Source organism: Cebus imitator, unplaced genomic scaffold, assembly GCF_001604975.1.
Source record: "Cebus imitator isolate Cc_AM_T3 unplaced genomic scaffold, Cebus_imitator-1.0 Scaffold24, whole genome shotgun sequence".
NCBI classification, from domain to species: Eukaryota; Metazoa; Chordata; class Mammalia; order Primates; family Cebidae; genus Cebus; species Cebus imitator.
The window spans coordinates 764,815-908,993 of NW_016107339.1; the positions used below are offsets into that span (position 1 = coordinate 764,815).

Consider the following 144,179-nt stretch of genomic DNA (forward strand, 5'->3'; position numbering starts at 1 on the left):
TTCTGTTAGACTATGAACTAGAATTGGGGTAGCAAACTTTTTCTGTAAAGGACTAGATAGGAAATATTTTTGCCTTTGCAGACCCTGTTAACTACTCATCTCTGCCAAAGGAGCCATGGACAGTAATCAAAAAATGAACATGGCTGTATTACAGTAAAACTTTATTTACAAAAACAGGTGGCTGCCAGATTTGGCCAACAGCATAGTTTGTCACCCCCTGGACTACAGTGTTTGACAAAGCTGTAGGAGATAAATCACAGATTCTTTAAAAATAAACAGAGAAATATTACCAAAGAAATAGTGAATGAGCTTGGAAAATATAAAAATAAAGTGTTTCTCTGTTATAAATAACCAAACAGCAAAAAGTAACAGGGAACAGTGTATAGCATATGTTCTCATTGTGAGCAGACTCCAGTCCTTTTTAGAAAAAAGTTGGAATAAGCAAATTGCTTTTAAGAATCAAATAACAAAACATTGACATTGTAGCTCACAGTCTTCCTTCTTTGGGGAACATAAAGATTCCAAGGGCCTTCACTGTTAACAGAGGTTGAGCAAATTAGCTTTCTTTAGGAGACCACAGCTGCAATAAGAACATGAACATAGAGGGGAGGGCTGCTCAGAAGCACAGAGGAACTCTCAGCATCTTAGCCAAGCCAAAGGGATTAAACTGTGCCAAGAGTTACAGTTTTAACCCTCTAGTTTTTATCTTACTGTGGTGAAGACATTCACAAAGGGCAAAGCACACACTCGCCCAACACACAAATCTCTTGTGTTTGGGAAGTAAGGACAATCAGACAAGCTCTGGTATAGGATAAAAGCAAGAACCTCTGGTTATTTATATAAACTCTGATCCCTGGCATTCAATTTAGCCAGACTTCAAAACACAAATGGTAGAAGTCAAGCCAAGGAAAGGGACTTCCAAAAGCGAGCCTCGAGGCCAGGGCTATACCAGGCCACCGAACCTCACTCCTTGTGCTCCAAAGCCAACACGAGCTTATAAAACATGTTTAGCAGCCAAGCCCAGGGTGCCTCCTGCCTGTTACAGTCTGTGCTTGGGGCTGTCCAGCTCATCACGCCCCTTCACATGTCAGTGTTGGCATACCAAGGCTGGCTCTAGATAAACAGCCTGAGGCACCTCACCCTCCTCACACTCATGGACAGCTCCAAGCTCTCCAGCCCTATGTCTGCTTTGCATTCTGTTGTTGTACCGGCCATGCTGCTGACCCCAGCTATTACCGTCTAGTGAGCTTCACCATGCACAAGGGACAGGCAGTTGTACAGATCTGGGTACCCAGGTGGAAGCCACAGTTGAGGCCTATTGACTTTTATCTTGGAGTAAAGTCCTGTTCCCCAGCATTCCCCATGTTGGTCGTATGTAAAGGAATGGAACTCTTTGAGGATCTCCGGTCAACTCTCTGAGAATATCCTTGGCCACTCTCCATGGAAGGCCCCGCACACAGCTCTAGGTAGCCGGCTGGTTTGTCTGATGGTGGGGCCGCCACTGTCTCCTGAGTTTCCCGCTCCGTGCTCTGACTATAATATCCCCTCATAGACTGGTTTAGGCAATGCCCTCACCCCCCAGCTTGTCAGCTAGTCAGGTCCCTCCACCTGCCTATCTGCCACCTCCTCGCCTGTTCTCTCTATCCAGAGGACTCCAGACTTGCAGGTGGGGTCCAGAGGGACACGTGATATGTGTTGCTTTAAGGTGGCTCTTGTCCCTACACCATGATTCAATACAGTTCAGCAGAATTATCTTTCAGACTAAGTCGTAGGTTCCTTTTAGCCAAGAGCAATGGTCTGCACTTCCTCGTTTTCCTTTTAGTGATTACCATGGAGTTGGATGCTTGACTTCATGGATTCCACTAAGGAGGAGATAAAACAGGAGTTAGGATATGGAAAATGACATTTCAAGAGTTAGGAGAAAAATCACGTAGAGGAAAACATGGACATCATTAGACAGTAATATCTCTGTGACCAAACATAGGTACTCACTGCCAGAAATCACAGTAATAACCAAACCGTGAGTGCTAGGGCTGTGCTAGCTCACTGCACACACTATCGCTATGATAATAACAATATTAATATTGTTAACATTGTAACAACATTGCAATAGTTGTTGTACCCACATTATTTCTTCTCATAATCACAATAGGCCAATGATATGAATACTATTATATTATCTCATTCTATAGTTGAAGAGTGAGGTTTCCACAGGCAGAGTAATTTTCCTAAGGCTAGACAATTTCAGAAGTGATGGACCTAGATCACAAACCCAGGTTCCTTAGGTTCCAAAGCCTTCACATTTAACTTCCACATTTGATTGCTTCCCACTATTTGTGAGGAAAGAAAACAAAAGTGACTCTCCAAATGGAAATGGGTAAAAATAAGGGCCAGGTTGTTTTAGGACCTGCCAAGTTAGGTGCATTGGTTTGCATGAGTTCAGGTACAAAGAGCAGAAGAACCAACTCCCAGGGGCTTAAGAAATAAATATCTTTTGTCATCTCACATGTCCGGTTGAGGACAGGCAGTTCCATGCCTGGTACAATGGCTTCCAGACACGTGTGATCCAGGCTCTTTTTAATCTTCCACTCACCATTTCTGTTGGCATTTGATCCTGGTTTCTATCTTTTTATGGGCACAAGATGGTCACCATAAGACCAGACATTACATCCTGGCCCCAGAACCCAAACAGAATGGAGAGGGTAGCAGAGGCAAGTTTTCCTCATTAATAACGTCTTTCTCTTTACTGAGAAAGCAAGATCGTTCCCAGAAGCTCCCAGCAGACCTCCCATCTGTCTCATCGGCCAGAGCCCTCTAGCAGCAGGGATGGCTGGCACAGCGGCTAGGAAAGTACCTCAGCAAAGGCAGGAAAAGCTGGGCACATTGCCACCCAGAACTTCACACAGGTTCTGTGAGCCACGAAGTGGGAGGTGGCTGCTGGATGGCCAGTGACAGCGCCTGCATTTTGAGATGCCTCCTCTCCCAGGCAGGATTGGGCTCTGCTTCTTTTTTTATCGTTATGGATGAAAATTGCAGGACCCTGAGACAGAGACCTACAAAATCCTGTGCTCACAATTCCTGGGTATTATCCATTCAGCTCCTGCCCTCTGCCCAAGTAGGAACCTGCTCAGTTTGGGATGTGAGGAGAGTGCTGTCATCTGGGACTCAGCCGCCGCTGGCATGATTGGTCACACTCTGGGAAGCTGTGGTGTTCTGATCTTTTGTTGCACAGCTTCCAACGAAATTAGTGGCCCAGGTGTGACAACCAGTAGAGCTCTTACTTTATCCTTGTCTCTGAGAGTCTGGTTTCTCCTTGCTTTCTAAAAGAAACATAAAAGGCAAGCAAGCATGGTGTGTAAAAGTGAAAGGGGTGGGCTTCCCATGGGATATATGATGATTTTCTTCCTTTGGTGTAAACATATGATCTAGGAAGTTGCGTGAGAATCTTGCTTAAAACAGTAATGACAGCCTTTTCACCCCATCTGCTTCCCATTAGTGGGAAAAGCCATTACAGGGTAGTATCAAGGGGCTTCTGGATTTTCTCAAGGCTTTACCATAAGGCAGATGCCTAAGACAAAATCTTCCAACGCTTTGGTTCTAATCCTCCCCTTCTTAGTCTATTCAGAAACCACAGAAGGTAACAGGATCTGGCCGATACTCATGAGGGCTGGGCTGGTAAAGCGAAAAACTTTCTGTGTGACAAATTTCACTGGCTGTGCTTTAGGTGGTTTGCAAAGCAGAGTTAAGTTTCTGGATGGTATGTTCACGATTAACAAACCGGATTATAACGCCCTTTCCAGAGTGAATGCTAGTTCTTAGGATTACTGTAAATTTATAAACAATAAATATTCATTAAATATCTATTATTTACCAAGGTCACACCTCTAGGGCCTTGTCCAATGTGTTTTCTGAACCAATGGCTTGGATGACTTGATGAGTCACTCATGAATCAGAAAATTGCAAAATATCATCTTCACTGAATTTTATGTCAGCACAGACTCCAACAGAGTTGAATATGTTCTCCCTGGTTTCTGGGAAGGCAGAGATATTTCAAAAACAATTCCAGGAAGGCAATCAAATGTTCCTTTTGATGTGTTTGCCAAGTGGGACACAAAATAGACCTATATTTGTAAATAATCTTTTCCTAACATTCCCATGGGGATATGCCCAGCATATAGTGATCCTTAAAATATATATTTGTGAAGTAATAATCCACCTATGTTCTGATAATTTCCAAGTGTTTCTCCAGCCTTGACTCCACCTATGAACCTCAGATTCACACTCGCAAGCACCTTCAGTCTACACTAGAGCCCAAGTGATCTACCTAAAGCATTCCCCTTCCATAATGCCTTCCACACTCCCCATCGCCTTCAGAATAATGCCCCGCCTCCCCAGCACAGCCTGACTACAAGTTTCTCCCTGACCCTGCCTCCACCCTCTGGACTCACCTGCCACTATTTGCCCCATCTCTGAACACCGTTTTTGTAGTTCCCAATACAACACTATGCTTTTCCTGGTCTCCGCTCTTACCATGCTGTTCCCTCTGCACAGAATGCCCTTCCCTCCTTTTACCAGCTTCTTCTCACCTATCATGCAAGACTTGGTTTATGCATCATGTCTCTGGAGCCTTAAACCCCGAGGCGGAGTTAATTACTCCTCCTCTGGAGCACTGCATATGGATCCCTGTCTTAACATGGACCACTTTGTGTTAAAATTATCAAAAAGGTGTTTCCTCCACTAGACCTGAAACAAATTTTGCTTCAATTTTTGCCCAGAGTCCCTAGCATAGTATCTGACTCTCGATAGATAGGTAATGCATGCTTGTTGAACTCCAGCTGAAGTGACGGCAACATCTTTTATGCCTACACAGAAGCAGAATGAAAGTGGAAAAGAAAAATTACAGAGCTAAAATTCAGACACTTAAGAGGTTTTATTTGAGGTCAAATTTAAGAGGACTTTGTCCTGATCACTTTTTGGCTGGCTTTAGACTCTCCACATATGGCTGTAACAACTGCAGACCTCACATCCTCCCACTACACTGTTCCAGTTTTCTTTTGCTGCATGACAGACTACCCCTAAACTTAGTGGCTTAACACAGCAACTATTATGGCTCATGATCTTATGGCTCAGGAGTTGGGGCATGGCTCAACCAGGCAAGTCCTCTGCTTCCTGGGGCTCTAACTGGTATCACTTGGTGGCGATAGCTCATGGCTGTTCTTTTCTGGAGGGTACAAAAGAGCTTGTCACACGGCAGGGGCAGCTGGCGGGCTGGACTCACCTGGGCCCTTCCCTCTCCATATAATGTCAAGATCATCTCCATCATCCCTGTGGCAGCTATCTTACACAGTGGCTGAGCATCTCCAGAGACCAACAGGGAGTCTGCCAGTTTTCTTAAAGGCCAGACCTGGGACTGACATAGCGTCTCCTCCAGCATACGCCTTTGCTCAAAGCAATCTCAGGCCAGCCGAGACTCAAGAGGGAGGGAAAGCAGACCCCACCTATCCAAGGGACAAGTAGCAAAAATGTTCAGCTATCCTTAAGCTGCCATGCCCGCAGGCCCAGCGGCTAAGACTGAGTCTATGTCCCAGAATCCCCAACAAAGCTCTACTGCTTGCTCTGACTGAACTGACTTGCAGAATGTGCCTGCCCCTGAACTAATCTCTGTGACCAGGAGCTTGGGAAATCTTGATTGGAACTGGAGGTGGAAACAATTCTGGCCAATATTATGGTTAAGAAACTCGGTAGGAGCCGAGTGTGGTGAGATTACACGCCTGTAATCTTAGCACGTTGGGAGGCTGAGGCAAGCAGATCTCTTGAGCCCAGGAATTCAAGACCAGCCTGGGCAACATGGCAAAATTCAGTCTCTACAAAAAATAAAAATAAAATAGCTAGGCATCATAGCATATGCCTGTAGTCCCAGCTACTCAGGAGGCTAAGGCAAGGTCACTTGAGGCTGGGAGGTCCTGGCTGTAGTGAGCTGTGATTGTGCCACTGCACTCCAGCTTGGGTGACAGAGAGAGACCTCGTCTTAAAAAAAAAAAGAAAAAAAAAGAAAAAAAGAAAGAAAAAAAATTCTGTAAGAAGAGGTGGTGGCAGGGGTTGCTGGGGAGGTATCTTCGTTTCGGGTAACATAAGTGCAGCCTGAACAAGGCCTTGGATGCAGGTGATTTATTTGGGAGTTGATCCCAGGAAGCAGGGATCTCCCTGGAAGTGGGAGGGAAGAGTAAGAGAGGGAAGAGAGAAAAGCTAATGTAAGGGTGCTGGGTGCTGCGAGCAATGGGGTTTGATTCTTTCTGCTCTGAGATGCCCACAGAACATGTTCCAGAAGTATCCACCTCAAGAACAGCAGACTGAGACATTTTCCCACCAGCTCTCATCCCTTACTGGGTGACGGCCACACCCACTCGGGGCCATTAACTCCCTGAAATACACTTTGCAGGTTGCACTTGCAGGAGCAGAGCAGGCTCCCAGGGCTTCAGAGAAGACCCCAATGCCGAAATGTGGAGAGGGTGCGGCTTGCCCTGGATGTTGTGCAGGATGAATCTGAGCCCCCATGGAAGTGCCACCAGAGCAGAGGCTGGTATCCAAGGAGGCCCCAGGATGGTACACTGGGCACCAACACATCTGCAATAAAAGCAAATCAACAAAGGTTCCCTCGGGTCAGAGCCCAGCTTGCCTTGCCAAATGGGTTGCAGGGATCACTTCCGCAGCTGAGGAGGTGGACGCCCAGGTACCTCCTTCCTGTGCTGAGGACTGGCACTGGGCAGCTTCCCTTGGGACTATGCCTGCCCACCAGCACCACCAGAAACATATCTCTGGGTGATCAAAGTTAGGTTGTTTTTTTGTTTTTTGAGACGGAGTCTTGCTCTGTCGCCCAGGCGCGATGTCGCTCACCTCAACCTTCACCTCCCGGATTCAAGCATTCTCCTGCCTCACCATCTTGAGTAGCTGGGACTACAGGCGTGTGCCACCACACCCAGCTGATTTTTGTATTTTTAGTAGAGACGGGGTTTCACCGTGTTAGTCAGGCTGGACTCTCGTGATCCACCTCCTCGGCCTCCCAAAGTGCTGGGATTACAGGCATGAACCACTGCGCCCGGCCAAATTTAGGTTTATGGGCAGTTGTCGCAGCAAGAAAAACCATCCACCTGGGGAACCACAGGTGTCTCAGTAGAAGGGTGTCGAGAGAATCTTCTCAGGAGATCAGGGCTTGGGTCAGGTGATTTGGGGAATGGTTGGGAAGCATGGTCTGGCTCAGGCTTGGGGCTGTCAGAAAGTGGGGTAATTGTATAATTGAGCATCCTAATAATTTTTATCTAGGAGGTTGTGGGAAGAGCAGAGCAGGGCTGGAGCTGTACTTGATGAACACCCCTCATATTTGCCAGGCGGAGCTATTTGGTCATTTTCCTAGTTTGCCGGGCATTGTTTCAGTGTGGTCGTGTCTCACTCCACTGCAGCCACAGAATGAGCTTGTCTGATGTTGGTGTTCTGTGAAATTGTGTATGGTAAGCAAGGACGGGACTCCAGCCAGACCTGGTGGCTGGTGACTTTTTTTCTTAGGTTTCATGTGACACAGGCTCTGCACCCTCAGAAGAGTGGCAGGCACCCATGTTAACACAGCTGCGTGGCTTGAAGCAGCGAAGAAGACAGAACAGGCACTGATCAATCAGACTGTTCTCCTAAGAAGCTCTTTTGAAGTGCGGTGGAGACATTTGAGTGGCTTCTGTCTACCTCTTCAGTGACTCACAGTGCGATGCTCATGGCTGAACCTGAGTGATGCCAGCAGCAAGGAAACTGACAGGGCTGGCCAGTCCATTTCCTGTTATTCACCTGAGGGTGACAAAGCATGACTGTGACAGCTCAGATGACATTCCTGCCATGAAATCCTTAAACTAAATGGAGTCTGGCTGCCAGGGAGGAGAGGGACAGGCATTCCAGGGGCAGACTCTGCTGCTGGCTGCAGCCACACAGGAGAGCTTTAAACAGGGCTCTGAGCCTAGAGAGCAGCCTCGGCAGCAGGATCTGTGCACCGCTGCTACTGATCAATGCCAACAGCTGGCCCAGGCTGGAGGACGGGCCAGCACCCGTCAGGCATCCTAACACCATCGGGCAAATCAAAGGAAGTCAGCACAGTTGAAGTACTACACAGTAGAGAGAGGTACATGTTTCAAAGGATGTGCAGGCTCCTTGAGCACCCCCAACTCAGCCTCACCATCGGCATTTAGACAGTGCAAAGTTGAATGAGAATCTCATTAGGACTTCTGGACGCTCATCTCTTTCTTACCAGATCCATGCTTAAGACCAGAGTCCTGGCAGAGGTGAATATTCCAGATACGAGCCAGAGACCATCTCATCTGTGCCAGGGGCATGCCACCCAAACTGGGGTCATATAATTTATAATATAACTCCAAAGTTCAGTAGGGTGTGGCGGAGACACCTCTGGTGCCTGCATCACATGTCCTCAGGCCTCCTCTTTCAGCCACAGCTGCTGAACAGTTCTGTGCAGCCTCAGGCCCCCTGAGTCTTGTGCTAAGCATCTGCTGCATTCTGCCCCAGGGTCTTCTCTGAAGGCAGAGTTACTCAAACATCCAGGGAGCAGGCATCTTGGCTTGCTAGGCCAGTTGACACTCCTAGGACAACTCTCAGTCCTGAGGGGACAGGAACTAGTAGATAGATGACTGGCCTTTGTCTTTCAGGTGGATAATTCTAGAAAGCATCCTGTACATTTTTTAGGAGGGTCAGCAGAGTCAAGGGGCAACTTTAACGAGTCCTTATGCTGGCTCCTCCTCCTGCGCCATCTCGCTTCCTCACTCCCACACTCCTGCTTCCCAGGTTCACCTTCCTCATGAACCACCTACATGCATCCGTGTCTCATGCTCTGCTTGCAGGGAAACCCGAACAAAACCACACATGAGCACAGTCTTCCTTTATAACACAGGCTTTCTAGACTGATATGGCTGATGCACATTCATTCTTCAACTCAGGCCCTAGAACGGAAACAGGGCCCAGCTATCAAGATCCCTGTGGGAATTCTGCCACAGGGCACCCGGCCCCATGCTAGGGCTGGTCCTGCATCCTAACGTAACCAAGAAATTCTTTCCAGTTTTCTTGGCTGGGTCCTTTCTAGCAGGAACATTTTGATGGCATGTGACAGAAATGGAAATTGAACCGGTTTGCTCCTGTAGAATCAGGGGAGATTACGAGAAAAATACTGAAGCGTCACATGAAATTGAAGGAAGCGTTCCCCAATCCATGGGAAGGGCAGGGGTGCAGCGGGGCCTCAAGGGAAAAGCCTGGCTTTTCCCACATGGAGAGGACTATGGCCCCAAACAGCTCAGGAGGCCCATATGAAAGAAGACACATGCATATGCAAATATAATGAGAAAGGGTTTCTGTAAGCTCCAGGGAGGAAGAAGCTTTGTCACTATCTTTTCCTTGATTAACTCACTCAAGCGTCTAAACCAGTATCTGCAATATGGTATATGGGTAATAGATATTTGTTGAATGAATGAACAGTAGAGGGAGGAGGAGGGAAAGAGATGGGATGGAAGAAGGTTTGGGGTGGGACTGAGGATGAACCCTGCCTTTTCCAGGGATCACGGCTGGGGATGCTATCCCACCTTCCTCAGCTCAGAAGCTTGCTGTGGCTCCCAGTTTCCTGTGGACAAAACCTGACCTCCTTAGTGTTCCACGCAATTCCCTTGCAAGCCGGCCCCTACCACCTCCTCCCCACACAACACACTGGCCCACAGCCCAGGGCCATCCTGAGGGAACTGTCCTAAGGGTCCCTGTGCCCTCCTCTGGGACAGACACACATGCTTTGAAAGGAATTTTCAATTGTTTTTATGAGGAAAACATACTATCTTGTTCATGTAATACTCTCTGCAGAACCCAGTAGGGAATAATAGATTCTGCATAGATAGTAATACTTTTCTCACTCTGCAAAGAAAGGCATTTTATTATATAGATAAAAAGAAAAGGGTTTATAGCAACAAATAATCCAAATGAAAGTATTACAGGAATAAAATATTTTAAATAAAAATTAAGTGGGAAAATTGAAATTGTACTTGATGAGTTGTGAGGCCTATGGTTTGTGACTTTTCTGAGAAAGTTAGAGAAGCATGAATGAGTGTCTTCACAGTGTTTATCGTTACTGTTCTTGCTACATACCTACCACCGTTTTTCCTGTTCAGAATGTGGCTTTTCATACTTTAATACATTGGCACAGAGTAAATTTTGGATAAATTTGAGCCAGCGAGTGGAAGATGTATCTTATATTCCAGCAAAGACTGTTGCATGTGTGTGTGTGAGAGACATTCTGCTACACTGTAGGAGGCTTGAGGGCAATGTCCTTCTCAGCCACGGCACAGAAATACGGATTAATAAGCGTGTACTGAATGGATGAACAAGGAGAGAAAAGCAGCAATGTAGACTCTGTGCCTAACACTGTGCAAGGTGCTTAGCACGTGTCGTCTCATTTAATCCTCACAACCACCCTGCAAGGCGATTTTCGTCATGTCTAGTTTACAGAGGGAGAAACTGTGGCTTGTCCAAGGTTACAAAACTAAAACAAAGGATTCAAATCCAGGAACGTCAGATAATAACGCCCTTGCCTTCTGCATTGAGCGCCGCAGCCTTAAAAAGTTAGCTTGCGCCACCTAGTGGCAGAACCAAAACAGGAGCCAGGAACCAGGCCAGCCTGCAACAAATCTGAAAGCAGCAGGCTGCACACCCCAATGGGGCTTGCGAAACCTGGAGAAGCACAGGCACGCCTGGGTCCCACGCTCACCCCCAACGCCACAACTGGTAAAAGACAACGCAGGGCCCAGAATCAGATAGCCTGGGAAGGTGTACTCTAAATGAAGCATCATTTCCTATCGAAATACATTTTTTTTTCTTCCCATGCTGTGAACATAGCGGTTCCCCCAACATCCCCTTGCCCTCTCAGCATGTCCGGGGCTTCCCTTGACCTCAGTCTGCTGTCCTCCTCCCGGACCCAGCACTGTTTTAACACTGAGGATCTAACCTTGTGCCCCTGAGGCCTGGTTTGGTGGTGACACGTCACCCAGTACGTGCAGGGGCTGTCTCCGGAATGACACCTGGCACTCCGGGACTCCAGGCTTCCGGCTCATCTGTGAACAGCTGCGGTCATTTGGTGGCGATAACCCCACAGCCCACCCATCAATCCACTCCCCTCCTAGCTGCAGTCCCGCCTGCCCAGTTTTCACTACAGTTGTTTTTGAAGAGGGGCAGTGTTTCCCCTGCAGCTTACTGACAATGTTTACAGAGAAGCTATTGTTGCAGCTACTGTTCATTGCCTCCTGCCCCCATTCAAAACGCATGAAAAGTCATTCTGCCCTAGAAAATACAGGTGCTTAGCCAGCAGGCAGGTAAACATCCTCATGGTTTTGTGGTCTCATTCATTTTCTCCCTCATTCACTCTCTTCTCTCTCTCATTCTTTCTATCATTCTCTTATTCTCTCTCTCATGCTCTTTTTCTCTCATTCCTTCTCTCCCTTCCTCAGTCTCTGTATCTGCATCTCTCTCTCATAAGCAGAAACGCACATACACACTGTGATATAAGAACATATAAAACCACACCTAAGGATATTGGAATACAACTTAAGGTGAGTGTAAAACCGTGCAGGGAATGGGCAGTGCAGAAAAGCTGGAGTTGTCTGGGGAGAAGACTGCTGGGCCCCGATGACAAGCCCTTCTCTGAACAGCCTCCAGATTGGACACAGTGAAGAACACTGACAATCCCAGGTCAATGTGCCTTCAGTTCCTTAGAGAAAAAAAGACAGGGAAGACAAAATCACTGTGAGAGTCACAGAAATGATAGTGAGGCATCTCTGTTTTTACTTGAAATGGGTATGCATTTTTAAGTGCTTTGCTTACCTCAGATGGGTGATGAATTCTTTTTTTTTTTTTTTTTTCTAAGAGACTGCGTTTCTCCATGTTGGTTAGGCTGCTCTCAAACTCCCGACCTCAGGTGATCCACCTGCCTCGGCCTCCCAAAATGCTGGGATTACAGGTGTGAGCCACCATGGCTGGCCAGGTGGTGAACTCTAATGCACTTTCATGAGTTGGAATTCACTAGTTACCTCTGCACACCAGGGGGAGGCATCCCTGAGTGCTCTCTGACAGCTGAATGGATTTTCTCAGAGATGCCCTTATTCCAGCACTATTTCTGCAACGTGTAACAAGCACCGTCCTTGGAACCAGTTTCCTGCACTTGGGAATGAGGCAATGAAGACTGAGGAGCCCCACACGGTGCCCAGACAGAACCTTGGCTGGGATGGACTCCTCATCAATGTATGCGTGGAGGGGGCGTGGCCAGGGAGGGCAGAACTTCCTGACCAGCTTGGAGTGTGTGGAAAGCAGACTGGCTAAAACAGGCGCCATCCCAGCTCCTCTCATTGCGCTTGGCACATAGCAAGAGCTTAACAAATATTGATTAAATGAAGAGGAATGGCAGATGCTTACTTCACATTTTCCACCTGCCAGGCCTTGTTTTAAGTGCTTTGCTTATGCCAACTCGTTTGATCCTTTCAACACTTCAGTGAGGCTAGTGCTGTTATTCTCCCCATTTTACAGATGGGAAGACTGGGCACAGAGAGACTAAAGTGCCCAAAATCAAACTAGGGCAAGACAAGGCAAAGCAAGGATATAGATGAGTATGAAGCAGGTGCTGTGCTAACTGCTTACAATTGTTACATCATCTGACCCTCATAGGACCCTGTGAAAGAATTCACTGTCCCCATTTTATAGAAGAAATTGATGCTCAGAGAGGTTAAACCAATTCCCACTAATAAGTGGCAGACTTAGGATTTGAACCACGGTCAATCTGACTGCAGATATAGACATAGGGGATTAATGCCCCCCATTTCCCACTTAAGTGAGTTCCTAGGCTGTCTGGAAGCAGCCTGGCAGTGCCAGGGTTGTCTGTCCTATATGCCTGCTGGGCCCTGGCTGACTGGGCCCTGACAACCAGCATCCTGGGACTGGCTGGAGATCCAGGGACAGGCTGGGAGGGTTGCAAAGGCCCTATCTGCTCCCTTCCAGTTGTCTGGGATGTCCTCGCATTGGCAAGGGCAGAGTGTTCCCTTTCTCTCAGTGGGTCAGGGATGTCATTGAGAGGCTCCTGGAAACCAGAACTGCTGGTTTCTTCTGGCCCGTGTCTCAGATGCTGGCCTCTGGGAAGTCTAAATCTTTCTCCTAAAAATGATGTGGGGGAGCTGAGGCTTGAACCCAGATATTTGACATCAAATATTTCATCTTCTCTATTCTGGAAGAATGTATATGCAGACATTCTATAGCAAGCAAATAAAGGTAATAGGAAAAAAAAGATTAAGTTAGTGGAGGTGTTTTTATTTCTTCCATGTGTGAGCACCACGCCACATTCTAGAACAGAACTATTCAGTAGAACTTGTTGTGAAGATGGGAAAGTTCTTTACTTGAGCCGTCCAGTATGGTGGCCACAAGACACAGCACGTGTGCGCATGTGTACCTGAAATGTGGGACTGTGACTACTAAAGCACTGGCTTCTTCATTTTATTTAATTTTAATACATTTTAATTTAAATTCAGAGCTGGGTATGGTGGCTCATACCTACAATCCCAGCACTTTGGGAGGCTGAGGCAGGAGGATTGCTTGAGCCCAGGAGTTTGAGTCCAGCCTGGGCAACATGGCAACACCTGTCTCTACAGAAAATAAAAAATTGGCTGGACATAGCACATGCCTATAGTTCCAGCTACTTGGGAGGCTGACCACAGGAGCTAGAGGCTGCAGTGAGCTATGACTGCACCACTGCACTCCAGCCTGGGTGACAGAGCAAGACCTTGTCTCAAAATAAGTAAATAAATACATACATAAGTAAATTTACATTTAGAAAGCCACATGTAGCTAGTGGCTACCATGTTGAACAGTGAAAAAGCCCTGCCAGGCACATCTCGAGATGTCACTGAGGCTGGTAACTGACTGGCTGGGTTTCCTTCAGACCTTGGGGTGAAGCTCCTGCAAATGTCAGCTGCCCCTCACTCACATGAAGTAGGTTGCCCCTTGGGAAGGCGAACACATGGGCATAGAGGGTTTTTGACTGCGCTGCTCTCCTGGAAGCTGGCGTGGGCTTGGGCCTGCGACACCAGAGTTCCATGACTCTGGCTCCCCAAAGGCCCTGGTGCTTTCACCATCATCCTGGGGAGTGCTGCTGTTCGCTCTGCTCCTCCTCTTCCTCCTCCCCATCCCCCACCCCAGAAGGACAGCAGTCCCCTTGAGGTTGCCCCTTCAGACAAACCAGGACAGCTTCATCCAAGTATAGAAATAGTCACTTGCCTGCTCAAGTCACATCAGAACAGAGCTGAGAGGAACCTTAGAAGTTATTCCTTCATCCCCCCACTCCCACACCATTTTACAGTTGAGAAGCCAAGACCTAGAGGGGTGATCAGTATCATCTTTGGCCTCTTTGCCCAGGGCAGTGACCCACTGAGTCCACAGATGGGGCAGGAACATGTGTGCATGCAAGAAAAACAGGAACCATCTGGCAAGGTCAGGCATTCTTTCTGCCTCTTTATGTCCACAGGATAGTTTTTTAAATTGATGATGAGGACGGTGCATGTTTAGCAAACAGGACAAAGCTTCCAATCGTTTAACTGCCAACACATAGATTGGGGTCACTTATTGGTGAGAAACATTTCTGTCCTGTTCTTACAGATTCTCTGTAACATAATTCTAGTTTTTAAACCCCCCCTTGCACAGAGATTAGGGCCCAGTTCTTATAAACAACAAATGCTTGGAGCGTATTTATTGATTGCATGACACTCTTTATCCATTTTGGAGTGAGTAGTACTAACAATCTTAACACTTCCAAGCAGAAAGTTCTCCTTCATGGCTAACTTCACTGATTTTTTTCCTCCTGTGACTCAGCGGGGTATGGAGAGAGCTTAGCCAAGCCAGATGGACAAGTCATTAGTAGGCCACATCCTGATAGGAATATGTAAGCTATATATGTCCAGGGTCCAAAGTTGAAAGTTTCAGCTAGGGTCATGCAGGTCAGATCAGACTTGAAGTGAGAGCTCCTCTCCTGATTTGCAATAGTCTGCATAGCAAAGTGTTGGGCACCACTGAAATGTATCAGGGAACTCGCTGCAATAAAAACACTCGGAATGTTCTAGCAACCAGGAAACAGACACAGTAAGGTGAGCAGTCTAGGTTCCCATGGGCATTCTAGCTCACTTTTAATGGAGTACATGGCCCCATTTCTCTTTATAATTAGAGCTAATAAATACCTTCAAGCGGATGTTTATGGCAGACTTTGGAATATCAACTCGTTATTATCAGAGTTATGTTGCTGAAGGTGAAGCCTGATTTTGAATACAGAAACCACAGCCAAAGCCCCATTCACCTCAAAAGGCAAATGTAGCAAAAATTAATCCCATGGGACCGTCGACTCATGTCTGGCCAGAAAGATGAGAGTAACTAACTAGTTTTAGTTTCAACTGCTTCCATCTTACGCCTTGGAAAGTGTTTCAATTATTCAAACACGACCATAAAAGAAAGACAATGGCAGTTGGAGTCAAAAGTGTTTGTACTGAAATGCCAAGCCAGTCATTTAAGGACTGTGATAGATTAAATTACTTTTCAAAATTATTCACTCCTTCCCTCCACCTCCTCCTTCAATGGAAGAATTGTATTTCCCTGCCCCTGACTTTCGCTCAGCCACGTGATTGTTTTGGCCAATGAAACACCGGCAGATCCGATGCCAGCCAAGACTTGAAGTGCGCATGCGCAGTGGGACTTGGCGCCTGCTCCTCTGTCCTAGCCAGTTCACCGGCCCAAGAAGGAAGAGAAAGGTAAGACTGGACCCAGACTTAATCGCAGTTCAGAGCCACTCAGCCAAACCTAGCCAGGATCGGCCAACCCCTAGCTGACCAACAGACACTTAAGCAAGAATAACGGACTTTTAAGTTTTGGGGCGGCTTGTAATATAACAATTCCTGATTGATACGTTGGCAAAGGCTTAGTTTCAGTTGCTACGAGGATTATGATATCAACTTCATAGTGTGATCTAAACAATGCGATGCTATGATCCCTTTACCCATTTAAGACCAATAATGTCCCACTCCTGACTTGACTTCCCCAATGGTATATGTTACAATTTTGCCAAACTGGTACTGTATTTCCCAGAATTCCGTTTCCTGGTGGTCCTGGGTTAGACCGCAAGAGAAATTTTCTGCAAGATTTGGAAGCCAGAAGTAAAGCAGCAGACCTGTTTTTTAATGCTCTGAAGGCTGGAACAGGATCCCAGGAATAGTGGGTGTTCATGCATGCTGCGATCAGCTAGCTTGCCTTGTTCTGGGCCAAGTACTTATGCAACTCTGTGGAGAGGGGTGCCAGCTTCCCCTGGAAGTCACCCACAGCATTAAGGTTGGCGGTAGTCAGACAGATGTAGATTCTGGTTTATATTTTCTCTTGTTCACGCCAAGCTTCCTTTTCCGACTACCAATTGGTTCGACCAATGACTACTTTAGGCTCAACATCAGATGCAGAGATAATCACCTTCCCTTGGTGCCTCCACTAGCTCCACACCATGTAACGTCTAATCCTCATAACACAGCTCCATTCTCTCTCACTCATGGTTCTTCAGCTTCTCTGGATTGAACCCTGACACATTATGACTGAGTCCATTGTTGTCTAAACCTGTAAAATCAGGGAAGTTCCCTGGAACATAGTCTTGAGTAATTTACTATGGAGCAAGAAACAAGTAAGATTAAATTATCATTTATGTGCAAAATCTGTGCTAAGTGCTTTACATGCATTATCTCATTTAATCTCATAAAATTAATCCCCCATCCAGTATGCTGTACTCTTATCACCATCATCGGTTGGTGGTTTAGAGACACCTGCTAGCTACAGTAATGCTCTAAATCCTGAGTGCCTTTAGGAATTGTACACTGGGAACCAACGTCATCTGGTGTGACCCAGACGGCCTGTGCTGTCCTAAAGTACATACTGGTGGTGCCCATTAAGGGTTTGCTTTCCCCTCTTCCTTGTTCTCAACTTCGGCATTAATTTTTGTTCAAAGGTACAATCTTTGACCCTATCAAACACTCAGTTCCCCTCTAAGTATGAAGTCTGGCCCCAAATATTTGCCTAGTGACTGGGTCCTGATACCTCAGTCAGATCTCACATGGAAATTGCCCCAAGTGTCGATCTTCCTGGACTGAAGCAATGCCGGAGGCCCCGTATACTTACTGGGATCTCCTACTCCTTACTGGGCATGCACCCCCATTTGGGAGCTACTTCATATACCAAATCAAATACCTCTCACTTGCCAGACTGGGACTGAGGTGGCCACCTTCCTTGGAAACAGCCTGCTGGGCCGACCTGTGCCTCTGCAGTCTGCATTGCTAGCTAGGTTAGTTCCCAGCATTTGTTCTGTCTCAGTAGGTGCTGTGGCAAAGTTTTCCAGGTTGTACAAAGATGAAAGTTAGTGGGGCTTCTATTAAGATACTCAAGTGGATTTGAGTGGCTTTTCAGTATCTGTAACTGTGGCAGTTTTGTAATACTAACTTGGCCCAGCTGGAACTGTTTCCCATTATTTCTTCCCTATATGGTTCTGGGTTACAGATGAGTAAAAAGGAGAAATCTGTGCAAGGTCTGGAAGGCAGAAAAGAGGCAGCAGCTGTGACTCTTGAGCGCGCTCCCGTGTAAGGTGGTGAGAAAGACGCAGAGGCGCTGGGCGGTTGGCTTCCGTCCTCCTTTCCTGCCGCATGCCCAGCTTCTTCCTGACTGCCACCTCTTCTGACCAACAGCAACTCCAACGTCACTACTGGTGCTTGGCTGCAAACTCACAGAGGTAATTTTGCTAGAGAAGCAAAGACCCCTTCCAGATTTCATCAGCCCGTTCCAGGGTTCCCACTCCAGCAGCCCGACATTCCTAGCTTCCAGATTTCCCCACAAGTTCCAACTTGAAGAGGACAAGCCTCTTTTCCCCCTAATATGAGTGGTAAAGTCTGAAGACCAAAAAACGATTTTCTTTTTCAAAATGCTAACTTGCTTTCCTAGAATTGGAACAATATTCATTCATAAATCTACAAAGAATTGTGTTTTGCTCTGAGTTCTAGGGCTCGTCTGCAAGTGCATCTCTGCAAGGATGTAGAGAAACATGGAGATTCCCCCCACTCTACCTCCACTCTTATTTTAAGCCTTTTGTGGAACCGTTTTTTCTCTTGTATGTGCCCGTTGTTTTAACCCTTAGCAAAGGATAATTTGTAAACTGGTTTCCCAGTCAAATATGTAATCATGGCAATTTGCTAGGTAAGCAGCAGGGAATGTCGGGTACCCTCAAATGGAGTTAAAGAAATCCTAACTACACACACCTGCAGAAGCTGTTGCTTTTGTGAGATATGTAATTAGCAGCCAGTGTGTGCTGGGAAGTGTGATTGTTTAAATACGGATGCAGCCCAGAGGCCACCCAGTTTAGAGCTCTCCCACTGTGTACTAGAGCCCAGCCTGGGCTCTCATGGCCACTTGTTAAGGCTGACTGACTGCCTGAATGCAGTGTGTGACCAACTGAGCTCCCTCTCCTTTCCATGTGCAAAGCAGGTGTGATCATTTACAATTGGCTCCTTTCAGTGATTATGAAATTTCTGCTTTTCCAGCCCACTGGTTCTTGGCCTTGGCTACACATTAGAATCACCAGGGACACTTAAAAAAAAAAAAATCCTGATGCCCAAGCTGCGCCCAAATCAATTCTGGGGCATCAAATTTTTAAAGTACCCCAACCAATTACAAATGTGCTGCCAGGGTTGAAAACCAGCGGTTACCAAACTTTAGCTGCGCTGGATTCAGCTAGCAGGCTTGTTAAAACACAGGTTGCTGGGCCCTACCCCTAGATTCAGTAAGAGGGAGGTAAAGGTGTCCAAAACGTTGCACTTCTCATATTTATTCCAAGAATACTGTCCAATGCTTGCTGTGGTTTGGATACAGTTTGTCCACGCCAAACTCATATTGAGGCTTGGTCCCCGATGTAATGGGGTTGAGACTTTTAAGAGGTATTTGGATAAAAAGGGATCTGCCCTTGAAGAAATTAATGACATCTGGTGGGAGTGAGTTCTCCCTCTCTCCTGACTGGATTAGTTACCGAGAGGAGGGTTGCTAGAAAATGATGCCGACTCTCCTGTATGGTACCTTTGCACATGCCTACTTCCCGCCGTGCTTCTCCATCATGTTATAATACAGCACGAGACCCTCACCAGTGTCATACATGAGCTCCAGAATCATGAGCCAAACTAACCTTTATTCTTGATAAATTATCCAGTGTCAGGTATTGTTACAGCAACAGAACATGGACTAAGAGATAGCTCAAAACAATGTTAAATTCCTTTTGGAGTTAGAATAGTTAACAATTTTTTGCACATGACAGGCATTAGCTGTCATGTTTTATAGGTAGTAGCTCATTTAATCATTTTCACAAGGCTCTTCCTTTCTCATCCTTCAGGTCTTAGAATCTAAGAGCCAGAACTCACTCTCAAAAAGTCACCTGACCCAGCAACTCTCTCCCACATCACCTGGTTTATTTCCTTGGGGGCTCTAACTCATCTATAATCTTGCTTCTGTCTCTTCCAGTTCCATGTTAAGTTCCCAAATGGCAGAAACCCAATCTTCTTCACCTAGTACCTAGCATGTGACAGGTACTTCTTTGCCTAGTGCACAGCACATGACAGCTACTTTTCTAATTGCAGAATGAATGGTTTCAACCCTTGTAAGAGATGCTATGGTCTACATTTCACAAACCAGAACATAATTAACTACTCTGAGATCACAGTGGAGGAACTAAAATTCTAATTGTCTTCTGACCAGACCTGGGCTCTCAAACCATTCCAAGAATTGATCATCAGCCTTAAATATTGGTCTTCTTTTCTGGTAATAAGCCGAGTTACTCATCTAAGAATGTCAGCTTTCTTTGCCTTACTAACACTTGACTCAGCTATTATTTTTTTTCCAAATAACAAAAATTCAGAGCCCAAACTGTAAAAAGTGGCAATTTCCTTATTTAAAAACTGTCCATACCAAAAAGCCCCAAAAGCAGCTAAGATTTAACGATGCCCCAAAGCAGCTAAGATTTCTACCTCATATAAAATCATAAACATTTTAATTCAAAATGGTGACATTTAGAAGAAAAATTACATGAAAGCAAATTGATTTGAAATGCAATTTATTCTGGCAATAAATATGTGTAGTCATAAAAAAAGTTGGGTGCTTTTTCCAAGAAAAATGTTTCTGAATGTGCACACTAAAATATATGCAGAATCCTTTAAACAGTCGACTTCATAATTATTAAACTCAGAAGTGTGGTAACAAGAAGTTATGGAAGAATGGACTTTCTTTGTAATTCATGATTTAGTTTGAGTTTACAAAAATTTTAGTTGCCATTTCAGTTCCTACAAGCTACCAAGCCTGAAATTAGAGAACTGACAGCTGAGAAATGAAACCACCTGATCGAATCTCTTAATTGTATAGCTGAAGAATCCAAAGGCCTTGCCAAAGATTACAAAGTTAAAAAGAGACACAGCCTGAATTACAAAATCCGTTTTTACAGGTGCTCCAGAAATGTCTTGGGCTAAATAAGGCACATGTATCACACAGAACTTGTCATATCTCAGAGTCCAGTTTTACTTTCCTTTCTCTTAATTTTTGAGATGAGGTCTTGCCCCGTCACATGGGCTGGAATAGAGTGGTGTGATCACAGCTCACCAGAGCCTCAAACTCCTGGGCTCAAGCAATTTGCTCATGGCCCCACACCCTGCTAATTAAGAGAATTTTTTAGAGAGGTCTCTAATTTTTTAGAGGTCTCTCTACGATGCCAAGGCTAGTCTTAAACTCCTGGCCTCACATGATCCTCCTGCCTCAGCTTCCTGAGTAGCTGGGATAACAGGCAGAAGCCACTGCGCCTGGTTCTGGTTTTACTTTCTGCTTAACACAGGATTCAATCTTGACGTGTTCTTTCATAGCTCATAAACTTAGTGACTCAACTGCTTTAGAAATAAAGCAATAATGATTTTATTTAGAAATAAAATCATTCCCATTATTGCAGCATTATCACCAGTCACTGACTGCTAATGCTATTTATGCTGCTTTTTTCCTGGGATGTCTGAACCTGCCAACTCTTCTTCCTGTTCTTCACAAACCTACATCAGGGGTGTCTGTTTGAAGTTCATCAGGATCAGAAAGAGCTAACATGTCGGCAATATGTAGAAAACCATCGGCATGAGCATGGGACAGTTCATTTCTCTTTGTAGCTGATCCCACCATAGAGAGTACCCTGCTCTGTTCATCTGAGCAGTCACTTTGCTTTTGCAAAGCAGTTATGGATGACTTCTGGGATGTCAGTGTCCCAAACAGCAATGAGATTTCTCATCACATCCAGAATATGCCACATAATATACCAAGCACCTTCAGCATACAATGTTTGGTAATTTATGGTCTCAGCCTAGTGGTGGCACATAGTCATGCTGCCGGCAGGTAAAAAAGGCTACTGGTTTTAATTTAAACCTCCAATAAATGTGTGTAGTACATTTACCAATTAGCAGCAGAACATTCATACCCTAGCAAGCTATTTTTCTAATTGCAGGAGCCATTCCTAAAACCTGACAGACATCGGTGCATTACATTTTTAAAATTTATACACAATAAAGTTGTGTATATAAAGGGAATTTTCAAATTTCCAATGTCAATGATTCTAATTTCTTGCTATTCTTAGTACTGCAGCAAAGGAAGATTGAGAGCCTATCTTTCTGTATTTCTTTTTCTCCCGGGCAGCATTTCTCTGCAGGAGTGAGTGTCTGGTTTGGCTGCATGTTACAGAGGCTTATTAAATGTGCCCTCATGGGCATATTTATTCACAATAGGCCCTCACTTTCAAGCACATTCTCTGCTGTAGATGCTTTCCCTTGTAGTAGTGAAAGGACATTGTGATATGCCAAAAGCACAGCTACCGGCCATGAAGGCTTGACATTAACCCAGATCAGGAATGCAATTTCATTAGCCTTATCAAAAAACAAACAAAAACCCAGATGAAGAAATATCACTTGCTCTGATTGGGCAGTCATTCAAACATTTCATTTACTACGCTGGTATGATTTGCTCCTCTCATTCTGTCACCAATTTTACTTCTTTTGGATGTTTTTCATCTTGTCCTGACTTCCATGGAATATGCAGAATATAAGAAAACTCTCTATTCTTTCATCACTTCTCTGTGGACTTTCTTTCTTGTTCACCAACTTCTGGCTCTGGAGAAATAATGACCCAACTGTATCTTCTCTTTAATACTACAACCTAACTGTGTGCATGAAGCATCACAGAAATGACATGCGGAACAGAACATGTCCATTCTAATGGGAAAACTGAGGAGACTGGTTTGGTATAGAAATTGGAAGTGTGGTAGTAATAAAGCAATTAATTTTAAATTTAGAACAGCAGAGCTGATGTCAAATTTCAAAGGAAGGGCTACTTTTAATAATTTTAATAACCAACTCAAAAATACAATCTTTTTTATTAAGGAATCCTAATGACTGAGGTAGATGACGCTGTTATCAGTTATTGAAGTAATTTGGTTTAAGATATGAAAATGATGAAACCGAGGGAAAGAAAGCACTGTTTTGAAATTATCTTCTTTTAAATTTAGATGGATAATTAAGAATGCTTCCAATTTAAGGTACTGAGCACAAAATCCAGATATGTCATGTTATAGACTTGCTTCCTGAAGATGAAATCAGCAGTCGATGGAAAGAATCCACACACTTACAGAACAGTAAATCACAAATGGTGGTCTCGATGAAGCCAGTAGCTTTGCATTTAATATTTCTATCTAGGCTCATTTCCCGTTGTTCAGGATTTGGTTTCCTGAAGGCTTCTTCAGCATTTAACTAATTCTTTGTTGGCTGAAGGGGCTGGGACTGTTTCTCCACACACAAACTGATCCTAAGACAGAGAAATGACATTAACCAATGAATTTCCATGTCACAAATGCATTAATATTAAACCTTCATTTTGTTACAGAATCAATCCAGCTCTGTTAATTTTGTTTTTCCATTGCTATTATCATTTCATCCTTGTTCAAAGGGCCCATGACAGCACTAGAATCTGAATCTTAAACATGTATCTGTTTTTGGTTCTGAATTCATTATTTAATATAAAGCACCTTATAACCATGCCCATCTTCAGTGCAGAGCAACCACTTCTCTGAAATCACATAGAGACATGTCACATCTTTTAATTTCTGTATTACACCAAAACTTCTCCACTTTAATAACTGGTCATTCAGATACCAGTTCTCTTCAAAGTAATTACTTCTTCCAACTAAAAGGGACAGGTCTTTATGTGTTTCTCAACACAGATAATCTGCAATGTTAGCTACTTTGTAAATGAAGTTCAATCTCTGATCATTTATCCTGACTTATCTCAGCTACCACAAGAAATCTCTGCCTCTGAGGTTACCCCTCACCGCCAGCAATCTGATTCCTGGAGGATCAGTCCCAACTCTGTCCCTACTGGTCTGTTGCTCAATATCTGGAGCTCTTTCACTGTACTCTGTGGAATTCAGGATCCACTGTCGGCACAATGCTCCATGTTCTCAACCTCTTCCTCAAAATGTCGTTTTATCCCCAAGAGCATTGGTAGTATCTGGAAACAGTCTGAACTGAAACAACTGAGGATTGCTATTGGCATCTAATAGGTAGAGGCCAGGGATCCTGCTAGACATCCTACAATGCGCAGGATAACCCTGCACAGCAAAGAATTATCAGGCCTAAAATGTCACTAGTGCTGAAGTCGAGATTAAGTTATATTCTTTTTTTTTGTCCAAGATGGAGTCTCCCTCTGTTGCCCTGGCTGGAGTGCAGTGGCATGATCTTGCCTCACCACAACCTCTGCCTCCCAGGTTTAAGCGATTCTCCTGCCTCAGCCTCCTGAGTAGCTGGGACTACAGGTGTGTGCTACCATGCCTGGCTAATTTTTGTATTTTTAGTAGAGATAGGGTTTCACTATGTTGGCCAGGCTGGCCTTGAACTCATGACCTAATGATCTACCCACCTCAGCCTCCCAACGTGCTGGGATTACAGGTGTGAGCCACCGCACCTGGCCTGATGAGTCATATTCTTAAGGATGGTTTCCTCTACGTGCCCCTCTAGTGGAGGCTCCATGTTCTCAGAGTCCTAGTACCAGAGGGATTGGAAGCGGGGCTAGTTCCTCCTGTTTGCCACTGTTCTCCTTTTCTGCCTAAAACCCATCAGTTTAGAATCTTATGGCTTGAGACTACTGCATTGCTATTCTTCTCTGTTGCTGTCATTTATCCACCCTGGATGCCATATTCCAACACCTCTGGACCTCCATCACATTCATCCTGCCACCCTTTCACTGCCCCTCACTCCCTTCATGTTCCCTTTCCCTAGTTCCAACTCCTTGGTCAGGTGTAACTACTCTTCTCTCACTCCTTCCTTTTCACTTGGGAAAATCACAAACCTGGTTAAATTTAACTTTCTGTGTCTATATTCACTTATGAAGGCTGAATTTCTATCACCTTAAACCCTCTCTTGATTCTCTATCACCACTGGTTACCGTCCCATGTCTCTGCTGCAAACCCCTTAAAAGAAATGGCTATACTCACTGCCTTCCGTTCTCTCATTCCCTCCAACCAGTTTTCTGCCCACTGGTTTCTTCAATCATGTGCTGTTCCTGTTACTCCACAGAAACTGCTCTCATCATCATCACAAATGAACGCAGTGTTGCTAAAGCTAATGGTTAATTCTTTTTATTCTTTGAGGTGGCGGTCTCAATATGTTACCCAGACTCCTGGGCTCACATGATCCTCCTGCCTCAGGCTCCCAAAGTCCTGGGATTATAGGCGTGAGCCACCACACCCAGCCAAAGCTAATGGTTAATTGTTGATTTCTTTCTATCAGTGTCATGTGAAGGATCACCAATTCCTCACCCCTTCTCATCTGGTTTTCAGGATTTGACACTGCCGACTTTCCTCTTTCTCAGTGGTTGCTCCTTTACTGTCAGCTTTGGTGATTCCTCACTTCCCTCCCTGACCTTTTAATACTGGAGCGCCTTAAGGCTCAGTCCTGTATTTTATCTATCTTTACATTTACAGACCTGGAGATTTCACCCAATCTCATGGCTCTAAATGCTATCTATTACTGATAACTCCCAAATTGACATTGCTAGCCAATTTTTCTCCATGAACTCCAGGAATGTATATCCAATTGCCTTCTCAACAGCTCCACTTGGATGACAGACTTCTCAAACTTAGTATGTACAATGCCAAATACCTATAGTTACATTCCCTCAATGGACAGTAACTCCATCCCCCCAGTCATTAAGGTCACATATGAAATCACCCTTGAGTCACTCCTTCACACCCTATATCCAATCGCTCATTCAAAGTGTATCCAGAATCTAAGTACTTCTTATTATTTCCATGGCTGTAACCAGGTCCAAGCAACCTATCTCCTTCTTTTATTAGTGTAATAGCCTCCTAACTGCTTTTCCTGTTTCCATCCTTGCTCTCTATAGTATTCGCTGAACACAACAGCCAGAATCATTTTTTAAACAAACTTAAGTTGGATCATAGCACTCCTATGTTTGAAAACCCTCCAGTGGTTCCCTATATCATTCACGACAAGAGCCAAATCCTTAAAGTGATCCACGAATTTATCTTGGACTCCTCTCATCCTGCTCTGCTCTGATCACATTGACCTCCTTTTTGTTCCTTGATAAAATTGGGCATGTTCCTGTCTTAGGTCCCCTTCACTGAATCCTTTGCTAGACTCTCTTACCCGCTGTATCCTCATTATGTACATGGCTCACTCCCTCACTTCCTTGAAATCTTTACTTAGGCCTTTCTCAGTGAGGCCGGCCATGATCACCCCTGTCAAACTGCAACTTCCTCCCAGACCAGCACTCCTGATCTTCCTTACCCTGTTTGCTTTCTGTTGCAGAGCACATTTTAATACAAGAATTAATTATTATGTTTCTAAATTATAGTCTAAATTACAGCCTGCTTCTCTCATGAGGCTCTGTGCCTCATCCCCACTTTCCCCTATATTCATTTTAGAGTTCATCCTTGAGAATGTTAAGCTCCTTATCTAAGATTCCATTCAACGTACTGAACAAAACTTTGAGTAAGAGTGGGAAGTAATAACATTTTTTTTTTCTATCGTCAATATCCTTGGATGAAAGAAAGATAATAGGGCAACTAAAGACTAAAATGAAATTATAAAGCTGCACCTAGGAATTATATCTTAAACAAGATAATGCAGAATTCCTTGCATAAGCAGGCATGAAATACCATATAATTGTTCCCTTCAAAGTAAGTCTAGGTGCTGTAAACAATTTTAATTACATATTAAATAGAAGAAAAATATAAAGATTGTCCACTAAAATAATCTACATAATTACTTCTCTTTTTCTTTTTTACTTAGATAACTGGTAAAGGGTTTTGTTTATTTTTAATTTTTCTATAATTAATAATTTTCACTAAAGCTAGATTTAGCGCCAAAGCTAAAATAAATTATGTAATCTGAACTTTAATCATTTTAATTTACTATTTGTTTATCAATGGTGTTTAAAACCTGCCTGAAAAATATACCACACTTTACCTAGCACACTCAAGCATTCTCTTGCACTCATCACTGACAGGCTGATCTAAGTCCTTGCCACTGCCTTACAACCCCCTTCCCCCATTTTAAAATTGTATCCCTTACTTTGTCATAAATCACTTTTATAATGAGAGAGCAGCTAGGACACGTTGCCACGTCTTCCCCATTCTCCAAATCTTCCTACAACGAAATCAAACACCATGTGGTCAGCACAGTCTCTTCGCCATCTCCTCCCGCAAACCTGTCCCACCTCTAGGTGCATGTCTCTTAGTGGCTTGCCTTCCCTCCAGGGTGGGTGAGAACCCCAGGGCCTTCAGTGAGAAATGCCAACTTCATTCTCCTATAGAAGCGTCGCTTAGGGGAAACATCTAGGCATGTTAGGCGAGTTTCGGTCGCCCCAAAGCCCTGGGAAACAAAAAATGAGTCCCCTCCTCTACAGAGATATTCCAGGCTGGGACTCTAAGGCGGGGATCGGGCAGGGAGACAGAGCCTCCCGCCGCTCTCTCCCTGGCCTAATTTAAGGCCAGAACTACCTGTCTACCGGGAGAGCTGGGGTGGGGGTATGCGGGAAGAGGAAGATTCAGCAACTGGAAAGAGGGCGTGGGTAACCCAGAGCTTCAAAGACGACCCAATGACCGAAGGAACAAGGCGGGGCGAAACTGCGCTTGCTTGGGTGAACCGCCGGGCGAGGCCCTAAAGTTACCTTGGTGATAGAGAAGTTATCTCCACATGGGCAGGGATAGAAATACGTCTCCGAGTCCTCGTCATATTGGAAGTCCTCGATTTCCACCTCGTCGTGAAACACTGCCATGGTCAGCAGGGATCGGCAAGGGATGACGCTCCAGCAGTCCGAGACCGGATTCAAGGGTCTAACTTCGCCGGAGCCGCCCCGGGCTAAGCATCACCACATCGCGCCGGGCTAGAACCAGCGCTTCCGGCGCATAGGCAATGACGCAATTCCGGCCTGCGCGGCCAAACGGGTAACTTGTAGCGGTCACCATGGAGATGGCTGAGCTAGGGGCGGAGACACTGGGAAGACGGCACGTCTTGCTCGCGTGGTCGCGCACCTCTCCTTCTATTGGACGGCAGCGACCAATAGACTGTGTGACTGGCTCGCGCTGTTTCGTCACGTCCAGGACCGCGGAGTATCTCAGGCGCCTGGAGCTGAGTTTGGCCGCCTCTGCGAGCTAGGTGCCCCAGGGGTGGGGTAAGTTTCCCTTTTTCTTATCGCCTAGTTTAGGCCTTAAACAGCGGGCTGAAGGCTGCAGCAGGTGCCAGGTAGCCTCCTCCCGGTCCTTCCGGTAGCTCTCGGGAAAGGCGGAGTGGGGAGGCGAGAGCGACTTAGCCTCCTCGACCTCCCTTCCTCGTGACGGACGAACAGTTCCCGTAGAATTTCGCTTCCCCGAGTGACCTTGAGCCCAGGGCGACGGTCAGCTTGTTCCTGGCTGCAGGTAAATTTCGCTTCTTTCTCTCCCCAGACATCTTAAAATAACCTAAATTGCGTTGCTGAAAGGACCAAGCCCTGGAAGGCAAGGATTGAGTTCTAGTCTTATGTTTGTCAGGTGCATAACATTATTAACTACGATGATTTGTAGTAATAGTAATAACCTTTTATTATTGGGAAGCTATGTGCCAGGTATTGCACTAAGTGGAAATGTCAACTCTAGGAGTTTACATGTTATTCCATTTTACTAATCTTTAAACTGAGTACGGAGAGTTGGGCATCTTGACCAAAATCATACACCTAGGATAAGAGCTTATCTGTCTCCAAAGCCCAGGAAAAAATTACTTATGTGAGTACCAGTTTTTTCTTTGTGAAAGAAATGGTATCAGTGGGCAGGTTTATTAGTATGTATGCCTTGAAACGAAATACGGATGTAAGGCATTTTGTCTTGAAAGCAGTGCTAGTGCTTGTTTTGGTAAAACCGATTCCATTGGGTCTTAATTACGTGGTATTTTAATATAGAGAAGGAATGCATTGTAGCGGGGAAAAAAAAAAGCACTTTTGAGAGAAGATCTGGGATCGGGAATCTTGAGTTGCTGACTAGCCCTGGCAACTGATATTTACATTCTTTGGGCCTTATTTCCTCTTCTAAGAAACAGTTGGAGTAGATATGATTATAAGATCCTTTGTAGATGTGACGTCCCACTTTTGCATGGAAATTACGAGTTTTACTTAGTTCAGCAATTATATACCATATTTAGTTTACATTTACATAACACATATACAAACTGTATCCCTGTGCTTATATTTACACACTCATGTTGGCATGAAGTTACCAATTTTGTGCACACTTAGCCCTTTTAAAGCTTGAAAACTTAAAGGCAGAGGAGTTTTTGGGAGAAAATCCAGAAGTTACATTACAGGACTTTATGGAGGATTATTTCAAAGACCTCACAAACACTTGTTTTTCTGTAATTGTAGATTTACCCAGCAGTTAGGAAACTTGTTAAGCTTGTCAAGGATTAACTGTGATTGTTCTGGTCTGTCTGGGCAAAGGAGAAATCCCAAGCCTGCACAGCTCGGTGGCTGCTCCTTACATCACTGTTGACATAAATACTTCCCACATAGCCTCTTGGAGACAGAAAAAAAAGGGAAATTCTCTGTCTATTCTGTAGTCCTGATGATCATTTTGAGGTTGGGAGCCATCTTTATTTCTTTAGTACTTCTGAGTGTAAGTACTTGAAAATTAAATATGAGCCATTTTCGTATGTAGAGAAATGGGCGTGGTCATATTTGGCGTATGGGAAGTATAAATTGGTAGATCTCTTAGAAAGCAGTTCGCATCTATCAAAAACAATTTGTTGAGGAATTTTAAAATCTGAAGTTAGTAGTCCTAAAAGCTATAGGGGTTGTTGGGTAGTTTTTCTATGTGATTTTCCAGGTTTTCTTTGAATACATGTTAGCTAAAATGGAAAAAACAAATGAGCTGCTTAATAATAGTTGACACTGTGTTGGTCATACGCTATGACCAAATCCTTATGTACATTATGTCACTAAAAAAAACCCAATGAGGTGTAAGTATCGTTACCCTCATCTTTAACACTGAAAAGCATGAGGCTTATGGCCTGAGGAACTTGCCTAAGCCAAAGCTGGTAAATGGCAATAAGCTGTGAGATGAGAACTCAAACCTGTCTGACCCTAAAATCTAGCCTTTTAATTAATAATGATGTCATTGGTGATGTGGTGGTACTTCATGCAGAGCTCGATTTAAAAGGCCGCACTGTAGCTCTGCAGAGTGCTGAGATCTTCCACTGAGCAGTGCTCATTCCCATGAGAACTAGGTTTGGGGAGGGGGTCTCCATGGCTTTCCATGTTTTCATCCTGCCATCCATTGGCTGTCTCCATGGTCTGGCCAGAGATGGCTGCTCTTAATCTTCCGCCCAATTTGAGCTTGTACTGTGCTGAAGAAAGTAAAACCATAGCCAAGCATGCAGTGTAGTTTATTTTACTTCACCTAGCACTTTTAAAGAACACATTACAATGACTACTAAACTTTATATTTATTCCTAAAAGGATGGAAACATTTTGTAGTGACACACTTTTGGACCCTGAGAGTGCAACACAAGCAGATTTACTAGTTGCAAGAGTAATTTGAGATCACTCATGCTTTTTAGTATTAAGTTTATTTTATCATGAATGCTAAGTAACACTGCTTATCCAGAAAACAATGGTGCCTAGGATTCTTTGCATAAGTTCAGGTTTAGAAGTAGATCAGAATTGTATGATGGAAACTATATTTGATGAGTGCTGTTTATCAGGCCAGAGGGAGTTGTTCGCTGGCAATACCAAACCTCCACCTCTGTAGGTGGGTTGACAAGGAGGAGAAGGGGTGAATGTATTAGGACTGATTTTTAGTAACGCTCATGCTTCCTAGGTACTTTGGTATTTTATTTATTCCTCTCAATAATCCAGTGAGGTGGTGTGAGTAATGTTAAAATGGCAAGAGGAGACTTGCTGAAGATGAGAAAGCAAGAAGGAGTCACACCTGAGCCCAGTTCCGTTGATTTCCAGTCAAATACTCTGTGGCTATTACCTGTTTACCACTGAGGTTTCTTTGCCTAACAGAGCACAAGGAGCCCTTTTGCTTCCTCAGTGAAGATTCTAAATTGACAGATGCCATGATTGTTCTTTGAACTTACTTAATTTCCGTGCATTTATGCTTGTTGAGACATGCTTGACTTTTTCTCTTTTTGTCATTGTCTTCTCACACCCTGTTTAATGTATCAGCAAGTTTTGGGGCTCTAATTCCAAAAAATATGTCATATTCATCTACTTCTGCCATCTCTGTAGCTGTTACTTTATTATAACCTTAGACCAGAGTCTTTTAACTAGACTTCCTCCTTCCACTCCTGCCCCTTCCTATTATCTTTCCCACAGCAACTTGAGCAGTCCTTTAAAAATATAAATTAGATCTTGTCCTTCTCCTGATTGATTCACTCTTCAGTTGCTTCCTGTTACCCTTAGGATAAAATTCCTACCGTTCCTGTAGACTGCTGGACTTCATCTCATTTCACTCTTACCAGCCTACTGTTCTCCAGTCACACTGGCCTTGGTTCCTCTAACATGCTGGGCTTATTTCTGTGTTGGGACCTTTGTTCTTGCTAATTCTTCTGCCTGAGTGGCCTGCTTTTACCATTTGCTCAGCTGCCTTTTCCTCATCCAGATCTCAGCCAAGGTGTCAGCACTGGAGAGTTGTCTTTCCTGATATTTCCCCCACCTACCCCATCACTCTTACTTCTTTATCGTACTCATCATAGTCTGTAGTTATCTTGTTAATTATTTGTTTCCTACTGTCCGTCTCTGGAACTGTAATAAAAGCTTCATGATGGCAGGGGCCTTGCATCTGGTTCTTACTGTATCTTCAGGGTCAAAATAGTGCCTGGCACCTCTGTAATTGTTGAATGAACTGAGTATACCTGTTGAACTGAAACCAGTGTAATTCATCTTAAATCTTAAGTTTAATCTGTTGCTTTCAGAAATTTGTTTTACTACATATTTAATGGGTGTGAGTTTAACATTTATTATAATCTGCATTTCAGAAATAAAGTTAATTAAGAATTTTTGATAAGGGAAGTCTTGTGAGGATATAGACAATGATGGGATATTCTTCTTTATATGGTTTTAGAAATAACTTGATATATATTGATCTGCTGTGGTTGATTAAATACTTCCAGTATGAAACCACTGGACATATTTCAAAAAATTAGTAGGGTTTCAGTTTTTTATATTTTACTTAAAGGACTGGCATAAAGCTTTGGAAAGCACTTTGAACAGAATTTTATAAAAATGCCCTTTATGTACCAGTAGGTGGCACTCTTGGTCATGGTTACTTTAACAAAATGTTAGAATTTTAAAGAGAACTGCTTTTAAAATTAACGTTTATTTTCCTGTTTAGTTGAGAAGGAGACATTCAGGCAGCATAATCATTAAACGATGTATCGTATTGTGAGGGCAACTTATTTTAGCAATAGTTGTCTAAAACATTAAGCAGAGCAATATTTCCATATTTAACTCTATAGTGGTTAAATTTTATCAGGGAACTTGGCCTTAAATGACATGTAACCGTGTCATTCTGACCTTTGGTCTGCTGTTTCCTGGGGTGGATATCCTAAGCAGCAGTAGTTAAAGACAGGCCAAGGAAGAAGAACAAAAGAAGCCGTAAGATAAATAAGCAAAAAAGAAAAATGGAAGCATGGGGGGAAGAATGGATGGAGAGGCGGGTAATGGAGAGCGGGCTTGCTGTGAGGTAATGCCTACTGATTATTGTAAGCCTTTCCTTTTGCAGCTAAGAGGTAATAGTGCTTTTGATCAGTTTCCCAAAACATTGTTATATGTTGTTTGTGTCATTGCAGGAACTTTGTGAGAATTTTAATGCTTGGAAAAACTGTGTTTCAACTGGTGTACATCCAAAAGTCTCAGTGTAATAGCAGGACCAAAATATTCTGTCAGTCAGCTGACCATATACTTAATGACTCCTAAAATCTCGTGGACTTCCGAAGTAAGTTTCAACTTCTTTCTTTCAGGGATTAAGGCATTATTTTGGGCTTAGCACGTTTAATGGAGAAAAACGACATTTAGTGGTCTTGAATGAGGTTGAAAGGCCTTCTGCTTTTTTTGTTTACTAAAGAGCAAAATAGCAAGTAGTGTGTCCACAGTGATGCTGCAATATACTATGACAAGAAGAACTATATCTTTTGTCTAGAGACGAGCTATGAAGTAGTGAGGTTTTTAATGGTTTGGTTACAACTGAATACAGATGACTTGTATCACCATCATATTGTTTATTTGTATTTATTTTCTGTCTTCATCTATTAGAATGCAGGCTCTCCAAGAAGGTTTTTGTTTTCTCCATGCCTATATCACCATTGCTTAGACCAGTGCCTGCCACATACTGGGCCCTTGATAGATATTTGTTGAGTGAAGGACCAAATTAATGATTATGGAGTAGGAATATAAACACTTAGCTTGAATATTTTCCTACCACCAACTTATTACAATTAATTTATGTACTGCCTCCCAAAAAGCTCAGAAAAAAAGTATTCACATGTATTTTCATTTATTCTCAAGGTAACTAAGAAAAGGACAGATACAGCAATGTAACATGTTAAATGTGGCCATTTTAGGCAAATAAATGTTTAAAAATGGACATAGGAAAATGATATAAAAGAAAAGAAACATCATCTGACTCCTAATCAGTGCTTTTCTTGATAGGCTGGTAGTTTTTAGAATTTGAAATATTGAAGAATATGTGTGTATGTGTGTGTTTATACTTGAAGTTCAAGTACAAACAAAACACTACACAGATTCTAAGAGGACAGCTTAATTAGTTTTTACGAAAAGTGAAAATACCCATGCAATCCGCACCCAGTTTAAGAAATAACATTGTCACTACCACCTCCCAAGGGAAACTGCTAACTAGATTTCTGACAGCATAGATTCATTTTGTTTGTTTTTATACTTTATATGATTAGAATCAAAGAATATCTGTTGTTTTGACTCTGGCTTCCTTCATTCAGTATGTTATTTGTGATACTCATCTATGTTACTGCATGAAGTTGCAGTTTGTTTTCATTGCTGAATAGTATATCTTACTGTGTGAATGTATCACAATTAGTTTATCTCCTCTAGTAATGGCATTTGGACAGTTTCCAGTCTGGGCCATTATGAATAGTATTATCTGTTTTGGTTTTTATTTTCTGGGAACCTTAAGCTTCTTGTTTGGAAACCTTGGTAAATTTATCTTCCTCTTACACTTTACCTAACAAGAAATATAAAAGACTTGTGTAGTGTTCTTTAGGTAGAATACAATTATCTGAAAGTTATAAAATCTACATCCCTCTTCTGTGATAAGATTAGTTATGTGAATTTGATCAAAGATTTTAGAAACCAACAGAGAACATAAATATTTGGTAACACCAAAAATTACATACTTATGTACATAATTGTGGAGATACCTTGAATCAACTCTGAATAGTGGCAGAAACTGTATCGATGTTAAGTTAGGCTCTTGGTTGCTTTGCTGGTAGCTTGACTCATAATAGCACCAACAGAAACCCAAACTCTTCTTCACTGACCCTCTAAAATAGTCTGATATTTCCCCACTGTTTTAAAAAACAGTTTTAAATTTCAGTTTTATGTTTGCCCAGGAAGCACCATGGCCTGTGCTGCTGTTATGATTCCTGGGTTGCAGTGCTCTGTTGGAGCCGTCTGTACTCAGGGTGCTTCATTGAGATTGACATTCAGCACTTTGCGCCACCTTACTGTAACCAGGTGAGTCATTAAGCCTTCCGTGCATTTGAAGTTGATTTTCAAAGACACCTGACCTGCTGATGGTCCCAAGAGGCATATCAAACACCTGACAAGGTAACACCTTGGCTTCCATGTGCATGCTGTCAGGTTGTTAAACTTCTTTTTTTCTTTTTTTTTTTTTGAGAGGGAGTCTTGCTCTGTGGCTCAGGCTGGAGTGCAGTGGCACGATCTCAGCTCACTGCAGCCTCCACCACCTGGGTTCAAGTGATTCTCCTGTCTCAGCTTCCCGAGTAGCTGGGATTACAGGCATGTGCCACCACACCTGGCTAATTTTTGTATTTGTAGTAGAGAGGAGATTTTGCCATGTTGGCCAGGCTGATCTCGTACTCCTGACCTCAGGTGATCTGCCTGCCTCAGCCTCCCAAAGTGCCGGGATTACAGGCGTGAGTCACCATGCCTGGCCAAAACTTTAGTTAGATGGGCAAATACTCGCTGACCATATTATAGGATCCATAATGTTATATTGTATTTAGGATAACCATGATATTTCAGGACAAACTAATTTTATGATTTTTATGGGGATAATACATAATAACCTAATTTTACTTTCTGTTACAGCATAATGAAATCCAAAAGGAAAACTGATCACATGGAGAGAACTGCAAGTGTCATTCGACGGGAGGTTTGTATCTGTGGGGTATGGGAGGTTTTTCCAGCTAGACAGTTTACACGTGGTTATGATTGGCTTATGGGTAAAGCGTTAGATGAGTCTGGTCCTTTTGAAGGACAGTTGGGAAGCTTGTTATTTTTCTATTTAGAAATTTTCTGAGCAGGACGTATGATATCTGATTTGAAAAGATGACAGACAAATACTCGAATTTTTCCCTTTAAATTTGGAATGATGGATTAACTTTTGATGAAGGGAGTATAGCAGCAATTGAGGGAACCACCCTCAGAGGTATGATGTGTAGGGTTATGTTTTAGCACCAGAACTTCTTTTAGAGCCTACGAATAGCCTATGAATAGCTTACCTTTTTCTTTTTCTGGTTTTTTTTTTTTTTTTTTTTTTTTTTTTGACGCATCACATCTCAAAGTCCTTGTTCTCATTCCTACTTTAGAACAACTTATTTCGTCAACTTATTTCATCAAGGGAGAAAGCACTAACATCTGAGAAAGGAAAGTGGACGAGCTCTTGTTACCCTTCTAATGTACAGATTTTTTTCCCCACCATATTCAGACTATAGAAAGCTAATCTACCACCTGAAGGGGTGTCAAGGGCTGAGACATAAAGGATCCTCACCCTTTACCTCAGTGAGTAACCCCATTTTTATTTAAAAACATAAATTGGATATTTGATTTTGCTTTTTTGAATGTTTATCACTTATTCAGATAAATTTAGCTTAGTGTTACAAGCCTATTTAAGCTAACAATAAAAAACTGTATTTTATATAAAGAAGGATTATATACTTTTACAAACATGGGCAGAAATTAAATTATTTAATTTTATTTATTAATAGAAGGATACACTTTAAGCTAACAATAAACTGTATTTTATATAAAGAAGGATTATACACTTCTACAAACATGGGCAGAAATTAAATTGTCTCATTTAATTTTATTTATTAATAGAAGGATACACTTTTTAATATAGAGGTATACTTTTCAGAAAATTACTTTGGGACTAAGGGTAATGTGTTTGTTGATTCACCTTAAAGTTCCTGGGTTTTTTGTTTGTTTGTTTGTTTTTGTTTTTGAGAAGTCTATAAAATTAGTTCAGCAGCAGAGTAGATTTAGGAGCTTATGGGGAAGAACACTTTTCCCAATGATAAACCTGAAAAGACTTTTTTTGTTTGTTCAAGTGACCAAAGACGCTGATTCTGTAAATGTGAGACTTAATTATTAGGATTTTAAAAAAAATGAAGGCCTTGTAAATTATGAAGATAAGTGGTTTATCTTACAGGCTCTTTCCTGTTGTATTTTGAGGCCAGTAGAATTAGAGCAGAGGTTGAAGAACTTTCTCTAGAAGGCCAGATAGTAAATATTTTAGTTTTTTTTTGGGCTATGCTGTCTTAATTACAACTTCTAATCTCTGATTTTATAATGTGAGAAGAGCCATAGAAAGTATGTAAACAAATTTCATTTACCAAACACCCAGATTTGGCCTGCGGGTAATAGTTTGCTAGTCTCTGAATTAGAAAATTCATTTCAGAATTTTATTTTACAATACCAATTAATTTTAATAGCCTACAGAAACTAAGTACAATGTGAGCAAAAAGAATCAGGCATTTATAAAACAATTAGTACATTATTTACTGTTTAGTGTTGACTGATATTTATTGAGCACCTCCTATTTTCCAGGACCCAGAAATTTGTTTGTTACCTTACAGAATTCTCAAAACTGTGCCGTGAGATAGATAATAGTATTTTAAGACAGGTAAGATAGATAGATAGATAGATAGATAGATAGATAGATAGATAGATAGATAGATAATAGTACTTTCTTCTTGATTTTTGAGACAGGGTCTTGCTCTGTCACCCAGGCTGGATTGCAGTGGTGAAATCATGGCTCACAGCAGCCTTTATCTCCCAAGCTTGAGTGATCCTCCTGCCTAAGCCTCCTCAGTAGCCAGGACTACAGGCACACTACTGTGCCCAGCTAATTTTTAATTTCTGTAAAGATGGTCTTGCTATATTGCCCAGACTGGTCTTGAACTCCTGGCCTCAAGTGATCCTTCCTCCTTGGCCTCCCAAAGTGCTGGGATTACAGGCGTGAGCCACCGCACCTGGCCAGTATTTTCTTTTTAATAGGTGAGAAGATTAAGAATCAGGCTAATAGGAACTTGCACAGCATCCCTCATAGACATTAACATACTTGATTACGTTGACTGCCAATTCTAAGGAAACAATCTATTTTTCACATTTGTATTGTTACTACAGAGTCTTTACTTTTACGTTTTTCAAATTTGTGTGGATATAAACAGTATTTTTATTTATATCACCGTCATTTCCCTTTCCTAATGAAAGACCTTTATCTCCCTAAGGTTATGACCACTTGTCTATAATTTCTTGCTTATTAATTTTAATATACGTAAGTGGGAATGTGCAGTATTCAGTATTCTGTTATTCTGCAATTTAAAAATGAGGCAGGCACGTACTGTAGAGGTTACACCTATTAAAAAATAGATACTAATGGCGTGTCTCTTTCTGAATATGCTCACACTTCCTTTTCTTGGGTGTGTGCTTTCCCTTTTCCAGTAAATTACCATACTTTCACTAAAAAAAAAAAGTATCAACTATGGTTTCTAAAATACACTTAAATATATTTAAAATTAACCTCATTAAAATTTTTGGTTTACAAAATAATCTTATACAGTATGTTAAAAAGCGTAAATGACTGTGTATTATGATGGTTAGTGACATGTAAGTGCTGATACACATATTCTTTCAAGTTTGAAGTACCGCACCTGAGAACTGGGCTAATGGGCAGTTCCTTAGTTTGGTTCAACTGGAATAAAATTATAAAAGGTGTATTTTCCTTTATGTTACAGATATATAACTATATCCAAAAGGTCAGATAACACCGAATTCAGTTAATATTGCAATAGTTAATATCAAATTCTAGCCAACTTCTAGTATTATGAAAGTATGTCTAATCTTAGAGAAAACCTGTTCTAACAAAGTTATCTTAAGAAAAAGGGAAGGAACTATAAAGAAACAGACGGTTAGAGAGCTAGTAAATATTCTTCTTTTGTAGGTTAGGGACTGAGATTCAGTCCTGATAAGTAACTTGCTTAAGCCTTGTGCCGATGGTGAATCCAGGACTGATTGCTGAGCCTGACTTCTGTTTCAGGCTCTTTTGAACATGCCCTTGTTCTCTCATCTTATGACCGAATCGTGTCATTTATTCACTAAATTTTAACTCTAATTTGGAAAATTATCAACTAATAAAACTGTTTTTCTCTTCAGCACAACTCCCTGGTCTTTAAAAATGAGTGTTATAAGAACAGGATACAGTCCCTAACATTAGAGCACTGTCATAGGTTCCTTAAGATCAGAACTTTATACAGGAAAAAGTTCCCTTTACATCTAGTTTGATTTGGCTAGAAAAAGCTGCTATAAAAGTCATAGCTTTAAAGCCTTTTTACTCTATAACATAATGACATCCTATGTTGTAAAACAGTTTTTATCATCTGACATTTTCTTCAGATAGTTTTCCTGCTTTAGCTGTCTTATAGGAGCTTCCAAAGACTTCAGTCTACCTATAGTTTGTTGTTTGTGGCTCAAGAAGAGTTATCTTTGAATGTAGCTTAGAAACTTTCTGCCAAAAATGTTCTTTCTTTATGTCTTGTCTGCAGTAAGAATGTTCAATTTGTGGCCAAGTGTGCAGTGGTTAATGTCTGTAATCCCAGCACTTTGGGAGGCTGAAACAGGAGGATCACTTGAGACCAGGAATTCAAGACCAGCCTGGGCAACATAGCAAGATCCAGTCTCTACAACAAGTTACAAAGTAGCTGGACATGGTGGTGTGCCTGTAGTCCTGGCTACTCAGGAGGCTGAGTCAGGAGGACCACTTGAGCCCAGGAATTCAAGATTGCTAATGTGAGCTATGATCGTGCCACTGCACTCCATCCTGTGTGGCAGAGCAAGACCCTGTCTGTCTGTCTCTCTCTCTTTTTTTTTTTTTTTAAAGAAAATGTTTCATAGATTTATGTTTTTATATAAGGAGTCTTCAATGTCTATGTCTTCCATTTCCGTGGGTTCTTTTTGGGTAGATATAAAAGAATTAACTACAGGTTTAGAAAAATGACAATAATAGATTCTTTATTTGTGTTTAATTCTTCAACTGTTTGATTAATTGTGGTAACTAAGAATGAATTATTCTGTGCTGACTTGATTTTCATGGAATTATTTGTAAAGTTTGGATTAGCAAGATGATTAGTAGTTATTTCAAGCACTTCTTCAGTTTCTAAAGACTGTAGAATACCTTCTGAATTTGAAGTTATCCAAGTAATAGTTGTAGAATTTAGATACTCAAAAGATTTGTGAAAACCACCTATATCCATATTTTAGTTAACTGATGTTTCAAAGATATATTCTGGTTTCCTAGTTAATCTTGTTTAACTAGTAGTTTAAGAGTTTCCTAGTTAATCTTGTTTAACTAGTTTAAGAGCTAACATATATTTTGACTTGAACCCAGGAGGCAGAGGTTGCAGTGAGCCGAGATTTCGCCACTGCCCTTCAGCCTGGGCAAGTGAGCAAGACTGTGTCTCAAAAAGAAAGAAAGAAAGAAAAGAGGAAAAGAAAAGAGTTAACATGTGTTTTGTATACTTCTTGGTGTTGGAAGCTGGTGGCTTCACCAAGGCAGATGAATCAAGCAATTGCGTGTTCAGGGAGCACATCTGTGTTTTCTTTGCCTGATTTAATACAAGTGATTTTTCTAATTTGGCTTTTAGGCGTACTTTTTTCTCATCATACAATTTTTTCTTCTGGAATTTTTTTTTTTTTTTTTTTTTTTTTTTTTTTTTTTTTTTTTTTTTTTTTTTTTTTTTTTTTTTTTTAGAAGGGTCTTTTTCTGGATTGTCTTTAGGCAAAGGAAAAATTGTTGGAACTACACGTCGTTTTAAATACCAAATTCCCCAACTGATGTCAAGAGAGTCGGGAGTGAAATGGTCACTACGTAGTAACTGGTATTTGCCTGAAACCCATCAATCTTGCTTTACATTTTTTCACCGTTTTCAAGTTTTTCTTTGTCATTTAGGAGAAATGGGTAAAAACTCAGCTTCTGATCTTTATTTTTTTTTGTCCCTGGTGATTCTTAGAGTAAATCACTGTATAGCTGAGTATCACTTCTATGAGGTCCTGGGAGACCAGGGCCAGCAAGAGGTGCAAGCCAGCTGTTCTTTCATTTCAGAATTTTACAGGACAAAATTATTGGGACTTTTGGGGGGTTATTTTGAGCCAAGTTTAGGTAAACTACAAAGAAAGTTAATGCAAACTCTTAAAAATTTTAGTGCCCACAAGTCAGAAAATTACAGGGTTAAAATCCAACTGTGGTACTACCTTTGAGGAATTTTTTAGTTGCATTTGTTCTCCTCTTCTGTTTCTAATTTCCCCCCCTCTCGCATACAAAATGAGAACTGGGAAGAGATGGGAAGAACTGGAGAAAGCTAGATGATATCTGGCTTTCTCAGCAGTGTATGGTCATTAGGGACTCACTCCAGTCTCCAGAGGGTGCTCCTTGCCGTAGAGTAGGGGCTGGACCTTGGACTGGTTGAAATGAATGGCGCCTCAGGTTTGGCCGTAACGGAACTAGATCAGCTTCTTACACTCTCGTTTTCTACTCTTGCCTTTCATTTGTATAGTGAGTGTACTTTACACATGTTATTTGCTCTTCAGTTCAAGTCCATGAGGTAGCCTAAGGATACAATGTCATCTGGAGTTTGCAAAAAGGAAGGTCTAGGAGATGTCTCTCAGTGGCAAAGGGAAGCTCTAGCTCAGAATTCCTAGGCTAAAGGACCCCCTGCTGCTATTCTTGGAGTGGGCAGAAAATGGAACACTCACCCAGAAATGTCCTTTTGGTTTTGGGCATTATATTTCCTCTGGAAGACTTACTGAATGACCATTTATGATGTTTATGCTTCTTACTGGGGACTCTATAAGTAGCCTGAGATTGGGCTCATGGAGGAAACTGAACTCTGATTTGAATTACATTGGACTGTTTGTGTTTGAGTTTTTTTCATTTTATTCTTAAGAATCGAAAGAATAACCAGTCTGAGTAACCCTAGAAACGTCAAGGAGATAAGAGTAGAAATATTGTAATGCAGTAAGGATTGTTCAGGCAAGACACATTTTACTGGAGGTTATTCCATGCTTGGCTTCTATAGACTCTTGGCCTACTGAGAAAGATATGCTCTGTTCATCAGTTTGTTGGAAGAGTTTGGCAGTGAAAGAATTTCTTAAATTACTAATTCTCATGCATTCATTTGTTCATTTGGAAATATGCCAGACCCTGGGCCAGATCCTGGGGTTACAGCATTGAAAATGATCCATAAGCCCCATCCTCAGATTTTAATGGGACTCTGATCAGAAGACTTTATGCACCTAATTGATTTTGAAAAACTTTCTAATTCTTTTTCCATTGGACCAGTTTGCTTTTAGAAGCCTGTGTCTTTTCCTACAGTATCTTATGTGTTTGTTGCCTTTTTGTTTACAAAGTACCAGATAATACAATAGATTATTACTTGATTCTCACAGCCATTCTGGGAGGGACATGTAGGGATTTTAATTCCTATTTCACACATGAGGGGATTAAGACTCAAAGATTTAGATAGGATGACCCTGCTTCCTAATTTGCCTGAAATAGTCCTGGTTTATGCCTCTTGTTCCTGGTGTAATTGTCAATAGCACTTGCTTTCACTCTCCAAAGTATTCTGTCTTGAATGATAAATTGTATCGTTATCCTAAGTTTAAAGGACTTTCTCAAGTAAGTGTAGAAATTCAGTCCTTGAACTCAGATCTTTAATAATAAAATTAGCTTTCCTTTATGTTATAGCAGAATATGACCCTTGGTTTAGATAGACAGGGTTTAACTGAGCAATGTGTTACTAGGCATGGGAAAGGATGGAGATGCTGATGGCAGTGTGGTTAGTTAATAAAGTCAAATGCCTGGGCCCCTAGGGCAGACCCCTTTTGGGATCCTACGGTTTCTGGTGCTGATTTTCCAGTGCTTATAATCTGCTTGTGGTCCTTCCGAGGCCTGGGTTTGAATGGGATGGGCTGCTTCGCTGCAGAGTGGACTGTGTCCCGAGGCTAACCTTTACATTCTCTGCTGGTCATCACCTGTGCATTTCAAAGAGATTGTGCTAGAGTGATCACCCTCAGTCTGAGGTAGGGGGCATCTTTTCAACATGCAATGTTTCTCAACAGTTGTACCTGTAATTTGCTTTGGTTATTACACCTTGATGGTCACAGAACCTTTTAGAGATTATCCAGCCTGGGATGAGCAGTGCTTGGCACTCCTGGCTTCACCACTGTCAGCAATGACAAAGCAGAGGGGGTGGAGAGAAACCTCAGGCACTCACTGCCTGGAGGTAGTTGAAGTGTATATTGCGGTAGGGGTTGACTGGACCACAGCTCTTGGAAAAACTCCCAAAGAAGTGCAGTCTGATGGCCCTGGCAGCTGGCCCCTGGCCCTTAGGGTGTGTAACCAACTGCTATGAGTTGAAGGCTACAAAGAGGCCCAGTTTAGCAGCTCTATAATCACAGCGTTTTCCACGGTGCTGGAGAAAAAATGAGTTCTGTTTTGGCTGTGTTAAGTTTGAAATGGAAATTCAAACAGGCTGTTGGACATGTGAGTTTAGAGTTCACTGCTGGAGATGAAAAGTTGAGGCCACATAGAGAGTAAGGGAAGAGGACCCAGGACTCAGCCCAGGAATGTGTCAACAATTAAAGGCCAAGCAGAAGAGCAAGGGCCAGCAAAGGAGATGGAGAAGGAGTGGCCAGCCAGACAGGAAGGAAATCAGCAGAGTGTTCTTGGAGCCAGGAGGAAGTGTTTCAACAAGGAGGAGGGGGCCCACCTTGCCGAATTCTGCTGAAAGTTCATCATTGAATTTACCACAGTGGGTAGCGGGTGACCAGAATGACTGGCTTTAGTACATTACTGAGAGTGAAAGCCTGATCAGATTGTGTTGAGGAGAGAATAGGAGATGAGAATGTGGAGACAGGACCATTTATAACTCTTGAAATGTTTTAATGTGAGTGGGAGCAAAGAAATGGGGTGAACGCTGGATTAAAGGAGAGGCTTGTTTTTTTGTTGTGGTGTATTTTGAAAAGCAGCAAAGAACACAAGTGCCTGGATTTAAATCCTTGCTTTGTCCCTTACTGGCTCTGGGACCTCAGTTTTCTCATATGTAAAATGGGGATATAATTATATTGGCTTTCTAGATTGTTGTGAAGACTGACTGAATGAATGTATGTAAAGTGCCTGGCATATGGTAAGGATGTCTATAGCGTTTGCTGCTGTTGATGTTACATGTTATATGAGGTGGGAGATCCTAGAGCTCGTGTGTTCTGATGGGGAGGGTGGAGAGGGTATGATGTAGGAGAGAGGATAGTTGCTGGAGGGAAGCCTTGAGAAGGCAGAGAGGGGACCAGCCCAGGTAGACAAGTTAACCTTTGGTAGGAGTAAAGCGAGTTTACCTGCCATTCTAGGGCATAGTGTTAACCAGCATAAGCCATTTAAGAAGTTAAATGTGTGGTTGTTTTTATTAGTAAATCACTTGAGTAAAATCTGCTTCTAGTCAGATTCCTACACATCAAATTGATACTCTGCTACCATTTAAATAATGCCTTTGGGTTTTAGTGTCTTTATGTGTAAAATGACATATGAATCTTGATAGCGACTAAAATTTCCTTCAACTCTGACATTCTCTGAACGATAACTTCATTTTTGTTTTAAGTTATCTCTAGTCATGGCTTTGCCTAAGTTTTTAAGCCAGAAGATGAATGAACAGGCGTGAACGGGGAAAGCTAGCCAGGTTTTGAAAGAAATATCTATTTCCTGTACAGAGACTTTTGTACCAGCAGTAACATCAAAATATCCTATATAAAACCAGCTTTTTAAATAAGTGTGATGGAATTTCCTTTTAGATGCTGACTCTGCCTAAGCATTAAACACGTGTACTAGTAAAGTTGGCAAATGTGTTGTTATTTTACTGAACACTGGAAGACCATAAATGTTGTTTTATGGAAAATTTCATTTCCTGCCATGTGTTTTAACTTAGGACATGGATAGTTGAGGTTTCAGTTGTGAAATCTTTTGATCCATTAAGTATAAGAGCAAGTACAAATGCTAAAATACATAGTTTCTCCACTATGTTTTGTCTATCCAGTAAAAGAATGGCATATAACAAAGGGCCACAGTTACAGTCCTAATTATATGAACTAACTTTGGAGTAAAATAAATATGTGGCCTTCAAAAAGATTTCATTAATGTTTTTAATCCACATTGCTAGAAATCTTTACATAGTATACAGCATTTGTGTTAAGCAAAACAAAATAGTAAAGGGAGGCATGTCTTTAAAAATAATGAATTGTGTCAAGTATTCTGTGTTCCAGATACAGATATAACAGTTTTGTCCAGGTTGTTAGGATAAATAGCAATAGGTACATTACTGTTCATATTATAAGTTGAGTATTACTAATGCAAAAATCTGAAATCCGAAGTGCTCCAAAATTGCAAAACGTTTTGAACACTGACATGACACTCAAAGGAAATGTTCACTGGAGCATTTTGGATTTCAGATTTTCACATTAGAGATGTTCAACCTGTAAGTATAATGCAAATATTCCAAAACTGGGAAAAAAAAAATTGAAATCCTAAACACTTCTGGTCCAAGCATTTCAGATAAGGGATACTCAGCCTGTGATACCAGTAATTGGTCATAGACGCACCATCCAAATGAAAATACGGCTTAGTAGAAAGTATAGCTTTTGTTTCCTCCTTCATCGAATTTTACATTTGGACATTAGGAAATGACTAATGCTTCCGTATCACATAGTCTAGCACTTGATCGTGAAACATTCTTGGGTGTCTCAGCTGAAATTCTGCTCCCTATCTAGTTTTGTTAAGGAATTTAACACATGCCAGTTGAACTGTCAGAAATAAAATAATCTAGCTTTACACTGCATTTTAACAGATTGTTATATCAAAAAAAGGTAAATGTTTATAAAATAACATTTCTTTCTTTTTTTTTTTTTTCTTTCTTGAGACAGGGTCTCACTCTGTTGCCCAGGCTGGAGTGCAGTGCCACCACCTTGGCTCACTGCAGTCTTGACATCCAGGCTCATATGGTCTTCCCTCCTCAGCCTTCCAAGTAGCTGGGAGTACAGGTGTGTGCCACCATGCCTGGCTAATTTTTGTAAATTTTCTTTTATTTTTTTTTGTAGAGGTGTAGGGTTTTGTTTTGCTGTGTTGTCCAGGATGGTCTCAGACTCCTGGGCTCAAGCTATCCGCCTGCCTCAGCCTCCCAAAATACTTCTGTAAATGTAATAAAAGGGGGAAAACGAAGTAAGAGAGACCTCTGATGATTCTCATTATTTGTCTTTGTAATAAGATATTTTAAAAAGAATGTGTGGCAAACAAAAGAAAATAACAATTCTGCTAAATAAACCTCTGCTCTCCCTGACCTCTGCCATACTTATGAACACGTATGGGGATTTTCTGTAGTGTTCTCTTCCCCTACGCACACAGCTTAAAAAACATGCTCCCAAGTTTCTACCAGTCTTTCTTCTGGAAAACAATTTTAAATGACCTTAGGTTCAAGTTTTTATTCATTCTGCAAATACTTACTGAGCCTTACTAAGTGTTGGTTTCTGTGCTTCATGCAACGAGTTGACTAATAACGTGCGGAATGTGGTCAGAAAGGCAAAAACATATTGATAGAGTTGAGAGTATGAAGAGAAGAAGGTAGATCTCAGGCAGGGGATGTTACTTGAGCAGGGCCTAGAAGGGTGAGCAGAAGGTTGGTAGACAGCGTGGCTCATGCTGAATGACCTCGGCAGAGTTTGGGGGAATGGGCAAGTGTTAGGTACCTTTGAGGACCAGCAGGTTGTCTAATGTGGCTGAAAAACCACGAGCACAGTGATCCAGGAGGAGTCCCAAGTTGGTGTAAGTTAAACAGAACTTTTAGCTTTTTTTTTTTTTTTTTGGTATTTCAGTAGTAGAGAGCCACTTAAGGCTTTTCAGCTGGGGAGTAACTCAGTAAGGTTGGAAATTAGGAATATTTGCCTTGGCTGCTTTGAGAGACACAAGGAAGAGACCAAAGTAGTAGTTCAAGTGAGAAGAAAGAAATTTTCAGCTCAGGGAGATGGCAGGTAGGGAAGGGAATGAAAAAACATGAGCCAAATTTATGGAATTTGGCTGTATTAGGGATAGTATACCAGAAAGAATCAAAGTTTGTGTTTTTGTGTATCAACCGAAAATGTAATTGAATTTGTTGAGTCCAACCTGCATCCGGAATTGAATATCTGGTAATGGAAAGAAGCTGGTTTTGCAAGGTTCTTTGAGGGCATGTGCAGCCTTCTCTGTCTCTGCATACCCTGTTCCGCAGTTTCTGACACCATGCTCAAGTGTTCGTGGAAGGAATGAATTTGGTGAATTTCGTTGAATGGCATAAGTGAGTTTACCACTGGGACAGAACCATCAGATGATTTAGGGAGGATCAAGCTAACCTGGATTTGAATCCTGACTTGGCAATTCCTAGCTCAGTGATCTTGAGCAAGTAACTGAATCTTTTGGTTTCCTCATCTGCAAGATGAAGGATAACACTATCTCTTGGGATATAATATGATTATTCCTTATCAACTGAATGAATGAATGCACACACATAAAATATTTAACGTAGCATCTGGTATATATCTGAGATAAATGCTCCTCAGGCATTGGTTGTTGTTACTTATGGGGAGTGTGGATGTCAGCTTGTGATTGGCAGAAAAGTATTGATGAGTTGTAAGCAGAGGGTGGGAGGAGAGTAGTAGCCTATGTGTCCTTGAGGGCCTCAACCTGGAGTGGGAGAGGGAGTAGGAGTGAGGCAGTTTAGGGAAAGCTCCTACGGAAGAAGTGAGAGAAGGAAGGGTAAAGGAGAAAGCCCAGGTCAGCGATAATGGGAGGGGACTTGAAAAGTTCAATGTCAGCTGTCCCAGACAAGGAGAAGGAGTCAGGGTGGAAAGTACCAAGTTAAGAGAGGTCAGGGAGGGTGAGAACTGAGACTGGACACTGAGTTTGGCTGTTCAGAAAGACCCCAACCAACTGTCAAAGGAGAAGTTTCAGGAGAGCAGAAGCTAGGTTACATGTGGTCAAGGAGAGCATCAAGGAAAAAAGGAAAGATTCTGTGGGCTAAGGAGGAGCTCATTGCCTCAGTAGAGGAAGGGACAAAAGGCGAGATTTCTAAAATATATTCAAGACAGTTTGACTTTTAAGTTTGCACTGGTACAAATATGTACAAACCCACCACACTGTACAGTTTCTTGTTGTCCATGTGAGCAGTCTCTCTGAGGTCTTCAGTGCTCAGTCTTTGAGGTCCCAGTGCAAAAACATTAGAATGGTGGTATATATATTTATAAATAAAGTGTAATATATAATGTAAACAATCAATTGTAGTTAATACAATAAATGCAATCATGTGTTGCTTAATGCTTAATCAGTTAGATCATATGTGCTGATAAGGCCCAGGGGTCATATTTCAGTTCTTATCTCCTCTGTCAGTTTCCTGCAGTGAAGCTGTGGATTGGAAGGGCAGCAGGCCAAGTAGGAATCGGGGCTCATCACCACGATGTCATCACTGATGGCCCAGTCAGTACTCAGTCCACACTTGGCTGACTAGAGCATGCCTCCTGAGGAGAAGTAAGGCCAGAGCATTTTCACAGAGTGGAAGGAATTCCTGGTCCTAGTGTGTCTGACTTTCTACCAGATGACATAAGCTCTGATGCTAGAAAGCAGCTTTGAGCCCTACTGAGAGAGAGAGAGAGAGGACACCAGGAAGAAACATTAGAGGAGCAAGATTAGAGAAACAAGACTTGACCTCTGCCCTTGAGCAGGGCTGCCACACTGCAGCTAGGTAACCTCCTTACCACCTCCACGACCATGTGTGGCAGCCCTGACTCTCAGAGGACTGCACGTACACAGCACTGTATTCCTTGACATCTTTTTTCAAACTGTGGCCTTCCCCATTGCTTATCTGGTGAGCATTGTGTGTCATTAGGTAATAGTCATTGTGCAAACATCATAGAGTGTACTTACACAAACCTGAAGGGGCTGGCCTAATACACACTTAGGCTAAATGGTATAGCCTATGGTTCCTAGGCGACAGACCTGTAAGCGTGTTACTGTACTGAATATTTCAGGTGTTTGTAACACAGTGATATTTGTGTATCTAAACATAGAAGAATAGTACAAATCTAGTTTATGGGATCACCGTCGTATATGTTCTTTGTCGTTGACCAAAATGTCATAGCACAGCACATGACTGTACATTATAACCAACACTTAATGAGTTCTGTGGGCCAGCAGTGTTATAAGTGCTTTCATTGGTATTATCTCATTTAATCCTTCCAGCAACCCTATGAGGTATAGGTGGTATTATTCTCATTTTGTAGCTGAGGAGGGCTAGGTAACTTGACCAGAGTCACACAGCTGGTAAATGGTAGAGCCAGGACTAAGTATACCAGGCGGTCCAGCTGCAGAGCCCATGCTGTCAACAGCCATATTCTGCTGCTTACTTTACTTTGTCGCTGAATTGCTTAGGATTGCAAATGGCATTAGATATAATCTTTGATGAAACAGGAATATTCTAAAGGGAGGAAAATTGAATATGAAGGAAAGGGCTGGTGGTTGCTGGTGGAGCAGTGTTTCAGAGAGAGTAGGCAGGACTAGGACCAAGAGTGCAGGTAGAGGGTCACTAATGGAAAATCATCCCACTTGATTTTTAGGAGAGGAGGGAAGAGAGGGTTGGTAAAAATAGGGAGAAAGAAAGAGGTTGGGGATTTTGTAGGAGGGAGAGAAAGGTAGATAATATTAGAAGGTACTTTGAGGTGGTGAGAGAGACCACCATCCATCATGAGAATTATCAAGTGGGTTTTTGAAAATGGTCTCCACGAATAGTTTGATGAGATCTAGTAGTCCTATGGAGTAGAAGGCCTGCGTGAGCTCGTGTTAGGATGGGACATGCATTGACCTTGACAGATTTCCAAAGCACCCTTTGGTAAAGCTGTGAAGGTCACACCTTCCAAGGCCAGGGCTGTATTTTGGTTAGTTGCTGATTTGCTGTCCCAAGTGGAGTAGACATAGAAGGTTGAAGTAAGAGTCATGTTGTCTTTTTTCTTTGCTTGTGAAGATGTCCCAGGCTTATAGGACAAAGACAAACAAAAAGCAGATGAAAGAATAAAGGCAGTAGAGACACTTTGAATTTGAGGGGCGTTGAGCCATGAATGGCACATTCCTGAATTGCTCCCTAGTCAAACCTATTCAAGGCCTTCTAGAAATCAGATACATTGTGTGAAATAGTGCTTTTCAAACAATCTGTAGGGAAGAGCCCTTTTTGTTGTTAAGGTTGTCAACTGTTTCCATTTTATAAAACATTGTATGATAAATGAATTCAAAAATTGATTAAAAACAAAGACATAAAGAGTGCAAACCCAATTTGTTTCCTATTACTAGATTCAACAGACACAAGATTGTTCTGTGAAATTATTAGAGTTTCTAAGTGCCTGCTTTTAATTTCTGAAATTAGTTCTTCATGGACTCCTTACATACTCAGAAGGAACAATGGACCTCACTTTGCCCAGTACTGATGGAGAATTGAATGGCAGCTCCCTGATAAGACCCTGGCTTGTTTACAGTTTCCATTCCCTGAGCTCTTCGCAGAGTGCCTAGCCCAGTACACAGCTCATTGTAGATACTCATCAAATAAATGCCAGTTAAATGATCCCTTTAATATATGAGTTTTGAATGCAGGATAAAATTAAATTAGTATGATAACAAGTCTTTCAAAAAGAAGTTAATTAAAATGTATTCATATGGGGGTAGGCTGAACTAAAGCAAAGTGTGCTTTACTTTGTTTGGCAATTTTCAAAAACCACGTCTTTGTAGATTTCAAAAACCTTACTTCCCAGGATACCACCATTTGTCACTTGTGCTGTGTATACACTAACCTCAGCCACAGTTCGTCTTTTGGTTTTAGATTGTGTCAGCAGCTAAGGTGTGTGGAGCTGCCAGTGAGTCACCGTCAGTGAAGAGCCTCCGCTTGCTTATTGCTGATCAAGACTTTTCCTTTAAAGCTGGCCAGTGGTAAGTGGCTTTTCTGTGTTCCAAGTGTATGTATTCAAGAAGGTGCCATCAGATAGAAGGGATTATTTTTTCTTCTGGAAAAAGACTTTTCTGGCTACCCATTCCCTTGAGGAAGAGGAATTCTAGATCCTGTCTGCTCAGGGTGAGCCTTTGTTGGCACAGAGGATCTGATTCCTTTCCTGGCCTTAGAGCCCTTGGGTTTTGAGCCTGTGGCTCCCTCAGTCATATATGAAAATTGCTGTCTTGAGTTTTCCTCATTCAAACAAAGCAGCTAGTTCTGGTCAGTGGAACTGACAGCTCTGATAATTACGCTCTTTGGGAACAGTTGCTAACAGAATGCACTTCAGTAATCTAATCTCCTTGAGTTATGTGTTGCTTTTTAAAAATTAGTTGTCTTTGTGTCCAATGCAGAGTGAACAAATCATCCTGAAGAGAAAAGGAACTAGTGACGTCATCACAGGGCGCACTGCCCTGTTGACTGAATTCCTGTATCATACGTACCTTACCTGGGTTGAATTTAAAATACTTGGCTTAATTTCTTATCAGGATTCCCCAGTCAGACCCAGCTCCCCTTAACCTCCACATAAATCATAAGTCTATCCCCTTTGACTTGGGACTGATCAGCATGCTGACTGGGTTAACAGCTCAGCTGTCTCCCTTTTTCTTCAAATGGGGCCTCACCGAGCTTCGGTTCAAGTTCAGTTGTAAAGAAAGCAACTTGAATTTCCCGAGGAAAGGTGTTTGGGTGTGTGTGTCCTTTATTTAAATAAAGCATTTCATTTCTAAATGAATTCCTGGCATGTCAGTCTTGATAGTGTTTCTTAGGAGTCACTTGACTAATTTTGGCAGCCCATCTGGAAATGTGGTTTTGTTAGAAGGAGGATGTGTGATAATAGCAAGTGTGATAATAACAAGAGTTAGCAGTCTTGTGTGTTAATAGTTTGCCTTTGAATTTAGAGCTAGAAAACAAGATGCTGATTGCAATAATTTGCGTTTGTAAAGCAATTTACTGCAGTCTTTGCACATGTTCGATGATACACATTAAATGCATTTTGCCTGTTTTAGGGGGTGGACAACATATTTACCCTTCAAAAATGGTTTAGCAGTCATTATATTGAAAAGTGGAAACTTTAATTGTAATGATCTGTTCTTCCATATTTCCTTTCTGTGCAAGTGTTTGTGTCATGTGCACAGCACTGTCTCTGTGCCTTCAACCCTGAATCCTGCCAAGACTCAGACCCAGCCTCCTGGTTAGGAAAAGTCTGTGCATTGGTTATTGTGCTGCCACCGTGGTGTGCCTGCAAGTGTAATGCACTCGCAAACTTCAGTTACCTGATTAGAAAATGTCCTCGTTCCCTAGTGATAGTTGTAGAATAGAGTCCTGTGATTCTCAAGATGAAATGATTTGGGGTTGGTGTTATGTATACCATCCCAATGAATGGATTTTGGTCATTTCACTGAATTTAGGCCTGAGTTTAATATGTGCCTGTCAGATCTTCAGAGGTCAGACCTGGTGGGAAAGGATCACTGACTGGTTAGTGGTGATGCTTTTCCTCCCAGGTGTTGATCAGCATTCATTCCAGGCCCCTGGGCCCTCCTCTTTCAACAGATTGCACCCTTCCCATTGATTTATGGTTCTAGGGGTTGTGAGTTCCTTTTGATATGTGACCTTATGGGTACAGAATGGCCATTTTGCTTGGGTTGGTGGTGTCTGTCCCTTCCGTGCTGTTACTAGCATGGCTTTGCGCTCTAGGTTCTCTCTCAGGTCATCAGCTTGGTAGTAACCGCCATGTAGCACTTTGGAGAAGAGGGCAAGGATTAGGGAGAGGAGTGAGGATGAGGCTGCCAGGCAGTTTGTGTAGTTAGGATTGTCAGACTAGAGAGCTGTTAGAAATCAAGGAGAGGGTTACTGTTGGGCTTATCTTTGGGATAAGAGATTGGGCCATGATTCCACATCTCTGATTTTTTGACCGGTGGCTTCCTCTGACACCTACCAAACTCTGAGAATGAGGTTCCAGGCCCAACTGTAGCTAAATCAATGAATGTTGTCTGTGACTAGCTGGAGCTTTAGCCACAGATCCCCGTGTAGACACCTTCAGCATAGATGAGATACAGGCCTGAAGGGGCTCTTTTTTGCACTACACTGTGTTCTTCCTGGGCCCTGCAGAGAGGATGGGTTCCTAACCCGTAGCAGGAAACCAGCTCCAGAGCTCTAGCAATCCATTCCTGAGAGAAAGGTCAAAGACAGAAGCCACCTCAAAACATTTCACACATGAGCAGGGCTAACCTTGGTTCATCTTACTAGTAGACCTGCCACTTGCCAGCTCCTTAGTGAGTCCTGCCCTTCATCAGAATTCCTCCTCCCTGGGGGTGGAAAGATTGGCACTCACTCTTGGGTCTGAAGCATGCTCACACAGTGTGCAGCTGCCCTGAGTTTTTAGATTCACGTTTGGCTGTGGCACTCACTGCCTGCCTCCAACAATGGTTGCGCCACTGTGGGTAGCAGTGTATTGTCGCCCAGTGCCCTGAAGACTCCTCAGCTCACATGCTTGCTTTCTACCAGCCAGCTCTGTGATGTGGGCAGTTTCCTTATTTGTCTGGGCTTCAGTTCTCATATCTTCAAAGAGGGAGCAATAGACTATGTTTTGGGATATTTAAAGTGTTTAGCGTAATGCCTAATGTTAACTTTGATTTTAGCTTTTGTTATTGCTAGTATTTCATTCAGTCAGTTAGATCTTATGTACTGATAAGGCCCAGGGGTCATATTCCAGTTCTTATCTCCTTGCTCAGTTTCCCTGCACTTTAGCTGTTGATTGGAAGGGCAGCAGGCCAAGTAGGAGTGGGGGCTCATCACCACGATGTCATCACTGATGCCCCAGTCAGTACTCAGTCCACACTTGGCTGACTAGAGCATGCCCCCTGAGGAGAAGTAAGGCCAGAGCATTTTCACGGAGTGGAAGGAATTCCTGGTCCTAGTGTGTCTGACTTTCTACCAGATAACATAAGTTTTGATGCCAGAAAGCAACTTTGAGCCCTACTGAGAGAAAGAGGACACCAGGAAGAAACATTAGAGGAGCAAGATTAGAGAAACAAGACTTGACCTCTGCCCTTGAGCAGGGCTGCCACACTGCAGCTAGGTAACCTCCTTACCACCTCCACGACCATGTGTGGCAGCCCTGACTCTCAGAGGACTGCACGTACACAGCACTGTATTCCTTGACATCTTTTTTCAAACTGTGGCCTTCCCCGTTGCCTATCTGGTGAGCATTGTATGTCTTTTAAGACTGTTTAAAAGGCATCTCTTCTGTGAAGTCTTTCTTAATTCCTCTACTCCTGGTAGAATCGATTCCTTCCTCTGCTATGCTAAGCAGATTTTATCATTGCCCATTTAATTGTATGTATTTGTTAATTTTCCTTCTCTTAGACTGGATTCATTGAGGGCAGGAACTAAGACATATGTGCATCTTTGTACCTCCAGCAAGTACCATAGTGCCTGTATATGGTAGGTGGGTACTCTCTTTGGTGTTTGCATTAAGTGAATGAGCGAGGGGCTCTCGGAAACTGTAAGCAAGGACTAAAGGGTTCTGGGATCTCATAGTATAGCTGCTGTGTGCTTGGCACTGGGCTCCCTTTGTGGGCAGGACCCAGCTGCCTAGTGTGTCGTAGCTGGATGTGTACATCCACTGCTTCACTGCACACTTAGGCTCCTTCTGCATACACTCATTTATTGGGTATATAGTAAGGGCTTTAACTCATGGGTCCAAGAGTGCTCATCCTGCAAAGGACATTTTTAAAGGTGCATGTTTAAAGTTTAGTTCTTTCTTGGACAGATGTTTTATGAAATATGTATTGTGCATATTTTCTTAAATCCATTCAGATGAAGCTTTTATATAATTTAAATTTTCCTGTTTTTTTTTTTTTTTTTTTTTTTGATGATTTTTTTTTTTTTTTTTTTTTTTTTTTTTTTTTTTTTTTTTTTAATGAAGGAGTCCTTTCTCCAAAGTTACTAGAGAAGAAGGTTCCCTTTCATTCAACTGAAAGAATGGTCTTCATCAACATTGAGCAGCAGAGGGCACTGTAGTTCAGGAGATGAAGCAGCAAAAGTAGCTCATTAATGTATTTATTTTGTAAACATGGAAATAATGGAGATTTTATATAGCTGCTCTGTGACGACATATAGCAACTGTGTTAACAAGTGCTAATGATAGTCTTTTAAATTTTTATCTTATCTGAGGTGAAACGAAAGTTAAAGTATTCATGGAAAAAAGTCAAGTGAAAATAGGTTAACGTTGACTAAAAACCTTTCTGGGAGCGCTTCCAATCCAGAACTGGTTATTAAAGACCACAATAAATGACTGGAAATGTAAGGCCATAGATTGAAGGAGGATTTTTTTTTTTAAGGTCATAGAGCAAATCAGACAACATCTTGTGCTTTTCTTTTAAGCCTATATGTGACTAGGCAACTGGGGAATGATGGGATTTTTTGTTCCGTGATGGCTGTGAAACACCTAGATTGGATGTTTATGTTTCCCAGGTATGGGGATGAGAATTTTTTGTAGTTTTATGTCCTAATACATTTTTCTTGGTATGTGACTCGGTTTATTGCTAGAATCCTCACCAAAAAACGGTTTCTGTGACATAGAATGATTGAAAGCTTGAAACCCAGGAGCTCTAGACTACAGGATGTGGTTAGAAGAAAAGAAGGAAACACGAAACTTGCATAACTCAGAGGCTGTATCAGCCTATTAAGTTTGCCAAATGCTAGTGGGAGAGTTTTGTTACTTTTCTTGCCCCTTTTTCATGCTTTTTAAAACTTGAAAAAACTGTTAGATTGAGATATATTCATATAAAATTCAAACATTTAAAGTGTGCAATTCAGAGATTTTAGTACATTAAGAGAGTTGTGCGACACAATCACATTTAGAACATTTTTATCATCTCAGAAAGAAACTTTGTAAGATTATTCATTCCCCATCCTCCTGCCCAGCTTAGATGACCACTAATCTATTTTGTCTCTATGGATTCGTCTATTATGGACATTTTATATCAGTGGAATCATATAATACACCGTGTGGTCTTTTTGTGATTGGCTTCTTTCACTTAACATGATTTCAGGGTTCATCTGTGTTGTAGCCTATATCAGTACTTCATTCCATTGTTTGGATATACCACATTGTGTTTATATCTTCATCAGCTGATGGACACTTAGATTGTTTTCCACTTTGGAGCTATTGTGAATAATGCTGCCATGAACATTCATCTACAAGTTTTTGAGTGGACATATAGTTTCACTTATCTTGGGTCTAAAACCTGGGTGTGTAATTGTTGGGTCATAGGCTAACTGTTTAACATTTTCAGGTACTACTAAATTGTTTTCTAGAGGGGCTGTGCCATTTTACATTCACACCAGCAATGTGTAAGTGTTCCAGTTTCTCCAGACTTCTGTAACACTATTTGTCTCTTTGAGTCTAGCCATCCAGGTGGATATGAAGTGGTAACTCATTATGATTTTTGACTTACATTGCCCTAATGACTGTTGTTGTTGAACATCTCTTCATGTGCTTATTAGCCATTTATATATCTTCTTTGAAGAAATGTTAATGAAGAGTGTTTTGCCCATTTTTTATGTGGTTGTCTCTTTATTACTGAGTTGTAAGAGTTCTTTTTGTAATCTGGATACAAGTACCTTAATATTAATAGATATATTATTTAAAAATATTTTTTCCCATTCTGTAGATTGTCTTCTAAACTTTCTTTCTTTTTGTTTTTTTGAGACGGAGTCTCATTCTGTTGCCCAGGCTGGAGAGCAGTGGTGCAATCTTGGCTCACTGCTACCTGTGCCTCCCAGGTTCTAGCGATTCTCCCACCTCAGCCTCCCGAGTAACTGGGACTACAGGTGCGTGTGCCATCATGCCCAGCTAAGTTTTGTATTTTTAGTAGAGGCGGGGTTTTACCATGTTGGCCAAACTGGTCTCAAACTTCTGACCTCAGGTAATCCGCCCGTCTCGGCCTCCCAAAGTGCTGGGATTTGTACAGGCATGAGCCACTGCTCCCTTTCTTGATGATAACATTTGTAGCACAAAGTTTTTAATATTGATGAAATCTAGTTTCTCTATTTTTTTTCTCTGAACCTTTTAGGTTTGGGTTCATATCTAAGAAGTCATTTCCATGAAGTTTTACTCCTGCGTTTTCTTGTAAGAGTTTATAATTTTAGCTCTTACATTTAAGTCTCTGCTCCATTTTGACTTAATTTCTGTATATGTTGTGAGATAGGGGTCCAAATTCATTCTTTTGTTATGTGGTTTTTCAGTTCTCTTAGCACCACTGTTGAGTAGACTGTTCTTTTGCCATTTAATTGGCTTGGCACCCTTGTCAAAAATCAATTCACCGTGAATTTAAGGCTTTATTTCTGGACATTCCATTCTTTTCCATTGATCTACATGTTTGTCCTTATGTCAGTACAACAGTGTCTTCATTACTGTAACTTTCTGGTAACTTTTGAAATCAGAAGGTGTGAGTCCTGCAAATGTGTACTTCTTTTTCAGGATTGTTTTAGTGATTCTGGGTTCCTCAAATTTCCATAAAATTTTATGATCAACTTGTCAGTCTCTACAGTGAAACCACCTGTAGTTTTAGTAGGTATTGCATTGAATCTGTGGATTAATTTGAGGAGTATAGTCCTCTTAGCAATATTAAGTCTTCCATGTCATGAACTTGGGATCTGCTTCTATTTACTTAGATCTTCAATTTTTTTTTCCCAGTGGTGTTTTGTAGTTTTTGTTGTGTAAGTCTTACACTTATTTTGTTAAATTTATTCCCAATTATTTTATTCTTTTTTATGCTATTGTAAGTGTAATTGGTTTTCTAAATTTCATATTTGGATTGTTCATTGCTAGTGTATAGAAATACAGTTGATTTTTGTCTGTTGATCTTGCATCCTGCAAACTTATTAGAAATTATTAGTTCTAATATCTTTTTAGTGAATACTTTAGTATTTTCTATATATGACAGCATACCATCTGCAGCTTCTACCTCTGCAATCTGAATGCCCTTTATTTTCTTGTTTACTTATCTTGGCTAGAACCTTTAGTACAGTGTTGAGTTGGAGTGGTAAAAGTAGATATCCTTGTCTTATTTATCTTAGAGGGAAACTTTCAGCCTTTCACCATTAAGTAGGATGTTAGCTGTTGTGAATCCTTTTTATTTCATTTTCTTGTTTACTTACCTTGGCTAGAACCTCTAGTACAATGTTGAGTTGGAGTGGTGAAAGTAGACATCCTTGTTTCTCTTAGTGGGGAAACTTTCAGTCTTTCACCATTTAAGTAGCATGTTATCTGTGGGTCTTTTGTAGATGCCCTTTATCAGGTTGAGAAAGTTCCCCAGTGTTCCAAATCTGTTATTTTTGTTATGAAAAAGTGTCAGATTTTGGCAAGTCTTTTCTTCCTCTATTGAGATGATTATGTTAGTTTTGTCATTTAGTCTATTGAATGGTGTATTATATTGATTTATTTTCAGATGTTAAACCAATCCTGTATTCCTGGAATTTTTCTATCTATATTCAGAAGGGATATTGGTCTGTAGTTTTCTGTCGATGTCTTTGTCTGGCTTTGGTATGAGGGTAATACTAGCCTCATAAAATTAGTTGGGAAGTGTTCTTTTCTGTTTTTGGAAGATATTTTGGAGGATTGGTATTAATTTTTAGTACTTACCAGGATGTCATTTGGACCTGAGCCTGCCTTTTGTTTATTTGTTTATGTTTTTGAGATGGGGTTTCGCTCTTGTTGCCCAGGCTAGAGTACAATGGTGCAATCTCAGCTCACTGCAACTTAACGTCTCCCGGGTTCAAGTGATTCTCCTGCCTCAGCCTCCCACATAGCTGGGATTACAGGCATGCACCCCCATACTTGGCTAATATTTTTTTTTTTTTTTTTTTTTTAGTAGAGATGGGGTTTTGCCATGTTGGTCAGGCTGGTCTCGAACTCCTGATCTCAGATGATCCACCTACCTTGGCCTCCCAAAGTGCTGGGACGGGCATGATCCACCATGCCTGGCCTGGACCTGAGCTTTTCTTTGTGGGAGGTTTTAAAATTATTAACTCAGTCCTTTAACTTGTTATGAGTATGCTCAGATTTTCTTTCTTCTTAAGTCAGATTTGGTAGTTTATGTCATTTTAAGAATGTGTGCATTTCATGTAAGTTAGCTAATTTTTTTGGCATATAGTTGTTCATGGAATTATTTTATAATTCTTTTTCTTTCTGTAAGCTTTTTGATGATGTCTCCTCTTTTCTTGATTTTAGTAATTTTTCTTTTTTTCATAGTCTAGCAAAGGTTTGCCAATTTTGTTTAACTTACCAATTTTTAAAACTGCTTAAACAATAATCATTTATTTGGCTTTCCTTTTAGGGTTGATTTCTTTATTCCAGGAGTCTCTGTGGTTGGTGGGTTTTCAATATGCTCCAGTCCCAGACTGCTAGAACAAGAGAGAATGATAGAATTGGCAGTGAAATATACGAACCACCCGCCTGCCCTCTGGGTTCACGATAAGGTAAGCAAACTGCCTGTTTAAAATCGATGATCTGGGAAATCTCTGGCACCCACAAAATTTGTGTTAAGGTCATTTGATTCACCTAAGAAACTGGGCTTGAGTAAAAGGATACATGCCCACAAAGAGCATCTAAGAAAGATCAAAGAAACTGAGGCATTAAGTATGAGTCAGAGACTTTGGAATCTGGAAATATTTTCTGGGTCACCAAACAGTATTCAGTTGAATACTGCTTTAGAATTAAAATATTTTATATTTTATGCAAGTTATAAAAAATTGGCTCTCTGTGTCATGTAAATGGTAAATCTATAAATCAGATTATTTTGTCCTAACCGTCCTAAATAAAGAGAATTAAATTATTATTCTGTCATTTGGAGGGGAGACTGTCTGATTACATAGTACTGCTTCTTCCCAGAGATGAGCACAGCTAAATCCACGGTGCCATTGCCTCTCCATTTCGGTCTCTGGAAAGCTCTTCACTTGGGATTCTGAGAGAGAATCCAATTTAACTGCTGTTAATAACTCATACTTTACCACAGGGCTTAACACAATCCTACAGAAGCTGCCTGTCATTACCTACTAGAACTCTGGTAACAAAGAATGTGCTCAGAACAGATGAGTTACATGTTGTCTTAGTTTTTGACCCTTCTATCCTTTTCACTTTTTGCCTTTTCTATCCTTCTGCTTTTCCTTTTGCTTCCACTTCATTACTAGAGTGTCTTCTATATTTACCAACAACCTCTATCCCATCCCAGGCATTTTCTTACTTTCTTTACCAAAAGCACATATCAGTACAAATATGCCTTCAAAAGCAGCATTTTCTTGTTTCCTGGAAATCATTGGGGATCAACAAAGGAAAAAGAAAACAAAAACTCTATTTCAGCAAAACTTGGAAACACACTCTAGTATATTTTTAAAGGTTGCAGAAAATTACTGTGTTTCTGTAGGAGCCACATGGAAATAAGTAGAGGAGAGAGGCCAAGAGTAGCAAATCTCATAGAGCACCAACAAAAATACATGAGGGAGTGGGGTGGAACTTACAGCTATTGCCTGCAAAAGGGGGTATGGAAACACAGTTGAGTTTTGTGCCTGCAGAAGTCCCACCTGGACGCAGCAAGATTCAGTTAGGAGAGAAGGCACATGAAAAATGACACAGACAAATCATGTTTGTAGGAACTAAATATGTTCTGTAGTGGCTGAAGGGAACTTTTATGTTGGAAAAACCAGCTAGCTTAGAGGATACTCTCTGGCCCGTCCCCCAGTATAGAACCCTCTTACAAATAGTTGATCCAAAAAAAAAGCACAGTTCATTTTAGTCTCATGAAAGAAATCAGAGAAGACATAAGTAAATAGAGAGATGTACTGTGTTCATAGATTGGAAAACTCAACGTAGTACAGAAGTCAGTTTTCCTTAAATTGATATGTAGATGTAACATAACACTAATCAAAATCTCAACAGGATTTTTTTATAAATATGGACAAAGTGATTTTAAAATTTATATGGAACAAAAAAGGACCTAGGATAGCTAAAACAATTTTGGAAAAGAAGAATAAAGTGAGAAGAATCCCATTAGTCAAATTTAAGATTAAACTACAGCATTCAAAACAGTATGGTATTGGTGAAAGGAGAAACACATCAAATAATATAACAGAATAAAGAGTTCAGAAATAGAATGACACCTATACAGTCATTTTATTTTTGACAGAGTTTCTAGATTCATTGGAAAAGTTGAACGGCGAAAGGATAGCCTTTTCAACAAATAGTTCTGGAACCATTTTGCATCTATATGCAAAAAACAAAGCCTTCAACCTAAACCTCATACTTTATATTCAGAATTAACTCAAAATGGGTTGTAGATCTAAGTATAAAACATGGTACTGTAAAAGTTCTAGAAGAAAACAGGAGATATTTGGAACTTGAGAGTAGGTAAAAAGTTCTTAAACACAGTGCCACAAGCAAGATCCGTCAGAGAAAAGGTTGATGATAGGAAATGGTCAGAATTAAAACTTCTTCTACAAAAGACATTTAACACAACTGAAAAACAAGCTATAGAGTGGGAGAAAATATTTACAAATAAAATATTTAACACAGGATTTGAATCTAGAATATATAAAGAAATCTCAAGAGTCAGCAAAACACAAGTAACATTTTTTTTTAAATGGGCAAAGGATTGAATAGACACTTCACTAAAAAAGGATATCCTTATTTTCATTGCAAATAAGCAATGAAAAGGTGTTCAAACATCATTAACCCTGAAGGAAATGTAAATTAAAACCCTGTGTGGTGGAATACCACTACAGACCTAGTCCAGTGTCTAAAATTAAAAATATTGACAATATCAAGCGTTGGCAAGGATGTGGAGCAACTGAAACTCTCATATATTGCTTATATTGCTAGTGGGAATGCACAATAGTACGGCCAATCTGGAAAGCATATTAGCAGTTTTGTATAAAGTTAAACATACACTTAGCATATGACCCAGCAATACCACTTATGAGTGCCTTAGAGAAATGAAGGCTATGCTCACATAAAAGCATAACATGAATATTTGTAGCCGTTCTCATAATTATTAAAAACTGTTAGAAACAACCCAGATGTCCCTCAGCAGATGAATGGATAACCTGTGATAGATTCATACAAGGGACTGCTATTAAAGGGATGAATTATTGATGCACACAGCCTTGTGAGCAAATCTCAGAGGCATTCTGCTGAGTACAAGACGACAGTCCCAAAAGGTTACATACAGTATAATCCCATTTTTTTCACATTCTGGAAGACAGATACAAGATATGAAACAAATCAGTGGTTGACTGGGGTTGGGGTGACTGGAAAGGCAGGAGCATAAAGGGATAGCACAGGGGAATATTTTCAGGGGGTGATGGAACTAGTCTGTGTTTTGATTTTGATGGTTGATACCCAGATCTATATGTGTGTTAAAATTCATATAACCATGTACCAAAAGAAAAAGATGTCTGTTAAGGGAATTTTAAAAATAATTTTTAAAAAATCTGCAGGAGCAACAAAATATATTCTTGTGGTTTACACGTCAAGTTGTGTCTGTCCAGGATAACCCCCAGATGCCTGTGTGGGCATTTCCGTTGTAAATATATGCTGTCACATTTTTACCCTGCAGCCTCCTGAGTCTCTCTTTCAGTGTGGCCTCAGCTGCCCCATTCCTTTTTGGATTCTCTGTGGATTTTCCACTCATTACTGTCTCTAGGCTGCTCCTAGAGGTGCTAAAATACGTTGCTGGGGTAAGATCAACAAGGTGTCCACATGCCTCTTGCTCAGAGTTGAAATAAGCATAGCCATCCCAGCTCCTAGTGCCATGAACATCTCCCCATCTTCCCTGTTATCCTTAGCCTCCCATGCGACCTGGCCTGGTCCTGGTCCACAGCATCCTGCTTGGTTTCATGCCTCATTGGCATTTCAGTGAAGGAACTTATTCTTACAGGCTGTAGAAAATCTCAAAGTGGTGTTGCCTGAATGTACATCCTAATTGTAGTGCCTGCTCTAGTCTGCCCAGTGGGAGTTGCAAACAGCCTTTATGAAGTCAGATTTTTCTTCGACCCTATTTTCAGGTGGCTATTTTCCTCCTGAGGATTTGTCTTATTAAGCCATTAGAGTGGACAATGGAGGCACGTGAATGTCTGGGTGGCAGCAGGCTACACCATTGAGACATGGAATAAAGTGCCATAAATGTCTTCCTTTTTTTAAAAATCTGCTTTGGCTCAAGCTCTTGGCAGGGTAAAGGGTTCTAGACAGCTATTGTGTGCTTAGCTCCAGTTGCTGTGGAAAGGTTGTTTATTTCACAAGTAGAAAATCTATACCAAAATTAGATACATTGCTGTGTAATTGAAGGTAATGTCCTTTTACTTACATATTATAGTATACAGTACATTGAGTCTTGTGTTCATGTTACCCTGGCAGTTTTTATTGATCAAAAAGACAAAGGTGGCTTTTGATTCTTTCCAGATGCTAACAAATTGGAAGATAGATCTACTGAAGATTATTTTGTCATTAAGAATAAGACAGGCTTCTTGAGTATTATCTCTCCCTGGGGCACATTTTCTTGCCAACTTTAGAGTTGAAAATACCCCAGTTTCTAAAAACAATAACTTAGAGGCTCTCTTTTGTTGTCATTACTAAGCATGCCAAAGATGGCCATTGGAGAAAATTATTTCAGTCCCTTTCACTCTGATTCTTATAGATAAAGAGAAAACTGCACAGGCAAGCAAGAGAGGGAGGGAAGGACGATATAGGAGATGAAATTCATTGTCATCATTAGGCAGAGCCTCTTGTATCTTAAATTCTATTTTTGAGACTTGAAAGAATATTTTAAAGCACCTTGGTAGCCACTGTAGCAGTTCCTAGATTTTAGTTATTCCTAACTGAATGCTCCCTTGCTGCTAATTTCTTTTGTCAAAAATGAAAACCCACTTATCACCATTCATGTAAAAATCTCCTGCATATTTAAAATAGGTAGGTTCAGACATTTTTTTCCCCTGAGAGAAAGGGTATCCATTCATTTAACAGTTCTTTACCAAAAAGGACATGTTTTGTGAATTCAAATAATTTTCATTTTTCTTAGATATTCTCTAAGTTTAACTCATCTTTAAATTGTAGAGCCCATATTAAATTCATGTCCAAAAAGCACTTACTGCTCACCTGCCATGTAAGGTGCCATGGTGTGAATGCTAAGGGTTTGGTTCTCAAAAGCATGCGATATGTTATTACTTCTTCGGAGGGCATTCATTTAGTTGATTTATGCTGGGAACATGTAATGGGAGAAACCTATGCTCTTAATATAAATTTCTTTATTCCTGGAGTCTGTTTTTTAGTGACAGGGAAGAAGGAAGCTGCCATCGCCAGCACTTTTTCTTTTGTGACAGCTGCAATGACGAAAATACCTTCTTATATAGAGCCAGATACTAGTGAGCTTCTCCCCATGTGAGTCAGTTGATGTTCACACCAACCCTGTGAGGTGGGCAGTGCAAGTGCTGGTACCCATTTTCTAGGGGTGGCAGCCGAGGCTCAGAGAATTTAAAGGATTTACTGGATTTCATAGGGGCCATGATTAAAATTCAGTCTTTTTACTTCTAGATCAGTGTTTCCCCCCCTACCCCAACCAAGGGGTTACCAACCCTGTCAGATCCAATGCCCCTTTCTGGAACTGTCCTGAAATTAAAAAAAAAAAAAAAAAGTCCTAGTTAATGTAATGTACCCATAGATTTTTTTTTTTAAATAACATAATTCTCTAACTGTAATACAAAGGATAAGTATAAGAAAGTGATTCATAGTCAAAGAATATGTATTTTAACATGTACATGGCTAGGCAGATCTAACTGGAAAACAGAATAAAGTAGTCGGATGGCTGTTCCTGGACATAGGATCACTGTCTACAGATGTAGTGATAAAGGTGTGTTGTGTGGGTGACACATGTCACTGGAATGTGGTTTTCCAGAACAGTGAACATGCTTGGTAAAGTCCTGAACACAACAAAGTGCAATTTACATTGTGACTACTGACTTTATTTGTAAAAATGAGTTAGGGTCTAGTTTCAGATCATTGTAAATCAGTTTTTACCTGTAAGAATGTCTTTTGGACCATTCGGGAGTCATTGTACAGGGCAGTCTTGTGCTTTGTAGATAATGGTGTGCTGACAAACCAGCTATCTAAATTTAAAAAGCCCTGAGTTGTATCACTTGCTGATTTCTATATTGTAAATACTCCCACAATGGCTGATTTCAAACTACCAGTAGAAACTTTCTTAAAAATTCCTGTACATTTGACCACCAGCTTAGTAGGAGCCAATTCTGGGAAACCACTAACTTTGTAGGATCTCTAGCGTCTCTGACCCTGCCCTCTAAATGCCAGTTGGAGTGCCCAAATCATGGTGATGATAAAAAATGTCATCACAAGTTTCCCAAACACCTTCATCAGAAGCAGTAGCACCCCCACTGAGAAACCAGTACATTCAACTCTAATGGCATTGTGGGCATAAGTGACCTCACCAAATGGTAGCTGCTTTATCTAGATAGATGTATGTGATACTCCATAGTCTGAAGCCTCTGGCTGCCTGTTCTTGTTTCTCTAGGGAGAAGGGAACAACACTGAATGGTACTGCAGGGCTGGTCTAAGCCTGTAGAGCTGATCTGGCTGTGTCCTACTGAGGCTCAAGAGGGAGCCCCAGTGCTCACATTTTTCAGCCTTGATGAACCCGGGCAGGCAGTATAGTGACATTTGCCACATCCTGTTTCTCTCAGCTTTGGTCAGAACACAGAAGTACAACTCAGATAAAGGAGACCCATACTTCAGAGCTGTCCCCTGCCTTTGAGTCCATTGCCTCTTTCCTCAATCCAACTCATCACCTTAGAAGTTAACAAATGGTAAAATCAGTGAAGCACATCTCCTTTTCTCAATATTGGAATGGCTGTTCAGTATGGATTACGAAGGTGGATTAGCTTATGGCCTATAAAATGAGCAAGTGGAATCAATTCACAGGGCCTTGGGAAAATTGGGAGCAAGCTATAAAAATAATCCTAGATACTGATAATACAGGAGGTAGATCCAGTTTTATTAAAGTAGAACATTTGGTTTAAGACCTGTGCTACAAAAGGCTAAAGGATCTTTTCTTTCCTGCCTTAGTGTACACTCGACTCTGAAGTGGCTGTGAGAGTGGGTGGAGAGTTCTTCTTTGACCCTCAGCCTGCGGAAGCCTCTAGAAACCTTGTGTTGATTGCAGGAGGAGTCGGAATTAACCCTCTGCTTTCCATCCTGCGGCATGCAGCACATCTCCTCAGAGAGCAGGCAAACAAAGGACATGGATATGAGATAGGATCAATAAAACTATTCTACAGTGCAAAAAATACCAGTGAACTCCTGTTTAAGGTAAAGGAGGAATAGCTTGCTATAAGCAGACTTGTGTATTGATTGTTCACAGAAGTTTTTTTCTCTAGGCTCTGTTTTCTCTGCAAAGGTTCAAACAAAAGGCTTGGCAAGGTTTAATCATGCTCAAACGAGAACTAACCAACACACCTTACCCAAGACAAGTAAAACTACCAGTTAAGTGACAGCAAAGGGTGGGTTTAGGTGGGATGGAATCTGGAGGTTAGATGAACAGAAAAGTCACAAGGGTCCTGAGATCCCAGTCAGGAGACCTATAGTGGACTGATGTATCACAGGAGTAGGTAAGACTTACACAGTGTGGACCCAGCTGGGTAAATGAAACCCTCAGTTGCATCTGTTTAAACTAAGTGCATTTGATGGAGAAAGCTTTCACTGGGGATTGCTTTGCAGCTGCAGGAATGAACAAAAGAACAGAAACAGTTAAAAGACACAACTGTGGTCAGTGAAACTGCTGCTTAATTGCCAATGCTTGAGAAAAAGGAAAAAGAAAAAACTCCCGGAGAGTTGGTAATATGCTTGTTAGCATATTCAGATTTCAATTAAAGCCAAATAGCCCTCTGTAGTCTGAATGCTCTGGCCTGCTAGGCTGCAGACAATATCTCTCTAAGTAGAGAGCAGGAGTGGCAGACGTGTGCAGAATGGGAGTTGAGGTTCAGCGTCAGTGGTTGTGCACATCTGTTTTGATTTTTTAAAATTGTAGTGTGACCAAATATGTTTGACATTCCAGAAAAATATCCTTGATTTAGTAAATGAATTTCCTGAGAAGATTGCATGCAGTTTGCATGTCACAAAACAGACTACACAAATCAGTGCAGAACTCAAGCCGTACATCACGGGTGAGTCCCCTAAAGATATTTTGACTATCTCTGTGCAATTATTTGATGAACACACCAGTTTGTTGAGCATAGATGCCTTATTGTTGGAAGTTGCTGGCTGGGAATGTCACTATCTGGGGAATTGAGATGATTCATCATGGAAAAATAAAGAGACATTTAGTTGGATTTACTCATTATATGCAGGTTTCCTATTGCCTATGTTAAAAGTGTATTTTTCACACTTTTTAAGAGGCCTTTGCATCATTACTATAGTATACCTATGAAGAATTTATATTCCAGATTTGGCTGAATTGATTCCATTTGCCATTAATGGTCATTTAAACAACTCATGATTTCCTCTGAAAGGATTTTTATATAACATTTACTTCCTTCGCTGTAGGCAGTTTTGTCTCTCTATCAAAGACAGGTAAGCTAGCTGGCCCTTTCTGCAGAGTGCATTACGATGAGCTTCCCACTTTGCTTGCTTAGGTTTAGGAAGCCTGGAGACACACTCTGCTTAGGTCTGGCCCCAGATGTCAACACGAGCCATCCTGCGAATGGCTTAAGAAGAGCCTCACTGAGCTTGAGTTACAGCAAATAAACACTGTGGCTGAATTGTGGTTAGTCCGTCCTCATCTGCCAATACAACCATGTCTGGCTTAATTTGGTGTTTATTCTGGTTTTTTTGGTAGAAGGAAGAATAACAGAGAAGGAGATAAGAGATCACATTTCAAAAGAGACTTTGTTCTATATTTGTGGCCCACCTCCAATGACAGACTTTTTCTCCAAGCAACTGGAAAACAACCATGTACCTAAAGAACACATTTACTTTGAGAAGTGGTGGTAGGAGACAGATAAAGACAGAAGATAAAGAGGTGAGATCTCAGATCTCCTGTCCTTTGTGGCATGATTCTTTTTTTTTTTTTTTTTTTTACTTGAGTTGTCTTATTTTTTAAGGCTATAAATGTAGTGACCAGCTGGATGATAATTAAGCCAGCTGACAGACTTAAATGATAAACTTTTTGCAGAGACCTCACTGATAAAGCTATTTTTTACTATACTGATTTTCTTTTATTAACAATGATTTAATTGTCTCATGATATACCATGATTGGTCAATATAGATTTTTCTTTCGTCTTTAGGTAAGAAAGTGATACATACTTACGTTTAATCATAGGAAAATGTGATTTTTGAGTGTAAAATGTGGGCTAGCTTTAAATTATTTGACAGCCATCTATATATCTTATGTTTAATAAAATTATAATTTAAATACATTCTTAATAATTTTACTTTGAAAATTCTTTTTCGTGAATGCCTTTGTTTACTTACCATGGTCTACAGTCTTACTTGAACCATCAATGTTAAGTTTGGACATGGAAATTGTTAGGAAAACTGCTTTAGGGAGTTAAATATCCAGGATATTTGCTTTTTTGTTAATGAATATCCTAAGTGTGTATCCTGGCTAATTGTTAGTTTCTTCTCAAATGAAACCCTTTCTGTCTTGGCTGTCTGCCTTAACGCTGTAGGAGGCAGCTTCTTGCTTGCGACAAAGGCATTGGTGATGTGTTCCATGTTGAATCTGCCTTCGGTGCTTGGGCTGGCTGGCTATGGAAGTGTGCTTAGCATTGTTTAGGGGGTAGAGAGCTGTTACTAAATCTTGGTTTTGTACTTTTTATTTCACTCATTTGTCAGAGTTGTTCTTGGTACCCGCAGGTCCTTAGCACATATTTGTTGAATGACTGAAAGAAACCAACTAATGTTCTAACTCCTTGCTAAGTCTGAGAATGGAAGGCAGTTCCCCAGAGTGGATAGAAAGAATGGTGGAGACTTATCCCAAAGCTGCTCTGATGAAACTGCTAGAAAGCAGATTGTAGTTCTTTGTTTAGAGTTTTAAAAATCTAAAAGAAATCCTGACTGGAGCCAGGCCATTCCTTTTAGGACAAGTAGTCTTGGGCCCAAGGTTGCCTGCATGGAGCCCACAGAAGGGCGAAGGGAGCCTGGGAAGGACAGGGGGGTGCTGGAGACCTAGGAGCTCCAGCTGAGATTCTGTTCTGGAGCTGATGAGAGAAGACTTTCTTAGCTTTGTTGTGGCAGGCCTCCCAGGGACTTCTGGGCTTTAACACATATAATTCATCTGGGCTTTAACACATATGATTCATGGGGCCTGAAGATGACTGTAGCTTCTGCCCAGTTTTGAGTTTTGTCAGGTTTTAAGCAGAGATCATTTGTGAGCTATTTTGATCCCACATTTGAAAATTTGGGAAGGAAGGGAGGAGCCATTGACCTGATGGGCGTATCATAATCCATTCAAGGAAATGGTCCTCAGTATCTCAGAGGTGGAGTATGTGAAGCTCTGGGCCACTACAAGGAGCCCTGACTTACTGATTGGCCCCAAAGTGCCCAGGCTGAGGTCATAGGAGCCTGATGAGATGCAGGGATGCGGGACTGTCAAGGGGCGCTTCCACCAACTGGTGGAGGCAGTCTGTGGGGGAGGAGACCTAAACATATGGAGAAAGTGCCTAACCCAGGCCTCTCTGCATCAAGAGTGGAGGTGCAAGGTGAGCATCTCAATGCTGCATGGGATGGGAGGATAGGAAGGTGTTGCCCATTGCCTCTGTTCAACCAGCACCATGGCTAACTGTGTGCCTGCTGTTGTCAGACAGCAAGGGTCACCTGTCCTGGAGATCCCAGCTCTGCCTGCCCCCCTGCTGCTGACTCAGTGTTGGCAGAATTGCTAAGATGGGCCACTTTGCCTTTGCCTGGAGTGTTCATCCTTTCAGTGCCATCATTCTGGTGCTAAGTGTTGAACAGCACTTTCTGGTCTGGCCAACAATGTCCTGTTGCTCTTGCCTGTGGGATCTGTCCAGATCTTTTTGGTACTTAAATTGAGCTAACTACAGCCAGAGTGGCTTGGAATTCATAGTGTGGTGGCTTAGAGTATGGGCTTGAAAACTCTTGAGCCAGATGCCTGGGTTCAAATCTCACCTATACTGCTTAACTAGGTAGATGACCTTCAGCAAATCACTTAACTGCTCTATGCCTCGTTTAAAATTACTTACAACTACATGTAAAAGGGAGGTGATACTGCTACCTACCTATGTACCTACCTGATAGGGCTGTTATGGGGATTGAAGGTGATCATACATGGAAAGTGCTTAGCAGAACACTGCATGAGTATGTTGTCATTATTAATTTGCTATTCCTTGTCCTATTCAGAAAGGATTTCAAGAGGCTGGATGCCTTAAATGTGGTCCACTAACTTGAAACCTTCATGTGGGTGTGCATCTGTTTTGTTTACTGCTGTGCCAGGCACAAAATAGATACTTCATAAATATTTGTTATATAGGTGAAAGGGCCTGCTCAGGGTTGATGAGCTGGATTAAAGGGACTTCTTAAGGATCCTCTGGTTCTATGAGGTTGAAATAATGTTTCTTCTTTTGACATGAGACCCTTTCATAGCCTACTCAAGAGACTAGGTTAGTCTGATATTTGTATCTTTCTCAAATTTTATTTTTTTATTTTTTCAAACATATGACAAAAGTAGAGATAGTAAAATGACTTCTCCTGCATCCAGCACCCAGCTTCCATGACTATCAGTATTCTGTTGTTTTTGCCAGCCCTCAGCTGCCTTGTGGTGGTGGTGTTGCTGGTGTGTTTTCAAGCAAAGCCTAGCAATTATATCGTGTCACCTGTAAATTCTTCGGTATTTATCTCTAACAGCTGCATCACCTTAGCACAACCACAATGTCATCATCATACCTAACACAAGTGACAGTGATTACTTAATATCATCTAAGACCCCTTCTATGTTTTGTTTCCTCATAGCCTCAAAAGTCCAAATATTGCATTTGGTTAATGTCTTTTAAGTTTATTTTAATCAATGGCACACTCCCTACACCCACTATGCATATGTATGGACATTTTCTCCCCCATGATTCATTTGTTAAAGAAACTGACTCATTTGTTCTGTAGGCTTTCCCACATTTTGAACCTGGCCTACTGTATCCTCGGGGTATTGCTTGATTCTCTCTCCTCTCTATTTCATGTAAACTGGCAATTAGATCTAGAACTCGTTTATATTCAGATTCAAGATTTTTTTTGCAAGCCTATATTGTAAAGTGATGTACATCCTACTGTATCATACAAGGCATATAATGTCTGTCCCACTTTTAATGCTGTTAAGATGGATCAGTGGTTTCAGCGTTTGTCAGCCTGATTCATCCAATGTAATGGTCTTCATCAAACTTCCACCTAATTGTTTTAGCAGCCGTTGATCGTTGCTAATAGCTATTTTTTCATTAAGGATTGATTATCTATTTGTGTTATTCTTCCATATAGAACTTTCCTTCATCAGCTTTGATTCCCTGAAATGAGTCTGTAAAGAAAAGGCAGGATCAATGCTTGATTTCTTTCCTTTTATTTATCATTTAGCAATACTATGAGTTGGTGCCTTAAAGTATCATTCTAAATGCATGGCTTTTTATACATTTTGTTTTTTTTATTCTTTGAAGTCTTTTTTTTTTTTTTTGATGTTTAGCTGGTTTGCTGGTTTTAGGTCGCCCCCGCTGTGTCACAGTGGTTCACATTAAGTCATGATGGTTGATGAGGTTTGGAACTCTTAATAGGTGCAAAAAGTGCTCTAATAGAGTGTGGTGTTAAGGAGCCTCATGAATACAGTGTTTCATAGAGGATGGATTGGCTAGCTGTGTCATGCTGCTGTTAGGACAGGAAAGATGAGTTCTGATGAGAGATCATTGAGTAGCCATTGATTTGGCAACTGGATGGTCATTGGTGATCTTTATAAGATGTATGGTGGGAGAGAAAACACTGAAGTAGGCTTAGGAGCAATTCAGAGGAAAGAAATTATAATGAATATACGTAATAAAGATTTACTATAAAGAGAAGAAAAAAGATGGAATGGTAGCTGAAAAGTGAAGTAGGGTCAAGAGAACATTTATTGTACTCATGGAGTTGTTTTGTTTTTTAAACTTTTGCTTTGAAATAATTTTAGATTTACAGAAGAGTTGCAAAGACAGGGTTCCTCTGTATCCTTCATCCAGCTTCCCCAGATGTTTAATGTAACTATGGTATATTTATCAAAACTAGGAAATCAACAGTACAGCTAAGTTGGTACAGTAGTGTTAGCTAAAGCACAGTTTCATTTTTTAATATGAGTGAAATAACAGCCTGATTGTATGAGAAACCAGGAAAGAGTCATTCAGTGGAACTCTGTTAGGGAAGTGACACCTTTTTCTAGAGGATGATGTATTAACTGTCATTTATTGAGCATATACTGTGTGCAGTCACTGAGCTAGACATTGAAGATAGGGAAGCATAAGACACAGGTTATCTTAGGAGCAAGTTAAATACTTTAGGAAACCATTTTTTTTTTTTTTAAATACATTGAGAACATTTCAATAAAATTGAAAGTGAATGCTCAGGGGGAAAATGTTTTTTTGCACCTATCACTGAAAGAGAACTATAGCAAATGGATGACTGGGTGAGTCAAAGTAGTGATGGATCCTAGGGGCCCAGTGTTAGGGGAGTGGGAAAGGCTGCACCCATGCTCTGGAGACTCGGAAGGATTGTTATACTGGACTTACAGCACAAACACATGCATGCATGCATGCAGTGATTGTCAAATGATCTAAGATCATGTCTCTCCTACTGAGAATTTTTGTTTTCTTTCTGAATGGAAAATAGCAGTTTCTTTCATTCCTGGTTATTGCAGATGATCTGATAATTTAACCTGAGAGCTGTTATTATTTCATTTTATTTCATAACCCAAAAGAAGTATATTGTACTCATCTTAGAGAAAACAGTGAGATGTCTGGTTTTTAATATTACTCTTTCTTAACATACAATAAGCTATCAGTTTGGTGATGACATGTAGATATCTCCTAACCCGCCATAAAATCAAGGCATGTATTTTAAAATGTTTTGTGCTCAGGAATCCAAACTTTTATAGTTGTTGAGCAGCCATCTTGATCTGGTCTGTTTTGAATTCTTAAAACTTGCAGGAGCTCATCAGCCTAACCTGGCCCATTCCAGCTCATCCCCATATCCCATTTTGCTATATTTGAGCATAACAAAATTTTCTCTCTTCCTTTTTAAAAATTAATTATCTAATAAATATGACCACAGATATTAAAGTATATAGATTAAAATGCTGAAGTTCTCTTCTTCCCATCCTATTCCCTTGCCTTGAAGGAACCTCTGTATAAAGAACTTGCTGGGTATCCTTGTAGACATTTTATGGTATATTAACCTTGTATACATATACAAGTATGTGTACTTGCAGATCTCATTCTTTGACTACACTTCAGATTCTTGGTATATACCATAATGTACTTAACCATTTTTCCATGATGGACATTAGATTGTTCGCAGTTTTTGGCTATTATAAGAAATATAGCAGTAAACTTGTTTGTATAATTTATCTGCACATATTCCTGTAAAAGTAATAGAAGTGCCATATCTGAATAAAAAATTGACTAGTATTGCCAAGTTACTCTGTAAAATGCCGCATCAGTTAATGGTCTAATGGGGTATGAAAGTGCCCATTTCTGGCCAACATTAGATAGTCTTAGTCTTTAAGTATTTTTCCCCTAATCAGTTAGATGAAAGGTGATTTTTAAAAAATAATTTTCTGATTGTTTCATAGCATTTTTTTTTCCTAAGGTATTTTAGCCATCCTCATTTCTGTTTTTCTGAATGGTATATTACTGTTTTATATCCATTTTGATGTCTTACTGATTTATAACCCTAAAATTGGAACGATACAGAGATTAGCATGGCCACAGTGCAAGGATGACATGCAAATTCATGAAGTCTTTCATATTAAAAAAAAAATAGAATGAGTGCCAATCCTTTGTTATACATATTTTTCCACGCTGTTAGCAGTTACTTAATTCTCTTTGTTGTACCTTATACCAGAGTTTCAAAGTTATGTGTAATCATATACGTTGGTCTTTTCCTTTGGATTTTCTTCTGATACTTCTGTAGAGTAAAACTCCAAAAATCTTGTCTGCTTTAGAGACTATAGGAGACCAGAGAGAAGAAACAAAAAATGAGGCAGATTGGTTGACTGTGTAGTGTGGATGGGAGGAACATGGCACCAGACTTCAAGAGACCTAAATCATGCCCATTCTACAAGTTGCTGCCTGTGGGACTCATTCCACCTCTCTGTGTAGCCTGCTTTCCTGATCTGTTGCTGTGGGTAGGACTATGCAATTTAAAATTCCTTTCAGCTTTACCTTTCTATAATTTCATGATAGGAAAATGGGCCTTAGAGATTTAGGTTGACCATACTGAGAGATGTCTAAGAAATATCTTAACTGTCTTTAAATATTTGATTGATTCTTGAAATGATGGTTGTTTGTATCTCTGGGATTGATAGAAGACGATGACATTGTCTTGGACTGAAGCCAAGGGAGAAGTTTGGTTTGATACAGAGGACTTTTGGACTATACTGCTGATTAAATTCTGGAGTTAGGACTCAAGAGAAATAGTGGAATTACCATTAGTAAGAAGTAAACTGACATTTGCTCATTGGGGCTTAAGGTGCACTTGACTGAGACAGGGCCTGGATTGATAGTTCCCCAAGTTCATAAAAAGGAAGTGTTTTAGTTATTAACTTAGCCATTTTATGGATCTAGAAACTGTTAAGTTTGCTAGTTCTTCTTTCTCCTAAGGTGATTCTCTTATGTTTTTTTCCATTGAAAAATCAGCAAGATAGGAGGTACCCAGGACTGAAGGTTCATGAACTCAGAGGTCCATTACAAGAGGTATTTTAATGCTCACTCTGATATTTCGTACCATCTTTTTTTTTTTTTTTTTTTTTTTTTTTTTTTTTTTTTTTTTTTTTTTTTTTTTTTTTTTTTTTTTTGGTATAGTGTTTCGCTCTTGTTACCCAGCTGGAGTGCAATGGCGCGATCTCGGCTCACCGCAACCTCCGCCTCCTGGGTTCAGGCAATTCTCCTGCCTCAGCCTCCTGAGTAGCTGGGATTACAGGCATGCACCACCATGCCCAGCTAATTTTTCGTATTTTTAGTAGAGACGGGGTTTCACCATGTTGACCAGGATGGTCTCGATCTCTTGACCTCGTGATCCACCCGCCTCGGCCTCCCAAAGTGCTGGGATTACAGGCTTGAGCCACCGTACCTGGCCCTATTTCGTACCATCTTTAAGCCTTTGTATTATCTATAGGTCACAGAAAAATCTAAATCCAAACTGAACTTAATGACTAGTGAGCAACACAGTTAAATACACAAGTGTAAGTTTTACTGTGTTAAAGGATGAAAAACTTTTCTTTCACCAGTCAGCAGCATGGGGTCACGTTTTAAAACGGTCTCTGGATGAATGAATATTTTTACTCTTTCTTCAAGACCCGGTTCCTACAGCTGACAACCAGAGTAATTCTCCACCAATTCTTGGCTCAGCGCTTTACTAGAATTGCCGGCATTACCATAAGGAATCATTAGGGGGCCCAACTCCCACTCTGCCCATCAGACCCAAGACAGTTCCCTTTGTACTCCCACAGGCATACCATGGCACCTCCCTAACAGCTGCTGCTGTCTGTTGCCACACAACTCCCACCCTTCCAAAAAGAAAGATGTAGTTCTTTGGTTTTTTTTTTTTTCCTCGAGATGGAGTCTAGCTCTTTGACCCAGGCTGGAGTGCAGTGGAATGATCTCTGCTCACTGCAACCTCTGCCTCCCGGGTTCAAGCAATTCTCCTGCCACCAGGCCCAGCTAATTTTTGTATTGTTAGTAGAGACAGGGTTTCACCATTTTGGCCAGGCTCTTATCCTCGTGATCCATCTGCCTCGGCCTCCCAGAGTGCTGGGATTACAGGTGTGAGCCACCGTGCCCGGCCTCTTTGGGTCTTAAGAAAGGTGTAAAGAGCTCACTTTTAGTGACTCTGATGATTGCATCACTCAAGCTCTGAAAACGAATCCATGCAAGAGATTCTAGAAAAGTTCCAGGCTGTAGCACTGGAGTATTTATTACTGAGGAAATGCCTTTGATAAGGACAGGGTTAGTAGCTTCAATACCTCCTTCACTCCCCAGTCATTTGCAAAATCCAGTCAGTTTTGCTCCTAAATAACTGTCAAATCTGTAACTTTCTTTGCTACGATGCAAGCCAGCAGCCCCCATCTGGACTAAAGCATTGGCCTCTGCACCCTCTCTGGGACCCCTACATTTCCTCATTCAGCAGCCAGAAAAATGTTTTTAAAAATGCAAATCTGATGTCATTTCCCTGCTTAAAACTGATCAGTGGCCTCCTATTAACCCTTACAACAAGAACCAGAATCCTTACCATGATTCACGAGGCCCTTCTGCATTGCTGTCTTCTCAACACCTAGCAAAGTGTGTAGGAATTTAAAAAGGTATAGCTTTGTAACAAATAACAACTTGGTGCCCCCATGCCCACATGAATGCACAGGTCTCTCCTGTGGCCTGGCTTCCTTTGCTAGAGGGAAATGCAATGGTTTTGCAAGGGCTGGGGAAGCAAGCATGAGCCAGGTTCAGAGAGCCAGTTGTCTGCAGCCAGGGTTCATTTTCTTAGTCTGGCCACTGCAACGATTGTTATCAACAGGAACCTGTGGTGAACATCACTTTCCTTCATTCTCTGGCAACAGCTACCTCAGAAACCCAGCCAAAGGCTTGTTGGGTCTTGTCCTTAGATCTCATGTCCACACAATTCCCTGTACCAAACTCTAAGAGCCAGGTACAGGAAACCCAGGCTCTCCTGGGAAGCTGCATCAGTGGTTTTGGCGGGTCATACTGTAGGCACAGTACTCATCACCAGGGGCCCACCCTGCACTACTCACGCAGTTGGCCTCCAGCACTTCCGGCAGGGCTGTTGGAAATAGGACCTGTGGCAACAACTGGGAGTCAGTGCTGAGCTGCTTCTGGTCGCACACCCAGTCATCCTCACCCTTCCTACCTCTTGCCACTCCTTTTAGGACTTGATCTTCAGTCCTAGGCTGCTGTGAGCCTTAGCAGGACAGAGCCCAACTGTGTGCTCCCTGCAGCACAGTGCTCCTGTGCCGGCCAGGAACTCAGCTAGAGTGGGTTGTATGAGTCATGAGTTTTGGGTCAAAGTATTCCTACTAATAAGCACTGCTTACACCTGAGAGCTATTTCTGAAAGATTTTGTGATTTAGAGAGGGCCATGATGAATATGTTAAGAGTACCGATAAAATATGCTTCATAAGAAATAAATTAGAATGCCTCTTGCTAATGTTTTTGGAAGCTGCTCTCATCAACCATCAGCAACTCTAGTGAAGCATGGTCAATCTGGGGATCTGAAAATTCAGACAGGCATTTGACTAATGTTTACTTTTTTGTTACTTATAAACCGCTGATAAATAATTTAAAACTTTATAAGTATTATTACAATATTTCTGTTAAGATGGGATATACTATGCTTTAGTAACCAATAAATCTCAGAGTCTCAGTGGCTCACCCTAGCAAAGGTTTCTTTCATGCCCATGTCAAGATCCATCTTTATTTTTGAGACAGGGTCTTGTTCTCTTGTCCAGGCAGGAGTACAGTGGTGTGACCACAGTGCACTACAGCCTCGACCTCCTGGGTTCAAGCAATTCTCCCACCTTAGCCTCCCAAGTAGCTGGTACATGTACCACCACACCCACCTGATTTTATTTTTTGTAGAGAAAGTTCTTGCTATGTTGCCCAGGCTGGTCTTGAACTCCTGAGCTCAAGCGATCCTCCTGCCTTGGCTTCCCAAACTGCTGGGACTATAGGCGTCAGCCACCACACCTAGCCTCATGGTCCATCTTGAACTATGCCGAGGGTGTTGGAGATGAAGGGCTGGGAGTCCCTGAAGCTTTCATCATACCTGCTTCTGTCTCATTGCCAGACCCGGTCTTGTGGCCCAAAACTGTAAGAGGGGCTGGAGAGTAGAGGATATTGGGTGAGCACTAACACTATCAGCGACATTGATTACGTATCAGCATTACGATTAACTGCTACCCGCAGAGTGCTTACTGTGGACCAGGCACTTTATTCACATCTTACTAATCTTCACAAAAATCCAAAGAGGCGGGTGCCATTTCACACTTGAGGAGATTGATGCTCAGAGCTGTGAAGAAATTAACTTGAGGAGGTTACACATGTAAACAGTGTCTAGTTAGCATCCTCACCAGCTGTCTGTTCCAAAGCCCAGCTGGGTTTTTCCACTACACCAAGCCCAAAACAGTGTTACTACTTCATTAACATAGGTTTCCTCAGGCTTTCTGTATGTCAGTATTTTGACCTGGTAGCTGTATGCACTTGAGAGCAATGCACCTGTGTTTCTTTAAGCAGATTTGATAAGAATTCTTCTCCTTCCCCTCATTGCCCTGCCAGTGGTGCGAAACTTCACCCACTACCCTCTCCTGAGCTTTTGGAGGTGAAGAGGTTGAAAACAGCTTCCTAGTGAAAGAATGTGGATTCAGCCATAGCATCAGAGGACTGTCTCAGTTCAATCACCTGATTACCACCTGATCACAATGGGTTTGAAGGACTCCCTTGCAAACCCACTGTGACAGCTGTAGCCTCACAGATTTAACTGCCAAGTGCACAAGCTTCCTTATGCCAAACACTGTATGTCTTTGTGGCTGTTACTGTCCCTGGGATCTGGTCAATGCAAATGATGGCCTTTTACCCTACTGGCAATCACAGGAGACTAACATTTCCTTCAGGAATGCCTCTATTTGAAATGTACATGCAGGATGCTGATAATGGATTTTAGGGCCTTGATTATTTACCACTTGTACAAAGCATTTTATTTCACAAGGAAGAAGCTGTGTTTCAATTCACAGAGACCCTGTGGCCAATGGTACTCAGCCTTAGCTGAACCTTAGAATCCTCCAGGAGTTTTAAAAATCCCAATGCCCATGCCACTTCCTGGACCATTCATTCACAAGCTCTGTGGGTGTGCCCCAGGCATCAGCTTTTTTATAGCTTCCTCAGTGATTTCAAGCTGCCAGTAACTTAACACCCTGCACTGTAGACCGATTTTTGCCAGAATCAACAAGGTGTAAAGAAGCAAGGGAGAAAAAAACAAGACCTTCAGAAATTGTTAGCTTGACACTAGGCCCAGACTCTCTTGAGGAATTCATATTAGTTATTATCACCTTTAATTTTTTCCCCCATAGCAAATACAGCCAACATAAATGGCAGTTAATTGAAAAATGTACCCAAAGTTGAGCAATGTAAGGCCCTCCAGCCTGGAACTGGTTGCTTTTCAAAGTTGAGAGTGGTATTTTTGTCCTGCCTTGTTGACTAGCACATATTTTTTTAAGTCATGATCCTTAAGATCTGTGCCAAGAGTGATTTCTGCCAAGATGGCCGAATAGGAACAGCTCCAGTGTACAGTTCCCAGTGAGAGCGACACAGAAGGCGAGTGATCTCTGCATTTGCAACTGAGGTACCAGGTTCATCTCATTAGGACTGGTTAGACAGTGGGTGCGGGTGCAGCCCAAGGAGGGCAAGCCGCAGCAGGGTGGGGCGTTGCCTCACCCGGGAAGCGCAAGGGACCAGAGAACTCCCTCTCCTAGCCAGGGGAAGCCATTAGGGACCTTTCCTGACACAATGACACTCTGACTCAGATGCTGTGCATTTCCCATGGTCTTTATAATCCGCAGCCCAGGAGATTCTCTCTGGGGCCTACAACACCAGTGCCCAGGGTTTCTAGCACAAAACTAGGCAGCTGTTTTAGCCACAGCAGTTTTTTTCCCCCCTCATGTCCTAGTGGTGCCTGGAATGCCAGCAAGACAGAACCGTTCATGCTTCTGAAAAAGAGGGCTGAAGCCAGGGAGCCAAATGATCTGGCTCAGCAGGTCCTAACCTCCATGAAGACCAGCAAGCTAAGATCCACTGGCCTGAAATTCTTGCAGCCAGCACAGCAGTCTAAGCTCAACCTAGGACAGTCCAGCTTGGTGGGGGGAGGGGCATCCACCATTGCTAAGGCTTGGGTAGATAACCTCGCCTGTGTAAACAAAGTCACCAGGAAGTTTACACAGCAACTGGGCAGAGCCCACAGCAGCTCCACAAGGCCTCTGCAGTCAGACTGTTACTAGACTCCCTTTTTGCTGGGCAGGGCATCTCTGAAAAAAGGCAGCAGTCTGTCAGGGACTTATAAATAAAGCCCCCACCTTCCTGGGACAGAGCACCTGGGAAAAGGGGCAGTTGTGGGTTCCACCTTAGCAGACTTAAACATCCCTGACTGGCAGCTCTGAAGGGAGCAGTGGATCTCCCAGCACAGCCCTTGAGCTCTGATAAGGGACAGACTGCCTCCTCAAGTGGCTCCCAGAACCCCATGTATCCTGACTGGGAGACACCTCATACAGGAGAGCTCTGGCTAGCATCTGGTAGGTACCCTTCTGGAACCAAGCTACCAGAGGAAGGAACAGGCAGCAATCTTTGTTGTTCTGCAGCCCCTGCTGGTGATTCCCAGGCAAGGAGGTCCTGGAGTGGACCTCCAGCAAACTCCAGTAGACCTGCAGCAGAGGGACCTGTTAGAAAGAAAACCAACAAACCAAAAGAAATAGTTTCAACATCAACGGAAAGGATGTCCACAAAGAGACCCCAACCAGAGGACACCAACTTCAAAGACCAAAGGTAGATAAATCCACAAAGATGGGAAGAAACCAGCGCAAAAAGGATGAAATCTGCAAAAACCAGAATGCCTCTTCTCCTCCAAGGGATCACAACTCCTCACCAGCAAGGGAACAAAACTGGATGGAGAATGAGTGTGACAAATTGAACAGAAGCAGGCTTCAGAAGGTGGATAATAACAGAATTCTCTGAGCAAAAGGAGCATGTTCTAACTCAGTGCAAGGAAGCTAAGAACCGTGAAACAAGGATAGATGAAATGCTAACTAGAATAACTAGGCTGTAGAAGAACATAAACAACTTGATGGAACTGAAAAACACAGCATGAGAACTTCATGAAGCATACATAAGTTTCAGTAGCAGAACTGATCAAGCAGAAGAAAGGATATCGGAAATTGAACATCAACTCAGTGAAATAAAGCAAGAAGGCAAGATTAGAGAAAAAAAGTGAAGAGAAATGAACAAAGCCTCCAAGAAATACGGGATTATGTGAAAAGACCAAATCTATGTTTGATTGGTATACCTGAAAGTGATGGGGAGATTGAAACCAAGTCGGAAAACACTCTTAAGGATATTATCCAGGAGAATGTCCCCTGACTAACAAGGCAGGCCAACAGTCAAATTCAGGAAATAAAAGAGATCACCACAAAGATATTCCTCAAGAAGAGCAACCCCAAGACACATAATCATCAGATTCACCAGGGTTGAAATGAAGGAAGAATTGCTAAGGGCAGCCAGAGAGAAAGATTGGGTTACCGAAAAATGAAGCCCATCAGACTCACAGTGGATTTCTCGGCAGAAACCCTATAAGCCAGAAGAGAGTGGGGGCCAATAGTCAGCATCCTTAAAAGAATTTTCAACCCAGAATTTCATATCCAACCAAATTAAGCTTCATAAGTGAAAGAGAAATAAAATTCTTTACAGATAAGCAACTGCTGAGAGATTTTGTCACCATGAGGCCTGCCTTACAAGAGATCCTGAAGGAAGCATTAAACATGGAAAAGACAACCAGTACCAGCCACTGGAGAAACATTCCGAATTGTAAAGACCATTGACACTATGAAGAAACTACATCAACTAATGGGCAAAACAACCATTTAGCATCAGAGTGACAGGATCAAATACACACATAGCAATATTAACCTTAAATGTAAATGGGTTAAATGCCCCAATCAAAAGACACAGACTAGCAAATTGGATAAAGAGTCAAGACCCATCTCATGTGCAAAGACACACATAGGCTCAAAGGAATGGAGGAAGATTTACCAAGCAAATGGAGAGCCAAAAAAAGCAGGGGTTGCAATCCTAATACCTGATGAAACAGGTAAACCAACAAAGATCAAAAGAGACAAGGGCATTACATAATGGTAAAGGGATCAATGCAACAAGAAGAGCTAACTCTCCTAAATATATATGCACCCAATACAGGAGCACCCAGATACATAAAGCAAGTTATTAATGACCTAAGAAAGAGACTTAGACTCCCACACAATAATAGTGGGAGACTTTAACACCCCACTGTCAGTATTGGACTGATCAATGAGACAGAAAATTAACAAAGATATCCAGGGCTTGAACTCAGATCTGGACCAAGCAGACCTAATAGACATCTACAGAACTCTACACCCCAAATCCACAGAATATACTTTCTTCTCAGCACCACATCACACTTATTCTAAAGTTGACCACAGTTTGAAGTAGAACACTCCTCAGCAAATGCAAAAGAACGGAAATCATAACAGTCTCTTGGACCACAGTGCAATCAAATTAGAACTCAGGATTAAGAAACTTACTCAAAACTGCACAACTACATGGAAACTAAACAACCTGCTCCTGAACAACTACTGGATAAATAATGAAATGAAGGCAGAAATAAAGATGTTCTTCAAAACCAATGAGAATGAAGACACAACATACCAGAATCTCTGGGACACATTTAAAGCAGTGCCTAGAGGGAAATTTATAGCACTAAATGCCCATTAGAGAAGTGAGGAAAGGTTTACAATTGACACCCTAATGTCATGATTAAAAGAACTAGAGGAGCAAGATCAAACAAATTCAAAAGCTAGCAGAAGACAAGAAATAACTAAGATTGGAGCAGAACTAAAGGAGATAGAGACATGAAAAAACCTTCAAAAAAATCAGTGAATCCAGGAGCTTTTTTTTCTTTTTAAAGATCAACGAAATAGACCATTAGCCAGGCTAATAAAGAAAAAGAGAGAGAAAAAAATCAAATAGATGCAATAAAAAATGATAAAGTGGATATCACCACCAATCCCACAGAAATACAAAGTACCATCAGAGATTACTACAAACACCTCTATGCAAATAAACCAGTAAATCTAGAAGAAAGATAAATTCCTGGACACTTACACCCTCCCAAGACTAAACCAGGAAGAAGTTGAGTCCCTGAATAGACCAATAACAAGGTCTGAAATTGAGGACACAATTAACAGCCTGCCAACTAAAAAAAGTCCAGGACCAGACAGGTTCACAGCCAACTTCTAACAGATGTACAAAGAGGAGATGATACCGTTCCTTATGAAACTATTCCAAACAATACAAAAAGAAGGAATACTCCCTAACTCATTTTATGAGACCAACATCATCCTGATACCAAAACCTGGCAGACACACAATTAAGACCAGTATTTATGATGAACATTAATGTGAAAATCCTCCATAAATACTGGCAAACCGAATCCAACAGAACATCAAAAAGCTTATTTATTCATCACAATCGAGTTGACTTCATCCCTGGGATGCAAGACTGGTACAACATAAGCAGATCTATAAATGTCATCTGTCACATAAACAGAACCAAAGACAAAAACCACATGATTATTTCCATAGATGCAGAGGTGGTGTTTGACAAAATTCAACAACCCTTTATGCTAAAAACTCTCAAACTACGTATTGATAGAACTTATCTCAAAACAATAAGAGCTATTTATGACAAACCCACAGCCAGTATCCTACTGAATGGGCAAACACTGGAAGCATTCCCATTGGAAACTGACACAAGACCAGGATACCTTCTCTCACCACTCATATTCAACATAGTATTGGAAGTTCTGGCCAGGGCAGTCGGGCAAGAAAAAGAAATAAAGAGTATTCAGTTAGAAAACGAAGTCAAATTGTCTCTATTTGCAGATAACATGATTGTATATTTAGAAGATCCCATTGTCCAAGCCCAAAATCTCCTTAAACTGATAAGCAACTTCAGCAAAGTCTCAGGATACACAATCATTGTGCAGAAACCACAACCATTCCTATACACTAAAAACAGAGAGCCATATCATAAGTTAACTCCCATTTATAATTGCTACAAAGAGAATAAAATAGGAATACAACTAACAAGGGATGTGAAGGATCTCTTCAAGGAAAACTACAAACCACTGCTCAAGGAAATAAGAGAGGACATAACAGGTGGAAAAAACATTCCATGCTCATAGTTAGGAAGAATCAATATCGTGAAAATGGCCATATTGGCCATAGTAATTTATAGATTCAATGCTATCCCCATCAAGCTACCATTGACTTTCTTCACAGAATTGGAAAAAACCACCTTAAAGTTCATATGGAACCAAAAAAGAGCCTGCCTAGCCAAGACAATCCTAAGCAAAAAAGAAAACAAAGCTGGAAACATCACACTACCTGACTTCAAACTATACTATAAGACTACAGTAATCAAAACAGCATGGTATTGAGATGCAGACCAATGGAATAGAACAGGGGCCTCAGAAGTAATGCCACATATCTACAACCATCTGATCTTTGACAAACCTGACAAAAACAAGCAATGGGGAAAGGATTCCTTATTTAAGAAATGGTGTTGGAAAAACTGGCTAGCCATGTGCAGAAAGCTGAAACTGGATCCCTTCCTTATACCTTATACAAAAATTAACTCCAGATGGATTAAAGATTTAAATATAAGACCTAACACCGTAAACAACCTAGAAGAAAACTTAGGCAATACCATTCAGGACATAGGCATGGGCAAGGACTTCATGATTGAAACACCAAAAGCAATGGCAACCAAAACCAAAATAGACAAATGGAACCTAATTAAACTAAAGAGCTTCTGCACAGCAAAAAAAAAAAAAAAACAAAACTATCATCAGAGTGAACGGGCAACCAACAAAATGGGAAAAACATTTTGCAGTCCACGCATCTGACAAAGGGCTAATATCCAGACTCTACAAAGAACTTAAATTTACAAGGAAAAAACCACCCCATCAAAAACTGGGTAAGGATATGAACAGATACTTCGCAAAACAAGACATTTATGTAGCCAACAAACATACAAAAAAAAGCTCATCATCACTTGTCATTAGAGAAATGCAAATCAAAACCACATTGAGATACCATATCGTGCCAGTTAGAAGCTAGGCAATCATGAAAAAATCAGGACACAACAGATGCTGGAGAGGATGTGGAGAAATAGGAATGCTTTTACACTGTTGGTGGGAGTGTAAATTAGTTCAACCATTGTGGAAGACAGTGTGGCGATTCCTTAAGGATCTAAAACTAGAAATACCATTTGACCCAGCAATCCCATTACTGAGTATATACCCAAACGATTATAAATCATTCTATTATAAAGACAAATGTATACGTATATTTATTGCAGCACTGTTCACAATAGCAAAGACTTGGAACTAACCCAAATGCCCATCAGTGATAGACTGGATAAAGAAAATGTAGCAGCCATAAAAAACGATGAGTTCAGGTCCTACCTTTGCAGGGACATGGATAAAGCTGAAAGCCATCATTCTCAGCAAACTGACACAAGAATAGAAGGCCAAACACTCATAAGTGGATGTTGAACAACAAGAACACATGGCACAGGGAGGGGAACATCACACACTGGGTCCTGTTGGGGGTGGGGGACTAGGGGAGGGATAGCATTAGGAGAAATACCTAATGTATTTGATGGGGTGATAGATGAAGCAAATCACCATGGCATGTGTATACTATGTAACAAACCTGCACAATTTGCACTTGTACCCCAGAAGTCAAAGAGTTTATATAAATATATAAAAGACACATGCCAAGAGATAGTTTTTATTAAATCAAAATGCTATCTGGATATTAAAAACTTAGTTGTGGCAAATGTCATAAAAAAATAGTTGAAAAAAAAAAAAAAAAAAAAGTTGTCTTCTCTTTGAACAGGGCCTTCAACCTTTTTAAGCCCCGAGGGTTGGGTGGGGAGTGGGTCAAGAAGAAACAACTACATGAATGTAGCTGTCAAAGGTTTTAAATTCTGCTTTACAAAAATATATTTACAAATGTGTTTTATTTTAGTAAACTTGCAAAGGGAAAAGACTTGCCTTATTAAATAATTTACTTAAGAGCTTAGAAACAATGTTAATACATCGATGTGAGGTTTTTGTTTATTTTCAAAAGGTATTTGTCTCCACCATCCCAGAAATGGCAGGTGGCTGTACCCCTTACCTGGTGGCATCTGAGTTCCACTTGCCATCTCTTTCCACAGATGATGAGAAAGCACAGCAAGCTTCGCTGGCTCTGCAGCTTTCCATGGGAACTTGGTCTTCCTCCCCCACGTCATGCTGCCAGAAGTTAGAAACTTTGAAGAGTGAATGGGGGGTGTGGGCTGGAGTCCTTTGGACATTAGGCCAGGACTTTTCATAGCGACACGATAAACACTCCCCACAGTGCACTAACTCATAGATGATTTATTGCCGTAAGTAACTAAACAAGAGGAGACAGGCTGTTGTTTTGGTCAAGACAATCGGCATTCTCTCTCCAAGGTTGGCCAGTTGTATCTACTTACAGCCTTAATACTTTCTGGACGATAGAAACACATGATCGACACAGCATACATGGGTAACAACTTGACCAATATTACACTGATTAAAATAGCACATAGCAAGGGCAGCAGCCAGTCCCAGTGCCCTGAAATGACAGAAGTAATGTGTGTTCATATGATGTGCTCAATACAAAACCTTTAAAAACAACTTTTTGGCATTAATACACAGAATCCTTCCTTGAACATTCTGCAAGAGTAGGTGCAGACACGGAATTACTTCTTCATTTCCAGATTACCAGTATCTATAGGACTACTTCGAGAAAAGCTGGGAAGCGGAGCACCTCCCCTCCCCCGTATCATTTTCTTTGCCAAAGCAGGAGGGTCTAAGGGGTTTAGGTGGAGGAGGGCAGCTGACAGGGCTCTGTAAAGTCACCAATTAGCTGCAGGGGAGGCACACTGCCCCCACAGGGTATGGAATGAACAACCAGCCTTGGTTTGTAGCCCAAGGTGTCCGTGGATTTGACCTGAATGCTCCCCGGAGTCCCTGTGGGGCAGACAGGCACTGGATGGTTCAGACCCTCCGGCTGGAGGAGTGGTGGAGCCAGGACTGGGCCTCCAGCCCTGAGGTCTAGAAGAAATAACCTGACCTCCTGCATTCTCACACGGGGTCATTAATGACACCTTTCCAATAGATGTGCAAAAACCAACACTGTCAGGAACCTGGCCCTGGAAGGGCTCAGGTGAGCTCACAAGGAGAGGTCAAGCCAAGCCAAAGGGTAGGTTAACACACAACACCAGGGAAACCAGCCCCCAAACCAGCTGTTGGCGACATGCCTTGGGTTTGGCAACTCATCTAGTTGTAGCAGAAATTGCCCGACACTCAGTTTTCTTCAGCCGTACCAACCTCTCCAACTTCCTCAGCATCCCCGGCCCTGGCATCTTTTCCAGGATTGGAATGCCCAGTGCAGCCCCCCACCGAGGCCCTGCTGTGGCCAGCAGGACCGTTCTGCACAGCCTCGCCCTCCACACCCACCCCACACAGCTGGCCACCAGGGGACAGCTGTTCTCCCTTATTCTCTTGGACAAGGCCCTTCATCTCCTCGGAGACTCCACCCTCCTGCTGCTGTCCCGAAACACAGTTTCCCATGTCTCCAGCTTTGGAAGACTGGTCTTCTAAATTCTTCTCATTTTCTTCTGCTTGTTGTTTGTCTCTGGCACTGAGTTTACCTTTTGATTTCCTCATCTGCCTGTTGTGCATTTCTTCTCTGGAGAACCGCCACTGAAACTAGAAATCAGAGAAGACAGGGATAAACAACAAGCCTCTGGGAACCCAGAGCTTCACCCAAGGCCTTGTTTGCATTCATACCCACACTGTGTTCTAAGTGAGAAGTACAATTCCCAGAATCCTCCAGCCAAGCAGTACAGGCACCAAACTTGAATCACACCCAATCACATCACACTCCCACCAAGAGCCTTCCCTATGCCTTCCAGGATGTGTATTTTAGATGTAGATTTCAGGTTCTGGGAGGGCAGAGGAGTGTTTCTTTTGACTGGCTCTATACTCCCAATAAGTCAGGGCTGCAGCTACTCATTTCCATTGTGAGCAGGCTGTGGATTACCAGGCATGGGGCTGGCATTGTCTCACCAGGTCACCTCAGTAAGGCAGGGCCCAGACTATGGGGCAGACACTGTGCTGCACCACTCAGATCCCCTACAGGACTGGCAGGCCCACTCCCTAGCTAGGATGATAGCCCTTTGCAGACCACTGCCTCACAGAAGGTCGCACCAGGGCAACTTAGAGCCAATGACTGGCCCAGGTAGGATTCAACAACCCATTTCCTGGTCCCAATCTGGGACAACCGAAACGCCGTCCCAGTTCCAAGCCAACCTGGGGGACTGTGACTGCATCACAGCCCAAATTTGCCCTCTGCCCACTCCTGTACTGGCAAGTGTTCCTAAGGTAACTCCCGCTAAAAACTTCATCCAAATCTCAGAGGCTGCTTCCTAGGGGGCCCAGCCTGTAACCAAGCATTTCCCGGTGTGACAGGGAAGTCAGAGGCTCAGAGTCCCAAGGTCACACGGCCAGTAATAGAGTTGGGCAACAACCGGGGTCTCATCAAATCTCTGGAGCAAGACCACCCAAGGGAGCCCCAGCTCCGCCACTCACTGGCCAAGTTTCTCAACATGAATTTCTCATCTCAGTGACCTGGAGTGCACATAAGGTTTTAGTTTTAAGTTCCCACCATGGCCACTTCCTTGTGCTTCAGTTGCATCACATTGGTTTCACCAAGTATGCACTTAAATCTTAGATGTTCTATAATTGAAAGAAAAGGGGAGCTTTCGGTTCCTATGATTTCTTGCTGGGCTAGGGAGGGGAGCCCAAGAATGCAGTTGCACCATCAGTGGGAAATGATTTCTTAAGGCTTTACCATGTTGTAAATAATTCTGAGCACTTTGCTAGGAAAAACCAAAAATGTGCTATGTAAATGTTTTAAAAATCTGCCATTTTTGCAGTTTTCCACGGTAGAGGTCTATTTCCTCAAATAAAACATTGGCCTCAACACAGAATTCTGAGATTTAATATAGGATTCTTGGATTTAACACTTTTTTCGATAAGAATGGTAACGGAATGTTCCATTAAAGTAGAGAAACATGAGTGAAATATATGTTGAGGTTAGGATTTAACATTTATCCAGTCCTTTCCCACCCTGTACTCCCCAAAATTCCCAAGTTAGTTCACTTACAATGTTGGATGGGTTTCTCCTTTGATCTCTTTTGGAATGTCTCATACTATAGCTGACAGATCTCCCTAGGAGATGGGTGGAGCTTTTTCCACCCAAACTATGAGGATCCCAATAATAGGATTGCTCTGTAAGCTAAGTGGTGCCTCAGACCCATCTACTTCAGCCAAGCCTGCCAGGCAGGCATCTCGAGGCTCCAGACCCACCGGAGGAGGCTGCTGATTATGGCCCTCAGCATGAGGGCGGCTGCCTCCACCAAGCCTCCATGGCTTCCGGGCACCGTGCTATGGTTCATAACTGCTGCCCTGTGCTAGGCAGCTGCCACTGCATTTTATTCCAGCCCAAATGTAAGAATCTATCTTTTTTAAAATGGATGTTCCAAAACAGTCAGAGCCTCTTCACATTTTATATCATTTGACATGTTTTTAGAAAAAGATCAGTTAAGCCTACCTGTATAATATAGTATTCCGAGAGGCACTCGGCTCTCAGGAAAGTCAGAGGAAGTTTTACTGCTGCCAATAAAGTGGTGATTGTTTTGGCTAAGAGGCCCTAAGTGCTAAAATGTCAAAGCATTATAGTATAGGTTCAAATCCTAGTGCTGGCACTCGTTAGCTGTCAGTCCTTAGGCAGGTCATGAATCTGCGTTTCAAGTTACTCATCTCTAAAATGGTTGTCTCAGCCTCCAGGACGGCGGTGCACACCTCCAGGCCCTGTTTACATTGTATTTGATGTGAATAGCGCCCTCTGCTGTTGTGCCGTGTACTACTGAAGACATTTCCATCACATGCTAGACCTTCCATCTAACATGAGCCCAGACAATCTCAAGGGCTGCTCTTGCTAAATAAACAACAGAGCTTCCATAGTTTCCTCTGGACACCTGGCCATACCCAGTTTCCTCGGGAAGATCACACATCTTGTTGATCTGATATAAAAGGAGAACACGGACGGTGGAAAGCAAACAACAAAAACTGTTGTTTCAGAGCCCAACAATTCAAAAAGGAGGTGTCTCAGAAAGCAAGAGGAGGCCTGGACTATGCCAGAATTCGGTAGAGCCTCTGAGAGCAGGTCAAACATCCACACCACTTAAAGGCACGCAGTCTAGCCTGGGGAATGGACCCCATGTTTTGAGCAGGACCTGGGGAGTCTCTGAGCTTAACCAGCAAGCTTCAGGTAAAACAGGCTGCACTGAGTTGGGGCCTTCCCAAGCCAGAGCATCTGTGGCGGTTGGGTGTGTCACCAAATCCAACTAGCCACCCAATTCAGAATAACTGTCTAAAAGGAAAAAAATTCCTTCACGTCACAGTAGTGTGTGTCCAGAATTCCATGTCGTCAGGGGCCAATGGGTTTAATTTGCACATTTTAAAAACTGCCAATTATTTAGTTTCGCTGGAAGTCTTCCCCTGAATTGTAGAAGTCACTATTCCTTTTGAAGGAGTTTAATATTTGCTTTGAAAATCACACGCACATACACAGAGGTATCTTTCAAATGCTGAAAAGTCTTGATTAGAAAATTATGTCCATGTTGCGGATTAAAAGAAGACTAAGTGTGCCACATCCTCAGTGTGCCAATCTTGCAATTTCTTAAGTTTAAATGCTGGATATATGTATGTCCTTGCTCAGGAGTTGATTACTCATTCATTGATTTAACAAATATCTGTTGAGCACCAACTAAAATCTGGGTACTGGGTACACAACACAGGAAAAAGGTCCTCTCTTTTGGAGATTCTGTCTGGCTCTACCTGGAAAGGATAAAATCATGATCACAAATAACTAAAAGCCCAGAGGAGAGCTCTGAAGGGGAGGAACACGGTTCTTTTCCAGTGTGGTACAAAGAAGCCTGCTTTGGTGTAAAAGGAGACAGCACTGTCCCAAGAAAGGGATGCTTGAGTGGAGCCAGAAAGGAGGAGAGTCCTTGGCAGAGGCGACACAGAGGAGCTGGAGGCTACAGAGAATGGGAGGCTGACGGAGGAAGTAAGAGGGGCCAGATCCCTTGGGGCCTTCAGGGCCACGGTGCTGACTTCCATCTTTGGCTTCAGAGTCATACAAAACTTCAGAACTCCTTTGAGCAGTGGGATGACAGGATTCAAGTTGCCTTTTTAACAGATCACTTTGGCTCTGAATAGAGAACCCATTTGAAGGGGAGATCTGTTGAGATTGGAGCAGCCAAAGCGAGTGATGGTGGAGAGAGGTGGAGGGATTCCAGAGCCTCTGGGACCTAACACAGATGAGTCCTAAGGATAGACTGAATACAGGGGAAGAAGGGAGTGTCAGCAGGGACAGCCCCTAAGGGGTGGGTGCCATTCCTCTAGATAGGTGCAGTGGGCCTGGTGAGCCAGGTATGGGGAGGGGGAGAGTCATGGGCTTGCTCTTAGCTTGGGTGAGCCACAGGATGGATGGAGCTGGAGTCTTGGGGCACAGTGAGGGCTGAAAGTACAGATGGAATGGTCACTGGCACAGAGGTGGTGAAGGAGGTTTAGGAAGGCAAGAGTGAAGGGAGAAAATGGGGCTGGGTGTGAACCCCGAGGAATTTAGTGGCAAACCAGGAGAATGAGGTGGGAAAGAACCAAGAGAAAAGCTGCTTCAAGGAGTGGGGGTGGCCCCAGCGTCAAGGCTGCAAGAGCTCAGGCATGAGGAAGACCGGATGGAGTGACTCACGGTCACCAGGTACACAGGCCTGTGGGAGCAGGACGCTGCCCTGTGTTGGCTGAGCAGTGAGGAGGGGACGCTCAATGCAGAAGATTCTTCTAGGGAGTCTGGCTTTCCAGCCCCCTCTCTGGGGTACTCCCATCTGTAAGACGACCCAGAGAGTCTTGCATAGAACAAGTGCTCCACACCAGCCACCTCCGGTCTTAGAATGAGGGAGGAAATAATTAGGTACATGGAAAGAGAAAGCCGTCTACCCAGATAAGTACAGCTGATTGGGATTAGAAGTTTTTACTGACTGAAAAAACAGTAGGTCCCATCCTCTCTGAATTTTCCCGGAGGAAAGTCAATTCTACATTATTATAACAGCTTTTACAAATTTACCTCTAAAATCTCCCTGCCTGCTCAAGTTTCCACTGACTTGTTCCCCTCCGTGTGATGCCATGACCTTCATACCAACATCCACCCACGTGTCTCTCCTTTGGAATCTGAGTGTCCCACAACCAGGAACCTGTTAGGCAAAGGTGGCACCATCTCCCTCGAAGGCTGCAGCAGTGTCTGTCAGCGTCTGACAGGGGCCCTCGTGTGCACTCTGTGTTGAGTGTCACACTTGCTGAATGCATGCAGTCCCCGTGAGCCTGCGGCTGATCCATCTTCCAGCCAGTGGCTGCCTGCTCCTGGTTGTTGTTGGTGGGCCGGCAGCTGCCTTCTGGTCCACTGCACTGTCACCTGTCACATTACACCCTCAGATCCTGGAGAAAGACCTTCCTCCACACTTCAGCCCATCTGGCTTCAAGTCACCATTGCCTTGGCACTCCTTCCACAAGTGGGCTCCCCCTGGAGTTGTTGGCTGGTGAGGGGCTGCTGCAATCTGTTCATTTGCTTCATGCTCCTGCCCCAGGGCTCTGTGTCCAAAGAACACGAGGAACCAAGCATCAGGAATACAGGGGTGATGCCAAGAGTGAGGAGCCGAGCAGGTCAGGCAGGCTCTGCTGAGAGCGTGGCCTCAGCCATCAAAGGTGCAGTGAGCTGGATCCAGGTGACACTTGACTCAGGCTTTGGGGAGTTCGCTCAAGTCCCCAGCCTCTTCCCAAGCAACTGGTGAAACGTCCTCAGGAGAAGCACCGCAGGCTGCTCAGTGCGGGGTGGGAGGCATCGGAATCACCTGGCACAAGGGTTGCTGACACTTCCGGCTGGTACGACCCTTGTGCTCACCTTCAGGAATCCCAGGGAAGACTTGAGAAGGCCAGTCTTGGTGAACTGTGTTTCTAGGGCAGTTCATGCGGAGTCCAGAGATGGAGGAGGGCCCTGGGGATCTCTGAGGACAGCCTGGTCTGAGGACTTGCTGCCAGAGGCTATGGCTAGCCCCTGTCTGCCATCAGAGGCCTTTGGGTCTAGGCCTATCAAGAAGGGATTCTGGCAGGGTCTCTCTGCCCAGATCAGCACACTTCCAAGGTCCTGAGGAATCTAACAAGGCAGGCCAGAGCTCCAACCAGCTGGAAATGAGATTAAGATACAGAGAAGCTGGCCATGAGCTCGAGCCATCCCCACCCCGTGGTCAGACTGCAGCTGACTTCATGCCCTTCTTTTCATCCTAGTGATGCTACCTGGCAGACGGGAGCTTCCGGAAGAGCCTCTCTCCTCCATCCTTCTGGCCTGCCCAGCAGGACAATGGCAGACAAGGCCCTCCAGTCCCTCAGCTGTCCTGTTTTAGCAGCCCGAGATGTGATTCAGGTTGCCAGGGGCTCTGGGAGTCCTTGGAAGCTGGAGTAGCCTGCCCCCTCAAATGCTGCAGAAAATCCACTGAAGAGGAAACCCTGCTGAGGAAAACCTAGGAAGGCCATCAAAGTCTCTTACCTTCGATTCTTTCTTCTTGGTTTTCTGAGGTAGACACGGTCTCTGAAGAAAGACAATCTGCTTGGTGGATACACTCCCCTCCCTGTAACACACAGAGCTGAGAATGAGCCATTTGATGCCTTGGAGGAACCCAAAACCTGATGCAGATGTTGCCATCCCTAACTTCTCCACAGCAGACCAACCCGGGACTATGACAGTTAGGAGTCAGAGGCACCTGCTCTACCCCCCACTCCCAGGCCATCCAACCCTGCTTCCAAGGGGTACCTCAGATGCCCAACAAAAGCTTTTTGGGTATCCCTACAAAGTCAGCTTCCTAGCTAGACACACCCGTTCCCTTAATGGGAAGTAACAGTATCTTGGCCAAATGAGGACACATTGGCTGGTTCAGTGGATCTCAAAGGAGCAGGGGCCTCTTCCAAATCTGTCTCTGGTAATGATGGCCAGGTAGGTAAGAACCTGGGTGATGAGCTCAGCCCTCCAGCTGCTACAGGACGGTGGGCAGAGGACACGGCTGCACCCAGGGTCTCAGCCACGCATGGCTCCTGGAGGCGCACCAAAGACTGCGCAGTGCCAGGCGGGCCCCCCAAGGCAGTACCTGTTAACCAGCTCTGGCTCATATGAGCAAAGCAGGCGAGGGAGGGGCAGCTCTTATCTTATAATATAGTGAATATTCTCTTTCCAGAAGGCAAGACCCCAGAGCTGCCTTTAGAGATGATAGAAATATTGTAAAGATCACTGTTTTCTTTCCCCTGCTTCCACCCTTCTGTTGATTTTGTATTTTAACTTTACAAATAATAATTGTATATTTATTGAGTAGAATGTGATGTTTTGATATATGTTTGCAATGTGGACCGGTTAAATCAGGCTACTTAACAAATCCATCACCTCATATACGTAGCATTTTTTATGGTGAAAACATTTACAAGCTACTCTTTTAGCAATTGTAAAATATGCAAGGCACCATTGTTTATAATAGCCACCATTCTATGCAATAGATGACCAAAACGTATTCCTCCTGTCTGGCTGAAACTTTGTACCCTTTGATCAATATCTCTCCTTTGCCCATCGCCCCACTCCGCAACCTCTGGTCAACACTATTCTACTCTCCGCTTCTATGAGTTCAACTTTTTTAGATTCCACATATGAGAAAGATTATAAGGTATGTCATTCTGTGCCTGGCTTATTTCACCTAGCATAATGTCTTCCAGGCTCATCCTTGTCATAAGTAACAGAATCCCCCCCCTTTAATGCTGAATAGTATTCCATTGTGTATATACACCACATTTTCTTTATCCATTTGTCTGACGAGGGAAACCTAAGCTGCTTCCATTTCTTAGTGTTGTGAATAAAGCTGCAAAGTCATGGAAATGCAGACCCCTCTTCAGCATACGGATTTCACTTCCTTTGGATACATACCTAGAAGTGGGATTGCTGGATCGTGTGCTGAGTCTACCTTTAGTTTTCTGAGAAACCTCCATACTCTCTTCCATAATGGCTATATTAATTTACAGCCCCACCAAGAGCGTACAAGGGTTCTCTTTTCTCTATACCCTTGCCAACACTTAACTTTTGTCTTTTTGATAATAGCCATCCCAATCAGTGTGAGGCTCTGTCTCATTGTGGTTTCAATTTGCATTTCTTAAATCTCTGTTTTGTAAACGTCTTTACATATTACTGCATTCAGCTACAAAGTCTCTAAGAAAAAAGAGGGAGAGAAATAATACTTGCTCCACACCTATTTTGTGCTAGCAGCTGGGCGGGAGATTTCACACGTAATGGCTCATTTAAGCTTCACCTCAATGCTCCACGGAATCCTACTCCCACTTTTATAGAAGGAAACAAAAGCTTAGCTCAAGAGCAGGCTGGAGATCACACAGTGAGGATTCAAACACAAATCTGCCCAGTTCCACGCACTTTTTTCTTTTCTTTTTGAGATGGAGTTTTGCCCTTGTCACCCAGATTGGAGTACAGTAGTGTGATCTTGGCTCATTGCAACCTCTGTCTCCTGCGTTCAAGCGATTCTCCTGCCTCAGCCTCCAGAGTAGCTTGGATTACAGGCATGTGCCACCACGTCCAGCTAATTTTTGTATTATTAGGGTTTTACCATGTTAGCCAGGCTGGTCTTGAACTCCTGACCTCGGGTGATCCACCCGCCTCGGCGTCCCCACAAACTCGCCAAATTCCACCCCAAGTGGTCATTTAAGGAACAGGGAGGTGGAGGACTAGGAAGTATTATTTAGCAGGTGCGAAGGTCTGAGACAGACCTGTCCCAAGCCCCTGGGCTTAGATGGCTCAGAACCAGCTGGGCCTTCACATTCCAATGCATTCTTACTGTGAGTCTTATCTGGAAACTGACCAGGAAACTGACTCAGAGAAGCTATGTAACTTGATCAACATGACACAGTTGGCAAGTGGCAGACTGAGGACTTGGGTTCAAGTCTTCAGGCCCCAAATCCAGGGTTCTTTCTATACCACTTCACTGCCTTGTGCCTGTCGAAGTCTTGGCTGAGAAAGAATATAATGGTTCCCAGTGGCCAAGGGGCCCAAAAGTGGCCACAGACTAGCTCCCCCTGGTGCGCTGACCCACTATGACCCAGCGTGGAACCTGAGGAGCCCGGTGAGCCAAGGACCTGGAAAGACATCAACTGTTACCATGATTCTGTACTCTCAATCACCCTGGTCACCAGCCTTGCCTCATGCTGTCTGTCACTCTCCAGTGGTGGCTGTGCAGCAGGACTTGGAGAAGGCGGAGCTCTGGGGGCCGCAGGAGGGGCCTCCCCGCTCCTCGCATCAGCAGAGAGGCAGCCTGCTCCAGGAAAAGCGGGCTGAGGTTCTAGGCCCAGTTTATGCCACTTAACTGGTTATATAGCCGAAAGTATGTGACCAAGCCTCCCCAGCCTCAGTTTCCTCATCTGCAAAATGGGAATCATACCCATGCTTGCAACCCCACAGGGCAGTAAGGAGGACTACATTGGATAGTAAGCCCAACATATAGCTGGAGGGCCTTTTATGGTTGGTATGACAGGGCTCAAGGCAGGGCGAGCAGAACTGAGGGTGAACAAATGACCATGAATGTGAAATTTTAAGGAATGCCACAGCAAGGCCCGAAGGGCAGGTCTTTACAATCCATTTGTGGAGCTACTGACCAGTGCCATGATCTTGGGTAAGTCCCTCAACCTCCCTGGCTACACTTTCCTCAGCTGTCAAGTGGGTTTAATAATAATACTCATAGGATTTTTCTTTTCTTTTTGAGGACTGAAATTTTTATCTGTAAAGTGCCTACCTAGCCTAGCACAAGGCACAGAGTTGGTGCTGGATTTCTTTTGCATTAGAGGCTCTGGGTCCCCTCATTCTGGGCAGCTCATCTTTGACATGCTGGGCAGTAATGACTCACAGGGCCCCCCATGTGGGAAATGGGGTGCAGGGGAATTCTCTGGGTGATGGTGGTTAAGAATGCAAAATTCTGGCTCTGCTGCTTCCCAGTGGGAAAGTTTACATAACTACTGGCCTCTTGCACAGGATTAAATAATTTATAGACATGAAGTGCTTATTAGGAACAGTGATCACTAGTATAGAATAAGTGTTCAATAGAATCCTAACGATTACTGTGCTTGTTACCTGGTAGTCCTGACGACGGGAGTCGGTAGCACACAGGTGAGCTGCCAGCCGTAGGCCGCCAGGGAGTTCACCAGGGGCACGTAGTCTGTCTGCACCTCGACACCCTGGGGGAACAAGGCCAGCATTAGTGCCGCTGCTGCCATGAGCCAAGTCCCAAGCAATGAGAGGGGACTATTCCATCTGCCAATCCAGCAAAGCAGAAAAGAGGTGGCGGCGCCTGGCCGCTCAGAGGCTCCTGCTCCAGTGCTTGCTGACTTCAAAAGTTTAGAGTCAAACAGCCAATGGGATTTCCTGCTGGGCCCCAATTCAGCCTGTGACGTTGGCAGGGAATTGGAGCCAAAAGATTAATCCATTAATTTTGTTTTATTCTTGCCTGGACAAATAGCCTCCTGTGAGTTTTACAGATGAAGCATAATTGTCTCGCCTCTGAGAGGTATCCAGGGCATATAAGTACACGTGCTGCTCTGGATGAGTTCAGCGTGTTGTGGGGAGTTAACATATTTGACAAATGGCCAAGTAGTTGTTTGCGTCAGCCACAGTAGCAACACACACATGCACATCCACGCGTGTATGCACACATAGAAGCCACTTTGCCTATGTTACGTGCCCGTCCATGCAGGGATGAATGAATCCTGCCATTTTTTTTTTTTCTATTGCAAGGCTGGAATGCAGTGGTGAAATCTCAGTTCACTGCAGTCTCTGCCTCAGGCGATTCTCCTGCCTCAGCCTCCCGAGTAGCTGGGGCTATAGGCGCGCACCACCATACCCGGCTAATTTCTGTACTTTTTTAGTAGAGACGGTGTTTCACCATGTTAGCCAGGATGGTCTTGATCTCTTGACCTCATGATCTGCCTGCCTCAGCCTCCCAAAGTGCTGTGATTACAGGTGTGAGCCACCACGCCTGGCCTGCCATGTTTTATTTCAAATTAGGATCTGGATTAACTAATACTTGTCTTTGAATTTAAAAACTCAGCCCCCTGCTAGCACAGGGAGAGATGTGAGGCCCCTGCACTGGCTTTGACCACTGGGGGCGTTCTCACTGCAACAGGCCTCATTTCTTACTCCAGGATCTTCACTAACACTGAACGTGTAGCTCCCACCCCTGCCCCCTGTGTAATTGGACTCCCCATCCCTTCTAGTTTGGCTTCTTGTAGTTGGCTTCCGAAAATCTCAAACGTGTATCCAGATTCTTTCCACCCTGTATGCCCACATAGTTCATTTATCAAGAACTGTAGAGCCGTGGTGGGTGCAAAGGCATGGTTCTGGCCCCTGGAGGTCACTGGCTAACAGAGGCAACAGCACAAACGTGAGGAACTAGAAAACCTAAGGGCTCGCTGGCGCGGCCATGAGACTTTGAATGCCAGCAGAGGTGGGAGAGATCCCAGCCACAGTCAAAGCAGGCTTCCTGGGCATATACAAATTAGAAAGTAAAGCCAGGCCTAGAATTCCAAGGTCTGCGATCGGCTTAACTCAGAGGCAGCGCGTGTGACTGTGGTCTGGAGTACTCCACTCAGAGGGCGGCCATGTGTGGTGAGTGGCTATTCTGCTGGCGGCCCTTTGGGAAGAGAATCAGCTCATCTGGCTGCCCTGGGCAAGGGGGATGGAAGGGAGAGCAGGGAACCACCTGTCCCATCTCCTCAAATGGCTTTTAAAGCTTCTATAACTGGCTACCAGTTCCAGAGTGGCTACCAAGTCACCTGAACCCCTGGTGATTAATTTATCACTCTCAGCCTCAGTTTCCTCAGCTGTATAAAATGGGTGCTGGCCTATGTCAGTGGTTCCCAAAGCGTGGCCCCTGAGCCAGCAGCAGCAGCATCACCTGGGAACTTATGAGAAGCCCAGATTCTTGGGGCCCCATCCCAGACCTGATAAAGCAGGGACTCTGGGAGTAGCACCCCAGAATCTGTGCTTTAAAAAGCCCTTCCCAGTGGTCCTGATGCAGCTAGGTCTGAGAACCACCGCCTAGGTGATCGTGTAGGTCTCTTCTGGCAAAAGAAAAGTCTGTAATTCTGTGGCCAGAATCTATCAGCTGTTGCCTCGAATCTAACTTTTCCCATTATTCTCCATGTGCAAAAAAAAAAAAAAAATGTATTTTTAAAGGATCAGCTCTATTAGAAATTCTGCAGCAACACAAGGGAACGGATGGAGCAAGGGGAGAAAAGAAGGCAAGTGCTAAGGTTTGAATGTGTCACCCAGAGAGCTTCCATGTGTTGACAACTTAATCCACCATGCAGTGACACTGGATGGTGGGTCCTCGTGGGAGGTGTTTAGGTCAGGAGAGCTCAACCCTTGTGAATGGATTAATGCCAACTCAAGCAAAGGGCTTGAGGCTACGAGTTCAGTCTCTTGCTGTCTCCCCACTTGGATGACACAGCAAGAAGGCCCTCACAAGATGCTAGGCCCTTGACCTTGGACTTCCCAGCCTCCAGGACCAGGAAACGTCTGTCCTTTATGAATTGTCCAATCTCAGGTATCCTGTTACAGCAGCATGAGTGGACTCAGACAGGCAGAAGTGGAGAAGAGGAAGGGGAAAGAGGAAACTCAGTAAAGGAAGAGGGAAAGGGGAAGGGGGAAGGAGGAAGGGGAAAGGGGAAAGGGGAAAGGGGGAAGGGGGAAGGGAGCAGAGGAGAGAGAGGTATAGGGATAATCCATTTACAGGAGAGGCCAGGAGAGAACACCATTCTGGTCCCTTCCCTGAAGCCCCTATCAGGCCAGAGATGGCCCAGCAGTTGTGACCATCCTTTCTGCCTGGTCTCTGGGCACATGCATGCCTCCCTTCCAGACCAGCACAGCCAGTATTCCTCCTGCTGGGTGCCACGCTCACCACCTGCTCAAGGAGCCCTGGGGTTGCTTTATCCTGAGACCCCCTGCCCCCATCCCCATATTCCCAGTTTAGAGAGAGAAGGAAAAACAATTTTAAGTCCCTACTCAAGCTTTGGGAGGTTATGATTACTTGGGCCTATCAAGAATAACCTTCCCACTTTATCAAGCACTGTGACAAACCCGCCACAATCAGACAGTCGTCATGGCAACCAGGACAAGCTTTGGCGCCTCACAAAGCCCTGAGTGGCAGAATGGAGTCCTTTTATTGGTGGCTGCATCCCGGGCTGGGTTTTCTCTGCAGGCACCGGGAGCTTCGAGACAATGAACAACCCCTGCTGCAGCCCGACCCGCCTGCTTAGACCGCGAACCGGCTGCTTCCGTTTTGCTCCGTTTTATTTCATTTTGTCACTCTTAAAGAAAAAAACAGCAGGATTTCTCCCAAACATCTTTTCCCCCCAGGGTAGGAGGTGTCAGCCAGAGGGTGCGGAATCATAAAGCCCAAAAGCAAAAGGGAAAACACATGAGCCTGAACCCTCAACTCCCTCTCACCCTGCTTGAGAGAGCTGAGGGTTCAATCTCACGTGTTAATTTCTGGCCATCACATGGTGAGTTGACAAGTAAAATACAAAAGGTAGCGGTGAGATGTTGCACTCTGCCAGACTGTCCCACTCCAACTATTTGGGATGGTCTTGGCTTAATTAATGTTAAATGTGGTTTCCGTAAGCATCTATCAAACCCGTTTGTGTATTATCAATATAGGAAGGAGATGGCATTTCTAAAATACAAGATGAGCCTGTCAGTGAAAGACGCTTTTAAGTCCATTAGCTAAGAAAGGTGGTAGGAAACATAACCGGATGGAAGGCTCTCTTTGATCTGCTTTTTTGCGACACTCCAGTGAGGAGAGAAGAAAGCACCAACAGCACTCAAAAGCCAGCCTGCTCATCAAACAAAATGACATTTCTTTCTCTGAGTAGGAGCAAAAATTTTAATTAACTCTCCACTCTCCTGTGGTGGATACGTAATCTCCGCTCACACCTGGAGTGTTAAAAAATGGAGCATGTCCTGTGGTTTTTCAACTTGTATAAAAGGAATTCATTTGTGTTTATGGCTCTTTTTTCCTTTGTTCCCTATAATTTCTCCAGTGGTTGCAAATCAACGGAAGAAACAGACATTCTACACAACCTTTCTTTAGCCTCCAAAAAGTAGGACAACAGAACGTAGAGTTTACTAAGAAATGCATTTGTCATTTGATAATTTTGAAAGATCCTCTATGCAGGGAAATAATTAGGAATTCATAAATTGGTCCAGTGAGAAAGTCTGTATTCGGAATGTCAGTTTGCTCTTCTTCTCTCCTGTGTTTCATCCTGTGGAAGCAATCTGGGAGAAAAGAAGTTTGAAAGAAAATATTTTGCTCTTTATACATGATTGTAAATGAAGAAAGGAATTTGATTTCCTTGTCTGAAAGGTGCTTGAGACTACGTCTGAAGCACCTGCAAACAGTGACTGGGGACAGTTTGCCTCTGTTCCTGACATCCACGGGACTGAGCCCTTGCCCTTCACCAATCAGGGTACGTAAGGAACAGTCCTGCAAAAACTACTTCTGCATCTTTTGTAAAATTGCTACCATAACACTAATGCCCACAAATTACTGGCAAGGTGTGCTTATGCTACTCTTATTTTACTTATCAATTTTAAGCATCTTAATCTTCTACCGTGGGAAATAAAGGTTTAGTGCTCCCACATACATTTCTTATTTCCTTTTCCTTTGTGCTCCAAATGGTTATTTTATAATTTAAGGTAAATCAAAAGTCAGTGTTTGTGTTACCATAATTTTGCAAATATTGCTCAATTCTGGGTCAAATAATGTACTATGACCGTGCCTTCTTTTTTATATGACCCTTTATTTTTCCTAGAGTTAACTATTACCTCAATTTTTTTTTCATCTTCCTGGTTGTGTATGAACCCATCACTAATTTATCCCACATGTTGCAGTACCTCTATTTAATGCCCATCAATAAATATTCCATGTGCCCAAATACATTAGTTCCATTTTTTTCCCCCACTGGAGACATCATTTCTGAACCCTTGCTCCAATCTGGTCTGGTTGCTTTCCATCTCTGAGTTCTTCCTAAATTAGTGTCTATGGCTGGCATGTTCTCTTTTTTTGGTTTCCTCCTCATTTTGCAGGAGCACGTCCTCTAGTGACTCTCTAGGCAACAATGCCCTAGAAGTCATCTGAATCCATGCATTTCTAAAAATGCTTTTGTTTTAATTAACAAGTTAGGTACAGAAGTCGGGGCTGATATTGATTTATCCATCAAACTTTTTAAATTAACAAGTTAGGTACAGAAGTCGGGGCTGATATTGATTTATCCATCAAACTTTTGAAAGTATTCCTCTAGTAGCTTCTAGATGTCAGCAATGCTATTGAGATAATCTATTCTGATTACTGATACTTTAACTATAACCTGTTATATTGCTTTGAAAAGTTTTAGGATTTTTTTTTTCTCCCCTAGAAGTTCCAGAATTTAATGACAATGTGCTTGGGTGTGGGTCTTTTTTTCCTCAAAGGATTGTTCACCCAATGGCCTTGCAATCTGATTCTTGCCCTTCGGTTCTGCAAAGTGTTCCTACCACCCACCACCTTTGATAACTTTTTTCCACTCCATTTTCTATCTTTTCTTCTTTTTTCCTGGACCTGGTATTAATCAAAATGTGTGATAGATTGTTTTTTGTTTTGTTTTGTTTTGTTTTTGAGACAGCGTCCCTCTTGTTGCCCAGGCTGGAGTGCAATGGTACGATCTTGGCTCACTGCAACCTCCGCCTCCGGGTTCCAGTGATTCTCCTGCCTCAGCCTCCTGAGCAGCTGGGATTACAGGCATGTGCCACCATGCTCAGCTAATTTTGTATTTTTAGTAGAGACAGGGTTTCTCCATGTTGGTCAGGCTGCTCTCAAACTCCTGACCTCAGGTGATCCACCCACCTTGGCCTCCCAAAGTGCTGAGATTACAGGCATGAGCCACCGTGCCTGGCTAGATGTTTTAATTTTATTATCTTCCTTCACAATTTTCTTACTCTTTTAATTTTGCTTTCTGAGAGATTTCCTTCATTCTGTCTTCCAACTCATTATGTTTTTAAATTTTCTGCTGCCCTATTTTTAAGATCTAAAAGCTCTTTCTTATCCTTTGATTGCTTCTTTTTAAATAGCATCTCGTTTTTGTTTCACGGATACATTTACTTTATCTTGTTAAGTGCTTTCTTCTAATCCCTACATTATCTCTACAGTGCCCAGGTTGCATGAGACAGAGATGGGGAGCTAGAGATCTTACCGCACCAGGTTAGGACTTTAAACCAATGCCCTGTTTTTCAGCTCTGCAGTTCACATCCCCCAACCTCCCATCCTATGGTGATTTGTGCTTTGAAAATCACAGCTTTTCTGGGGTTCTGCAAGAGACAAATGGCACCCTTCTTGTCCAGGTTGTAGCTTCCTCCATTTTGCTAAATGAATTAGATTCCTCTATCAACTTTCCATCTTCTAAAAATTCACTGAAATCATTCATCTTCTACTTTATCTTCTTCTAATCTTTTTGTTTTTGTGGGCATCTATCTATCTACCTACCTACCTACCTGCCTACCTACAATTGAACCTCATTATTCTCGGTAGCTATGTTCAGTAAAGTCATTGTTAACAGTGCATTAGTGAATATTGAACCATTGCTCATAAGAGAAATACAGGGTTAGGGTCTTGCAAGCCTCTGGTCGCAACATTTTTGTAAACTGATCAATACATAACCTTGTTTAATAGATAGTGTTGATTCATGAACACTGAGCTTGCAGCCAGCTATAACTCCTGCCTGAACAAACCTTACCTATCACTGGTATTTTTGTTGTAAGCACATCATAGCCTTCCCGCACTTAAAAACTCTAGACAATACTTCAGCACTATGCTCAGGGGCTATTTTTAACAGCTAAATCACCAACAAAAAGCACAAAAATGTGAAACATGTGGCACTATGTGGACCACAAGGAGGACACTTGTTTTTAGTATGAACATTGAAACCAGACGCAGTATCACCTTGTTTGACCTTAGCTAGAAACGTGTGCGTCAGGCAACTCAAAATTTTTGCTGTTCTGCATATTTGCAAATGACCACAAAATGCCATTTGTATTGATTTAGGGGTTACAATAAATTTTAGTAAGCAGATGAATTTGCAAATATAGAATCTGAGAATATGAGAATTGCCGATATCTATCTAATTATATCATTCCTTTAGTTTCATTTCACTGGGATTTTTCAGAAAAGAAATAGATGCCTGTGTCCAATCCCCCTCATTTAATAAAATGTTATTATTTTAATGTTTAAAGGCAACACTGGAAGGCCTTTCTAAATAACTTAGAATCCAGAAACCAAAAAATAAAAATGACAAATTTGATTACATAAAAACTCATAGGTATGATATAAAAGACAAATGACAAAATGGAAAAATTTTGCAGCTCATATTACAGACAAAAAAGGCCTTCTAAAAATTGAAAAGAAAAAATCCAGCAATCCAAATTTTAAAAGGGACAAAGATATGGAGAGAGATCACAGAAGAGAAAATCCCAACACCCATTAAGCACATGAGAAAAGTGCAGACTCTCATGAGAGAAATGCAAATTAAAACTACCCTGAGATACTATTTTTTCACCTATTGAACTGTTAAAAATCCACAAGTTAGGCAACCCGCTTTGTTGCCAAGGCTGTGGGGAAGCACGTGTTCTTGTACACTGCTAGTGGAAGGGCTCATTGATTCAACCCTCCTGGAGAACAATTTTACGGTATCTTTCAAAATTACAAACACATTTACCCTTTGACCAACAATCTCACTTCTGGGAATTTATCCTACATATTAAAAAAGAGAAATGCACAAAGTTATTCACTGGATAGCTGTCTGCAATAGCAAGACACTGGAGACTACTCAAGTGCCCATCAGTGCTGGATTTGTGTTAACATTATGTTTCATCCAGACAACAGCTTGGAGAGCTGGGCAGTGGCTGCTCATGTGTTGAGCCGAGGCACATGGGACAAGGAGGGACAATGAGAGGGAATGAATTTATTCTAGACACACTGAGTTTGAGGAACCTGTGGAGATGTCCAGGAGGCAGCTAAATGAAACAGCCTGCGGTAGACAGAAAAATGGCCCCAAAGATGCCCACGACCTCATCCCAGGAGCCTGTGAAAATGTTCCCTTAACATCGTAAAAGGGATGTGGCCGATGTGATTACGCTAAGGATCTTGAGATGGAGAGTTTAGCCAGGATTATCCAGGTGTGCCCAGTGTAATCACAGGGGCCCTTACAAGGGACCGGCGGGAAGGCCAGAGTCAGGGGAGGGGATGTGATGGCAGCAGAGGCTGGAGTGATGCAGGGAAGGGGCCATGAGCCAAGGAACATGGACAGCTTCTAGAACCTGGCAATGGTAAGTAACAGATTCTCTCCTAAAAGTCTCCACAAAAAATGTGGTCCTGTCAACACCTTGCTTTTAGCCCCTTAATACTCATGTCAGACTTCTGACCTCAACAAATGTAAGACAATAAACTTGAGTTGTTTGAAGTCACTCAATCTGTGATTTGTTGCAGCAGCAACAGGAAACGAATCTGCAGCTCAGAGCCAGGGAAAGGTTAGGATGGGGATAAACACCTGGAGGTGCTGATGGACACAGGGTAGGTGAAAACTCCTGGAGGGATGAGGCTGGCTGAGGGCTGGGTTTCCTTGTGAGGAGGTGAGCAGAAGATGAATGAAAACATGGGCTGAGTGAGAAGGAATCAGCCCTTGGACAATCCAGCATGGGAAACAGACTTAAGAAGGGACTTTGTACCACATTTTGTTTATTCAGTCCATAATACTATGCAGCCATAAAAAGGAACAAATCATGTCCTTTGTGGGATAGGGATGGAACTGGAAGCTGTTATCCTCAGCAGACTAATGCAGGAACAGAAAATCAAACAGCACATGTTCTCACTTATAAGTGGGAGAGCTGAATGATGAAAACACATGGACACATGGTGGGGATCAATACACATGGGACCTGGCGGGGGTGCGGGGAGAGGGAGAGCATCAGGAAGAACAGCTAATGGATGCTGGGCTTAACACCTAGGTGATGGCCTGATCTGAACAGCAAACCACCATGGCACAAATTTACCTATGTAACAGACCTGCACATAAGGCACTTGTACCCTGGAACTTAAAATAAAAGTTGAAGAAGAAAAAAAGGAAAGAAGGGAATTTGATCACACCATCAAATATCTCAGGAGGGCAAGTCACAAGAAGCCTGGAAACTGTCTGGATGGATGGTGAGGTCTGGGAAGGCCACAGGCAGGACTCTGCAGGAGGGAAGTGGCTGACGGCAAGGTCAAGTGGCAGCTGCCAGTTCAGAGGAGGCAGAGCCTGCTGGGGCGTTCTCAGGGCTGCCTGGACCCTGCTCGGCACACGCTGGCCACAGTGGCACTCAGGAGGGCAGGGGTCCTGCTTTCATATGGCCATGGAAAGTGGAGATCCACAGGCAGGGCAGAGGGGAATGCCAAGCTGGAAAGAAGGGCCACTTCACCTAACAAGTGGAAAGCTGATGCTAGAACACGGGGGTGCGGCACTGTTGCAGAAAACTCCATGTGGTCCTCAGGATGCTTTGGGCAGGGCTATGCCTGGGACCACTGTTCATTCATGAATCTCCACAGTCAGCCAGCCTGGCTCTGTGCTGACCACTTGGGAAGCCTCTTCTGCCCCAGGAGATCCCAGTCTATGGGTGGGGAGAACAAGCACATGGTTCCCATCGGTGGAGCCCTTGGAGGTGAGGTGGAGGGAGGGAGAGGGGAAGGGGCGACCTGCTGCTCTGTGGAGAAAGAGCAAAGCCCTCTGCAGCCAGCGCAGCCGGCCTTCCTCACCCTCAGCCTCCCCAGGCCTCCACAGGAGGAGGGGATGGCGCGCTGGCCAGCTAGAGATGCTGTTTTCTCCTTTGTTTTACACACAATGCCCCAGAAAAACATTTTACTGATATGTAATTAGGCCAACATAACAGAGCCTAAGAGAGCAGTCTTCTCATTTTAGACAACTTTGGCTTTCATAATGTTCAAAGAGAATAATTTAAAAAAAAAAAAAAAAAGCTTAGTTCTTAGATGCAGAAAAGGAGGCAGAGGAAAATACATGTAGTGCATAAAAAGCTTCAGCTCCGAGACTCTTTACACACCCACTGCTGGTGAATTCACATCTTTGCCTGATTTCCTCTCCCAGGTAAGAAAGGTGGCAAACTCAGTAGCCTTTTAGGAGCTCAATGAAATAAAAATAATAATTGTTTGTATTACATGAAGCCTACTGTTTGGAAGAATGGTGTCTATTATGACCTCCCTGTGTCCAGTTCGCTTCCCAACACAACTTGACAGCTCCTCCCATAAAGGAGAGACTCCCTCTGGTCACCCCTTGAATCTTGGCTGGTCTTGGAACTTTCTGACAAACAGGATATGGCACACGTGACATTATGGTCATCCTGGACCTAGGCCTCAAGGGGCCTTCCTGTTTCTGCTCACTCACCAGGACCCCTGCCTACGCCATGAGGACAGGCCCAGGCTGGCCTTCGGATGATGAGAGACCCGTGGCCCTGCCAAGCAGCAGACGTGAGAGATGCCATCTCACAGCTCTAGCTGTGGTCCACTCATCAGCGCCTGCAGGCACACGCGTGAGCCCATGAGATTAGTCAAGCCTCGTCCAGATCAGCAAAATCACCCAGCTGACCTGCGTAGGTTACGATTTTAACTTACTAAGCTTTGGGGAGCTTTATTACACAGCAGAAGCTAACTGATGGATTACTATTATTCTAAGAAGAGCCAAATATCAGGCAAACCTCTAGGAGGAAAGTTGCAATGAAAGTCACCTCATTTGATTTGAGAGAAATACAGCGATATGGTTACTGCTGAAGGGGAGTGTTGCTGATTTGTCACCACACTCAAGGCTGGCACACCTATCCCTCATTTTCTCCAGGCCAGTGTGTTGCATTACCTCTGGAGCACTGACATCTAATTTATGATAACCTACTGTGAGGCCCAGCAGTGCCACCAGCTCACCCTGGAAGAGAGAGATAAAAACCCACACTGGGTAGATCGTCCTGGCTCGAGACGTTGCCCTGGTTTCTCCTAAATCGCTATGCCAAGCTGGCAAGAAAACCAAACCTGCACATGCAAGATAACACTCTCCTGGATTCTGGGACACGCTGGGTGATCTGGTCCTGGTACGTGTGGTTTCTCTAAAGTCAGTTACTTGGAAGGCAGAAAGAAGAAAGGGGCTACAGGATGGAAGGGCAGGAGATGGCAATGCTGGTCTTATTATCAGGGCTGTCTGCTCACACACACCTGCACGGGCAGAATGAGAACCAGGCGAGGCTTGCAGCCACGCAGGGCTACCCGATCATAGGGAAGGTAATGAGGCCGGACGTGCAGAGACTCAGGGGTGACGCTGGGGCCACCTCTGACCCATAGCAGGCACAGCCACAGGCACTGCAGTTCTGACTGTGGTTAAGCAACACAAAGCCGTCACATCCTGTCAGCTGCTCATCGGGACCACATACGCAGCACAGGGTTCCTGTCCTCCAGAAGCTGACATCTCACACAGCTTCCGGGTGAGGGTACTCCCAGGCCGACTTAGAAGCAGCTTTGTTTGACAACAATTAAAAAAGAAACATTTTCTCCATCCAGAGACTTGCCAAGTCCCTCCCACTTGCTTTGATGAGAGAGGAAACTAGACTTTTGGGGAGTAAATGAGACCTGCCACTTTAGTACTCTCTTTAGACCATCAGAGAGATGAAAGGGGGATTATATATCATATCTTTAACTCTTCTTTCTAATTTTTCACCTTATCTATTACTTAGAAAGGAGATTAAAAAAAAGAGCTTTTCCAAAGTTTATAATTAAAAGATATTTATTTTGGAGTCAGGGACTTGGGGAGAAAGCCAGTCTGTCTGCAGAAATTCTAAAACCAAAACACTGTCAAAGTTATCCCCTCCACCTACCAGCAGTGGATTCCCAACAGCCTACCAATAATCATAAAATGCAAACCCAGAAGTCTCTGAATAAAGATTGATTCAAACCTTAAGGTGGGGGGCCAGGCATGGTGACTCACGTCTGTAATCCCAGCACTCTGGGAGGCCGAGGCGGGCAGATCACAAGGTCAGGAGTTGAGACCAGCCTGACCAACATGGTGAAACCCTGTCCCTACTAAAAATACAAAAAAAATTAGCTGGGCATGGTAGCGCATGCTTGCAATCCCAGCTACTCAGGAGGCTGAGGCAGGAGAATTGCTTGAGTCCAGGATGCAGAGGTTGCAGTGAGCCGGGATCACACCATTGCATTCCAGCCTGGGCAACCGAGTGAGACTCAGTCTCAAAAAGAAGAAAAAAGTGGGGGTTGGGGGGGGTGGAAATGGGGATTAAAGGTTATTTCACTGTCCTGGCTAACAACAAACAGAGCCACACAACACACCATATGCTGGCCTGTCACAGCCTTGACTCACTAAGGAAAGGATTGGGTAAGACATGGGTTGCTGGGAAAAACTCAACACAACGGAATTCTCCCTGACTTTCTCCACCTTGTAACTTCAAGGTGTCATGTTCTCAAGCCGTGCTGGGGCAATCACAGTTGACCAATATTCTCTTTGTGGTGACTCAACTGTCAGTATCATGTTGCTATAGCTACCACAGTTCTAGCTCAACCCTCTCCTCTTATGCCCTGCTCTTCTTTATACCAAATTGCATCGCACTAGTCCCACGGCATGCTCTCTGAGGACCTGGCTCTGATAGGGCTTCTGAGGTGCCAGAAACCTCCAGCTGGAGTATCCTGCCTTCAGGACACATCAGACCTGTTCATGAGTCCAACACCACAAGTCCTGCAATCCACTTCCCACTCGGTCTGGCTGCCTGCACTACCAGAGGTAAATCCACCAGATCCATAACAGATGCTCTGCTGGTCCATCAGCATCTGCACTGAGACCTACCACGGGACAAGCTGATGATGAAAAAACCAAAGTCAGGAAAATTAAAATGGTCTCAGAGAGACAGGCCAACTCTATTTGGGGTCCTCTAGAAAATCCTCCCATCACCCTGTTCCCTGCCCTGCCATTTCGGCATATTGATCACAACCTGGCACTTACTTGATTTTCTGCTCCTGCACTAGAACACAAACTCCGTAAAAGCAAGGAGTTTATCTTGTTGCTGTTGAATCCCAGGCACTTAAGGAAGTATTTGTTCGATAATTAGTTGCTGAGAGATTGAATAAATGCATGTGTCCTAGCATTTTGGGGGTAGGTTCTGCCACCATTGTTTTATATTCTCAGTCTTATCAAAATTGCCATAAATCATACCTAAAATAATGAGACATGAGTTTGCCACCAGAAATGTGAGTTAATTTGCCAGGATGCTGTGTTTCCGTTTTTTCTTTTTTTTTTTTGAGACAAAGTCTCACTCTTTCACCCTGGCTGGAGTGCAGTGGTGTGATCTCAGCTCATTGCAACCTCTGCCTCCTGGGTTCAAGCGGCTCTCCTGCCTCAGCCTCTGGAGTAGCTGGGATTACAGGTGCCTGCCTCTACGCCCAGCTAATTTTTTATATTTTTAGTAGAGATGGGGTTTCATAGTGTTGGCCAGGCTGGTCTCAAACTCCTGACCTCATGATTCGCCCACCTTGGCCTCCTAAAGTGCTGGGATTACAGGCATGAGCCATTGCGCTTAGCTGTGTTACCATTTTTATGGGCATTTTGTATGTGAAAGTTGGAAGTATATCCATGTATGAAAATTAGACGCAGTCATGTACTGACCATCAAGCACAAGGCCATTATTAAACTAGCCACACACAAACTTGTTCCTTCCCTGTTCTGTGCCATTGCAGTGACAGAAGGCCTTATCAGGAGGTAGTGTCTGTTTCTCCATCTCTTGACTCTGAGCTGGTTTTGTGACTTTCTTTGGCCAATAAGACCTTAACAAATGTGATGCAAACCGCAGCATGAAATAAGCTAGCACACAGGGGCTTGCCCACTTGCAGCTCTTGGGAATCCTGTGGCTGCCATCCTGTGAAGAAGTTAAGGTTAGCTTACTGAATGTTAAGATACACAAGGCTCTGTTGTTCTAGCCAACTGCCAGACATGAGTGAGGCTACTTTAGATCATTCAGCCATCAGCTGACATATGAGAGAGCCCAGCAGAGATCAGCAAGGTCGCCCTATGGGAGAAGAACCGATCAGATGACCTGAAGAATCATGAGCTAATACAGGATTATTTGAAGCCACTAAGTGTGGAATGGTTAGTTACATAGCAAAAGCCAACTGATACAGACTGTAAAACAAAACATCCTACAAACATTTAATGGAGACAAGTCTATCTACTTTCAAAGTGACTTTGTCTTTATATAGGAAGGTAACTCTGCAGAATCCTGTGGCTCAAATAGGGTTTTTTGTTTGTTTTTTTGTTTTTGTTTTTTTTTTTTTTTGAGACGGAGTTTCGCTCTTGTTACCCAGGCTGGAGTGCAATGGCGTGATCTCGGCTCACCGCAACCTCCGCCTCCTGGGTTCAGGCAATTCTCCTGCCTCAGCCTCCTGAGTAGCTGGGATTACAGGCATGCGCCACCATGCCCAGCTGATTTTTTGTATTTTTAGTAGAGACGGGGTTTCACCATGTTGACCAGGATGGTCTCGATCTCTTGACCTCATGATCCACCCGCCTCAGCCTCCCAAAGTGCTAGGATTACAGGCGTGAGCCACCGCACCTGGCCCCAAATATGTTTTAAATAGAATAATGTTTTCGTGCTAATCCCTACCCCTCACCTTCTTGCCCAAACCCACTTCCGAACAACATCAAGAATTTTCAAGGTAAAGTCAAAGGTAAATTTGTTTTCATGGGATAAAAATTCACTAGTTTCAAAAAGTAAGGGGCTCAAGAAAATGAGAAGACAAGTCACAGACTAAGAGAAAATATTTGCAAAAGCCATATCTGATAAAGGACTTTTATCCAAAATACACAAAGAATTAATAAGACTAAACAAGCAAAGAAACAACCCAATTTAAAAATGGGCAAAAGATCTGAACAAGTAACTCACCAAAGAAGATATATAGGTAGCAAATAATAAGCATATGAAAAGATGCTCAACATCATATGTCATTAGGGAAATGCAAATAAAACAAGATGCCATGACACCCACGTTAGATTGGCCAAGATTCAAAACACTGACAACACCTGAGGCCGGCGAGGATGCGGAATAACAGCAACTCGCATTCACTGCTGGTGGGGATGGAAAATGGTGCAGCCACTACAGAAGACAGTTTGGCAGTTTCTTACAAAACTAGACACACTCTACAATACGATCCAGCAATCATACTCTTCAGTATTTACCCAAATAAGCTGAAAACTTTTGTCCTCACAGAAACCTACATACACATGGCTGTTTATAGCAGCTTTATTCATAACTATTAAACCTCGGAAGCAACGAAGATGCCCTTCAGTAACTGATAGAGAAACTGTGGTAGAACCATACAAAGAAATATTATTCACCACTAAAAAGAAATGAGCTATCAAGACATGGAGGAGCCTTAAACCCATATTACTAAATGAAAGAAGACAATTAGAAAAGGTACATACTGTATGATTCCTATTATACAACATTCTGGTAAAGGCAAAATTATAGAGAAAATAAGATCAGTAGTTTTCAGGGATTGAGGGTAGGGAAGGATGAATAGGCAGAACACAGAGGATTTTTTAGGGCAACAGAATATAAGGAATAGCTGGTCTCTGACTCAAGGAGTTTTTGCATAGCAATTCGACAACTTAATTTTTCCATTCCTAGGTGAGGTGAAATGTGGTTGTTTCAAAAGGAAGGGAGAGCAAAGCCAGCTGATGGTCTTATAGATGGTCCCATAAAGATGGTGGCATTAGGGTTGGGCTGGAAAGGGTGAGCAACTGCCTCAAAAGTGAAGATCTGAGGGGGAGCAGGGTCTCAGCAGCAGGTGGGCAATCACAAAGAAGCATGGGCTGGGATCTGGAAGTGTTCGCTGGGTCACAGCCCAGAGCACTTGGAGGGAAGTAGGAGAGACATTCTTGGCCTGTATTAAACTCTTTTTCATTGGAATTGCTATCAAATCAGGTATTCTCCATTCTATATTATTGATTTTTTGAGCTTAAATGCAATTTTTTGATACTTAAGTGTATTCTTATTACATTGTATTGGGCTGGTTTTGGTCCAACATTCGTATACTAAGAGGTAATGAGATTGGAAGAGGTTTGAGAAGTCAGGGAAACCTACTCAAAAAAAAAAAAAAAAGAAAGTGGATTAGATCAGTAATTTTCAAGATTGTCTTGTTTCTTTATTTTATTAGTAAGATACTTTCTATAAGCCTCAGCTATAATTTAGAAACAACATGTATAAACAGATACATTCAGAAAAAGCAGCTCTGGTTGACACTGGCATGGGTGGCTGGTCCAGTGTCTTCCCCGCTCTCAGACATGCCCTGGTCTTCTTCCCCCTCGCCCAACTAGAGTGCTTTTGTGGAGTCCAAGAGCATCCACGTTCTTTAGATCCTTAGGGCCACCCAGGATATTCAGTGGCTCCCAGAATCGGGTCTCTTTAGGCCCACCAGCTTCTAGATCCCTACACAACCCCTGAAAAAGATGTGAACAAGACAAGGCACAGGATGGCAGCAGAGGGGCCAGGAAGAAAGACTCCTCCAACGAAAGCACATCCTTGTGGCCTCTCAGCCAGTTACGCGCCAGCCATAGGCCCTTCCTTTTTATTTAGTTGTATTAAAAGTCTTGGCCAGGTGAATTTCAAAGAACGTATTTCAAGGATTGGTGACAAGAACACCCTCCAGCCTTTTATGTTCACTGATTTAATACACTTCAGTTCTCTCTGGAGAACCATTTGCCCTCTCTTCATCTGTGGCTCTCAAACTACCTATGCATTTGAAAAGCTCTTTTAGGAGGCCACATGGAAAGCATAAGAAATGGAGGCAGCCCCTAGGAGCAAAGACCAGCTCCCGGATAACTGCCCGCAAGAAAACAAGGACCTCAGACCTGCAACCACAAGGCCAACAACCTAAGTGAGCTTGGAAGTGGATTCTTCCCACTAAAGCCTCTAATAAGGAACACAGCTCTGCTCACATCGATTTCAGTTTAATGAGACCCTAAGCAGTACAGGACCCAGTTCAGCCCACCTGGATTTCTAACGTACAGGAACTATAAAATAAGGGTGTATGTGTGTGTGTGTGTGTGTGTGTGTGTGTGTGTGTGTGTGTGTGTGTGTGTGTGTGTGTAAGGCTCTTACAGAATTATCTTCCACCCTTTTATTTCAAACACATTGAGAAAACCTAAAGATACAGCCCTTGTTGTCGCCTTGAGCCCTTAACTTGCCAGAGGATGCCTAAACATTATTTCTGGGCGTGTTGTGAGGGTGTTTCTGGAAGAGATTAGCATTTGAATTGGTCAACTGAGTAGTCTAGATGTCCCTCCCCAGTGTGAATGAACATCATCCAGTCATTGAGGACCTGAACAGAACAAAAGTGCAGAGGAAGGCTGAATTAACTCTGCCTGACTGCTTGAACAGGAGGGTCCATCTTCTGCCCTTGTTGCTCCTGGTTCTCAGGACTTGGGACCCGGACTGGAATCTATACAATCAGCTGCCAGTTCTCAGGCCTGCGAACTACACCACCGGCTTTCCTGGGTCTTCAGCCTGCAGACACCAGACTGTGGGACTCCTCAGCCTCCATAATCACGTGAGCCAAAACATAATAAACCTGTGTGTGTGTGTGTGCATGTACACACGCGCAATCTCCTGTTTTACTGGAGAACCCTAATACACTTCTTTCTTATCATTATGTGACATATACTGAATATTTTAAACCGCATTTGTCACAGGATTTTGAAAACATGATCATTTGTTTCATCCCCTCTTCCTCTGCAGCAAGAATCTAAATCCATTTTGCCCCATCATCTTCACCAGAGCAGCATACTTGCCTCTCCCCTCATCAGATTTAAAAGGTTCCTGTGATTTAGGGCCTTCCAGCACCCCTCAGGAAGCTTGACAATGAAGAGGAATTATTGATGAATGTGGAAAGGCCAGGGGTGGGTATTCATTTTTAATGACTGCACTCCTTCCCTTGACTAAATGGAATCAATCCTTCCTGCCTGAATTCCATCCATTCATCATGCTCTCACAGTGGCTGACACACAGTAGGAACTCAGTATTTATTTGTTGGATAAATTTTTTAAAAGATATAACTTACTTATATCACTAAATTTTGTATATGAAGTAAAATATGGATGTCTGAGAAAATAGCACAATTGAGTTTATGGAAGAAAAAAGTGCAGATAGAGATTAAAGGTCAAATACTTCTTTTTGTCATCTAATTATCCAAACTGTCAACAAGTCCAGTCTTCTTGAAAATAAGGAGCATCCTTGCCTTGCTAGTTGCCCTCAGTGGCAAATTCTGTCGGGTGCCAAGGCCGACAGCCCCTTGATTGCCCAGGCTCCTTCCTCACTGACACTCCCCAGGCCTGGACAGCCATGACTCTTGACAAGTGGCATGGGTCTGTGACTCAGCCCTGGCCAATGAGACCTGAGGGAATGAATCTCTGTTGGGGGTTTCTGGGAAAGGTTTTACTTGCTAATAAAAAGGGACCTGTGGCAAGAAAAACTGCCCCTGTTTTTCACCCTTGTTATCACATTTGCATGAGACACCTGGTATTGCCACAGCCACACAGTGAGGAGGATCATGAGAGGCCTGCGGACAGGCTGAGCATGAGTGCAGAAAGATGGCAGCACCTGGGTCCCTGGTGGCATCTTTAAGCCATTGAAAAATCTGTCTCTGCCACCTCCCCACTTTGTTCGAGACTTCCTGCTCAGTAAGATGAGATGAAAGCCCCTACGGCTTAAGCCCCTTTTAGTGGGATTTTCTGCTATGAACAGTGGAAAGCAACCCAACTGATAACCATGACCACCACCGTCATTCTATTTCCCTGGGTTTCTGTTGGCCTTGCCCCCATTCTGGCCCTTTCTCCAGGGCCAATTGTCAAAATGCACAGCTCTCTGAGGAAAATACCACCATGGCTCCCTTCAACCCACTGCAAGAAGTCCAGGCCCTTGCCTCAACCACAGTCTTCCCCAGACTCTTCACATGCAAGCTCACTGTCAAGGACACCCTACAGGGTGACCCTGGAGACACGTCCATGCATGTGATATCCATCTTAGGTTGGCTATACCAAATGACCACAAAATTGGTGGCTTACAACAATAGAAATTTCTCACAGTTCTGGAAGCCAGAAGTTCAAAATCAGTATCACTGGGTCAAAAATCAAGGTTTTAACAGGCCCACGCCCCTCTTGGAGGCTAAGCCTCCAAACAATCCACTCATTGTTTTTTTCTGGCACTAGTGGCTGCTGGCATTCCTTGGCTTGCGGCCTCATTACTCCAATCTTCAAAGCATTTTCAACTTTACTCTGCCTTCACCTCTATGTGTAAAAAATTTCCCTCTGCCCCTCTGTTAGACAGATGCGCACCCACCTCTCTGTGCACACCACCTCCTCTCTGGAAGAAGCTTTCTCTGGGAAAGGGGAACTAGGGAAGTGAGGATAAGAGGTGGGAGGAAGATGCAGTCTTTACTAGATACACATCTGCACTGTAAGCATTTTGTTTAAAATTATTATAAAACTTCCAATAACTTTTATATCAATTTGCAACCTAATATTTCTGAATGGAATTTTTTTTACACATGCTCTGTCTTAGGCCAGGTTCCCCAGAAGCAGACCCTAAGACAAGCATTCATGTGCAAGTAACTTATTAAGGAAGTGCTACCAGTGAGGGAGCAGGGGAAGTCGGACAACAAAGTGGAAGCAGCCCAATAAGGACACAATTTTAAGAACATCCCGTGACCAGTGGCTTAGTCTGATCCCAAGGGGAGCTCTGAGGGGTGAGTTATGCTCAGAGTTGTCCCCATCTGACGCCAGGGAGCAGGGCTTTCATACACCCACCCTCCTCATGATCCTCATCACAGTGTGACTGTGGCAATTCCAGGTGTCTCATTGACAAGGACCACCCCAGGGGCACTTGTGGCTCTTGTTGCCTAAAGCAGGGCAGGCTCCAGAAGCTCAGGAGCAGGGCTCTGCTAAGAGGCACAGGTGCTGCCTGTTGGAGCTTTGTACAGTGGTGAAAGGGAGCCCAGGCATCCAGTAGATCACTGACATTATCCATTATGTGTTCTAATTGTGAAAAAAAAATTAATAGATGTGCCTTCTCTTCCACCTGGCCTCTGCTCCTGTCACTTCGCACAGGAAGTGGCAGAAGGACCTAGCCACTTCTTTTGTAGGATGTCTTCTTCCCCAGGCTCCTTGATGTGTGGAGCCTCAGCAAATGCCCCTTTGCATCCTTGTTCCTGGGCACCAAGGAGCAGTCACTCTCTTTGACCCTATGGAGTTTCCCAGTTCCCTGAGAGTTCTGTTATGGAACCTCTAATCTCCACCATCTCAAATGGTTTTCATTCTTATGTAATCTTCCATGGAGTAAGTCCAGCCCACCTGCCCCATTGGGGCATCATCTCTGCATCCTGCCACTGCCACAATCCACACACATTTCAGAACCCCCAGGCCAAGTGGCTACTGCCAAGGAGGAGGCAGAGGGAAAATTCTGGCTAAAAAAGATAAAAGAGGGACAGACAGCCATCTTAGGCTCCACTATCCGAGCACAGGGTCGAAGCTTCAGATCACAAGTCAGGACTCAATAATCAGATTGTGGCTTTTGGGGATCACTATTTCTAAATGTAATCTTTTCCCCATCATTATGGGAAGGGAAATGGCTTATCTGGGGAACACAAACTGTACAAACAAAGCTCTTCTCTGTGTAGTTCTAATCAGCAGGAAAGCACTAGAGATCCTCTCCAGAAACGAGGAAAAATTATTTCAAAAGTTCAGGGGAAAGTTTAATATGGCCCCATGGCAAGAAATACTCACAGAGACACTGGCTCCAGGTGGACATGTCACCCTAAAATACAAGTTGGAGGCAACTAAGGAAAACCACTGTGGCTGTGGAGAAGGATGAGTTTGAATGTACAAGGACAGAGGGGGTACCTGAGCCTCCAGGGATGGTGACAAAAGTGAGGTAAACCCAAAAAGAGGAAGACTGAGCCTGGAATGAGCTGGGCTGTGCAGCTGGCGTGAGGTATACACATATGCACCTAACCCTGGAATGAGATGAGATATGCGAACTACGTATGTGCATATGTGCTCATGTATACACACCCCGTTTAAAATCATGCTCAAAGCAAGAAGCTGCACAAGAAAAGAATATGTTCAAGATAATAAAAGTGGAATTATTCAACTCCTAGTTTACTTTCTTGTCTATAAGGAGATAAATACGGCTAAAGTCTAAGAGATTGTGAAGTTTTCTCCCCATTAATGGCATCACAGTATTTGCATCTGTATTCATCAGGATTCTCCCGAGAAAGAGAATCAGTAGGTTATCTTGCATCTAGAAAGATTTATTTTGAGGAACTGGCTTACATGGCTGTGGAGGATGTGAAGTTCAAAGTTTGCAGGGTAGCCCAGTAGGCTAGAAATTCCAGCAGGAGTGAGTGTTGCAGTTTTGAGTCTGGATGCTGAATTCCTTCCTCTTCGGGGACCTCAGTCTTTTTTCTTAAGGCCTTCAACTGATTGGATGAGGTCTGCTCACATTATAAAGGGTATATGCTTCTACTGAGTTGAATGTTAATCACATCTACAAATACTTTCATAGCAACATCTAGATTGGTGTTTGATCAAGTAACTGAGTACCATAGCCCAGTGAAGTTGACATAAAATGAACCATTACAGGATCATTCTGCAACTTAGTTTTCTCGCTTAACGTTTCCTGTAATCCCTTCCATGTCAGCTTGTACAGAATGACCTCATCTATAATAAGAATGTATTATTCTTTGTTTAACCATTTCCCTACTGATGGACATGAACACTGTTACCTTTTTTGACATTACAAATAATGCTGAGATAATATCCTTCTCCATGCCTTCTTGTGAACACAAGCATTTGTTTCTTTAGAAGAGAGGGACATGAAGTATGAAATTGCTGAGTCATGGATGGGGTGGGCATTTTAGATTGTTAACAGATGTTGGCAATTTGCCCTCCAAAGCAAACTTGAAAATTTTAAATGAGCTCAATCTGAGATGAACTACATTTTTTTAAGGAAAAGGCAGTCATCCATAGTACTATTCTGTACACAGGTGTGTGACTGTCAAGGTGAGTGGCACACAAAAATTTAATGAAAGTCAAAGTACTGAGAGAGAGAGCTGCTAAAACAGATCTGAGGCTGTTCTGACCTCGTTACTCACCTGTGCTATGATTTGCATTGGGGTGGGAAAGGATGGAGATGAGGCCTGGGAGGCGTTTATGTGTTGATTCCTGGTCCCTTCATGGGAGTGATTATTCACAGGAAAATCATCCCTATCACAGGAAAAAGGCAGAGAACTGCTCTCTTTGGCACTAAAGACTATGATCTCAGAACCAAAATAATTATCTTGGAGAAACTGGCAATGAAAAAAAAAAAAAAGCCAGATGGTTTAAAAAGAACAAATATTGGCTCCCTTGTGAATTCTAGAAACCATAGAAATTGATGTTACTCCCTGGCAAATCCTAGAGTGGATTCTTAAAAAGATGGTTGGAAGCCTTTGAAAACAAAAGCTTGAGCCCCAGAAACCTGCAGAAGTTCATGAAGAACAAGCGAGACCTACTGTGTTCTTACACAGGATTATGGGACAGGGTTACAGGCCACAGTAGGTTTCAGTTACAGAAAAGCATCCCATCAAGGCTTTCATGTAAATACAATGGAGGAATGAAGGGTGGAACAACAGAATCCACTGCAGAATGGTTTGGGTTAGCATAAGGCACTGGAGGAGAGATTCCTGCAGTGCGCCAAGGACTGTGTCCTTGATCCAGGCTGTTTGCCATTGAGACCAGTCAGGAGCCACCATACATGTGAAACCTTCAGGGAAGGCAAGGCTGGAAGATCCCCAGAATGAAGAATGATATAAATATGATCAGAAATGTCTTGACAGGCTGGGGAAATGGGCAGAAGCAATTTCCAGTATGAGATAAAATGGGAGTCAGTTCAACAAAAGACTGAATACGCAGGCAGAGAGTGGAGAAAAGCTGACTCCAGAGCCTCATGACAAAGTGCGGGGTTACAGAGGCTGTTACAATGCCCCCAAGTCATTCTACCTGCAGCTCTACTCACAGAAGTCCAAGTCCACCTTGACAGAACTCAAGTCTTTGCAGGTAACAGCTGCTTTCTAGGATGCTCATGCCCTTCTGACCTCACCAACTGAGCATGGCAAGGGTGAGCTGTATGTGTTTATGTAAGTTAGACCCATGATCCTAATTACATGTCTTAATTTAAATGATTTAAAAGCATGTAAACTATAAGTGCAAAAAAAAGTTGTTTCTCAAAAAACTAAGTTGAATTCCTTGAAGAGACTCCACAAAGAACAATCACTAAAAGGTAACAACCGTGGTTGAATTAGGTATGTGTGGGAGTAGGGCGGGGGCACTAGAAAGACTAGAAAAAAATGAAAACAGAAGGATTCTGCAGTCGGATTCCATTGATACTTTAAAGAAACTGACACTGGACATTGTAGATAGCACACTTTGGGTGTGGTTTACCTGAGAAAGATGAAGTAGAACTTTACTTGAGCAGACACTAAAAAAGATTGGCAAATGACATGTATTTACATACTTTACATTAAAATAAAATGTAAGATAGGAATCTGATTTTCTTTGGGTCTCTTTGACTTTTTCAATTAACCCACCAGCCATCATACCAACTGCATCAGCTATAAATGCTTTTTCTACTCTCTTATGTTCAATTCTGGCACCAAATTTCATAGTAAGCACTGATGTTCTAGAATATATTCCAGGAAGAGGGATAAACATGGAAAAAGCTCTATGGCTCAAGCAGCACGTGGTGGTGTCTGTGAGGTCTGATGGGTGTCAGGCTCAAAGAGACACAGATTCAGAGGGAAGAAGAGGGTCTCTGTATTTTGTTCTTTACCTATTCACCTATGTAGTTTTTTCCTTTCCTTTCCGAGAATTACCCTTTCTGCTCACACACTAGACTGTAAACTCAAAGAAAGTAAACAAAATACCTGTTACAAATGCCCTATGGATAGACATTTATCTTACAACTGCCTTTAATTTTAGGCCGTAGGTTTCCAACTCATCAAAATGCAATTGTTTGCATTTGACTCTACAGGTTCCCTAGCCCAACCTCCTCGGTGCTTTTAGCATAAGACGAAGACAATGCGGGGAGGATCGGTCTCACCAATGACACCAGGCGACTGACACAGAAAACAGTACGTAGTGAGGGCCTACTATGTGCTAGGTTCTACATTCACAACTTTTTAATATAGTTTCTCTTTTAATTCTCATCAGCTTTGAGAGGTTGCTACCAGTATCCCCATTTATACAACTGAAAATAGAAAGACAGTGCCGGGGGCGGTTTACTTTTCACATACTCCATCACTCAGCTGGGAATTAGAGAGGCAGGATGCACACTCAGGCCAGACTCTGGAATCTACATTCTTTTGCCAACATGCTACACCGTCCACACACTATGTTTTCATGTGTGCATATGTGTGTGCGCATGCACAATGCACGTGCAGAGAGAAGGAAGCCAGTGAGACAGGGTGGAATTGGAATGGCACATCTACACAGAGCTGGAGAATCAGCACAGGGGGAGTCAAGAGGCAGGAAAGGGACAGACCAGTTCCCACTGTGAGACTGAGAAGGAGCTGGTCAGGGATATTTTGTGGTCAGAGCTCTAGGGATTACAGGCCTGCCTGGGAGGACAGTGGTTACCAGAAATTCAGGATCAACCAGAAGCCAAAAGGGACCTGCTCAGGGCTTAAAAAGGAAAAATCTTTCCCAGAGGCCAAAAGAGTGGGGAAAAGAAGTAGCTGGGTCTCGAGGGTAGAAGGCGTGAGAGCTGGAAAAATACCCCCAGCCTTAGAGAGGGGCAGGCAGGAGAGGAGAGAGCTGTGAGCAAGAGTCAGGGTCTGATGGAGCCTCTTCAAAGAGCTGAGCTGTGGGTGAACATATCCTGGACTGGACATTGCTGGGCTGTGCTGGTAACAGAGCTATCTATATTTAGTGCCTCTAAGACAGGGATTCTCAAGGTGGGGTTCCCACACCAGCAGCATCAGCTCACTTGAAAATATTTTAGAAATGCAAATTCTTGGGCCCCATCTCAGAGCCACTGTTATACACTTAATGTTTTATATCCTCCCAAAATGCAGACGTTGAGGCTCTAGGCACTAGTGTGGCTGTATTTGGAGATGGAGCCTCTACAGAAGTAATTAAAGTTAAATGAAGTCATAAGGGTGGGGCCCTGATCCAACAGAATTAGTGTCCTTCTAAGAAGAGACACCAGAGAGCCCCCCCCCGACATTTGCGTGCTCAGAGGCAAGGCCATGTGAGGCTACAACGAGAAGGAAGCCATCTGCAAGCCAGGAGGAGACCCCTCACCAGAAACCAAACCCTCCTAGAACCTTGATCTTGGACTTTTCAGCCTCCAGAACTGACAGGAAATAAATTTCTGTTGTCTAATCCATCTAGTATGGTATTTTGTTATGGTAGCCCAAGCAGACTAAGACTCCTATTGAATAGGAAACTAGGAGTACAGCCTGGATACATGTGTTTTAAAAAGCTCTCCAGGTGATTCTGATACAAGCTCAGTTTTGAGAAACACTAGTCTGCGTTGGGCTGAACCAAAAAGCTGAACCAGAAAGGACAAATAAGTAACAATGATAGATTACAACAGGAGCTGTGACAGGCTCATGCCCAGAGTTACGAGAACACAGAGGAGGGGTCTTTCACCCTGCAGGTGGTGACCTAAGAGCTGACTCTTGAAGGTTGCTTCCACCAGCTGCAAAGAGGAAGAGAAACCCATAAACCAAGGAGTGCGGTCTTGCTACAAGATCTCTCCTCCATCTGCTCTCAGAAGATGTCAATCTCAGAAGCTGTGTTAGCCTCAATGCATGGAGCAGAATCTTGAGAGCACTGAACAGCACTGGCAGTGAGGCTGAAGGTACGGAGGATGCCCAAGTCACCTCCTTTGACACAGTTCTGTCCCCCAGGTGTTGGCATTCCAGGCCTCTGATGGGAGTGGCAGCCTTGAGGATCTCAGAAATGCCTTCAGGTCTGTCTTTCACTGTCTTGGTGAATAGCACACAGCCTCCTTCCACCAGCACCAATCTCCCTATCAAACAGTAGCTTGGCCAACCTTGGTTTTCTCTCCTGAATATAATTTTTCATTCTTGACAACAAAGCCAGGCTGAGAATTTTCCAAATCTTTAAGTTCTGCTTCCCTTTTGATTATAAACTCCATTTTCAGTTTGTTTCTCTCTTCCTGCATTTTACTGTCAGCAGCCAAGAGCAGCTACACTGCACCCTGAACACTTGGCTTAGAGATTTCTTCCACCAAATATCCTAGTTTATCCCTCTTTGGTTCTGCCTTCCACAAAGCACTAGGACATGAACACAATTCAGCCAAGTTCTCTGCCACTTTATAACAAGGATGGCCTTTCCTCCAGGTTCCAGTACCTCGTTCCTCATTTCCATCTAAGACCTCATTAGAACGGCCTTTACTGTCTGTATTTCTACCAACATTCTGATCATGACTACTTAGATAATTTCTGAGAAGTCTGAGGCTCTCTCTACAGCTCTCCTCTTCTTCTGAGCCCTCAACAGAATCACCTTAACAATCCATTCACAGCAATCTAGGCTCTTTCTAACATGTATCTCCAAACTCTTCCAGTGTCTACCCATTACCCAGTTCCAAAGTCATTTCCACGCTTTCACGTATTTGTTCCAGCAACAGCCCCACTTCTCGGTACCAATTTCTGTCTCAGTGGATTCCTACTGCTGTAATAATATACCACAGGCTGGGCAATTTATAAACAATAGAAATTTATTTCTCACATTTCTGGAGGCTGGCAAGTCCAAGATCAGGCATCTTGACACTGACCAAAAGGTTCAGTGTCTGGCAAAGGCCCATTCCTCATAGATGGTGCCAGGTAGGTGTCCCTGCATGGTGCAAGGTGGAAGGCCAAAAAGGGGAGGCAGTGTCTGCAGCCTCTTTTCTAAGGACATTCATCCCATCCATGAGGGCAGAGCCTTCCCAGCCTCATCATTCCTGGGGTCCCACCTTTCAAATCCACCATCTTGTGGGGTACGATTCCAACATGAATTCTGGAGGACAACAAACGTTCAAGCCACAGCAGAAGCTCATGCTACTAAAGGGAGCAAGAGTCAACGTCAACTACATGAAATTTGGGGATGCTCCAGAATCACCAAAGGAAACAGCAAGTCTGATGACTCATACAGGGAAACTTGGTGAACAACAACATCACAACCATCAATTCACTGTCATCATGCTCATGAAAATTAAGAAAAATTTGTTTCTGCCTAACTAGATACTAGCCACACCATTATATTATAATGTGAAACGTAGTAAGACAATGGCCCATCCAGTATTTGGCCCTAAGTGGCCAAACGTAGTTAAGACAATGGCCCATCCAGTATTTGGCCATAAGTGGCCATCCATGAATGGCCCATAAGCATTTATGCTAGTAAATACTTACAACTGGCTCTCTAGGTGAAAGAAAACCCAATTTCTAGAGTTTGCCAGTTCCCATGGTGTAAATACTTCCACCATGGACAGTTTCAAACTACCAATCTACTTTCACTGAACGAGAAGTTGGAAACAGATACACAGGACTGGCTGAGATGGTGCATACCACTGGGCCTGTCACAGGTCTTTAAAACCCACTTTTTCCCAAAAAGATTCCTGGGGAAAAGCCAAGGCAGCATTCCTGAAATGCAGAGGGCTCCACAAACATCATCAAATAGATTGCAGCATAAAAATAAGAGGTCAGGAGGAAAAATGTTTAAACATCTGAGAAATAAATAAAACTGACAAACCTAGTGGAAACCAAGCTACATATTGAGGAAAAGTTTCTGAATCAATGTTCATCTTTCCTGTACTAACTTCTTAACCCATAAAATTGACTTTTTTTGAATTAAAAAGAGAGCTGTGTCCTTATTTCAGCTTTAACCCTGTCTTCCCCCACAAACACTTTGTACAGTATCCATTCACTTCAGTTACACATCAAGATCACAATTAGCTCCAAAGGCTGAAGAAAGACAAGTCACTGTGGTGCTTTTCCCTCGCTCATGTCATTCGATCACACAAGACCAGAGACACCTGTGACAGTGGCGTCTGTACCCTGGTTCTTAAAATGGAGTGAGCCTCACAACCTCCTGCAGGTCTTGCTAAAATGCAGACTGCCAGGCCCCACCCCCAGGGGGTTCAGCAGATCTGGGGTGGGGCCCAGGAGTCTTCATTTCTAAAAGCTTCCCACATGATGCTGATGCTACTGGTCCTGGAGTCACACTGATTTTTAAGAACCATTTTATAGCTGATTTTGGATCACTGCCATCAAGTCATCTTTTTTGAGGAACCACAGAGCCCTCCCTTAACAGACATTTTAATATACAGACAGCAGGAATTTTACACACGTCCCCATGGCCTGCCAATCACTCGGCACAGGCACATGTTTGGGGTGCAGCCATGCATCACTACTGTTACAGCCAAATGTTACAGAGCAAACTGAATGCTGGCTGCTCAGTCCTTAAGATCCTCAACTCCTGGCATTTCATATTTCACCACCACCTGGAGCCTTCACTCCACCACACATGGTGGGCTGCGTGACCTGCCCAGCTTATAGTTGAGAAAGGACAGGGTCCTGAGAGGTGACAGGACCTGCTCATGCTTGCTCGGCATCTTGGACTGAGCCTTACTTTTTCTGCATCGCATTTCTAGTTAGGAGCCTGGACGCGAGAGACACCATGGGCAGCAGGGTCACACAGGAGTAACTGGTGGAGCTGATCTCACACCAGGTCATCACCTGGTTCCCTCCCTCAGGACTTCTTGCCTCTATGCTAACCAGCGCTGGATGCTGTGATTTTCCAACTCCTGCTTCTGACGATTCCAGTTCATCTGGGTACTCCATTGCTATCACATTTGCAAGCAGCTACTTCCCATCCCTGTTTAGACACAGCACGCCCCCAACAGCCTTGCTCCTCACTTCACCCGTGCTGGGAACCATTGCAGCTTCAAAGCTGAGTAACAGTATCCTGGGGGGCATCCAGCTCAACCCCCTACCCCATCTCCACCACAATAACTAGGCAAGGGACTGCCTCGAGCGGCTATCTAGAGGGTCCCAGCACCCCACACTCCTCATGAAGAGGTGTATCCATGTCTGTCTTCCCTTGCCCTGGAGAGCCCGGCTTGGCAGAGGGCCTCACAGCAATGGCAATCCTGTGTTCTTCCAAGGCATTCAGAAATCAGTTCTCTATGTCCATGTCCAGGCGCAATAGCTCATGCCTGTAATCCCAGCACTTTGGGAGGCCAAGGCAGGCAGATCACTTGAGGTCAGGAGCTTGAGACCAGCCTGGCCAACATGGTAAAAGCCTGTCTTTACTAAAAACACAAAAATTAGCTGGCGTGGTGGCAGATGCCTGTAGTCCTAGTTACTCTGGAGGCCGCGGCAGGAGAATCGCTTGAACCCAGAAGGCAGAGGTTGCAAAGAGCCAAGAATGCATCACTGCACTCCAGCCTAGGCAACAAGAGCGAGCCTCTATCTCAAACAAACAAACAAACACTAAGCGATCAGTTCTCTATGTCCAAGTAGCTTCTCCCTTTATAACCCAGACACTGTGTATACAAGAGACTAAAGTCCATGCTTCCGTAGTTTGAACAATGCCTTATGGGTACACACTAGTGAATGTTAGAAGTCAATTAGCTCCTCCAAAGTCCCAGTGGAACATGGTTTGAGGAACTCCCCTGCCCACAGCAATTTGGTGGCCTCATGAGTCAACATTTCTCAAATACATTCTTCAGCACTTAATGTATAATCTTGGACCAGGGACCTAACCTCTGTGTGCCTCAGTTTCCTCATCTATAAAACAGGCAATAACAGTATTTACTTAAAAGCCTTATTGTGCAGATTAGGTGGGCTCACGTGCATAACTCTGAGGATAGCTGGCAGAGGGATCCACAGGGTCTGGCTCCGATAACAATGCTGCTCTGATTATTAGAGAAGCCACAAACTATGTGGCCTCATTTATATCACTTCGAGTTGTCAGTTACATGCAAATTAATGAAAGATAACTGTCTGTCCACCAAATGGCCAGGGAGGCACCTGCAATGTGTTTTTCCAGCAGAGAGGGAAGCGCGGGGCCCACGCCTACCTGGGGTTGGGAAAAGAGGGGAATGAAAGGACTAAGGGGGTCCTTCTGGAACCTATCAGGTCAACTCCCTCTCAGAAGAAAGCCACAGCTGAGCAACAGCCCCACAGACAGATTGAACAGGCGGACAAAACAACTGCTGTCTAAACAAAAGAAGCAGGGCTGCCAACCCCACACTTACTTCCAGGACTGTCCATTGTTCAACCACAATAGCATCGTAGCCCTGTATGGTTTTGCTATCTTCATTGGAAACAGCTTCAAAGATGAATACTCCATCTGTCAAGCCCTGTAAGGAATCTGTGGAAAAAGAAAGAGGCGGGGGTTTGTAAACCGTCCGTGGCAGAAGTCTTCTAAGCAGTAAACATTTCTACTGCATTCATTAATAATCCCAATCAGAACATCTTTTCAGCATGTTAATTAACGAAGGCACACGCAGCCATAGAGTCTATCTAGCCCTATCAGAATGAATGAGGCTAATTTACCTCACAGTTTTGAATAATATCCTTGATTTTATGAGCCCAAATTTCATTGTTAGCAATCACCATTTGATTTCACGCCTTTACCTTCCTTTTCATGCTCCAGCATCAGGATGCACTGGGGAGAACTTACCCAGGGTAAAACACAGTCATTAGAGATAGTTTTTAGAAGGAAACTATATTTAGGTGAGAAGGTTTTTTTTTTTTTTTTTTTTTTTTTAAGGGAAGAGATATAACACACCAGATCTGAGTTTGTCAGACACATTCTAGATGCGTTAATTCTTGGAAGTTCATGCGATACGGGCTTCTGTCCAGACCACATTTTAGGCAGCTCTTGTCAAGAGGTGGAATTTGGGGGAGGGGGAATTTTCCTAAATAATTTACAACTGGAAATATTTCCCTGGGCACTGCTCTAGTCAATGTACCAGGTTCGGAGCTCTGTACAATTCGACAAGTATACATGAAATGTATAGCATGACTGAGAACTGCCTCAGGCAATGAGGGCAAAAAGAAATAAAGAACAGGTCAGGCCGAGTGGCTCATGCCTGTGATCCCAGCACTTTGGGAGGCTGAGGTGGGCGGATTGCCTGAGCTCAGGAGTTTGAGACCAGCCTGGGCAACACGGTGAAACCCCATCTCTACTAAAATACAAAAAGTTAGCTGGGTGTGGCAGTGTGTGCCTATAATCCCAGCTACTTGGGAGGCTGAAGCAGAATTGCTTGAAGTGGGGAGGTGGAGGTTGCACTGAGCCAAGATCGTGCCACTGTACTCCAGCCTGGGTGACAGAGTGAGACTCCGTCTCAAAAAAAAAAAAGGAAATACAGAACAGAGTCCCTGCCCCTACAGAATACACTAAGGGAAGCATCTTTTGCCCCTTTGTTTTGTGCATGGCTCCTAAATGTCCTAGGTTAATTCTGATAAGGGATCTGGGGAAAGAATGACTTAGAAGCAAGCGGTCTGGGGCTAGGCTCTGTCACAAAAGGTGATGTGACTCTTTCAAGGGCTTGGTCTCTTTTCTATAAAATGGGATTATGGAGAGGCAATCTCTCTTGGTTCCTAGATTCTATGCTATAAACACTGCTCAATCATAATATTATGAACTGAATGGTGTCCTCCCAAAATTCATATGTTGAAACCCTAACCCTCAATGTGACTATATTTGAAGACAGAGCCTTTAGGAAGGTAATTAAGGTTAAATGATGTTCTAGTCCTCATTTAAGTAGAGTGGGATGGGGCCTTAGTCCAATAGGACTTGTGTCCTTATTAGAAGAGGAGGAGAAACCAGAGCCCTCTCTCTCCCTCTCCTGGCGTGTGTCAAGAGGAAAAGCCACATGAGAACACAGCAGGAAGGTGGCTGTCTACAAACCAGGAAGAGAGCCTCAGCCAGAAACTGAAGTTGCTGAAACCGAGACCATGGACTTCTAGCCTCTAGAGCTGAGAGAAAATAAATGTCTGTTGTTTAAGCCACCCAGTGTGTAGTATTTTGTTATGACAGTCCTGGCAAACTAACACACTTACAAAGCACATTTCAATGATATGCTCTTTAAAAGGACAATTTTTAACAGGAAAAATCTATAATAACGTGACCTTTTTTTTTTCCCCCACAGGGAGGGAAGGAACACAAATTCAGAAAGTCCTCTGAGTCACGCTGGAGTTCCTAGAACTGCCAGTATTTTCTAGGAGTCACAAAGAAAAAGACTGAAAAGCGTGAATATATAACAATCTTTAGTTTTTGTCTTCCAACAGACCCCACAAACAAAAGGTCATCAGCATAAGAAAATTATTTGCAACAACAATAACAAAAATAAAGGCTAAGCACGTTTGCTTCGGCAGCACATATACAAAAATAAAGGCTAAGCTTAATATTCTTATATATAAAAAGCTTTAACAGATAGTTAAAATACTAAAACACCGGCCGGGCGCGGTGGCTCACGCCTATAATCCCAGCAATTTCGGAGGCCGAGGCGGGTGGATCATGAGGTCAAGAGATCGAGATCATCCTGGTCAACACGGTGAAACCCCGTCTCTACTAAAAATACAAAAATTAGCTGGGCATGGTGGCGCGTGCCTGTAATCCCAGCTACTCAGGAGGCTGAGGCAGGAGAATTGCCTGAACCCAGGAGGCGGAGGTTGCGGTGAGCCAAGATCGCGCCATTGCACTCCAGCCTGGGTAACAAGAGCGAAACTCCGTCTCAAAAAAAAAACAAAAAACTAAAACACCATTAGAAACAAAGGGCATAAACTAGCAATTAATTAGCTCTCTTTCTCTTTCCATGGCCAATAAACACTGGAAAAAAAAAATTGCACTATCTTTTGTTTGTTTGAGATGGATGGAGTATCACTCTCTCTCTTAGACTGGAGTGCAGTGGCACAATCATGGCTCACTGCAGCCCTAACCTCCCGGTCCACGTGATCCTCCCACCACAGCCTCCGAGCAGCTGGGACCACAGGCACGTGCCAGCACACCCAGCTCATTTTTGTATTATTTGTAGAGATGGGGGTCTCACTGCGTTGCTCAGGCTAGTCTCGGACCGCTGGACTCATGATCCTCAGCCTCCCAAGGTGCTGGGATTACAGACATGAGCCATCGCTCCAGGCCTCAACTTCTTTTTTATTTAACAAACTGACAAATTTTGAAAAGACAATTCCCACTGTGGTAAAGGTATGATGATATGGGAAAGTTTACAGTGCTTAAGGGAATTTTAACTATATAATCTTTCTAGAAAGCAATTTAACAATGTTGCAGGAGCTTGCCACACAAGGCCCATCCTCTTTCACCTGGAAATCTGACCTTTCTTGTCTATCCTGAGGTAATTACCTCCAACACCATCAAATATCCACCTACGAGCATTACTTACAAAATTACTTAAACACTTAATCTAAATGTTCAACAATCCAAATATTTAACCATAGCAAAACAGTTAAATTTGTAGCTTTATGTACAGTTAATACTAGGCTATCCCTAAATATCATGGGAACTTAATGATTCAGAAAAATTACTTAGATACAATATTATGGAGAAAAAAGTAGGATATAAAACTACCATATGAGCTCAATATGGATTTTTATGTTCAAAAGGTTTAGACAGACTTTAAGGAAATATACAAAATGCCAGCAGCCGTTATAAGTGGTAGAATTACATACAATTTGAGTTTTCTGTTATATCCTTTTCTGCAAGGTTATTAGCAAGTTAATGCAGGTATAATACAAGTCAATGGACAACACAGAGGACAATTTCCTTTTTCTCTCCTCTACAAGGCTCTTGAAGGCATAACTAGATTCAAAGAGTTGTTTAAAACTATCAGGAGATGATTTTAGTATAAATATATATAATAAATATATATATATATAATATATCTAAATCTATAATATTTAGATTATATTTAGTATAATCTAAATAGAAAGAACTTTCCTTAGAGGAACCTAAAAATGGTAAGATAGAGCCTCAGAAGGGTGAGTGGCATGTTACTAGAGACACTCAAACTTACCCTGAATAACCTTCCAGCCATTCATTACTGGGATACCTACTGGGAAACTATGACATGCCACATACTCTTGTAGTCACTGGAGACCTCACAAACCACAAGACAAAGTCCCTGCCACCATGAAGCTTACCTTGCAGTGGAAGAGGAAGACAATAACATAATGTCCAGGTGACAAATGCTATAAAAATACCAAGTGCACCAAGGGGAGTGTGAAGGTGGACACAGCGGTGGCAGCTATTTTTGAAAAAGGCATCAGGGTAGGGCTCCCCACTTTGAGTGAACTAAGCAAGCAAGGGATTTGGATCTGCAGGGTTTGAGAGTTTCAGGAGGAAGGGACAGCCAGCCTGACATGCAGAGTGAATGAGTGACAGACAAGGACCAGGTGAGCAGCAGAATCAGGAGAAAAGGTGGTTAAGACTAAATTGACTGGTGGGGAGGCCAGCCACTTAGGGCTCTGCTCATCTCACTTGCTTGGCCAATGCGATATTAGTAGAGGCCAAAAAGCACATGTGTGGTTGAGCTAGGCCTCTTCTGTCTTTGCCAGTATGTTGAGAGGGCATACTCCAGCTAGCCACTTGGTTCTAGGGAGACAGGACAAATGGAGCAGAGCTGCTCCAGTGGAGCCCAGTTGAGCCTCAACAGAGCTGCTCCAGCCAACCCCAAAATCTGCCAGAGTAAATCATCACCATTGTGAGCCAATGAGTTCTGAACTTGTTTGTTACACAGCATTATTGGAGTAATAGCTGACTGACACAATGCCCAATCTAGACCTAAAAAACAAGACCACTATACTTTGCTTAGCCTGGGTCCTTATTCCAGAATAATAGGAAGGCCTAAATGGTTCAACAAACCATGGCTACAAGGGTAATAAGCACAGCAGCCTTATCCTGATATTATCCCAACATAAGATAATTCTCCCTTTCAAGTAAGAGCCCTATGGGTAAACCAGTAACATGCTCCAGTTTCTTACTTGTCTCCTATCCTGAGAGTCAGTTATCAAACAGCCTCAGCAAGTGCTAAGCTTGCCTCTGTTGTCTGCTTTGCTAAAAAGTTTCCCCGATTGCTTATTCCATGGCCTCCTAAGAGACACTTTCATAGGTGATCAGGGAAAACCAGCTGCTGTACAGCTAAATCACATCACAAGTATTCCGGGGTCAAAGGTGAGCACGGACCATAGTCCAGCTCACTTTTTAAGTTCTGGGTAATGCTCCAGGAGTCCATCTGGAGCCCCTATCACAGTAGGGATGCCCTAAAAGACCCCTTTGAGTAAAGCCTTCCCTAGTCTTGACCTGGGGATACTTGAGACTGGAAGATACTCGATGATTCCATCAGGATTATGTCAACACAGCACATATTTCCTCAAGACTTCTACAAAAATATGTTGTATCAAATTTCCAAAGCCTCTACTTCCAGATCTTCTCAATGGAAAACCTCCAAGCCCTTTAAATGTGTCTTCCATATGCTTTAAGTACTTAAGTGCCTAATTCAACATAAATTATATGATAGTGTTTAACCTGCCCATGGCAAGCATGGCAGAGCTGAGGTCCAGAAGAGGGAAGGGGACACTCACAGCCCATACAGACTTTTTCTCCACCCGCTGCTGGGCTTCCCCTCTTTCCTCCTGGGTCACGGGCCTGGGAGAGGGGCTGTGTGGTCAGCAGGAAAGGCTACAGCTAGCTTTGGGGCATGAAGGAGGAACACACCCAGATCCTCATTCACCACCCACCTCATCCACTGCCTGCCTCCCAGTCTCCCCATCTCAGCCTGATGCTCCAGTATTCTGAATCCAGAGTGCTGATTCACCCACTTAACCATGAGGCTGAAGTTCAGAATGGCTGTCAAAATCTGATCATCTGTAACAGCAAAAAAGTCAATGAACCACACAGAGCAGACAGCTGGGCTTTTAAAGAGTCCCCTGTTTTGATGGCCTTGTCCACTCCTCATTACCTTCATGGCTCAGCCTCACTATAATGCACACCCAGTTGGGTATAAATAGGTCTATCTTAGAGTGAAGGCTCCAATGCAAAAAAGGTTAAACCACCCTCCAACTATGGAAAACATTCCATTATCACTGCATTTTTTATTAAAGATGCTTCCCTACTGTGCACAAAAAGCTATTTGTCCTCGTACCGTATAAATATTTGATGCTGGTCTTTTGGTGAAAGGCCACCTTAATATTCCAAGTTTATGATTTACAATTGTGGGAAAAGGAGATTTGTCATATTACTTCAAGAGATAAATTCTATGAGGCAACCACTCTTCTCCTGCAGCCTCTAAGACATTAAGACCCTGTCTATCAAGCTAACCTTCAGGCTCAGCCCTAGACTGCTGTGCTTTGCCAAAGCCTAGTCTGAATGTGCACGCTATGACAAGTGGTCAGCGTATTTGGTCTATTTTTGCAGGGTTAAAAACTAAGTGTTACTGTTCTCCCTTAGCACACTGGAGTAGCTGGCAGAACAGATGCTCTAGGCTCTCTGAGGGTGCCTTCTGTCCATCAGAGGCTGCATGGTGCTCTTGGCACCGTCTTGATTCCAGGATTGGCACTGGCCAACTGCATAAGCACAACTGCACATGTGGTCATATGACATGTGATCCCATGGCAAATGTAATCACTGTTCAACCAATCCCAGATAACAGTGCCATGTGGCCTCCCAATCACACTGCAACTCATTTGCTCTATTAACCAAAGAATGAGCAAGGCTGCTGCCTTCTCTTGCTTCTTGAACACTCACTGCTGCTCTGGGCCTGCCTGCATTCCTACATTCTCAATTCGAGGCACTGAATCATCTAGAAAAGATATTACTCCTCTTCAGCTAGAAAAGTGTTAGCTTGCAAATTGTAGTGCCATTTAACTGACCAGATAGGGAGGAGAAACATTCTGATTCAGTGTTTGCTGGGTGTGAGGCAGTCCGCCAGGTGCAGTTCAAGGTTTTTCATTGAATCCTCCCCCAAATTCCAAAAGAGTCATCATTCCCTTTTAGTGGGTAGACAACTGAGTTAAATGATTTGTCCATGTTCATATGGAATACAAGGGCCAAACCAGACCTGAAATGTGGTTTGTTTGATTCTAAAACCTACCCACTCTCAACAACAGACATTTATTGAGTTACTACTATGATGAGGCAGACACTGTTTGAGGAACTGGGGGTAGGTGCTAAATAGGCTAGCTTTCTACCCTTGCAGACCTGGTGCTTTCTCATCCCTGCACCATACTCTCTCTGCCTTAGTGGTTAGGATGAGATTTCAGTCAGTCACAATGAGATGGGCTTAGGGCTTTTGTTTGGGGCTACATCTGTGTAGATGCCATGCTGTCCTACATGAGGCAAAAAAAAATATATATATATGCTTGTAAATGGCTAAGTTATGCATATAGCTGTATATCTGACACAGTGGAATAGTACACGCAATGAGAGAAAATGGTCTGCAATTAAATGTAAATATGTGGACAAATCCCACCATGACAAGTGTATGCTCCATTTGCATAAAGTTCGAAACTCATCCATAGTGTTTCAAGCAGGGACTGTGGTTACCCCGGGTGGATTGAAACAGTGTGGGGCATGTGGGGGCCTCTAGGGGTTGATATGTTCTATTTTTTGATCTAGGTCCTGGTGACATGGGTGTTCCCCCCTTGTGAAAAGCCACTGAGCTATACCCTTATGATCTGCACCATTTTTTACATGTGCGCTAAACTGGAATAAAAGTTTATTTAAAGATGTCCCATGGACACACAAGAAAATGCATTTCATGGCATATGTGCAATTTAGCCCCTACATTATTAAGTGGCTTCTTTGAAATAGAAGCCCTGCCTGTAACCACTAGGCCAGACATTCCTGGAGACGGTGGTGTCCCCAGGCAGTGGCCATCAAAAACACCTGGTACCTCTTCCGTCTCCCTTTCTTACAAGTCCTGCCCTAAAATCTGTAGGTTCCTGGTGAAACACTCCAGTATCAGCTTTCTCCTTCATCACCACTGGCATTACTGAGCATCATCCAGAACTGTCATTAGTCACCTTCTGTATACAGGCACTGTGATGTAAGAAAGTACAAAAAGTAGGACCTGCCTGGAGGGTTGGTTGCAAATATGTCTGTATAAAATATACACCCCACATATTTAATATATATTTTGTTAAAAACATGTTCATGTTTTTTACATATGTATTTTGCAAATATATGGTCACGGAGGATATGCTAGGTGTCAAAAAAGGTGCTATAAATACTATGCCAAGTGTTATTTAGATGCAGCTGGGGCATCAGAAAAACTCTCAAGGAAGACCTCATCTTTTAAAAAGGTAAGGTGCAGAGAGACATCTGGGTGTAACGTGACCCCTATGTGACACAGCGTGGAGAACACATTGCCTGGAATGTATTCTAGTCATAATTCTTAATTTATCAAGGCCTTAGGATTAACTTCCAGTTTACAGGAAATAGAGGCTAGAGAAATAAGATCAATGAAACACCATGAGCACTGACCAGATGAATCCATAACACAGGACATTCTGCAGAATAAGGGGCTAGGTTCCTCTTGAGCAGTTGGGGAAAGAAAAAAGGGCTTTTTTTTTTTTTTTTTAATGCTAGTATTTTTCCTTTGGCAAAAAGAGAAGTGAGGATATGGTCGCCGCAAACACTGACTGTTGCTGGAGTGGATTCTGGTTTGGATAATCAGCTGCAAAGGCCATTTCGGAAACAAAGAGGTGGAGGACTGCCAGGGTAGGAAAGGGCAGGGGTGTGAGGAGTGACGAGCAGGGGTGGGCAGGGGGGGTGGGGCACGGAAGGCAGGGCGAAGGATGAAGTTGGGGGTGGGGATAGGACAGAACAAGAGGAATGCCGGGCGAGGCAGGGCGAGAGAGACGGTGGCAGTGGCAGCAGCCTCAGGGGCCAGTAGTGGCAGCAGCAATTCTGCAGGCCCAGAGGCCTTGTGAGAAATCAGCCTCCTTGCTGGGTTTTCAGTGCTGGGCAGCCTCAATCTCACCCCGAACTCCTGGCTCTCACCCACCTCCTCTGCAACAGCCGGCTCAGCTGGGGGTCTCTGCTCCTGGTCTTCCCCATCCTCTAGAAATAGAGAACCTGGCCTGCATCTCACTGGCTGACATGTTCCTGAGCCTGTCTGCTCTGCTACGTGTCCCCTGGACTCATTCTTGCTTCCCATCAGGTCCTGCCACTTCCCCAGAGTGACCTTGGAGTCCTCCTCTCCCACCTGGAAAGCCGCCAAGGTCCCGCCAGGGCCCACGTCTTTCCTCCTCCATCCCGCCCACCGCATGGGTCCTTTGTCTGTCGACTCCCTTCTTTCTTCCTGCTACCTTCTTGATGTTACTAGCCAGTAACCTTGACAGTGACATAATGTCCCCGTGCCTCAGTTTCCACAGCTGTAATACAGGCATAACAACAGTACCTACTCCACTTAGGTATTGTGAGGATGAAGTCAGCAATAAGTTTGAATTGCTGAGAGCAGCACTCACACAAAGCAACAGCTAAGTATCCATGGTCATCACTATGTCCCTCCTCTCCTCTGCCCCAAGCTTGCCAGAGCCCATGGGCAGAGCCTCCTCCAGCCCAAGACACTCGGTCATTCTGAGGTTTAATGAGTGACCGAGGGAGAGGAGTCCTGGACACGATGAGCAGGATCCCAAACTTGAGGACTGTCTGAATCTTTCTCCGTCCTGGGGTGGGAGGCAAAGGGAGGGAGTGATGCTCCAGAACAGAAGCTCTGGAGTCTACTCTGGGTAATTCAGGCTGAAACATCACCTGGATTATGGGACAAAGTTCTCGTGAGTTTTATGACTCTGTGGAAAATATTTTGGAGTAAAAATCTCTATTTAAGAGTCATGGCTGGTGCCTTTCCAGATGGCAAGCAGCTTAAAGATGTGTTTCTAGCTCTGCCAGATTTATTTGTCAGGACACTAATTATCTCATTAGAAATAGGTTCCTCTTATGATTATGATTAGCTTGCCATCTTTTGTTTTGTTTTTTGATCCTGGGAAAAGAACACAGACTTATAACATCCCTGGCCAACAGAAACCTTGGACTTTTCCAGAGCAGAAACGCCCTAACCCAGTAAGCATTGCTCCCAGTCACCGTCTCCCTCCCAACAGACATAGACAGGGTGAAATCGTGTTGAAAATCAGAGTGGGTTTCAATTCATTTTGTTCTGAGTATTTTGCAGCCCTCCCTGACATAGCTACGGACAGCTCTGGTGGAGCTCTAAGATATGGGCTGCTTCTAGGGAGATGCCTGGCCCCGCAGAGGACTTCACGGCTGCGCTTGCCAGGGGAAATTTCACGTTCTGCCTTCAGGGCAGGAAGAATGAATTTAACGTGGCTAAAGCCAAGGGAGGCTATAACAGTATTTCAAACACTCAAGTCCAATCTGAAGAAAAAGCTGTCTAAGTTGTCTGTGTTTCTGGACACCAGGTTGAAGAGTGGGGTGACGGGGAGGAGGCGGCTAACTCAGCCTTGATGGCTAAACCATAATGGTGGACAACAGTAAATGGCTGTGTGAACGTCCAGGTGTTCTTTCTTGGGGGTCTTAGGGCCTCTAACCTGCTGAGGCAGTGGGGTCAAAGAGAAAACCTCCCTTTTAATGCCCCGATCTTCCTAAGCAGGGAAGTAATTCTAAGTGGCCACCCGTGTATCCACTATCCCCAGCACCGCCCCACATACCTTCAACAACAAACCATCAGTTTCCTAGGGAGGAATGTAAAACTATGCGTGGCCACAGAGGGCATCTATGCGCACTGAGAGGGGATGAAAGGAGCCACTGTTGCCACAGCTCCAGATGGGCAGTGGGGTGTCCCTGCAGGAAACAGGGAGCCAAAGGGCCCCTCCCTGGCCTCCCCTGACACTGACAAGTCAGGCTATAAACATCTGCCCCAAGTTGGCCCCAAGCATGTATTGCCTCTGGTGTTTTATGATACATCTCAAACCAGACCGTGACAATCCCCAGCTTTGGGGAACTTGGCAGGTACTAATGGCGGCTTCCTTGTGTAGAGGGAGGTTACCCACCTTGCCACTGGGGCACAGAAGTGACCCTACATTATGTTTTAAAGACCTGTGTATTCTACAACTGCACTGACCAAATGCACACTGACTAGTGACACTAGCCACATATAGTTATTTAAACTTAAATTAATAAAATTAAATACATGTTAAAATTCAGTTCTTCAATCATAGTACCCTCATTTCAAGCGCTCGCTGCAGGCAGCTGGTGGCTGGCATACTGGACAACCCAGATGCAGAACAAACGCCTGTATCATCAAGGGCACTTCTAATGGACAGCCCTGCTTTGGATGTATTTTTTTTTTTTTTTTTTTNTTTTTTTGAGATGGAGTCTCGCTCTGTTGCCCAGGCTGGAATACAGTAGCGCGATCTCGGCTCACTGCAACCTCTGCTTCCCAGGTTCAAGCAATGCTCCTGCCTCAGCCTCCTGCGTAGCTGGGGTTACAGACACCTGCCGCCATGCCCAGCTAATTTTTTTTGTATTATTGGACAAGACAGGGTTTCAGCATATTAGCCAGGCTGGTCTTGAACTCCTGATCTTGTGATCTGCCCACTTTAGCCTCCCAAAGTGCTGGGATTACAGGCGTGAGCCACTGCGCTCAGCCTCTGGTTGTATTCTTAAGCCGGTCACCTTTCTGTGCCATTCATGCATTCAACAAATGGTTATGGACACTACACCATACAATGCCTGCTGCTACTATGATAACATATCAATATTTGGCAATGATACTTCGATCGACACTTGCATTCAAAATTAAGACCTCTGTGCTCTATCATGTTCTAAGGCTTAGATGGTTCAAGGTACGTTCATTTAGAACTCAGAATGGTCTCTATTCTCAGGATGCTTGCTGGCATTTGGGACTGCAAACAATGTGGAATCCAAACTCTGTTCATGACTCTGCTAATTCTTGAGAGAAAATGGCTCAACAACAAGACACGGTGCTGTTGATGCCACCTGCCAGGTTTTGCTGGGATTGACAAATTTGGTGTTATGTTTCACTTAGGAATCCTGCTGACTGACAGCCCTCAGGATGTGCACATGCTGCTGGCACATTGGTCCCACTCCCCAAATAGCCTCCCAGATTTGACACACCCTGGTGACTCAACTTGCTTTCTCGTTAACCTGAAGCCCTTTCTTTGTTTGACACATTTTCCCCCTGTGGGCAGACTTTCTGCCTTAGGAGAGCTGACATCAATAGTGCTATTCCATGCAGCAAACCACGAGAGACAACACATTACTGGGGAGGGGGTACGGGGTGCTGGGAGACCTGGGAACAGTGTGTGTCTCAGTGGAGCTTACAGAAACCAGGCTGTTCAATTTATTTCTCTGCTGTTAATTTCAAGGTGCTGCTACTGCTACTTCAAACTGTAATAGTGTCTACAAACAATTTGCACTTTGGAATGGCACAATCCCAGGGGGTAATTAACAAATCCGGGGAACAATCTTTTTAAAAGCCTTTAAAAGCAACAGACACTGGGGCCACCTTCGATGAAATAGAATCACTCCGCTTTCTCTGTCATTTCAGAAGATATCTGGCTGACTCCTAGAGAGGTTTAGAGAGCACAGGTCCTGGACTTTATGGAAAGTTCCTCAAGATGTGTTAATTAGAAATAAAATGCAGCATGGTTATCGGCTGCAGAGCTTTCTGAATGAAACAGGCTTTGAGAGGGTCTAAGATTTTGAGAGTTAGAAGCAGAGTTCACAAAGGGCCACCCAAGGACTATGAATTCCATACCATTCTCCATTCCAAGGTAGAAGACTGCGTTCACCAGCATGCCGCCTTTCCGGAAGTGATCGCTCATGTGCTCTAACCAGTTGGCATCCAAGCCGCTCACCGCCTGGCCATTCTTGGAGACACGGAGAGGAATGGTGACAGGGTAGTATTGCCGGCACTTCTGATGGCTCTTCGGTTTGTTGAAAAGGGCGAAGATCTCCATTTCTGTTGGGATTTGGAGAGGGAGGGGAGAGAGAAGAGGTCAACCATGATAAAAATCTGCTCCACAGGGTTTAGTGGATCTCTCAGGAGCCTGTATAAATGATATGATGAATGCTGAAATCTCTGTGAGGCTGTATTGTTGCCAGATAATAAAGCCTCATTCCAAGTAGTAAGTTGAAGCTGCCTTAAATTAACATGGACCTGAAAGGTTGGGCTTCTGATGGGCGACTCAGGTTTTTAATCTAGAATGTAATGAATAGCTGTTATCTGGGATTCATGCACACAGTTAGGTGTTTAAGAAAAGAACATAGGAGATGGTTATAGAAATTCATACAAAGATGTGTTTTGGAAATAAAAGCAGACATATCTGGGGGAGAGTGGTCTTTTAAAAAGTAAAGGTACAGCGACACATAAAAACAAAAATACTGCCCTAATTCCAGGAACCTTGTACACTCCTGAACTGACTATTTATAAACTGCAGTGGTGTTTCCTGGGGCCGAACTCATAATACTTAATCAAGTACATCAAAAATACATCATGGATATGTAAAAATAAATATGTTCCCGTAAATGAGAGTTCCTGCCTGCAGTAGCAGGTCGGTCCAGCCAAGGGGGCACTGGGAATGAGTGCTGAGCTTTCGGTTCCTTCCTGTATAGCTCAGTTCTTCAGCAATCAATAACCACTGCCACCCAGCAGCGGAGCCACGCCTGCCTACGTGCAGCCGGGCATGGGTTAGCAGTGGCAGCCTCCAGAAGCGAATACCTGGAATTTCAATCTAAGTCTGAAAGTCTATTTTTGTGCTCCTCATTTAGTCAAGTAATCGGTTGACCCAGCTTAAAAAGTCTTGCTTACACAGGCTAGTCAGGAATATGCTTTGGTTTCCAAAAATATCTTCTTAAATCATAAGAAAATCCCCACCCGTCTTTGAAACAAGAATTTAAAGGTCATAAACAATGGCTGACATTAGCAGGAAGGACAGAGCACATTCACGCCCCCTGCATGAGACACCTGGACCCACACTCTCTGATGCTGTTTCCCACATTTCAGTATCTCACAGTGTTTTGTGGTATCCAAGTTCTAGTTGATTTTTTTAATTGAATCACCTTCCTTTATTTAAACAAATAATTTAAAAAGAAAAAAAGGAAATAAAACTTTATTTCATGACAATGAAGGCAATCCACTACCACGTGCCAAAAACACGGGGTGATGACAAAGCACATTAACACCAAATATGTTCATCCATCTAACATATCTCACGTAGGTCACAAAGTCTTCTCACAGCCCCATCTGAGCAAGCACCAGCAGAGATCTCTAGGGACCAACGCTGGGCCATATTACTTTGTCATCAGCAACACCTGAACCAACAGGAGCCATTTCAGGCTTTCTGCCTAACAGGACAATTAGGAAAGGAAGGTGCCCATCTTCATAAGTGGGCACCTGGATTTTAAACACCAATGCTAGCCTGTTCAACATCCCCATCCCAAGTTGCTTTTCTCAGTCCTCCTGCTTACTCAGGAAGCCATCTCCAGCCGGAAAATACTTTCACACCAGAAATTAGGTCCTGGTGTGTAGAGCTCGCAATCACTAGACTAGTTCGTGACTTCAAAATACAAACTAGAAATAGATGGACACGGAAGGGGCTCATAATGGAGGGAACAGCCATGGATTAGGGCTGGGTGGGCGGGAGGTGAACTAGATGATCAGGTGTTTTTTAGTCCTGGGTGCCGGGGGTTCAATTAAAAGCTCAGCTACTGAGGGCAAGAGGACAAGCAGGGTTTTAGTGAGTTCTTGCCGTCATCTGGATTCCTTCAAAAGCAGACCCTGCAAGCTTTCCTGTGCAAGTAGTTTATCTGGGAAGTGATCCGGGAAACAGAGGGAAGGAGTAGGAATGGGAAACAGGGAGGAGATGGAGATGATGCCAGTGAATGAGCATGTTCCTCCTGGGGCAACTGGGGCTCAATCCCACCAGGGACCCCGAGACTGTAAAACACACCTCACATTCACCCACCAAAGGCAAGGAAGGTGGGACGTTTATCCTTATAAATTGAGGGTCACTCCCCAGGGCCCATTCCCGAGAACGCCTGCAGGCAGAGAGGCTAAGGAGGCTGTGGGCCTGGCCCGAGCTGTCCGCAGGTGACCCCAGCATGGGCCACAGCACCACTCGCCACAGCCTGCTACAGTCAAGCACAAATGCAAATGAATTAAGAAGAGAGAGAAAAAAAAAAAAATCACAAACTTTGCATGGGAGAAGTAGGTGGGGAATTTGGAAGTGGCCAAAGTCCAGAACTACACGGTAACACATGATCACACAGAATGAACGAACTCCCACTCAATGGCAAGACAAAAACACAACTTTCCCAAACACGTCATGAAGCTGTAAAAGGGGAAGGCCAAAGGGGAAGCGAGAATGCCAGGGGTGTATTGGAGGAAGACAGAGACCTTCAGAAAAGGTAGATGGTGCTCACAGCTCTCCTGGCTTGATCCTCCCCAAGGGCCAGACTGAAGCCAGAGACAGAAATAAATTTCTAAGGAAAAGGAAACAGCGTTGGAACCAAGAGTCTCCAAAGTATCAGCAGCAATGAAATATTGGGAGAAACCTGATTGCAGATGCGTAACCCTTGTACACTCCTCCGTCCCGTCGTCTCCTTGGCCCCAGTCCTTTCTCTCCTCACGTGGAAACCAGCCAAGAGAAACTGTCCAAAAGCGATGCCCTTTGATGTTCTAATATTTTGATTCTCCAACACATATCCTCACGTGAGCAAGCACCAAGGATTCTAAAAAGAAGCCCCATGTTTGTTCAAATCTTCTCAGCTGCTCTGTGACTCTGCCATGACCCGAGCTGGAAGAGTTTTCCAGACATGGGGCAAAAAAGTCCCCAGGGGGAAGGGAAGACATTGTTTCTGAGACGTTCTGGGAATGGCTGAAGGGCTGCACTGGCAGAGCACCCAAGGAGCATCGGGACTTTCTTCTCGTCTCTCCCTTCGCCCACCTTGTCTCATTTTGATCCCTCCTGTTGCAATCGTGTTCGCTAAGTTGACCTAAGCCGACCAGAGGAGAAAGCGAGGGCAGGCCAAGGGGGCATGGTGCCCAAGGGTGGGGGTGGCTGAGTGCTGCCGGCCTGAGGGCCTGGTCCATTCAGGCCTTGCCAGGCTACTAGGGAGTGGGAGCAAAGAGGCAGGTGTCCAGCCCTGAGGTCTGTGCCTGGGCATGGGGACTCAGGCACAGGATGGAAGGCTGCAGTTTGCCTGCAGGTGGGGTCCCAGAGAGGCTCCGTCTCAAGGGTAGGCAGGGTCTGGCTGGCCCTGCTGTCCCAGGAGACCTCTGGTCTGGAGAGAAGAAAGAGTTTACAGCCTGGCTGAAAATCTGGGACTCCAAAGGCTAGCTGGGGGAGGAGGAGGCAGCTGGTCATTAGCTGCACTGGAAGGAACAAGTGGGTATCATACTTGGCTGGGCAGCCCAAGCTGGGTGGGGACTGCAGGCTGCTGAGGTCATGGGCAGAAGGGACTAAGCAGAAAGGTTTGCATTGGCAAGACAGGCAGTGGGCACCATGGTGGCAAAGCAGGGCAGGAGGGTAGAAGGACCCCAGGCTGCTCCATCCAGAGGTCTGAATCTGGGCAAGGCTGCTCAAGCTTCAATCAGGCTTGGGTACTAACAGCAGGGCACCTCTGGGCCACCGTGAGGCCCACTTGCCAGGGCAGCAGGGAAAAGCAAAGTGCAGGGACCACTGCATGCACAACAATCCACGGGAATCCACTGGTAAGGATGACAGCAGCCACAGGCACGTGTCCCACATTTACAAGGGCCTTTCACCTTCACCATCACATGTGACTCTCCAACGTCGATGGGAGGGGCGGCACTGGTTCTGTGCCCAGAAGCGTTAAGTGGGTCCCCCAGAGATCACAAGCCAGTAAGTGGCACAGCCAAGAGTCTTTCAAACCCCAAACTCTGGGTTCTTTCCCAAATCTAACAAGAAGCTAATTTTATCAGGACACAGAAGGCAGGGGCTGAGGACCACGGGCGGGAGCTCAATAGCTGTGTGTTAATGGACTGAATAAAAGGCCAGAAAGATGGCAGCAGGTGGCGGGCCTGGGAGGGGGCCACATTATGGGGTCCAACTATCCCAAGGGTGTGGGGAGGGAAGGTGCCCTCACATCAGGTAGGCCCAACCCTCGGGTTTTAGCCATTCACAATGAGCTGGCAGCCAGGGAGGGGTACTGGATACAATCCTCTTAGCCAGAAATCATTGGCATCACAGGCTCGGGTTTCTGCTGACACTTCTAAGCGTTTTAAGTGAGGAGGTGTGGGGTAGGAAGGGCAGTGCTTGGAAGACTTCTTATTTTGGTGAC

General features: G+C 43.3%; 3 protein-coding genes and 1 pseudogene across 11 annotated transcripts in view; 2 read left to right on the forward strand and 2 right to left on the reverse strand.

Annotated features, from left to right (window-relative positions):
- Positions 1-13,652: 13,652 nt before the first annotated feature.
- On the forward strand, positions 13,653-72,684 carry OXNAD1 (oxidoreductase NAD binding domain containing 1). 5 transcript variants are annotated; one of them, XM_017522507.2, is made up of 11 exons: positions 13,653-13,665; positions 18,821-18,822; positions 28,054-28,114; positions 32,520-32,665; positions 34,314-34,437; positions 35,035-35,098; positions 50,154-50,260; positions 58,664-58,805; positions 65,452-65,694; positions 66,440-66,548; positions 67,220-69,926. In XM_017522507.2, the coding sequence occupies exons 5-11, from the start codon at positions 34,322-34,324 to the stop codon at positions 67,372-67,374; spliced, it is 936 nt and encodes a 311-aa protein (XP_017377996.1). In that variant the 5' UTR covers positions 13,653-13,665; positions 18,821-18,822; positions 28,054-28,114; positions 32,520-32,665; positions 34,314-34,321; the 3' UTR covers positions 67,375-69,926. The 5 variants fall into 5 exon arrangements, 4 of the variants coding, with proteins under 4 accessions (XP_017377996.1, XP_017377998.1, XP_017377997.1 ...); XR_005199049.1 differs by lacking the exons at positions 13,653-13,665; positions 18,821-18,822 and adding an exon at positions 35,654-35,727 and having other exon boundaries at positions 27,675-28,114; positions 67,220-67,393; XM_017522509.2 differs by lacking the exons at positions 13,653-13,665; positions 18,821-18,822 and having other exon boundaries at positions 27,680-28,114; positions 67,220-67,402; positions 68,466-72,684.
- Positions 20,202-27,694, reverse strand: DPH3 (diphthamide biosynthesis 3). The gene is made up of 3 exons (XM_017522516.2): positions 27,367-27,694; positions 26,769-26,843; positions 20,202-22,983 (listed from the first exon to the last, which is right to left on the reverse strand). The coding sequence occupies exons 1-3, from the start codon at positions 27,472-27,474 to the stop codon at positions 22,918-22,920; spliced, it is 249 nt and encodes an 82-aa protein (XP_017378005.1). The 5' UTR covers positions 27,475-27,694; the 3' UTR covers positions 20,202-22,917.
- A 587-nt stretch (positions 72,685-73,271) lies between the features above and the next one.
- LOC119470220 lies at positions 73,272-73,372 on the forward strand (annotated as a pseudogene).
- Positions 73,373-85,825: 12,453 nt separating this feature from the next.
- RFTN1 (raftlin, lipid raft linker 1) overlaps positions 85,826-144,179 on the reverse strand; it is a 206,483-nt gene continuing 148,129 nt past the window's right edge. For all 5 annotated transcript variants that reach the window (XM_017522502.1, XM_017522503.2, XM_037736225.1 and 2 more), the window contains exons 6-10: positions 139,633-139,836; positions 127,126-127,241; positions 96,784-96,887; positions 93,166-93,247; positions 85,826-87,209 (exon numbers count right to left, since the gene is read on the reverse strand). In XM_017522502.1, coding sequence (XP_017377991.1) covers positions 86,805-87,209; positions 93,166-93,247; positions 96,784-96,887; positions 127,126-127,241; positions 139,633-139,836 — 911 coding nt within the window. In that variant the 3' untranslated portion in view covers positions 85,826-86,804. The remainder of the gene's footprint in view (positions 87,210-93,165; positions 93,248-96,783; positions 96,888-127,125; positions 127,242-139,632; positions 139,837-144,179) is intronic.

Excerpts from the sequence above, each read along its gene's own strand:
- OXNAD1 (XM_017522507.2), top strand. The coding sequence starts at position 34,322 with ATGGCCTGTGCTGCTGTTATGATTCCTGGGTTGCAGTGCTCTGTTGGA. Across the intron at positions 35,099-50,153 it reads CAAGTGTCATTCGACGGGAG|ATTGTGTCAGCAGCTAAGGT; the intron begins GTTTGTATCTGT and ends TTTTGGTTTTAG. Across the intron at positions 50,261-58,663 it reads TCCTTTAAAGCTGGCCAGTG|GGTTGATTTCTTTATTCCAG; the intron begins GTAAGTGGCTTT and ends CTTTCCTTTTAG.
- DPH3 (XM_017522516.2), bottom strand. The coding sequence starts at position 27,474 with ATGGCAGTGTTTCACGACGAGGTGGAAATCGAGGACTTCCAATATGAC. Across the intron at positions 26,844-27,366 it reads ATAACTTCTCTATCACCAAG|GAAGATTTGGAGAATGGGGA; the intron begins GTAACTTTAGGG and ends ATTTCGTTGTAG. Across the intron at positions 22,984-26,768 it reads TAAAAGTGATTTATGACAAA|GATCAGTTTGTGTGTGGAGA; the intron begins GTAAGGGATACA and ends TCTCTGTCTTAG.